Below are 127,126 nucleotides of genomic sequence, written 5' to 3' on the forward strand. Positions count from 1 at the left end.
GTAGAGGCAATGGACAGTCTCTATTCCTTTTCTGCTGTTCATGCTCAGCACTCACAAGGCATGTAGGAAGGAGCTCTGAAGAGGGGCAGAGTATAACACTGGAAGGAGAAGGTACTAGTGGGTCCCAAGCCTGGGGGGCAAGGGTGGACTGCCTCCTCCAAACTCAGTAGCAGGAGGAAAATGGGGAGCAACACCGAAGAGAAAGGAAAATCAGCTTTTTTCTTCAGGTGCCAGGCTGCACAGCCTCAGAGCTTCCAGTCCCAGGCTGGTGTACCACTGATGTCTCTGCTGTGATGATGGAGGAACGATGCACGGTCTTTATATTGCTTTCCTTCACTTCTCCTCCATCAAGGAGCTACTATTCCTATTTTTTTCCTTGGTCTTTGCCTGCCATCTCTCTAAATTGCAAGCTTTTTGAGATCTGGACTGTCTTTTGCTGCTCATATCTGTAGCACATCAGAAAAATAAGACTATAACCTCCGCAACTATTACACAGGCTGTAACAGACAGACTACCGGTCTCTCTGAGAGGGTGTGTATTACACAAGAAAAATGGTAAACACACAGAGACATAAAGGTAAGGTTAATTAAAGGTGAGATAATCTGAGCAGGTTTTGGGGAGGTATGCATAAAAGTGTAAGGGGAAAAGAATGACTGTTTAGAGGTAGAAGCCTCCTTTGCAGTACCTGGAGGACAAAAGGGAAAGCTGAAGCAAACATGACTCTACAAACAGGGCCTCCTTGAAGAGAGAAATCTGATGGGAAGAAAACGTGATAGAGGGAAGGGACATTGTGTGAGAAAAGCAGCATCTGGGATTCACATCTGAGTGGCACAGTGGAACTGGAGCAGAGCAGATAGGTTTAATCTTAATTTCTCTATGCATCAGAGCTGTGTGAGGAGGAGGAGGATCTCCTTCCCAATGTGATTTTGCCTAGATACTGCAATTTGTGTTTATTTTTCCCCCCGCCTCCACACCTTAAAAAAAGATATCTCTGAAACACTACCGAATTAATTCTAGCAGGAGATAGAAAATTCAGAAGGTAATATAGCCATCACAGAAAATTGGGGGTTATAGGCACAAATAGAGGAGGCTAAAGAGATCGAGGAATTGCAAGGTATCTGGCTCAAAGTCAAAACAACTGACACCAATATACTGCAGAGCTCGCTGCCTTGGACTATTCCAGCAGAGGATATAAGTGCGTTCTTAACTACCAGTGTGAGCCCGGTCTCGCTGACTGCAGCCAGACAACTCGGTTTCCCACTTAAGTCTTTTTGTGAAATGAATCCAGAGTGCTCAGGTCCTCAAAGGACTAAGCTTCATATCATCTTTGTGTCAAATTATCTCAAATTTCAAGTATTTCCAGCAAGCTGCTCACGAGTGAGACACCAGTCAGGCACTATGTGGCAAGTAGCATCAAACAGTAAGTTTGCAGAAATCACAAGCTGTTCGCACAGAACTCACAACTGAAATAGAGGTAAAATTTCTCTGATAAATTATTCATCACTAATGATTTGGCCAGCTTTCTTGGATGTATAGCCACAGGGATGTATGACACCTTGGGGAAGGCATCAGACAGAGATGCATTCAAAGTAAACTGTAGAAGAGGATGCAGACATAGGTCCAGAGCAATATTTGAAGAGAGTGAGCGAGCAGCTATGTGGTCAAACAGAATGAAGTTCTTTTTATAGCTAGTCAATTAGAAAACACAGAGCAGGTCAGTAACTACTTGAAATAAACACCCTAGTAACTATTTATTTTCAGACAGCTTTTCATCGGCAGTTGTGGGTTCCAGCTCACTGTGCAGAAGCTGAGCAAGAGCAAAGGCTAAAATCAGGTGTGGCAATGGGAGCAAATTCTCCCCAGCAAGAAGCCTCTGCTATCAGAGAGGAGGTTACTATGAAGTAGCATACAGGACTGAGAAGACTCTACTTGTGAGATGGGAAGATACGGGAGAGAATATTCAGTGCAGGCAGGATTAGAGCTGTGCAGTCTTAATCTAGGCAGCCCTTTCTCTACACCTTTATCTGTCATGGTGCAGCCACTGTGTGCTGCAGTGCTGGTATAACCTGGCCATAAAACTGGATTAACTGGCCCGCGAGGATCATGGCTGAATGAAAGAGGAGAACGACAATATGCTTTTGTTTACATTTTCAGTTCTGCAAGTTAAACACAGATAATTGCAAGACAACCTGCTTAATTACTGGTATGGAATATCATCAAATGAGCGTGTGAGAGCAGAATTAGTGTTAAGGAAAGGGTTTTGCTCCTTCATAGCACAGTCCATTTCCACTAATGCTTTCTGCAGTATCAAGAGGTTATAGTAGAGAAAAAAAATCCCATTACCAGAGGAACTTATTTTTAAATAAAAATGACAAAATTACCTTTCTGATTCAGCCCTTGGAGAGAAACCCTGAGGCCTCCCTCCTTCAGTCATTCCTTTTTGGCTCTTCCCTACCAATGAAAATAACTCATAATTTCTTCAGCACCAGCGTGCCTCATAATTTCTTCATAATTTCTTCAGCACCAGCGTGCAAGAACGGATCCTTGGCATATTCGTTTATTCGCAAGGTTTTGAGCCCCAAAGGAAAACCTGGCTTGGACTCTGACCCATTGAAGTTAATGACTTGGAAAATGTTAAGACTGAGCCCTTAATGAATGCTATTCTATAGCACCTTCTGTTTCTTTTTTCTTTACAGACATACATTACAAAGCTCAGGGATAATGTACATTTATGCAATATAAAGAATATAAGCAAGTTTCATTTTTACTCTGCCAAATGTGTCAAGAACAGGCACTAAGTTTTGCCACCACCGTGTGTATAGCCGATCCCTTAATTTGGAAGCCTTGAATATAAAGCTAATTGTATTTCTTGGTCCCTCTGGTCTCTCATTATTTACCATTCTCCCTTTCACTGAGGGAGACGCAAAGCCTGATTTGATGTGGCAAATGGAAGAGGATAAAATATTTGAGAAAGACACCCCATGAGCATCGTTCCAGTGGGTTCCTTAGCCCGGAACAAGGCACCACGTTTCAGTGAGTTTCTCAAAAAGAGAATCTCTCCCTTGCAATTGCTTTTTTTTTTTTTTTTTTTTCTGGAGGAAAAGCATACCACCGCAGGTTCTGTTATTTCATTTTCCCTCTATGCCATTCCTGTTTTTTTTTAATTCACGGGGGATTAATTCTGCCTGGCGCTCGGGGAAGCACAGTTCCCACACAGCCCCTTGCCAAACAGGCTTTTTTTTCCCACTGTTCAGTGTTCTTCCCTAGTGTTTCAGCCTGTGTTCCATGTGGAGATGTTGTCACCTCGACGCCTGCTCTTTTACTACCAGGGTTAACTACAGGCCCTGCTCCCTCTGGGCTCTGGCTGCGCAGCAGTTAAGCGAGCCAGGGCTGGAAATACCCCCATTTGCTTGGAGCCTCTCCCCCATTGCTTCCCCCCCTCCCCCAGCCCCGCGTCCCCAGCCCCCCTCCCTCCCGCAGCGTCCAGCGCGCATGCGCGCCCTCCTTTAGCGCCGCAGAGCGCTGAAGGGGGACGGGTGAAACACTGTTAAGGTTAACGAGAGTGTCCCCCCCACGCACGGGCAGACGGGGAAGCAGTCGTGCGCATGCGCGATGCCACCCGCCAACCGCCCGCGAGTGGGGGGGGAGACTGGCGCGAGAAGGAGCTAACCCTGACCGCCTCGCTCGGCGCATGCGCGCATTGTGCTCGAGGGGGGAGAGAAGCGCGACCGCGAGCTTGGACTGCGCATGCGCAGAGCGAACCGAAAAGGGCGTGCGGATTGCGCATGCGCACAGAGAGGCTGCCGGGCGGCAGGAGGGGGGCTGCGTGTAAGAGAGGAGGAACGCGGATTGCGCATGCGCAGGATGAGGCCGCTGGGCCGGGGGGTTGGCAGCTGCGCAGTAGGGGCGGGGGGGGTGGAAGAGGGAAGGAGAGCAGATTGCGCATGCGGAGCGCGAGGCCGCCGGGCGGTGTTTGGAGGCTGCGCAGTAAGGACGGGGGGGGGGGGGGGGAGGAGAACACGATCGAAGTTCGCGCATGCGCAAAGCGAGGCGGCCGGGCGGGGGTTTGGCGGCTGCGCAGTGGGGGCGGTGCGCGGGGCGGGGGGGAGGAGGAGGAGGAGGAGGAGGGAGGGAGGGAGAAAGCGGGGGGGGGAGCGAGGGAGGGTTTATCGGGCGGCCGATTTTGGTTAAAATATTCAAAATGGCGGACGGAGGAGCAGCGAGTCAAGATGAGAGTTCGGCGGCGGCGGTGGCGGCGGCGGCAGGTAATCATTACTGCGTTTTACATATTCATATTCATACTCGCGGCACGCGGCCCCCCCGCCCGCCCCGCTTAGCATAATTTATTAGTACTCAGGATTATTATAATTAACGGCACAGGAGGGAGCGGGGAAAGGGAAGGGGGGGTGGTGAGGAGGGGGGGGGGAAAGGAAAGCAGCCTCCCCGCGCGGGGAAAAAAGACACACGCATACACACACACACACACACAGACAGACAGACACGCACACAGAGACACGCGCGCACCTCACGCTCCCGCACGCGGAGCCGCACGCTCCCTCGCACTCGGGGGGAGAGAAGGGGGGGGAGATGGGAAAAGCCGCCTTCCCCGCGCGGCACGCGCAACGGTGCGGGGAGGGGGGTGAAACACGCGCGCACTCCCCCCCCCCCCATCCTCAGACCCCACGCTCCCGCGGCTTCACCGCACGCGGAGCCGCGCTCGCGCCCACGCGCGCGCCGGGGCGGAGCGGGGGTGGGGGGTGGGTTGGTGGTGGGGGGCTGGTATCCCCGCACCCCAAAGCGGTTGGGGCGGAATAACCTGGGAATAGAGGGGTGGGCATCCCCGCACCCCAAAGCAGTCGGGGTGGGGTAAGCCGGGAGTGGAAGGGGTAGGATAAGCTCGGAATGGGGGGAGTGGGAGAGTGGGACCCCCGCACCCCAAAACGGTTTGTGTGGGATAAGGTGGGGATGCGGGAAGTGTGTGTGGGGGGGTCGTATCCCCGCACCCCAAAGCGCTCGGCGTGGGATAAGCTGGAAATGGGGGGGTGGTATCTCCGCACCCCAAAACGGTGGAATAAGATGGGAATGGGGGGGTGGTATTCCTGCACCCCAAAGTGGTGGAATAAGGTGGGAATGGGGGGGTGGTATCCCCACACTCTAAAGCGGTTGGGGTGGGATAAGGTGGAAATGGGGGGGGTGGTGGGAAAGCCAGGAATGGGGGGAGGAAATATCCCCGCACCCAAAAGCAGTCGGGATGGGAAAGCCGGGAATGGGGGGTTTGGTATTCCCGCACCTCAAAGCGGTCGGAGGTGGGAAAGCTTGGAAGGGGGGAGAAGGCATCCCCGCACCCCAAAGCGTTCGGAGGCGACTCGCCGCCCCCCAGCACACACACACACACACGGTCCCCGGCCCGCACGCCCACAGTAAAAGCCGCTTTGCATATTCACGGGATGGGAAGGGGGGACACCCGCGGCTGGTCCCGGCGGGGGGGCAGGACGGAGGGACGGGGCGCTGCCCCCGCCCTGGGGCCGGCTGAGGGAGAAAGGCTCGGTGTTCTCTTCCCCCCCCCCCCCCCCCCCCCCGAGCCAGGGTTAATTTCCCCAGAGCCCGGGGCCTGCGGGCATGGGGTGGGTGGCCTCGGGGAGGGGTGGGACGGCAGCGCCGTTTGGATTTTTATCTAAACGCCCCTCTCCCTCGCCAAAGGGCAGGTTTAGGGAGCTGTGCTAGCAGGGTCTCCCCCTGCCCCTCTCCCCCCTAAGGCCGGATTTGCCCCCCTGAGCAGCCGAGGGGGGGTCGGGCGTGGGGTCCCTCCCGCTCGGGCAGCCCCGCTGCGCTGGCGCTGAGGTGCGCGTCCCGGCCCGCTTGCTCGCTCTCACTCTCCTCCTCATTTGAATAATGTCTAATTCGGGGAGGTTTATATTATTGAAATGGCCGCCTGGCTTTCCCCGCCTCTCATGTTTAGTAATTCAGACCTTTAATAACAGCCACTCAGAGCCCAACGCCGTGTTTATATTTTACATTCGCCCCATGTGCTTTTGTGGTTCAATATGATTCTTCTTTCTCGCTCGCTTTTTTTAAATTTTCTTGGCAACCCACAGGGCCCTGAGATCAAACCCAGGCTGTGTGAGGAGAGGAGGAAAGGGGGGAGAGCTAGGCCCTGGTTCCTCTGGCAGGCGCCTAGGCCTTGCTCTCTGCTGCTTGATTTATTTACTAATAACCAAAATGACCCCCCCATCTCCACTGCACCCCTGCCAGCAAAAACAAAAACCTCCTGGGGCTTGAGCAGCATCAGATCTGCTCGTAGATTCTCAAACACTCATGTCTTTTAAATAAGGAGCTTATTTTTAATTTATAGCAACTCAAGACTGTAAAGCTGTTCCTTTCATATCTGCTTTTCAGAGGCTTGGGCATTTTTGGTCCCTTTGTCCTTGATTCTTTTCCTTAAAGGAGAGTTGCTTCTAATTTACGTTTCCTGGCACTGAGAGAGCTATAGAAGACACACTCAAAATCTGAACAGCTTTCCTCCCTCTGAACACAAACAGAATTGAATACATTGAAGATAATCTTATTCACCTTTTTTTTTTGCTTAGTGTGGATGCAGTTTTAACAGTGTGGTGTGTCAGATGCTTTTGTCAGTGCTTGTATCTTTGACTGTTCTGGGTTGGCTTTTTTTGTTGCTTTTTTTTTTTTTTCCCCTTTCATTTAGATTTGGCTTTCAAGACAGAAGATACTGCACTAGGCAGTACAGGGCCATGAAAGGAAGATAAGTTTTTTGTGATTGTGTTGTAAGAACACCAAGTGAAAATTGAAATTAATCCTCTTAAATTGTCTGGAGTAATTCAGTTTTCAACCAGATATTAGTCTGCTTAGAAAGAAAACATGTGGACTACTTTATTAGAAAGAGGCAGTAATTTAAAAAAAAATTATGCAGGGATAGGTTTCAGATAAAACTGTGTAGGTTTTCATTAGTGACCATTGTTTTCACCCTGTGGAGAAAAAGGACCTAACAGCAGGGTACTTCAAAGTAGCTGTGCCAGATTAGCATGTAAACATCTTTGAAACATAACTAGGAAGAGTGTTCACATACAAATGCAGGTGGCATATTTTGTAGTTTGCTTTTAAATTTAATCTGTCACAAAATACAGCAGCTAATGAAAAGCATTTTGATTTCAAAAATAACCATTTGGATTATTTATCCTTTTTCTTCACCCATAGTGAGGACAGGTCTTGAATACTAGAAGGAAAAAAAAAAATCTGTAGAAGCAGTAATGAGACTGTTCAGGTGACTGACCGTTTCACAGACCAACAGCACAAGGCTGTCTGGACAAAAAGCAGTGATATGATTTCATGCCTTAAATAGCATATGTTTTTGCACTCCCTTCACAAGATGTGGTCAAGCCGATGATGTCATTGGCCAGAGGACAAGGTGCAGTTAATTTGATTTATTGACCTGGGGTGAGGTGTAGCACTGAAACCTTCTCATAGGGAAACCATTTATCTGAGGACAATTTCCTTTATAGCAGCAATTTAACCACTGCTGAGACTGTAGATATTTTATCCAGCGTGATAAAAATGTACATTGCATCTTGCAAACAAAATTTCTTTGTCACTGACATTTTAGTAATTTTTATAGAATGGAATACTGGACGATCGCCTTGTGCAGGCTTATGGCCAGACTGGGGTTTATAACTCTGAATTCAGGTATTTACATGCCAAAATACGGATGTATTTCTCTCAAACATACATTTGCGTGGCTGTGTTGTAACTTAAAATTTTACTGGAACGTGATGTGGATAGAAATGTGCCGTTACCAGCGAAGCCCATAGGCAGCATGATAGCAAGAAGCCCCTTTCCCAAACCCTTGTGTCATCCTCACTTGTCAGAAGGTGCTGAGACCAGTGCGTGGGTATTACCCCTCAGTCTTGAGTAAGGACTTCTGTGTTAGTTTATTACTGGTGGGTGTCAGATTTTAAGCTGCTTCTTGGACCTTCTTTGTCAGTGGTGGGTGGGAAAGTAAAAGACATTTTTTCTTCGCTATAGACTACCTGGAGTTGTGGTGAGGGTGGAGGCTTGTGCTGCTGCTTCAGTGCTTCTCATTTGTTACCAGAGGAATATGTTCTACTATTTTGGCTGTCCTTGCAGCTTCTATTTTTTTAGGGACAGAAGAAAGAAGGCTTGTCCTCCTCATGAAATAGTTCCACTGCTTGATTACCTCTTCTCAGTTATCAAGGTGTCTCTGCCGTTTTCCTTTTTTTTCTTTTTTTTTTTTCCTTTGTTCAAACCTGACCAAAAACTTAACAGTCTTAACAGCTGGTTTGAAAATAGGCTAAACTGTGTTAGTAGCTGTATGTACTACCTCAAGTGGAGCAGAATTGGGAAGGTGTGTGTATGGCATTTTCACAAGTAGAGAAGCTGGAGCTTGCTTCTTGTTTCCTAGGAGGGAGGGGGGAAGAATCTGAACTTCCCATCCTGTCATTTTAAGAGGGAAAAATCAGAGATTTGTTGTCACTAACAATTTCTCAAAGATTAGCCTGCAGTAGTAATTCAAGCAAATAAGTGTTAATGCTGACTTCCTGATGCTGAATCTGGATAGCTTCTGAATGCTTGTCTTAGCAAGTAATAGTGATGATGTCTGTAGTTCCTTCACTTGATGGAATCGGTGAGGTAGCTTTCAACTTGGTCTGTCCATCAAACCTACGAAGCACCCACATATCCTTTGGAGTCTCTTAGGTGGTGTGAAGAAGTGTTCCTACTTCTGCTTGATCGTAATAATGCGTTGCCAAGAAAAACGAGGTGTTGAACACCATTGTCACTTAAATAATCTTTGTCAAATTCCAAGTCATAAATTCCACGTTTCAAGTAGTGCATTTTCGCTGATTCCCTTATGCTTATACGTGTGAGGATGCAAAGAATTTTGGGGTAAATGTTTTACTCATGCTGTCCAGAATATGTTTGTTGATCTGCTGTCCAGCTTCTTTCTGTTAAGTAGAGTTCATCTTCTCTCCATAGACATTTTGGGTTTCTCTCTTGGTTGTCTAGCAAATTTGTGGTAGTTTTTTTGTATCACACAGTAAGTTTTCCTTTGCTTTCTTCAAATTTTGTCTCCTGTGGAGTTCGAGAGCTCGAAACTGCAAATCTAGTCAGTTAATTTTTGTGCCTTTTCTCCTAGCATTATTTTCTGTTATCAAATTGTTGTTGCCTATAGGACAGTAATGTTGATACTGATATTTTATATAGCTGGCAATTAGACAGCCTCTGCTGTTTGAACTTACGGCTTCATTATTTTTATCTTGAGAGAATCGGTGACAGTCCTGCAAATGACTGTCTTTTATGACATTCATATCTTGAGTCTTTGTGACCAAGCTGTTGTCAAAAGGAGATGTTGAACAAAATTAAGTATGACTTGAATGTCCCAAATGTCATATGCTTGGTTTGGGTGCTTATGCTAGTATGTGGGTGAAAGACTGTCTCGCATAGCTGGATAGACTTACAGTGCTGGCTGTTTACTACTGCAGAGATTTGCTTTTGTTCACACATTTTTCCACCGCTTTTCCTGTTGTGCTGTGCTGTTATACAGGTCGAGTTAAGCTGGGGATGTGTTGGACTGAGTACAGGAGATAAATTTAAGGAAAGATACTGCTCTTGGTTAGTGTGTATTAAGTAATTGCTTGCGTTTCACTTGAAACTGTTTAAGAATTGCTAATCTGAGAAAAAAACCCATGTACTTAGATAGTATTTCTCTTTATGTAGTTCTTTGCAATAAATTTCCTGTGTGAATGAGCCCTCATGTTGCTTCATGCATGTTTATTTATCTCTGTAGAAGAGGAAATAATTACTTAAGATCTCGGTATTGTTCCTTTCCCTAGTTTCTTAGTTCACAACTAACCAGGAAATATCCATATTTGTTAACGTAACTGTATTATAAATTATGAGCTCTATAGTACCTTACAGAGTCTTTGCAAAAGGAGTTTTTTACAGGTTGCTACTGGCTAATTGAATTAATTTAGTCTTAATAAACAACACAGTGGAGTGATGAAGTGTTGGTTAGGTATAGAGGATTTACTGGGTTCCAATTCTGAGTTTGTCACCAGTTTTGCTTGCTTTGCTGTTCTGGGCTACATCTGCGTAATAGGAATAACAGCACATTTCTGTAGAAGTCTTGCTGGGGGAATAATTAGCTAATGTTCTGTAGTATTTCTGAAGGTTAAGGGTACTGTGAGTCTTCTGCTTTTACGTGTGATCATCAAAGGTTGTGCCCAGGTTAAACTTTGTTTAGAACATTTCAGTGCTGGTACTGTCCGTGTGCCCTCATCAGCGATGAAGGCCTCCTGTTGTACAGGCACAGATTACTGTCAGTTCTAACTACAATGTGATGTAGATCTGCTGTAGGGTATGCAGTTCAATGACAGTTTAAATCAGCCTGAGCCTGTCCTCATCTCCCTGTGTGTTCCTGCTCCCTTCTCTGCACTGGTGCAGATGCTTGCCTGATTCCTTTGCCACGCTAGTTGAGGGAATTAAATTGGCAGAAAACAAGCGGTGCCAAAAATAATGAATAGTTTTTTTGTTTGTTAGCTCTCTGAACTGGCTTACAATGAGATTAGACAAACAGCAGTACCAATCAAAGAAGGGAGCAAGAAGCATGCGTGTTGACCCAAGTCGTCTCATAATTTCTTTCTCTCTCATGGCTTTCCTATTGGCATAAATGAGGAGTCATGCTCTCAACCATGTGATCTTACTGCTTACTTGGCACCCAACCTAGCACTTACTGGTTTCCAGGATGCTCTAGCTTAACTTGCTAACCTGGTGGAAAACTAGTCCCAGATAATTTTAGATCTTTGGTTTGTGAGTTGAAATTGCCTCAATGAATGCCTTCAGGCACAAAAGAGGGTAAAACTGTGTGAGTGAAAGTGGAGGAAGGGGAAAGAAGGAAGAGAAATGAAACTTCCTCTATTCAAAAGCAGCAGTAAGCATAGCTTGATCATATAGCTTTGCTTTGAGTAGCGTACACCACTATGAAATCACAGTTGATTGAGTTGATGAACTCCAGTTGATCTAAAATGATACTGGCCCAAGGGAAGCAATGGGAATGTGTAGCCACAGGCACTATACTACAGCCCCTTATCCTAGCAGCAGGCTGTACATAGATCACTGAAGCCAGTGATGAAACTGCACCAAAGTAAAGGAGCAGCTTAGAAAACAGTAGACACTGAATATTTCGTGTGGTTTGTGCTGTCCACGGGTATGATTGCATTAATGGTAGCCGCAGCAGAAACTCTTAAATAAAAATTGTGGATGAGACCTTTGAGTGGCTCCCATTATTTTAGTGCTGCTAACAGTGAGACACCTCTCTGAAAAGGACTGTGGCTTATAACGACATTTTGTCAAAAGTACTTTGGAAATTACAGCTGCTGTTACTTCTGCTACATTTTGGACTGATATAACTGTAAAGCAACTTTAAAAAAAAAAAAGCGACCAACCACCCACAAAAACCCCAAGTGTAACTGCTTCAGCCATTTAACACGATCACTTTGAGAGTCAGATTTATCTTTTCTATAAATCGTGCTGTTGTGACAAGGAACCTTTTGCTCATCATTCCTTTTATTTTTTTCTTCCCAGAAATTAGATTTGACTGTATAAAAATGAAGTAGCATATATAGCATGTTTGACACTGACAGGGCATGAAGTTTCGGAAAATGAAAATATGAACAGCTATGTTACTAAAATAGTAAATACAGTTGGAGACTTTAAAATAAGCATAGAAAAACCTGTTGAATCAGGCTGAAGATAGAGCTTTCTTCTTTTTTCCCCTCGTTTTCTTTAAGAGCTGTTAGGAAGCCACTGCCCTTTCTGCAGTGAGCTCCTTCACTACTTGTTCTCTTTGTCCTTTTGATGATTCAGTTTTATCTGAAAAATGCTGTGTGACTTAGTAATTTGTGCCTGACCATACCAGTGTGAAGTAGTAGTTTTATACTACTTGGATATAGCTGAGGGAGGGGAGCATACGGTGAATACAGGTAGAAATTACTTGAATGTTTGAATTGCTCATTTCTACATTATTAGTTAATACAGTCTAGTGAGTGAGAAATGAGATTTGGGTTTCTTCCAGAAATCCTGTTTCAAAGATGCCTTTCTAATTAGTCATGATTTTGTTTCTTATCTACTGAGCTTTAGGTTAGCACTTGTACTTGAATTTTCAGACATAGGTTTGAATAGGTGTTTGAATTTGCTTGTTTATAAGGCTGCAGAGATGTGGATATGCCAGGAAATGCTACCTCCCCTCTCTACCAGTTCTTTCAGGAGTGTTTTGCACCCCATCCCCAGTGCATGTACACATGCATGCTTTGGATAAAGTACCAGAAAGCTTGGGCTGGGGACAGTTTCTTGTCATTCTGACTGTTGTAGCAGAAGACATTACTGCTTCCAACTGCTGGAGATCCCTGTTCCCTTGCATCTATTGGTGGTTCTGGCAGTTGAGGTACCGTCTAAGCCATTTCAGTCAAAATTAGCTGGGTTAGTAAAGACTGATCTAAGATGCCTAGTAGCCCAAGTAGTTCTGATTGAAGTCTGTGAGTGAGAGATCGTATGAGTTGCATTGTCAAAATACCTGAGAGTACAGTTCATGTTATGCTTAATCCAGTTTAAGGGTGGGCTGCTGCCAAAATGAAGTGGAAACGTAAGCAGGAGGAGTATCGGGCCATCGCTTTCTGGGCTATTGTGTGTTTTGACAAAGGCTGTGTAAAACTGTGTCCTAGCTAGAAATGAGTTGAGATTTTGTGGAGAATCTGGAGGTGGGAAGGCAAAGGAAGCAGTAACTTCCCATGTGTTGTGTTTGTTTCTGAATGAGGATGTCTGTTCTCAGTGTTAGAAAGACATGGTACTTCTCTGGCTTTGTTGCACTTCCCAGTGGTGCTTTTCTTTTTTTATTGAATTTTTGTTGATCTACCACAACACTCTGTGAATTGCTATGACTATTTCCAGTATTTCAATTGAAGCGTGCAATTTACAAGTCATTTCTCTTAAGCGGACTTTATCATAACATTATCTTTACTTGGTGTTCCATTTCAGTCAGAATCTTTACTTTAGAGTGCTTATAGCAATAAAGCTAGATAAACTTGCAAACTTATGAGTGTCTTTCAGATCAGATGAGAATTTACGCTTCTGTATGTTTATTTACTCCGAGGTCTAGTAACTTCTGACTTCAAATCAGTCACACTGGCTCACGTGGCAAGCTGTTTGAATTGCATCATTGCTAACCTCTATACAACAATTTTTATTCTGACAGCATAGTCTCTTTGGTTAGGATGAGGGTACCAAAGTAAGGAAGAAGCCATCAGCTGCCAGGCTGCACCATTGCCTATCAAGTTTTGCTAAGCACTACGCTGGAAAAACGTGTTGAAACAGCAGGAATTGTAGGGCAGAATTTAGTCAAAGCTCTCAAATGAGGACACATCAGGGTTGAGAGGCAAGTATAAATTAGAAACTTGATTGCTTTCTAAAGCTGGCTTTAGTTAACTTTGCACACGGGATCTTCTAAAGTTGCAGAAGTTTTTAATCTATCTGGTTTTAAACTAACCTTTGCCACTTACCCTTTATTTGGTGTGTGCAAGGTTGTACAAAGAAGGGCCAAGCAGTCTATTGCACATTGTTCTTCATTTCTGGCTCAGGCAAGTGCTGAACTGCAAATTCTTGGCGTTTGGAAATGTAATCAAAGGAACTATCCTTCTGCTTGCCCTGTTTTTATACACTTTCCTAGTTGTCTGCTGGTGAGTGGTGTTGGAGGAGAGTGAAGTAGATCCTCTGTCTGAGCCAGTATGGTTATTTTGATACTCCCTTTCAAACAAAAACACCTTTCTCCTTACTTCTCAGTCCATCTTAAGTTTCATATGTGAAAGAGCTCAGGAAAGATGATGTTCCTTGTCTGCTCTGTGCATTTCTAGCTCTGGAGAACCACCAACAGGTTGTTCCAAGGCCTTTGCTGCTAATTTCTAATTTTCTACCAGGGAACAAGAGAACTGGAACCTCCTTTTGCGTCCTTACTTTGGGAAGATAAGGGGGGGAGTAATAAAAATTCAGCCTCTGTTACTACTTCATGGAGAAGATCCACAACTGAGTGAATTCTCAACTCCTTAAGACCCACTGAGAGTCTTGAATGTGTTTGAGATTTATCCTACAGGGGCAGCAGAAATCGGTGTAATTCTTGATCTTATTTTATTTCAAGACTACTCCTTTTCTCATTACAGTGAGAAACAATAGCATTGCCCAGAATATCTCCTCTCAGTTCTGAGAGACAAAAATGCTGTATTTTATCATGATGTGATTTAATTTGGCTTGGAATCTAGTTGCAACATGGTGGCACCTTATATGGTTCAGTTCAGTGGTGCAGAAGGGACTTATTCCAAATATACCAGGGACTGACTAAAGCCTAGTGTCCTACAGCTTCCTGAGAACGTGCTTAAACCGTGCCTGTGTTGGGGAAAAACTACTTCATTAATGTCATTCTCAACATAGTTAAAATTGAAAATGGATCCAGGCGCATCTTGTAACACATTTTAATAATATCTATAGTAAACATAGTTTATAAATAGCTAACAGCTAAATTTAAATGACATAGCACTGTATTTAAGTGCTTATACACTTAAGTTTTTTGGAATTCTGGATGATGAACTCTGTGACAGTGGAAAGGATTTGCTGTATAGAACCTTGAATGAAGGCAAAAAAAGTTAGAATTAGTTGGGCATCTTAAATCCCCTAGCCTTTCTCAACTTGGTTTGCTGTTGGAGAGGCATGTAGTGTTTCCTTTGTGTTGTGGTGTCTCTAGTCAGGTTTGCAAGTGGTGTGGACACCTCTAAAGATCCAAGCAGAAAATTCTCAAATTGTTGCTTCTTTTATGATATTGATAAATTAAGAATATGAGGGAAAATACATTGTACAAAGGTGGGCCATCACTTACACCTTCTGATTCCCCTATCTAGTGTCAACTTAAGCAAAAGTCAGACTTAACAGAAGGACTGTTGGGTAAACCTAATTCAACAAGTTCATTTTAACGTTCTATTAAAAGCCCTCTAAATTCTTGAGACAATCTATAATTTTCTCTGTGCACTTGGAGAAGACACATTAGTTGCTGAAGAGATGAGTTAATCTGTCAAGTCTTGCAAAAGCAAAATTAACTGCAGGCACAGTGGTGTTTTTTTCATTACTTAAGTAGTGATTTCGTATTGTGTGGGTTAGAGCTAGAAGTGCTGTGTTTACTACTGAGGAAGGGAAAGTCATTGATATTTGTCCTGTATTTACATCACAAATGGGTCTTTAAATTGTATAATACAGATGTGTCGAGAAATTTATACTCAGAATTGCAGAGAAGATGAGAACTCTGCATTTCTGGTGTAACTTGCTTGAGGTTTTATCAACTTGCTTCTTTCAGTTTTTGGAGTTTGTGGCAGTTGTATTAACTGTATTTGGTGTATTGGGATATATGCTTGTATACACAAATCGTTATCGCCAAAGGCAGCATCTAGTCCTAAGATTTTTAAAAACATGTGGAAGTTTGTTAATTTTTTTGCTTTTCAGTGGCAGGTAGTAGATTGACACACTGGTGATTTCCTTCAAATGTGTTGTCAACTGGAGTTGTTTCCCAGCTACACTTCATATCGCAGAAGGTTAGTTAGATATTTTCATGGCATCCTCATTGAAGTACTGATCATCATTATTGGTTGTGCGAAATTACATTAGGAGAACATTGAAGGCAAACATATGAGATGCAGCTTGCCTATTAATCATTTGTATCTGAAGCTTCTCATTTTATTGTTTGTTTGTATTCTCTATTTTGCCTAATGCTCATTTGTAGAAACAATTTTTATAAAGGGAGCAGGGACTGGGGAGACAGGTTACTGTTCTTGGTTTTAGTGTAATCAATGTTTTTGATAGCAATAGAGAAAGCGTCTAACAAAGGAATGAATATAGAAATATGGTGCTGTTATTTAACTGGTAACTAAGGCAGTTCTGTTGTCTTAGAAGTTGACAAAACCCAACAATGCATCCTGAAACTGCTTAGACACATTGACTAATTACATATGGTTGTCTGGAAGTGTTCTCTGGTCCAGCAATAATTTATGGATTGCTCTCTAAGAACCATTGTTGTAGCAAATAAGTATACTTTTTACTTACTATATAGTGTGGTCTTTTTATTAAAATGTGTTTTGAAACAATTTCTTCAGTGGTAGTAAGCTCGAAGCTTGAACTGTGAAATGCTGCATGGTATTGCTGACCTACAGCTCTGACTTGTTTATTCAGCAAGTTAATATGAAGAAGTTAATTTTCGTGTGTGTTTTCCTTCGTGTGCCTTTGTAATGTGAGTGATTTATTTCAACAAATATTTGAGGTTGCAATATCAGATGTGGCATCTGTGCGTTTAATAATTGTCATCTGATAAATTGTCAACTGCTAGGCTTTTTTTTTTTAAAGCTTTACTTTCTGAAGCTTTTATATTTGTGAATGCAGAGAGCCTGGGAATAGCAGATCTTCCTCATGTAAAAGTGGACTGATTAGAGGAAAAGGAATGGTATTTTTATTTACAAGAAAGCTACTCTCAGGCTATTCTCGGAGCCCTGCAGATTTGAAGCACTGCGTTTAGTGAATGCATAAAAAATGCACAATTAGTGTTCGAAGGCCCTGCTGGGGGCATTACTTGAACAAAAGGAGTTGTGGGCTCTAAATGTGGAATATGTCCTTTATCAATCAGTGCTTCGGCTGTGTGGCAGTTCCAATTTGACTGTGTGTCTGGCTTCTTGAAATAAGAACTGGAAAACGTTTATTTTCCTTCGGAGCTTTTGCCCTCCGTTTCGTATCTGAGCAGAGGTTTGTTGTATATGACTGCAGTCATATGCATAGGAGAGGAAAGTGCAAAGACAAGTAGTACTCTGTACTGGAAAAATTGAGGAGCACTGTGGAAGAAAAACATCGTTTTTTCAATTACATTCTTAATCACGTGTATAGTTTATCAGACCTTTTTATATATGGCCGAGTGTTTAAGAAGTCTCACACCAGGTGAACAAAATAAGAGGTTTTGAAGAGGCAATTTACTTACAGTAATATCTTATTTCCTGTGTTGTTGACTAGATTTGTGTTTCAATAAGAACATTTCTTTTGTGGCAGCACAGGTGCTCCTTGATTCTGCAGTGAAGGCAGTATTCTGTGCTTGATACTAGCTAGTTGCCATGGCAACAATTATGATGTCATGAATTCAGTATGGTGACTTCACTGCAGTGTATTTTATCTTTATTCTCAGTTTTCCTCAGATATTGCTAGCAAACCAGAAAGCATCAATGCGTGATACTGTGGCTTGTTTATTAGGTCATAACGATGACTAATATGATCCAGATCTTTCTCTCAAAGTAAATCTAATTGCTGCTTACTTTTAAATTCACCTCTAGAGCCTGGGAAACTGAGACCTTCCATTTTTCTTTATCTGGACCTGTTTCAGCCATACCAACCAAAAAATGTTTGCTGATAGGAATGAAGAGGAAAACACGTTTTTGTTTTCATCACTCAGATTTGATTCTTTTTAGCCAGAGAATTGTATGTGCTTTTAAAACTGACACTAAGTGTCCTGTTACTTCTCTTCTCCCAGCATGATTTGTACAATTCTGGCTTGCTTGTCTTAGTACTGTTCTTTTCTGAAGCAGATAGAATGTTTTCTTAGTCTCTTTTCAGGGGTTTGTTGCCCTGCAGATTGTACCAGGAACCTTCCTGCCTGTCAGCCTTAGGGATATGGTCAGCTGTTTTCCGCTCTCTGAGCACTTCCATTTATCACCAGGTTGTGCACCTCCATTTCACAGGTAGAAAAGCTTGACTTCAGTGCATGCTCTTACCCTGTTCTCCATTGCCTTCTGATAGTCAGAGAAGTATTTAGCATTTTCCCCTCTATTTTTAAAGCAATATGACTTCCAAATTTAGCCCCAGTAAAAATGCCAATAAGAACATGGAGTTTAACTAGCCTGCATTTCTTTTGTTGACATAACTGTGTGTCTGTGTAGAGCTGGCTTATTGGCTTAACTCAAAGGTTGCATGAGACTTCTGGGCCATCTGGCTTTACGTTATCAGTGAATAGCACAAAGTGTGTTAAAGTGGTATGCCAGGTATTTTTGTGAGGCTTTTTTTGGCCTTTGCAAGTGAAAGATTCTTCACTTTTGGCTTCGTTTGACAAAGGTAGTTTCTATGTATAGTTGGGGGACCTAAGTATGTTGTTATAAATGTACTGAAAGCACACATAGCAGGAGAAAATGTAGGCTGTGCTGTTTTCTTCCAGTGGCTTACCGCTGCAGCAATCATTTGCATTAAATTGTATTGAGCATATATCCATTTAGGTGAGGTTAGAATTAAATGACCTCTTCACATTTTTCTTCCTCTGAAGAAAGACGGAGACTTGAAAAGCACCCACTAGCAAATGGGAGGGTGTCATGGACAGCATGTAAGGAAAATGAAAAACATAGCAGGAAAATCAAAGTTACAGTTGTCTTTCTGCAGAAGAGAAGAAAATACTTTGTGATGTAGCCTGTCATTTATAATAAGCAAATCATGGGAGTTGAATTGTGGCATTCCTGAACTCCTGTTAAGAATAGAAGATTGAGATGTTTCTATTAACGAGCTACTAACAGGGAGCAAACTGCAAGTACTGTTGCAGATACCTAAATGCAGAGGTCCTGTGGTTGTAGGTTTGCTGATTTATGTTGGTAACAGCTGTGCTTAGTATTTTTCTTTAATCGGTATAAATGTGCTAGCGATGGGATAGCTTGTGTTAGATTCTCTAAACGCTTTTATCTTGCTAGAATGTCTGTGCACGTGGAGGGTTTTATTAGTTTAAGAGTCCTAGGATAACTTGATTGCTAAAGCTTTTGGTTTTTAGACTAGGTTTACGTAAGCCTCAGAGTAGGCTTTTGTAATTTATATGGGCTTTTTTTTTTGTTTCTGTTCACTTCTAAATGTTAAGGTTTTCTAAACATGTAGGTTTTCACGATGTGATGGGATAAGGTGCTAGAGGATCTCACCTAGGCTCCCTTTCCCACAAAAGGCTGGACTAGAGATCCTTTGAGGTTCCTTCCAATCAGAGAGTCTAGGATTCTAGAATTGAGCTATTGGAAGGAATAGCAGCTTTCTTAATGGCAAACTGACATAACTGTGTATGTAACTTTTTAGTCATGTGGGGATTAGATCATTAGGTTCCCAGCAGCATTTTAATCAACGGGTGTTGTATTTAGTAGTATTATGGTAGTTAATACCAAACTGAAAATATATGGAATTTCAAGATCTGCAGTAGACAGATCAGAAAGGAACCTGCTGCGCTTTGTTCAGACTTAACATTTAAGAGGATGGGGTGATGAGGGGGGGTTGTGTGGAGGAACAACAAGAAAACACTACCACCACCCCAGCTGTTTTCTTTTAGAATTATTAAATAAAACAACCTAAACTTTCAATGCTCTCTTTTATTCTGATTTTGAAAATGCTGGCAAATAAAGTCTGAGACTAATTTTGGAGTTTTAGAAAGCAAGCATCGTTTTAATGCAGGCGAGGGAGTGATCTGCATCAATTGTGTGCAGTGAGACAGGAGCTGGAACAGGATGTATTTCCCACTCACATGCAGATGGATAAATTTTCCTAGAGATCTTATGCATATTCTCTTACTTTCCAAGGACTGATTTTTAATGTTGTGAGCTTCACAACAGTCACATCTCTTGCTGATTTGGAGCTTTGGAGCCATCTCTGCCTGACCTTGCCTTGAAGATGGGGAGAGGCTGCAAACGGGATGGCAGAAGCAGACACATCTGTTCAGCACAGACCACACTGAACACAAGATGTTCTTATCTCCAACGAATGAACAGTGTCTGGGAAAACACTGAAAGAAAATATGCTGGCGAGGGACATAATGTCAGACTTTCAAAAAATACAGTTACTTAGACGAGCTTGACTCTATCTTAAATCAAAATATTCTACTTTTTGTAATAGTAACTACTTTTTCTATCAATTCTACTCCAAACTCTTCTTTGTGAACCAGTTATATTCTGGCCCACTGGGATTTGGAAAATAAATGAGCTAATTGGAATTGCCTCAGTGCTGTTGCTTCTACTTAAAAATACAACACAAAACCAAGGTAGTACATCAGTGACTAGTCACACAATAGGGTTCTTACATGCTTTGTTTAGGCAGTGTGTCTAGAACCTGTTTCATAAGTTATTACCAATACTGGTAGTGCGTGGAAGAAGGCAGTGTTGATAGAAGTATGGTGAAGTAATTAACTTGCTTTTCACGGTGTAGTGTCTTGAGTTTATTCAGATACTAGGGCTAATAGTGGCATTTTGATAGTTTTTGTTTGCAGCTTTGAAGACTTTTTTTTCCAGGTCAGCAGCTTCAAGAAGATTTCAGTGAAAAAAGTTAAAATGTTTGGAGGGCTCGCTTCACACTGCCCACTTCACAGCCCAGAACCAAATTCGGTTCAGAAGGAGAGCCTGTGAAAGAGGAGTTAACAGAAGAAAGCAAAGGCTTGAAGGGCTGCTTGCTACTGTAGAAGTGTTAGGAGGCTGGAAGTGCCAGGGAGGTGTTTCAGGGACAGAACCTGGTGAAAAGCTGAGCTTCTAAACCCAGTCCTGCTCAGGAGTCCCTTCTGACCTGTTAACCTGTCCATGGGCTCGTCTGTGATCCTTCTGAATATCAGGTGACCTAACCCACCAGTACTTCGTTGCTTCCAGTTTGCTGGAAAAGGCCATTAACAGCAATGCAGCTAGAGAATCATTGTTTCGGATGTGTCCTGTCTTCTAACAAAAACTCTGTCTTTAGAGGATGGGGTTTTATTGGCTTCATAAATTGCTTTTACAGCAAAGACCTGTATAGAAAATTCTACGTATCACCTTTCAAAGCAGGAAGGGTTTGAAATTTAATGTTTTGAAAGCAATTGGGAGAATCTTCATCAGTACAGGGGGCTGACCTTAACAAGCATATATTCTAGTCATTACAGGTGAGCTTTGGAGAAAACATACTGCATTAATTGGGAGCTATGTGAAAGCCTCCTTGACAGATTTGTAAATGGAGATGGGTGATATCTTCCCAAATCTAGGTCCATGACTGGGAATGTTGTGGGATGCTGGGGTGACATGGTTATCTTGGCCTCAGCAGGCTGCCTGGCTCCCTTTTTTCTGCAGCTCTGATTCAGATTACCCAGCAGTCTTTGTGCTTTGCTATGATCAAACGATACAGCCCTCACGGAAAAATGTGCTACTCAAAGCTCTGTGTGGCTCCTGTAGCCAACTTGATCTATACAATGGGAAATAGGAAAGCCGCCTTTATCTGATTAAACAGCCGACTTTGGCATGAAATCTCCTTCTTAATATCAACTTGCTGGAAGTGCTATGACAATAAAATGCCTTTTTTTTTTCCCTCTTGTTGGGAAAGCAAAAAAATCGACACTTCCTCATTTCATGTATGGCTGCCACAGTCTTCTCTGACAATCTTTGAGTTTAATCATCAGACGCAATACCCTGGTTGTACTTAAGTGCATAACTTTTCAGCTCACTATTAACTGCCAGCATCTGTGCTACATGAGAGTTGTTTCATGGTGATCTTGACTGTTGTTTGTTGCTTGCTATATTGACATGAAATGAATTGATAATAAAATGAATCACTTTTCAACAGTAATCATTAAATTACAGACATCAAGTCATCAGTTTGGGAAATTACTTTGCCTGCTTTACTAGTGAAACATCTTGCACACAGAAATATAGAAATACAGTAAATTTTAGTTTAAAAATGGGGATTCTTTTTCAACAACTCCTTGATAAAGAACTTACCCATCCTTCTGGCAAGAGGTTGCAGTTTTGCTGAAACAGACACCTACCATTAGCAGTTGAAGTACTGTCTTACTATGCATATTGTTTTGTCCCAAAGCGTAGTAGAAGATACTGTACTTGAGGTACAAACTTGAAGAAACACACTGTTGTAATATCCTACTTAAATAGAAAGAAAAGCTGGAGGTTTGCTATAGCTCTTTTGGAATTTTAAAGGCTGTTATGTAGAAGGTGCCATGATGAACACCTTGTTGAGTTCTTAATTTGTCTTTAAAAGAAAATGTAAATTTTGAGAAGTAACTTTCCCACCAACACACAAATTAAAGTTTAAAAGTAAAATACATTGCTAACAAAAAAGTTTGATAAAGTTTAATTTTCCTTCCAAATAGTAAGCATGAAGCAGTGCTCCTTGTGTATACAGATTGCCACGTGTAATGAGTTTGTCTTAATGAACTTTCAAAGATTTGTCCGTATTCTGTATTATTGTAAATGAAACCCACTGGTGATAGCTTTGCCTGAGGTGGCCCCATTTAATGTCATTAGGTGATCCATTTTTTTTTTTTTAAAACACTGCATTTGCAGCAAAATGTAGACTGCCTCTGTTGTAAACAGAGAGAAGGAAAGGTTAATTTCAGTAACCTAACAACAGCTTTTATGACTAAACTTGGTTTCTGTTTTGCTTTCTCCAGGTAGTTTTAGTTTTGGGGGGCTTAGGGGAGGAGATATTTTTACTCCTTTTTCTTTTTGGTGCCTTAATTAAGATTCCTTGCTTATGAAACACACAGATGCTTACTTTTGTTGCAGTGCTGCAGTGGAGAAAAGATTTGGGGAAAGGAAAGGAAGCACAAAAGCAGAGGAATAAGCCATCAGAACATGTTTGGAGAAAGATACAGCAGAAAAAGAACAACTCTGCAGGAAAAGAATTCTCTGCTTATTCTTTATAAATAGTGTATCATGTGGGTGAACTTCACATCTATGTCTATCGTGTAGTAGATATAGAGGGATACTTGCCTGGTTGTAATTGTGGAGTATTGTTGGAATAAATGCTTTTTGAGAGAAAAGTCACAAACTGTGAAGAAGAAATCTTAGGATCAGTGGATTTACTCTTTTGTCATTCAGTTATCTATTAATGTCTGGAATTAAAAAGAGCAATTGAAGCAAGTGCAGTGTTCATGTAACATAGCCTCAAGATTTTATGTAGAGATTGGTGTTTCATATTGCTCCCAAATTTGTGCTGTTTGCATTGGCTTCTGATTCTCAGATAGCATTGATTGAGTAGAAAAGAAAGATGATGTTTACAATCAACACCGTCTTTCATATGTAGACAGCAACTATTATTTATAGGGTGGGGATAATAAACATAAAAGATTGATATCTAGTCAGACTGGAGAATAATATCTTTAAAATGTTCTCTTTAAATAGTTGTCCACAGCCCGTACAGCAGAGATAAGCAGCATTTATTGGGTTCTGAGAGGATCACAAGGTTCTGTATTTGATTTCTAGGGATGATTTCAGTTCTAAGAGCGTGTTTAGCATTTTGCGTGCGATACACTCTTAAGATGAAGGAATTCTCTTTACCATCACATTTTACTAAGTGCACATGCATTGTAATAGTTTTGTTCTTTGATCCAGAATGAAATTAAAATCCAGAGACCATGCAACTTAACTGTTTGAGCTCAATTAGTGGGTTTGCATTTTAATTTGTGTGATGTCTAGAACCGGGGAGAAGGCATATGGTCTTCGTAGGAAGAACCAAGGTGCTTGATATATTCTGTTTCAGTGTCTGCTTGAGAAGCTGTATTGCATTTACTTCCTTTTTATATTAGGAAAAAAGATACCCTGTACACTTGACTGCTTAAATACTAGTATGATGTGCAACTGCAGAGGCGTTTTCATTTCATATTGCTTTCATTCAATAAGATGCGCATTTTTTCTGTATAAATGAACACATTCAGTAGTGCAACTGATGAATTCTCCTCTTTTCTTCCTGCATTAACACTGGCAAGCAGTTCAGTTCATCCAGGTGTCAGTGCTTTTAGTTGTGATCAGAATTTTCTAATGAGGGGAGGAAGCTGTAAGATCTGGTTTGAAATCACTTTTCAAGTTCCAAGAAAAAAGAAAGCGAAAGTTCTTAATATTAACAGCTGGAGTATTTTAGTCTTTATGGCCTTTCAGAACAGAAAGAATAAGCATGCTTTTTTAATTTTCTTTTATTTTGTCTTGTATGAGTGAAACATTACACAACTTTCCTCCCATTTTTCTCTGATTTTCACCCCTCATCTTTATCACAGAAATGTAATTTTTCTGATGACCTTTTTCTGAGGTTTGTCCTCTGTGACATAAACTTAGTTTGGTTGACACAATCTCTGATTCTGTTCAGTATTGTTCTCTTCTTCCCCTCCCTCCCCCTCATATTTTTTGTTAATTAATTTTATTGGTCTTTTTAGAGATTCTTTCTTTCATATTCTCCACCCCTCACAAAGCCAAAGTGCATTGAACGCAAAAATAAAGCTATGCCATATGGTAGCAGGGTGCTTAGGACAGAGTAGTACCTGCACTCCAGCCCACTCTGAATAAGAATCTTGAGTGAGATACATAATACTAGGCTTAGGTTACTGTTTTCTTTTGGCAGCTGGGAGATTGGAGTTGATCACATTTAATACGTACTTGGATATTTTGGTGTGCACTTTTTTCCTCTGTAAAAATATTTCTTCCAGGAGTGTCAGTATTTTTTCTTTCCTCTCTTTCTTCTCCCTCAAACCCGCAAGACACAAGTGAGAAAGTTCTTAACTATCCAGGCTTGCTGGATCATAGAGGAAAAACTTGGTATCTAAAGTGACTGATTCCTGCTCATTGGTGGCTGGAGACACTGACTCTTTCAGCTATGCCGTTGAAGCTAGTGAAACAGTGCTAGATCAGAATACATGGATAATTCTTTCCTTGAAATACATTGTTTTCTTTAAACAGTAACAGGGAAACTTGTTTCCACTCTAGGCTTTAATAGGGTCCACCTGGGTAACAGGGACATAGTGCTTCTGCAGGGCAACTCTGATTTTTATGTAGTGAGTGGTTAAGGCAGGTGATTGCTCTTGTGTATATAGTTTCTTTTCCTAAAACCAGTGGTTTTGATGACTTTGAACAGCAGCATTGATGTGTGCTCTACTTCTAACTGAGTAAGTAGTGTTTTGAAATGGGAATTCATACAGGAAGCTGTGTAATACGTGGTGTCTCTTCTAGACACACCAGTTCTCCAGGTGCAGGTTGGTCAGATAAAGATAGATGATGCTGTTACAGAGGCTCAAGCACAGGATAAAAGAAACATGCTTGCCAGGCTGCTTTGTAGCATTAATGCTTCTAGTGAACAGAAAGAAATGTTTAGCATGCGAAGGCTTATGAGTGTTTTGACTTGAAAAGATAGTGCAAGTTTACGCTAATAAAAGCCTGTTTTGTATTTATAGTGTTCTAGCGGGGAAGCTTTTTGCCCCTTGAAAGTCTCTGTAGGAGCAGAAAGTCTGTGAATACATTACAAGTTGGGGTTGTAAATTGGCAGTGTAGTGCAAAACTGCAGTTGAATGCCAAAACTTAAATTGGAGGTAGAAAGACTTTCACGTGTTTGCTGCAAAATGGGGCATTCTGATATTTAAAACAGTAATTTTGTAAAGCCCTTCTGTGGCTTTTCAGATGATGGCGGTTAGCAATTCAAAGGTATGCTCTAACTTCCTGAAGTCTCGAATGTGATGCTAGCACTAGAAGGATGTGCTCTGCTTGTTAGAGGTGTCTTCTCAGTATGACATACTTTAATTCAAGGTAAAAGTGAACGGGCAAATCTTGAGAAATGATATGGCGCTTACTAACTTTCTCCCTGAGAACCCCGCACTTTGTGCCTGCTGTTCTGTCTCAAGTCTACCATAATCAATAATCCCCATGTGCAAAGGAGAAGAAACTTTCTGAGCTCTTCTTCCATTTGATGGAGTGTCAGCTGTTCTGTGGAAAGGCTGCTTGCCCTTATACAACAAGTATCTTATTTAATGTGCTGTTTAACAGGGACTGAGGGGAAACTATATCACAAGGTAAAGAATTGTCCTTTTGTGAGGTAGCCATAGTTCCATTTACTTTGTTTCCTTTCAGAATGGGAAACTTGTCATTATAAAATTTAAAAGATGACTTTGGCTTCCTTCAGCGCTATGAAATGAGTGGGTCCAGTCCAGCAACAGTATTAAGTACCCAGTTACTCTTCACCTGAAAGGAGAATGTATTTTTAGTTGTAATATCTCAAATTAATTCACTGGCTTTGTGACACTAGCACAGGGTCTAGGAATGTTGTTATAATTCATTCATAGTTATGAACTTATTTTTGTATATAGATCTTGAGGAACAGCATATCTGTTCATCAGCATTCTGGTTAATCTTGAAGATTTGTATGAATAAAAGAATATAAAGCTGGTATGGGGATGAGTAGGGATAGATTCCTGACTGGATGCTACCTTTTCCAAATCAGAAGTTTGGTGAGCTTGTGGAAATTTGCTGAAAGATGAAAAAATTAGTCTTTCAAGGAGCATAATAAACCAATGGTCTTGGTGTTGTCTTTCTGCTTTCCAAGTCAGAGGCTTCCAGGTCTCTGAGGTTTGGTCTTGGAGCCAGCAATGGAAGGGCACTGCCTGTTGCAGGAGCATTGCAAGGCTTGGTGCCTAGCCATCATAACCAATTTTTAATTTTATTGTTATTTAGAGATTCTTTTGTCTCAACTGGAATTCCTTGATGGGGTTAGTTTTATAACTATTCAGTTCTGCCCTGGGGTGTTGCTGTTTCTTCCTTACATTAAGTTTGCATGTGCTTACTTTGCATGTATTCAGCTTAAAGGTATTTCGTATATGTAATTTGCTCTCTATTGAAGGTTTAGGATCTTGTAGGTGAGATAGGAAATAAGAAAACCAGTACAATGGAATAAATACCATGCTGTTAACTGGGGAGCAAAGAAATAAAATACAGAATATTTATTAAAAGAAATACTTTGCACTGTTGTTTTGGCAACAAGTTTGTCTGCTGACAGACCAGGGAAACTTTGAGATATGAGGTTCCATAGCAGAGCAAAAGATAACATGAATTGAAATCCTTAAAATAAGGGTTGATTACCAAGTAAAATATTAGTATGCTGCTTTTTAATATGTTAACATCAGTAAATTCAGAGAACTGAGGTTAGAAGTTCAGAGATTTTCACTGGTTTATACTGCCTCCAAATGGTGTTTTAAGCAAGTTTCCTAGTTTACATTTTCCTCAGTTTCTCAATCTCTGTAGGGTTTTGATGTGCCTTCACTTTTTTCAACTAAAAAAACCCAACCCAACCAACCAAAACACCCCAAAGCAACACCCCCAAATATCCAGAAACTTCCCCGCCTTGTCGGGTACTTAAAGTTTTAATGTTTGGGGTGTATTTACAATCATTAGATAAACTATACCGAATAAATGTACAGTAATAATTTTTTTCCCATTCTTCCCTTAATATTTCAATGAAGTATTGCTTGAGGAAGTAATCTCTAATGTTGTCCCACTGATAAAAGATGTTTCTGGCCACATATCACACAATGCACAAAGGTATGTTCCTTTACTTTTCTTGCTCTAAGAAATAGCAAGTGTCTTTAATTTTTACATTGAGATTTCTTTTTTTTACTGAATCCCCAATCTGCTTTGTATTATTCAGTATTCAATTTGTATTTTTCGCAGGGCATTATTCAATAATACAATAACCCTTTGCAGCCTTTGGCTTTTATTGCACTGTCTGTTCAGTCTTCGGTCTTCTGATTGATGTCAAGTATCTCCATTGTGCTATTCAGATTGCTTTGGATAGCTCCTTTGGATATTTTGGAGCTCACTAACACTTCAAGATCACAGATGTAGCGATCCAACACTGACAGGAATCTTTTTGTTTTGAATTCTCAAATATAAGAATTAGTAAGAATAGAAAAGTATGTCTACGAAGAAAGCTTTGGCTCTTTTACGTCAGTGTTGTGAAAAAGAAATGCCATACAGATAGAAAAGGTATTGTAACAGAATGCTTTTCTGACTGAATTAATACTGAGTGCTCTTAAAAGCATCCTTCTTTATTAACCCAAATCAGTTACTAATACATGGGGACAGCTGTGTGAGGAGTCACCAACAGCGCATTGCAAAAGGTAAGCAATTGTCAGAAGTACTTAAGAAACACTCTTCTAGGTGGCATTTGTAAACTGCCTGGTATGAGCTTTTGCTTTTGTGAATCAATAATCATGTATCTGTGATAACTTAATCAGTTGCTGTTAAAATGAAGGTGATGTCAAATGTTCACTATGCCATTTCAGTATAGGAAAATAATATTGAATAAATCCGGAGGAAATGAGTCTGTCTTTGTTTAAATGCCTATTGGTGCACGATGCACAAAGCATTGTCATGAGGGAAGTTGTTCCCTCTACTCTACTTTCCTTTATGAGTCTCCCAGCTTCCCTAAAATAAGCGTGAAGGGTGTTTTTAGTTGCCATGGAAGTTGTGCCAAGACAGGAGGTAGACTCCTCTGATAGAGGAATTTTAAAGAAGATGTCAGGGAGATAGTGTTCTTCCAGGACAAAAAATAGAATGTGTTGTTATCAAGATGTGATAAAACAATATATAGTTGTTATAGCATCATTTAGCTGAGGCTTTTGGATTACACTGAAGCCATAGGTCTCAAGGCTACTGTTTTCATAAGCTTCATCTGACCGTTTGGGATAAGGGTATGGTTCCTTGTTTTTCTGCCTTATGTGATTTGGGAAGCTTACTTAAATTCCTCAGCAGAGTTTGAGACTACTCAACAAGTTGTACTCTACATCGACCAACTCCCACATTATCTGAGGTACAGAAGTGCTGTCTAAGTTTGTTTCTGTAAGCAGCGGTGTATCTCTATCATTCAAACAATAGCTTTTTTTCTTCCAACAGCAGCAGCTGCTGGGAGAGAATGATGGGTTGGCTGGAGGAAAAAAGGGAAGACTTACATCTCCCAAAGCTGGAGGTGGGTGGCACTGTTGGCTCAGGGAGAACTGATACAGCAGCTGTCCTCTGGGGTTCTGCTGCCTTAGTGTCAGTAGCAAGTCTATCTGATTAAAAATACGCATATAGAAAAGCTGAGCTACCTCAGCGGCATTTCCTTCTTTAAGATACCTTATTACCTTAGAGACATTCTTACTTTATGGAAAAAGTTGCAAAGATGGGAATAGCCATTCACTAAGACCACACTGTTTTTACATTGACTTTTCAACTGACAAATCTTGGAAGAAGAAATAACTAAGCTAGCTTAATATTGCTGCAGAATTTCATAATCATTCAGGACTTGCCAGTTAACAAAAGTGCGAGAAAACAAAGGCAGGTAGAACAAGTGCAAGTATGCCTCTGTTCAGCTGCAAAAGCTTGCAGCTCATATCCCCTGCATCTGTCTCCATGGAACATACTGTTTATAAAAGCATAGTGAGAGTGGACGAGAAAGACGTGCATGTGTGGCATCTACCAGGTAAACTCATTTTGACACAGGCATGTATATAAATATGTAGGAATACTAAAGGTAAGCAGTGGTAGAATTTGTCATGTTACAGAGTCTTGTATCAAATACGTTGAGAGTTTTCTATTTTGGAATATAGTGAAGATGTCATTGCTTGTTTTTTTCTTTTGATTTTTTTTTTTTTTTTAGGATGGATTTTATCTATTGTGGCTCCTATAAGCACAGTCTTAAATCCTGCAGAAATGTTACCTCTAGTACAGTTTCATGTGACAGTTTGTCTGATACCTGGCGCCTGCTGAAGAGGATCCTCTTGCCTTTGGCTGTTAGTTTTTATTCCTCCCCACAATGTTTTGTTTTGTAACTGAGCAATTAAAATATATGTTTTCTTAATTTGCAGATTGAGTGGAAATCTGTCCCTCATTTCAGGGTTGGTTTTCCTCCATATCATCTAGGGGAACCAATTCCCCCGATGTCACACAGTGACTATCTGTCAGAGGGATGCAGTGGGACAACTTACTCTTAGGGCAATTCTAGTCATTGTCTTTGTGCAGCTAACTCATGGCCTGGCTTATCTGTTTTGGGAAACTGGCACCAGTATGATGGCCTTAGTTCTGGCTTTTTCTTTGACACCAGTATAGGTTGCTGCTGAACAGGGAGAATCTCATGTTTCCATGCCCATGCGTATTCCATTTATTTGTGCTCCCACCCACCACTAAGCTTCTACTAGATCGGTTGGTGCTGCCACTTGCTAGGCAAGTGCAGTGGTAACGTCATGTGTACAGACATTAGGAGAGGATGTGTAATAACCCATATCTGCTTCAGTTTAGAATGGTGCTGTTTCTAGTCTGCTTGAGGCTTAAAGGAGCAACCTGATATTAGTGAAGTATCTTTGGAATGAAGAAATGTTTTCCTCGATTGCTTCTGGTTCTGGTTAGATTTTGTAGTTTTGCCTTTATACAGACAGCAGTTGGAAATCTAGAGCTCGTGCTCATTCATCGTTCTGAGGCTGTGGCTTGATTAGAAAGGAATATCAGGAAAGTGTATGAGGATGAGAATGTGGAAGGATTAAAATGATGATTATTATTAGGGGGTTTTTAACTTCTTATCTTGGGTCTGGCATAGCCCTGAAATCTGATGTATCTTAAAGTAAAGTAAAAACAGAGCAATTACCTGGTTCTGGTAGTGTGGTAACATTTCTGGAGGCATTCTCTGAAGTATTCCCGGTGGATGTGCACAATTAAGGGAAGTAAGTAGTTTAAGGTAGAATACATAATCTGCATAGTGGCTTCTAGAATAGAAAGCCTCTAAGTAGACAGGTGATTGCTGTGCACTGCACAGGACAAGGAAGACTGTATGAAAGCTACTTATACAATATACATATTCCCTGTCTGAAAGCTAAGTGAGCATATGCCTGGAAGCTGCATTAACAAAATAAAGAGATGAGATTTCTTTTTAACTTCAAAATAATACAACTGCTGCCTCCAGTCAATGTCATGATGAATGACTTCTCTTTTGTGGATTAATGCAGTATATTTTATTTACCTTGCTTTATAAACACTTCCTTGGAGACTTGTTCAGGTGTGGTATATGACTATTCTCTGCTTGTTGCCCCAAATATTAAGTGATAGCTGTACTCTAAAAGTCTTTTCTTCAGAAGCTGTGCTTAGCGCCTTATTCTCCAATGTGCACATGATAAAATTATTCAGGCCAGTCTACTGAAGGAGTGATTTGGCTCTTCTGTCAGTCAGAGAAGTCGTTAGATATTGGTTGTCTACTATTTGATGTTTTCTCTCTACATACTTGAAATGTTCAGCTATGTAAAAGTATTTTTTTTCCACCTTTCATTTGAGAAGTGTTAGAAGTCGGTTGTTGGAACTGTTAGGCTTAAGCAATAAGAAAGGATTTATACAAATTGCATCTTGTATTGCAGGAAAGAATTAATTTTTAGCTTTGTTTAAGTAGTGATGTGTCTTTTTTCCCAGTTCTCTAATTAATTTTCTAATATTTTGGTTGTGTTTGACTAATTTGTCAAAAAGGCAGATGTATTTAGAATTTTTTCTGCAAGTTCTGTGAAGCTGAGTGTGAGGAGGAGAGGGATCCTAGGAGTGCTCTGAGAATAAGATAGTAAGGTGGTTTCCTGTTGTAGGCGTTGAAAAGTTATCATGAATAAGTTCTTCCTTGAAGATGTCCTAGTCATAAGAAAAACTTTGGTCAAATATATGAAAACTTAGCAGACAAGCCAGTATTCACAGCATGGCATGTTTAAGATGGTCAAAATTCTGGGTTTTGGCAGAATAAAAGTAAATTTAATATGTTTGGGTGTGGGTTTTTAAATACATGAGAATACTGAAACAGCCAGAATTTTCTGTAGTTATTAATATGTTTGCTTTGCCAGCTGTAGGAGTTTAAATGCTGTCCATCATCACCAGATACTTGTGGCTGCAGTTATCTTCGGGTACCTGTGAGACTTCTGGGTGGCAAAGGGAAACTTCCTCTTGCAAAGAAATAAGCACGAGGGCAAATGTGTTCCAAGCGAATGCAGCAGAATCTTTGGGTTCAACTCTTCTAGTCTTACACAAAGTTACGTTAGTAATGGTCTTGTGTTTTACATTTCTGTAACTAGAACATCAGAAGTATTACAGTGCTCTCTGCTTTAACATCGTCAGTATCGAAAGTGTCTTATAAATTTAACTAACACTCACGCTCCTGGTGCGCAAAACAGATTGAGGTTTTGTCTTGAATTACCTAAATTGCTCTGCAAGCTCTTTTACTTCCATCAGTATTGCTTCTACTCAGTATCTATAATCTGAAATACATTGTCTAGCTTGTGAAGTTGATATAATAGGTACAGGCTCTGTAGTTCTGTCCAGTGGAATTCCCTCATTTAAAACAACCAAACCAAACGTACCTACTTCAGAAAACACAGCTCTCTATTGTAGAGAACAAGCTCGTGATAAAGAAACACTTCTACCAAATTTATTCCATGGTACCAAGTTACCTTACAGGTAGCATAATAGGTTATAAATGTGCTGCCAGTGTGAGACAGAAACCTCTGAAGGACGGTGACAACAAAGCTCTGCTGGGTCAGTGGCTGTGCTGGCAGTCTGCCGGGGACTTATTTGCTTGTCAGTTTATAAGTATGCAGTTTTGTATTATTTCCGTAGTCTAACTGTGCCTTTGGACTTTTAAGTAAAATTAACCTTGTGAGGCTCATTAAAATCCATATCCATACAAATAGGTGTACTTTGAAGTCTTATTTGAAGAAGAAAGAAGAGCACTTTGAGTTATGGAATGAATTTAAAAATTTTGATATTTGGAAACATTTTTTGTTCATATGAAGAAAAGATCTGTTCTCAAATTAGAATAATCAAGTGATGAAAAGAGGATTATCAAATATGAAGGTTACATTATGGATTTACTGTTACTTTCTGCACTGTGGAAATAATGTACTATACGTAGACGCTTACGTTGTCAGAATATGTAAATCAGGAGGGAGACGGGTTAATTGTCCATAGGGGACAGCTTAATATCCTTAGGCATTAAAAATGGTTTGGATCAGCTTAAAACACCTATCTATTAATAATTAATTGTGATATTGACACAAGTCCTTCTACATTTTGCAGTCTTGTGTTTTATTGCAAATACTATTGGCAGTTTTTGACTATTTTCAGTATGTGCATCATAGATAAAAATCCACAAAGGAATATAGAAACGGTGAGTGTGTAGTGAGTAGTGGATGCAAGCATCGATGGGAGAGGTGGCCTAGCGGACAGAAAAAGATGCCTGAGAAAAGTGCGATCTGCAGCTATGAATTATTTCATCTACATATTGCCCACGGCATGGATATTTAAAGCGGGCGAGCAGCAGAATCTATTGTGGGAACTGATATGAACTGCGGTCAGTGAGCTGTGGTAGCCCAGCAATCGGGAGAGGAGGGGCCTGGCTTGGAAACACCCTGGTGTTTGTCCTTTAGAGAGCCAAGTTGGGGCTGCTTCATCTTCTGCAGAATTATTGTGTCGATTCCCATGGTCAGTGAGGCTAAGGAATCGCGCAGAGCTGCTGTCACGGGAAGCGGTGGTGTCCCCAGGCCCAGCGACTGCCTAGAGAATGTGTGTGTGGCAAGTGACTGCTGGAAACCACATGGGTTTGAGAAGGTTCCGATAAACGTATCAGGATCCACGGAGAGCAGGATTTAACGTGAAAATAAATAAAGAGCACCCAGGGGAGTAATTCTATTTTATTTATATTCCTTAGCCCAGATTTATTTTTAACATTTTTTTGTTCTGTTCCTTTCTTCTGGCATTCTTAATAAGAGCATTGAACAATTTATCCCCACGATGAAATTATATGAAATGTTTTCTGCCCTTTTTTTGAATCTAAAACCTTCCGCAATGCATACGGCACAACTGAATTTTCAAAGGAAAACTCTTTGAAGTCCTTTTTTCTTTTTTCTTTCTTTGTGTCTCTGTCTCCTCCTTTCTCCATCTCTCCCCCCTCCTTCTCTCTGTCTGTCAAGTTCAAGAGCAGCTCAGATGCCATGAATTAAGTGAAGCACAAAAGGGGAAAAGGAGACCCTTTTGAAGAACAAAGGCCTCCCATTAGGCTGCCGTGTTCTTTCTCTGACCAAAATTGCTCCCTACATGGTTTTTATTGCTGTCCACATGCTTGGCACATAAGGTAAATACAGTAGGACCCTCGTTACCTCACACTCTCTCTTCCTCTTCCCTCTTCAATAAATGTTTTGTCTCTTTGATGTCCCTGGTAATTCTTATACTGATTGTTCCCACCCTCATAAAAGCCCCAGGGGTAGTCATGGTGGTGGATAGCATTAGATACTGTGTAAATGCTTCTAGAAAAGAAGACAAACTGCAGCCAAAGAATTTATTCCAGGTGGAAGAGAATGGAAAGGAAATACAGATGTTTTCTTTTCTTCTCAACTTGTTACCTCTGTGCCCCAGCCTTATGTTCGTATCCCAGGGAAGTTCATAATTTCTTCCTGTTTTCTTCAAAAACAAACAAGGAAATAGGGCTAAATCAGATGTAGGAGGAAGTGTGTGCCACAAGACTTTAATGCTATAGAACTTTTCTCTTAAGCCTTCTTGATTGACTATTTTCCTTCGTTTTGGACAGCAATCTGTTCCAGAGTTTTGGTAAAAAAGTACCAGTGAAGCTTCAAACTTAGGTTTAAAATGTGAACTCTTTTAGAAAGAAATCAGTCAGGCCCTTCTTACTGAAGAGAAGTTTAAATATGGTGCAGAAATGTGTGTATGCATATACACAAAGCCAGTGTAAAACATTGTCTCCGAACCCTAAAATTGCAGCTAAACCATTTAGTACTTAAATGACAGAATTTGTTAATAGTTTAAAAGGCATCTTTTGTGGAGTTGATTTTTATGGCAGAGTCTTGAAAGATGAAAATAATTGATGTGGGATAGCATAATTTATGCCTGAATTGTCTGGATATTGCAAAGCATACAAGTATTTCTTGGAAATTGGAATTTGTTCTCCCAGCTTCTACTTAATTCCAAATAAATGATTTTCAAGGATATCTATAAAGTCTGGTATTTGTGCTAGCTTTCATCTTCTAGTTCTGCATTTTCACAGATGTGAAGTATTTTTATTTGCTTGTGTACATAGTTAAATATGTACTGATTAACAGAAAATGCCCCACTATTTCTGGTTTTGGCACTGCTGCTTAATGCTACCACCTCACCTCCTGGAGTATATGCTTTTATGAGTGTATACTGTTATGAACACAGTAATTCCAGAGAAAATGTCAACAAGGCTACTTAAAGAAATAACAATTACACTTAAGAGTCTATTTTGTAGATTATAAGGCAAGGAAAATCCACCTTGAAATCTGACTTCTCATGACAAGTTTGATTTTTTTTTTTTCTTTTCTTTCTTCTTTCCCCCGTTGATCATGCTGCATAAGAAATTTGACAGTAAATGTTATTGATTGTAATCAGTCAAGTTTTTCTTCACTCTGAATGTGAGCAAGGTTTTACACACCTTCTTCCCCGCAAAGAAATTAAACTCACTTCCCCATCCACTTGTAATTGGTCTACTTAGCTTCCTGCTGTGTGGGGAGGGAGGCAATGCTGGCATTTAATGAAGTTTCTGTATGCAATTAGTTTATTTTTTATCCATATTTTATGCAAGAATTGATTGTTTACAATGGATTCTGTAACTTCAGGTGTTTTGGCAGAATACTGTATAGGCAGCAGTAGTACATCTGCTTGTGGTAGATGTGGATGCTGTGATTAATGGCAGTGGCTACAGCTGCCTTAGTATGGAAGATGAACCTTTGTTCTGTCTTCCCCCTCCGGCTTACTATGCACCATTTGTCATGTAGCCTCTCCTGTTGTCATTTAACCTATGTCCCCATACTCCGTCATGGAGCTGTACCTGTAGTCATCTTCCCCAGCCTCACAAATCTGAGCCAAAGCCTGCCTCCCCATCTGCCCGTGGGGATGTTCTGTTCACTGATCAGAGCGATTTTCTGCTGACACTGGGAGCAGATCTTCACCCTGGTCCTGAGCAGCAAATGCGGGTCGGGGGTGTGCCAGGAGGGGTGCAGCAGCTGCTGAAAGTAGAACAGTGGTTGAAATGCATCTGCCACATCCAAGGTTTAGCTACAGCAACTGCTGATTAGTGTTAACTACCAATCGCCAGCGTGGAGATGGTTTGATTTTAATTGTGCTGGATACTGAGTGTAATACACGGACACCACCACTGGCAGGTGTGTGGACCACTGGGCCAGAAGGCTTCGTGTTGAGTAGGATAAGAGTAAGAGTTTCTGAGGTGGGTGGGGCTGTATCATGCAGTTTAGTAATGATATTTTAATACTACTTGGAATTTCTATGAAGGTGAAAAGGATCTTCTATATAAAAATATTTTACCAACACTATAAATGGAGAGTGGCAGCTTCTGAGTATTCCTTCCAACGCTTTCAGGAGAACTATTTTTCCCAGGAATATCTCACTGTAACTTGTGTCTTTAAATTCGGCAAGATTGTGTTCTTCCTCATCCTTTTTTCATTAAGAGCATGCAGTGTACTCCCAGAAAAGACTGCTGTGAATTTTTAATCATATGTCTACACAAAACAGACTTAAGACCTGAATTTTGAGTTTTATTTGGTAACTTCTGTGTAAAGACCAGTGACAAATTAGAAGTAAAGACTTGGCAGCTTGCATTGAAGACTTCTTGAAGTAAGTAATGAAAGGATGTGTTAGTGAGAGGCTTAGTTTTAATTACACAAAACTGTCGCACCTTACTTGCATTGGAACTGTGAATTCTCAATGGTGGTACCTGCTGCCTTGAGGCAGAGTCCTGCAATGGAAAACACTTGTATTGCTGCTCTTGAAATAAGCAATTTTAAGATGTGGTGATGTCTTCAGAATGGTTTTGCATGCCCGTATTGGCACTTGCAAAACCAGAATTCAATTGAGATCCATATTAAACTTCAAAAAGCACTGAATGTGACATGCAGAACTATGAGTCTCTAAACCAGCTGAGATACACCTAGATCTGCCCTTTTGAAGGGTTGTGGGCATGGGACGAATGGAAATGTGGGTTTCCAGATCAGAATTTGGATGGCTTTATGAATCTTAACACTACACTCCAGGGCTGTGGGCCATGAGAGACCCTGTTCTTCCTGCCTTCAAATGTGTACTTCTGAAGTGTATCCTACAAGAAAAGGAGAATCCCATTCCATTAGAGTAGCAAGATGGTCTTGCCCTCTTCATGACAACGCAGTCCTCAAGTTGATTGAGAAATGTCGCGGTGGAGGAGGGGAAGAGTCAACAGTTCAAATGGCAGCACCCATTCCTAAGCCAATGGTGAGGTGCTAGTGTGCCATCAGCTAGTGACTGTTCCCTTCTAGCCTCTATGCCAGTGTTTTGCCCTAAACTCCTGTGACTACGTGGAAAAGACTTCTAAAAAAGGTTTTTGATTTTCAAGTCTTTTAATTTGAGCGTAGCTCTTGTGAACATTGTCACTTTGCTTCTAGATTTTCTCGGCATTCTTACAAGTCTGTGATACCCTGAATGCTCCTTAGTACAAGTGCCAAGCCACTGTATGCGACTGAGCCCTCCATATTGAATATTTGCTGCCTCAATTTTCTGTATTGAAAACTTTCTCTAGTTGTGTAAAAAAGGAATTTATTTCTTTTGCACTGACGCTGCCAGAAGTTTCTCAGATTTGTCTTAAAATTGAACTTTCAGTCATTCAGGAAAGGCTTGCTTACCAGAGCTCTGAAATGCTGGGTTGGTTATTCTAGGTATTGAAATTCTCAGGGGTTTGATCCAGGAGAAGTGGGCCATTACAACATCTGTTCCTTCCCAAAGGGCTCTCCTAGGAGAGCTTTGAAGCTGTATAACCACTCTCATCCTTATCACACAAAATGTAACGTGTATTGAGTTAAAACATACAGTTGTAGTTTGCAGGCAGCAATGAGCAATACTGCATGAACTTTGAACTGTAGCTAACATTTAGGGTTCTCTGGCACTGTAATGGGCTCTTTCAGTAGCTTACTTTAATTTATAATGTGGAGATTATTCTTTTTGCCTTTAACTTCCTTGTTTGTTGTATTTAATGTTTTTTTTCCCCAGGCAGTAGCATAAAATGGAGACTTTTGCAAAATGATTGTTGTTTGCTAGATTTTTGAATACTAAGTAAAACTTTCAAAATTTGTTACCATTCACTCTTTGTTAAATCAGTCTCTTATCAGGCTTGTGAAGAAGTTTTGTGTACTGACGCATCATGTTTTCCTTTTGAAGGGTGAAACAGTGTTAAATTAATTAGAAATTAGTTTAGCAAAATCCATTGAACCACTTTCAGTAAAGAGTCCTCTTTGGTGTGTGAATTTTTCAGGCTGTCGTGGTTTGGGAAAGGACTGCCTCTCATTTTGCCACAACAGCATGTCTGGGTATTAGAAAAGAGAAGCTAGGGCTTGTATACAAACAAATTACCTTGTGGTAACCACTTGCACTGAAGGGCTTACAGTAACTGCCTGTGTGTAAGAATGATCAACACCTTTTTGACTGTAAAGTGCTTTTATTAAAGACAAAGCTTATCTGAATTATTTTGTACAGCTGCAAATACACAGCTATTTAACAGTGATTATTGACGCAGTGTAACTTGTGGTGCTGGAAACTTGGCTTTTTTTTTTTTTTTTTTTTTTTCAGACTATTCACTGCATTAGAATAAAAGAATCGTGTTTTCTGTGTTTCTGTTTCTAGAATCCTCAGGAATATGAAGGCAGGTTCATCACCTTGACTGGGCATGGGAGTGCTGGCTTCTGCCCCCAGCTCTGTTGTGCTCTGTTGCAGAGGGGTTTTTTTGTTCATTTGTTGTTGGGATTTTTGTTGCTGTTGTTGTTTTGAGACGTATTTTTTTTCCCTGCATGACCTTGGTCAGGCTGTTTCATTACAGCATCCCTTCCTTCTTTTCATCTTCCACACATTATTGTTGTTTGAAATAAAGACAGTGGGAACCAGTTTTGGAGCTTTTGGATGTAATTGATAAAATTAGTCGTGGTTTATTCTTGTCGGTTTGGGTTGTTTTGTCTCTAGTCACTTGACTATCTGATCTTGAAATTACTTGGACATGTTTTTCAGACCTGAGTGGTGTCTAAAAATTACAGCAATGCGGAACCAGGCATCCCAATTCAGATTACTGCAATCAAATACAGAGAGCTTTTCTGAAGATTGTATGCTTTATTTTTATAGTTGTTGATTCAAAAAAATCTCCACCCCAGCCTAATCCACAAGCCAAAACAACCCCCCCCCCCAAACAACAACAGAAGCAAACCCCCCTGCTATAAAAAAATCCTTTGCCAACTCTAATTCTTCATCTTTGATGTTTATTTTCTGTAACAGTTGTCACTGACACAGTCTAGGTTACTCTTACTCATTACAACCTGTTTGGTTTTGCCACCCTTCCAGGTTTTTGTGTGCTGCACATATGAATGTAGAGATTTTTGAAGACTTATATTGCATTCAGAACTGTTTGTAGCTGATCTTCTCGGTTCTGGGACTGGAATCGAGCTGCATGTCTCTGGGTTAGATCATTGTCACTGCAGCTGCAGTATCTGAGAGCCTCGCCATCCTTCCTTACAATATCCTGTGAGGCAGGAAGGATTTTTACACATAATAAACTGAGGCACTAAGGACAAGTCTATAAAGATATTTAGATTCGGTGCTTCTCTCTTGTTGTGGAATTACCTTGTTAAAGGTACCAGCAGGGGTAAATTGGTGCCTGATTTTCTCTTGTGGATTTTCTTGTGACTTGCCCATAGGTTAGAAATGAGGAACTCTGAACAGGTCTTCTAAGCCCAAAGTTAATACAGTGAGCACTATAGATTTTTTTTTTTTTTCTTTCTTGATAGATGGAGATTGTAATCTTCTAGGAATATTAGCCCTTCCATTAATTTCTTGCTAAAAGCAACAATAGCAGCAAAGAAAGCCATGAAACCTATATTCTGTTTAGGTCTCTTCCTTTTTCTGCTTGGCATGACAAAATACTCTTTCCAGATGTGATGGGACTATTGCCATAGTCTAAACTACTTTAAGTTGGATCCTTCCTTCTGTGTGTATTTCACTGCCTGTACAGGAATCTGTTGTGTTGATTTTTGGATGTGTGAGTAGTATTAGAATTCAGGAAGATTCTCAGGAGGAGGTTTTAGATGTAGACCACTTAAAATATAACCCTAAGCTGTTACCTAGAGAGATGTAAGGTGTCTACACTTAGCAGTTTTCTGTGGTTTACTTTTAGGGAACATTCACCTCCTGAACTTCTTCTAAATTACATATTTGTATGAGCTTATATTATAATACTGTTGAAGTAACCATTGGTATTCTTGGTGAGGTCTGGAGAGTTCTATACATGACTTTTGCACTTCACAGTGGCTGTGCGTGGAATTCCTTCTCTAGGATTAAGCACTGATTCCGGATTCTGTTTCTAGACATAGTACCCACACTGGAACAGAGTAGTATTGCAGTATGCAATTTTACATTAAAGTCTCATGGATATCTTCCATGTCCATGCTTGGAGTGCTTAATTAACAGAACTAATTATCATTCCAGATTGATCTACATTTTCTGATGGGTAGTAGTACATGGTGTAAGAAAGTAGAAAGCAAAGGAAATGAAGCTGTCATGTTTGTGACTGCTTATCAGCTGTTAAGTCTAAATGCTTAGCTCTCCATGGGAGTTATGGGCATGGCCCAAACAGTTCTCTTCCCCAGAAGGCATAATTTTCTCAGCTGAGAGAACACAGGTTTCCTAAACAGAGAATTACTGCTGACAATCCACTTAAAAAAATTACAGCTAGTGAGCAAAACCCCGTCTTCTGGCTTACCGGTTCACACTGCATGCTTGTGTGATCCTAGGCAACTGAAAAGTAGCATTCGCGGCTGTGCTTGCCATTAGGAGAAATGTGTATGTTTTCTTCTTGCGGCCCTTTCTGAGAGGCCAGTCTGCTTTTTCTTTCACTTGTCTTGCAGCCAGAGTGCGGCTTGCTTTGTCTTCCTTTAGAAAATTGCTGCCGCTGTTGGTTGTGCAGGTTGGTTGCGAATGCAGGCTGGAAGTCTCAAGAGGAGAGAGGGGCTTGCAGTACTAATCTCTTCTTGCCTTGCCTCTGGTCAGGCAGCCGATTGTTTTTCTGGTTTTGTTCCTCCGGGTGGCATCTGTCTTCAGGAAAAATTTCCTTACAGTGAAGTGTAGACTGCTGAACTGTGGCTGTCTCACTATTGCTGTTTCTGACTGCTACACTGAATTAATTATGTGAACAGTTATGATGTAGGTGCTTGATATGTTTGTGGCTGTTCAACATGGAAGGGTTGCTTTTAAATTAATTTCTTTCTCTGCAGCCTTTTTAAAATTAATTTTTACTTTAGTCTTTTTTTTCACTTTTTCCTAAATAATAGGATTTCATATTTCAAGTGTATAAAAATTGGTTTTGTACCACTTGGGATGCCTTTCCTATTCATTGATGTGATTGTGAATATTAGAATGGTTCATGTGCCGATGCAGCATTTTACTCTAGTCTCTTGAGCTTTTCTTCACCTTGCTTTTCTAGTTGTATGTTTTTGTTTAATACTAATCAACTGTTTCTTTGTTGCTCAAACTGTTATATTTTAGCTCTGCATAAATTGACTGATTATTACTTGAAGATTAGTCTGAAATTCCTGTTTTAGAAGACTGCAAAAAGTGTTCTTTAAAAGATTGGGTTAAAATTACTTGATGTTCAAAATTAAAAATATGTGAACAATGTGGCTGTACACAGCCAGGTGTTGCAAGATCAGCGTAAACCTGACAGAGCCTAGAAGGGATTCTGCTCTTGCTAGGTAAACACTTGAACAAATACATGAGGCTTGCAGTGTTTTCCCCAAAGGCCAAAAGAAATGAATTCTCTCAAATCAGTGTGATTTCTCTGGAAAAATTTGTTCCACTGAGGACAACTTCTTAGCATCTCCTGGGACTTGAACCGTAAAGGTCTTTGGTTGGAACCAAGCTGGACTTTGCACAGGGCTAGACTAGAGAAATAATTAATCGAGTGGAGACTGCAGAGCTGTTGTCTTGTGTGTTTTATGGAGAAAATGTGCGTGTGTGGTTGTATCCTGTGCTAGCTGAGTTATTGTTTTCTGTTGAAATAGTATGGTATTAATAAGGGCAGAGCTTTGTTTGCCTTTTTTTTATTATTATTTGCTTCATTTTTAAGGAGTGAAGGTTTTCTGGGCTGGAATAGTGATTTATGCCATTCATACCAGTAAAACTGAAGTTCTTCATAATGTAAAAATCTACTTGTGTAGTGGTAAACAGCCTTCCCAATACAAACAAATGCGTATTAAACAGTGGTATTGCTTTGCCACTGTAAATCTCATAGATTTAGTAATCTACGAGATGCCTCAGCGGCTCAACAATTTTGCTAGTCAGTGGCAGAATAAGGTTAATAGGACTTGCAGGTAGTCAGACCCTGTTTAGGTATTAAACAAAAAAGTAGCACTACTTTTATTCTCTCTTTTTGCTCTAAAGACAAGTGTTAAAAGTATGCTGTATACAAATGGGCCAAATGCTCTTAAAATGACAGGAACATTTCTTGCTGTTCATTGCTGTGTAAAACATTGTTGTAGACAAGATTTTATGAAACTTTGATTTATCAGCAATTTAGACTTTATTAAGGGTAAGACTGCAAGATTCCTATTAACACTTCATTATCAGTTGATTAACAAAGTAAAAATAATTTAATGTGTTATAATCAAATTAATCAGCAACTTCATCAGATTTTAAGATAATGAGATTCACTTCTACTTACTACACAGTACGATAGGTATTTATGTGAGCACAGGGATATAGAGATATATGTGTACACAAAGATGCATCAATATTTAAGCATAGGAGAAGCATGGGTAATCACAATTGCAAAGAGTTATATATCAATGGATAGAAAAGGGATAGAAAGGCTAGCCTGAAAATTTCCCTCTTGGGATTGGTGAGAATACTCACATATAATGCACCAGCATTCCTGAGAGGCGATGATCAGATCTCAAGAAATCTGATTCCTGAGATAGGTGAGAATACTCACAGTCAATGTACCAGCATTTCCAACAGGTGATGGTTGGCTCTCTCGGGGGAGTGACTTTGCCTAAGGCCTTTTAATTTGCTGTGTTAGCAAATGAGATCACGCACTACAGCAGAGAGGTGTCCCGCCTCCCCAAGGGGGAGATTACTGGTCTCAGCCTGCTGCGATCCGAAAGAGCTCAAAGGGCTTTCTACGTAATTGCATATTTTGAGGGTTTTGCTATAATTGACTTTTGTCAGATATTTGAATTTTTTTTAAATATATATTTCAATGTTCACTTTGGCTGCACTTGGAAGACATCATGTATCTGGTAATTTCTAATTTCTGACCCGTTGTATCAGACCATCTCACTTGGGCCACAGTCCAGGTGCCAGGGATGTTCAGCTGCCAGGGGGCTCATTGATGGTCCATCTCTTTCTTAGGCAGTGAAGGGGCCTCTTCCCATGCACGCAGGACTCCAGGAACACTGGGGGAGCACCTAAGTGCTCTGGATCACTGCATTGCAACAACGGATACTCCCTCCCCCAGTGTGCCTGCTAGAGATAACCGGTTATCAGTCCCCTTCTTCAGGCGATACTGGAGTTTCTTTTCCAGGTACAGCAGTTTCAGGTAGGCCAAGGGAATGCCATGGTGTCCTGGATGACTCCATCTATATAATGGGGCAGCTTCTTCCTACAAAGCCTGTGTTCCACTGACCAGATAGTAGCCCAGAAAAGGAAGTTGTTGCTCCGACCGTGTCAGAGGTGGCGCTAGACAGCATAGAGTGGTCTGTGCAACCTGGCGGGTGGTGGGGCAGGAATCCCACCACACCAAATATGCAGTGTAATGTGTTGTAGTCTGTCTTTGCAGATAACAACTGTATTTTTTCAGGTGAAAACTGAACACCAATGAACTGCAGATATTTAAAGCATTACTGGCACAGACTTGTCTACTCCACTCCCACTAAATTTATGTAAACTGTACTGAAATGTAGATTTTTGTGGAAATGTGTGTGCTGAAGTTTTGCATGATATTTCTTCATATGTGTTTTGAGCTTTTCTAATACACACAAGTTCCAAGTGCCAATGCTGCTTTAAAATTATTTTTTTTTTTCAACATGTGCTTTTTAAAATGATGCGTTGCTCCAAATAAAGGAAAGGAACTCTCATCTCATTTGAGAGAATTTCTTGAGGAGGAACCTGTAAAAATGCTGCTTGTGTAGATTTCTTCCTCTTCACGAGCAGGGTGGGGAAGTAGGGAGGAATGTAAGTTGGAACTTGAAAATGGCCATTTCCGTATAACTAATAAAATTACTCTTCAGGTCACCAGGGCTGCAGAGTCAGCTGTTGTGTCCAGTGGATTTTGATTAAATTGGAGCACAACATTTTCTTTTCCCCTTTGTGTGAGTCTGGCTCTTTGAGGCATGCCCTCCTAGAGCACGTACTGTTTCAGCCCTTATTTCAAGCATTTCCATGCTTTGTGCTTGCTTTGAGCCCTAGGAATTTTTTCTGTATACCTTGACCTTGGTGCATTTGTAAAGCTAATAAGGTAGGTTTAAGAGAATGGCCTGTCCCTTAACTTGAGGGTGAGAGGCTGTGAAATAAACACACAGTGTATTGTGGAGTGGAAGAAAGCAGAAAGAAACATTTAAGAGGAGGGTAAATATGCCTTGACATAGTTTCTAGGTGACAATGAAAAAAATTGTGTGCTGACAGAAGGTCATATTTTCTTTCTTTGGGAGTATATTTTTGTTGTTTGTTACCCTGTTTGCAATCTGTAATTCAGTTTTTATGCTAAAAGCCTATGAGCTTTATTAAACCTTATCAGTGAGCAGGATGTTTTGGGCAGGGGATGTGTTTAAGCCTGGTTTCCAAGGAATGTTGGGATTATTTGATTATGTTGACTGTTAATCCTATCTGTTATAATTTTTCTGTCTGCTGTCCAGTTGGTCACATTTGTCAGGGACATGGAATTCTCAAGGAGACAAGGTTCTTGCGCATTCCCCAGTAGAAGGTCAAATAGAAGAAACTCTGCTACCATTCTCATGAAAGGAAAGAATTCAGTAAGGATGAGACTCATCAGTTACTGGATAATGAACGCAGAGAAGAGACCTTTATAAACAAACTTCTTGCAGGAACACAATAAATCAGAGAAACTCATCCTTATTCTATCATATGTATTTATAATATGCCCTTACAGTAGACAAGTATTTTTGTAGGTGAACTGTACAATTACTTTTAACCTTTATCAATTCTTTAATCCTGTTCCTGGAAAAGTGTACAAATGATCATACTGGTTGAACTGAGGGAGTAGAGCAGAGGTAGAAACAAGTGCAGGGGCATAGAATTTGAATCAGAAGACATGGTTGCCCAGAGGAATGCTTGCCAGAAAGGTAGCTTCTCTGTCATGTGGATTCTTGTTCTGACATGATGCAGATTTTAAGCTTTTTTGGAAATTAGGGCATGTAGAACAGCTTTTTTGTAGGTGGAGTCTCTGACAGATCAAAAGGGGCGAACTCTTGCTTTAATCACGGTCCGGTTTCAACAAAAAAGCCCAAAACTGCAAGGTACCAATACTTTGGAAAAGAACCTTTGCTAGTTCAGTTGCCCATTGAATTACATTCCACTGCCCTTATTTTAGTACCATTTCTAGCTTATTCAATGGGAAAACAGTTTTTGGATAAGTTTTTTGTCCAAAAGTGAAAGTAGTATTTAGCCATTTTGTTTTCTTGGAAGCTTTTGTTCTGAGGTGGGAACTTTCTTTGTGGAAAGAGGGTTGGTAGAACTCAGTCTTGTGTTATTTTGCAGTCAGAGCAGTATGTCAACTAATCTTTAACGTGCTTATCTCTCAGTTGTTGATCAATAAAACCTAACTACTGATTATGAGAGATGAGTGTTGTTGTTTCAGATGCCTTGAGTTGGTGTTGACATGTCTTTATACTGTGGCAACATCTGTGGCTTTCTCTTGTTGTTTGATGCATTGGATTTTGCACATTGTCTTGTATTTGAAGGAAGCTGTAAAAGTAAGAATCCAAAGTCTTTGCAGTGTAAGACTTTTAGGTGATGACAGTCCAATGCTATACGTAGGAGGAAAGCTAATGAGTAGTGAACAATCACTGATGTAGCATAGAAGGTAGCAACTGGTTACCAACAGCAGTGATGGTGACTGGACTATATACATATATCTGGTTACATCATTCTTTAGGCCCTTTAACAGTATACATTGCTGTACCCTTTCTCTTCACTCTCATGCTGAAGTTACTACACAAACCTTTTTAAGTTTCATACCGTTTCCCTGCTCTCTCTCCCACTCTGTGACTCAGCCACTGTCCTCATGTCTGTTTTCAGACTTTGACTTCCGCACATAGCTGTTTTCACTTGAAAGAAAAGTAGTTTTCTGTTACCTTTTCAACAAGTTAATTTTCTTCTGGACTGCAGAGTTAAGTTGTCTGTCCCTCTGGTTGGGGGAGCCCCAATGCTAGTGTAAGGGAAGAGGTAGAGCCATCTTGTGACTGGGGAAAGGAAAGAAAACGTGGACTTTCTAGTCCAGTGGTGGACAGTCATTAGATTGGATTGATCATAAAATCTAAATGTGTTGCGAGCCTGTGGTTTAAACAATTTAAACCAAAGTAGATTGATTCTGTTCAGTCCCACCCTTGCTGGCATTTGCTCTGTTGCCCTATTCAGACTCTGTAGTCATCCAGGTTGGGGAGCTGAGCTGCAGAACTTCTTTTCCAGAAGGGTTAATCTTCTGCTGCTCACTTCTCTGAACTTGCTAACCTCACCAGCTGTGGGGTTGGTTGAGTGCTAGTGTGACCCCACGGGAAGTGAAGTGTGGCCAGGGAAAAAGGGAGTCAGCCTACAACTTTGTCAACTTTGGTTGTTTTCACTGCCACATTAATAAAATGTTTCAACTACTTCTACATACATTTAAATTATGTGGATGGAGTAATTGACATAGTGTAAACACAGAGCAAATGTTACACAAGTTAGATAGTAATTCTTCAGGCCTGAGGAAAGTTGAGGTACAGTAAGAAAAATTAGGAGTTTGTGAAAAATATGAATCCACAAAGGAGATAAAGGAGACTTTAAAAGGTAGAAGGTACTTGACTAGGGCTTCTGGGAGTCAATATGAGGTGTTGTTCTTGGTATGTTCCTGGCAGTCATGTTCCCATGGGGATAGGAAAGCACTCAGTTATCTGCATCTTATGCTGGACTTGTATTGGACAGATGGAAATCAAAATACAGGTCTTGCACTTCTTGCATAATTAACATTTGCATCTCACTGCTGTGAGATATAACCGAGGCCAAAAGATTAACAGGATCAGGAAAGAAAAGGGATTATTCATTTACAGTACATTGTTAGGTTAAATGAAAGCTTTGTAAAGCCTTTGTAAAGAATTGAAAACCATTATACAACAGGGAACAAATAAAGTGCTAACCAAAGGGGATTAGGAAGAAACTTCTCTGGTAAGTAGGCTGTTCCATGGGTGTCCACTGCAAGGTTTCTTGTACGTAGTATTAATCGTAGTCAGGCAAATTTTAGGCAATTCATCTCTTTGCAACAGTTCTTACGAGCACTTAAACAGATGCTATCTGTTGATTTGAATAGAAGCGGGTAGATGGAAAGACTGCTTAGAGAAACAAAGCTTAAATTTGGTTATGGACAAGATCTCTTTCCAGCAGAGAGCCTCTGGGGAAAGAATAGGGACTTCCATAATAAAAATGGAACCAGGATCCAGACAAAGAAATTGCAAGGATGATTATTTGCAGTAGGAGTGTATAACAAAAATTGTTAGTGACGAGGAGCTTTTGGAATGTGAAATTTGTGCTGAGGAGGTCAGTGGTATTAACATTATCAATTAGAGAATTTTAACAGCTAAGTAGTGAGTGCATGAATTAGAACTGAACACATCTGATTTAAAGTGTGATAATATAATAAAAGTCTATTAGTAAAAATTGGTATTGAAAACAAATAAGATGAGCTCAGCAGCAATAAAAGGGGCCCTTAATATGATATATATGTTTCTAATTATGCATGACAAAAAGTGGAGCAATTAATTATTAATTTGACTGTTAATTTAATACTAGAACTGATGATTTGTTGTGTAGGTAGGATAGATTAGCTGTAAGCTGAAGTAATGCTGTAAGTTTCCCAGCTTGCACAGTGAGGTAAAACTTGAAAGAGGGATTGCGAGGAATGCTGTTTGAAGTGGCTTCCTGGTCTTGGAGTCTACCTGTTGACTATTGTAGTCAAATAATCTCTGAGAGGACAGATCTCTGTGAAATGCACGAAACCTGATGGCTGATATTTTTAAAAAAGTATAAAAATGAGGGAAATAAAAAGAATAAACTCACCGATGATGACTCATTTAAGTTGTATCTCTGCTGCCGCTTGACAGGCAGGTGACTGCCTATGCCCTGCTGTTTAAAAGAATGCTGTAGATTTTTTTAATAAAAAGTTTATTGAAAAATGAACATAAATTGTTTACATGGCTTCCCCCTCCATTCCTGCCTCTGGCCAGATGAGGCAAAGAGGAGTCCAGCTGGGAATCAGGTCTTCAGTAGCTTTCCACCGGCTTGGGGGACCAGGAATCCCAGCTACAACTTCATCAGTTTGCTCACTATGTGCTCCTTCTGAAATTGTCTTCTCGCCAAGATGGCAAATAAGGTGGACAGGCAGTAGCGGGGTTTGGGAAGCATTGTTTGAAGTAGTCATATAGAATTACAATATCTACCTTCCCCAAGCTATTGGAATACAAGTGCATGAGGAATCGTTTGGAACAATACCCTAATCTATTTTTCCTACTGGTATTTAGCAAGCCAGTAAAGCTCAAGCAATGCCAATGTGTCTCCACTGCAAAATAGACACATAGTGCTTGTTACATGATTATGGTTGTATGATAAAGGATGAATGTTTATGCGGATAGGATTTCATGAGACAAAGTGAACCACTGTCACAGCTTGCTGTTGTAAGAAGCAGCATGGCTACTCCTCCTCCTCAACTACTCCCCTGCATTTCTCTTGGCAAGTTCTTGTGCTAGTTAAACACTTGTGTGGCCTAATAAAGTAGTGCCAAACCCCCCCACCAACCCTCCAAAAAAGGACGTGGTGAGATTTGGCCTCCCCGCTCTTTGGTAGGAGCCTGCTGTCAGCTTGACTAACCCAGCCAATGGAGCTGTAGTCCACGGGCGGTATTTGAAACGTGCAAGGGTGAGAGCCTGTGTTATGGTGTGGATCACTAGCAAATTCTCACAGTTCTTAACCTGTTTTGAGAGGTACTTCATACACCTCGCACTCTGAATTTACAGAGTTGGGCTGTCATGACTGAAAACTACCTTGCTTACTCATCAGGAATGGGTCGTAGAAAAAAATGAGAAAAATGCCATTCTTAAGGTAAATGGGTACAGAGAGGAAGAGGAATGTATGAGTTTGGACGAGTTAGGTTTCTTAAAATATGCCAGGTTAGGCAGCTTGCTTTTAGTATGACTGGAAAGGAATCTCTCTAATTTGTTGACATTATGTATTTGTTATGTCTATAAATCTTAAGTGGCCAAGGAGGTTGCAGAGAGAGGGTGGGAAAATGAGTGAGTCAATAATGTGGAAAAAATGGGGCAGGTTTATTTCAAAAGCTAGAGGCCAGTTGCACTTACTTGAGTGACTAGATAATTTTATTGGCTGATAGACAGGTTTTGGTCAATAAAAATAATCTAATGTCAATTTATACAATTTTCTGGGGTAGGAGGGAAAGTCTTTTCAGATGAATTTGCTGTAAGCTTTTTCAGTTCTTGTTAAGATTAAAGCTTTGTTTTGTAATTGTATTGACAAAATGTACTCTTTTATAATGTATCTGATTTAGAATGGCTGACTTCATTGATTACCAAATTAAAGTGATACAAAATCAATACTAACACGTACTAAAAGGATTAAGGACAGGATAACTGAAAAATCTCAATATAGTTGTTAATGGAAAGTCAAAATGTACTAGCTGTGTCTCTTTCTTCAACAAGTACTCTTCTGTATCTGCCAGTGATCACAAAGAAGCACTTTGTTGCTAAAGATCTCAGGTTGGAGTTGCAACTATCAGATTGGTTACTACAAAGGGATCTTGGATGCGCCAGGTTTTGTGTTTTTTTCTGGGAAATGAACAGTGTCTTTTAATTTAGCCAAATACAGTCACTGCTAAACATCTAGTAAAAGAAATGTAGATTTTACTTTTGGAAGAGGAGCCTGTGCTCTAAAACACATGAAGTCTAAAAATGAATTGAATTGTGATGGATGGCAGGCTGGAAATGGCTTTTGTAATGAGACTGTAGCTATGATAACAACTCCAATAATTATAAGTACAGTTGAGACTAAACTTATGGTACTACTAGAAAATTTGTAATATCAGAAGAGTTGCTAATAAAGTTAGAGATGTTTCTGAGAAGAGTTGTGATGGATTCAGTGTGTGAAAAGCCTATCAAACTGAACTTCAAATTAAGAACTTTTGGTTAAACCAAGTTGGACTGAGGGGACAGTGACTTGCTGACAGTACATCCGGGGTTTCTGTTTAAGGAAGCTGCTTTAAACAGCCAAACGGTATAGCTCCATCTCTTGGAGTGTGTTTATCAGTATGCATTGTTTACAATCTAATCCATCACCTGGAAGCTGAGGCCTAAGTTACACAGGAGAGCTTAATGGCCTCCTTTATTTAAAAAAATTCTCCACTCATCCCCAAGTCTCTTCAGAAGTCAAACCCTTCACTCTTCCCTCTTACGTTCTCCCATTCCTCCATCCGCCATTTAAGCTGTTTATAAGCAAATACCACTTGTGGAGTTACTGCTGATCTGGCCAAATGACATTCTAGTTACATATGGGCAATTTCATTGCAAGTTTGTCCTCAGCGTGCATCAGCTGTCATGAACAGAAACTGCAGCAGAGATAAGAGCTGTAGAGGATAGAATCAATATGTGCTTAAATCTTCTGTATTTTTGAGATGTACAAAGCCTGCCTCTTTGTTGGCCTGAAAGATACGTATGAGCAGAGAGAGTGTGTGCATGTGCATGCATGTTTGCATCCATAGTGTCTCCTCCTTAACATCTGACATTAAATATTTGTTATACCAGTATTACCTGGTATTACGCTTGAAATTCTTTCAAAATGGTGTGCGCACTTCCAGTGTAAAATGTCTTCATGTTTCAGTGTCTTGAATTCCACACTCTGCCACCTGTACAGCAATGTAAATTATGTAAACCTATTGCTTGCAATACAGACCAAGAGCCTTTGGGTTTTCATTCATTGGCTTTTATTAATGTGTGATGGACTGTTAATGTTAATATGTTGTGGTTCTTAAAGTACAAATTATGCCAGGCCTATAGGAGAATGCTAATTTTTTTTTTCTTTAAATGGATTGTGAATTTTTTTTTCAATTGACTGGGCTTACAGTCATAATTTTAACACTAAATGGCATGTTTCACTTGCTCAGTGGTTGTACTCTGAAGCTTTGTGTTTCCTTGGTCATTTTAATGCCACCAGCTCAGATGTTTCTTTGAAGTGCTGCTGATTAGTCTGAAAAGAAATTTGGAAGGGAATGCGGAGAGGCTAGAGAAGAAAAGTAAAACTACTTAATCAAATGAGTAGCTTTTAAGTTAGTGATGGATTAAGGCTGGGTCCCACAGATGGTGTAATGGATAAACCTCACAGGTGTGCAATGTCTTATGTATGTCAATGGATTAGTAAAAGTTATAGCTAGCTTCCAGTATGCACATTGAACTGCTCCTGTTTGCTTATATTTCTGCTTTCATACATAAATGTATATTCTCATGTGAGACAGCTAGCATAACATAACTTGCATAGTTAGAAGCTGAATGTTTCTGGTTAAGCTTGCCTTGCTCTCCTTGAGAAACAGGGGTCGCTTGCACAGAGATGGTTGAGCCAGGTATAAGGTCAGGCATTTTTATAATGTCAGCCCAAACAGAACTGACTGATACTGACACTATTTCTTGTCAACAGCCTGTTCTTTTGGAAACAGATAAGCATCATATTGTTATTTTTATTAGCCAAATTTCATAAAGAAAGAGAGGTTTGTGTTCTTTCTGCCTGACTTTCTACTCTCCCCATAGATAGCTGGCCAATTTTAACCAAATTGAACAAATTATGATATTTCAGTGATACTAAGCTCCTGCAGTTCCTGAAACAGATGAATAAGATAGAGATAAGATCATGACTTTGTGTGCAATAGTATAGGCACTCCTAGTGCTCCAGGTATAAGATATTTCATGTTATGATTTTTCATGGAAATAGCTACTGTATTTTCATCCTCAGCAAGTAGTCAAAAAGCAAATCAAATGCTAGGACTTACCAATAAAAAACAGAGTGCAAAGCAAGGTAATAAACCCCAGCATTGTGCCACAAGCCATTACTGCTGAGTACTGTACTGTGCAGTTCTTCTACTCCTAGATGGAAAAGATGTAGGAAAGCAGCATTAAGAATCATTGTATGGAAGCCATTCACGCTTTTTATGAACAACTGTCTAGCCTAGAGATTATCATCCTAGAAAAGACAGAACATAAGGGTGGATATGACAGAAGTCAGTGAAGTGTCATGAGGGGGTGAATAGAGGCTTACAGTTCATGGTCTCTTTTTGTGCAAGAAATAAGGAATATAGAAGTAATGCCACAGAAAAAGATAGATTCAAAACGAAGTTAAAAAGTGTTCTTTAACGCACGCTTCAACCATGGGACTCCTTGCAGCGGGCTGGGTCCTAAAAGTTTGCAAAGATTCCACGGGCTGTTGACATGGATTCATGGGAGAGAAATTTGTTGAGGGTTACTTATTGTTTATCAACCATCTCTGCCCCTAAAAGCCTTTGAGTTGTAATCTGGGAGGGCAGTGTCTTATATACTTTGGGTGTTCCTGGACTCTTGCCTAAGCTTCAGCTTTGGATTCCTGCTTCCCATCAAGCCATAGGATATTAGCTGGGGTACAGTGGCCATTTTCCTCTGAGCCTGTAGAGCTGTTTTTACTTGAAACCACAGTCTGAGTAGAGGAGAAATGTCCTGTTTGTGGCCATGCTAAAGGAGAAGCAGAGAAAGCATAGCACTTATCTGTATTGCTTATGTGGTCAACTGGCCAACAGGTATTATACTTACCTATGGCCTGTCAGTACACCTTTGGTTCCAAATTAGCCCCAGCACCTTCTTGCTGTTGTTTATTCAGCAGATGTGGAAGAGGACAGAGTGAGAAGGCTGGGGTGAAGCGTAAAGGAGAAGAGTTGTGGGCTTGCAGAAAGGAGTGGAATGAACAGATGAGATATATGGTGGTAAATAATGAACAAAGGATAGGATTTGTATGTGATAAACAATTGTTGATTGGTCATAGGGTAACTAGATTTTTAGAATGAGACTTAAGAAGCTGATAAAGAAAGAGCACAATTAAAACTGGAAGTATTACAAAGCACTTGTCAGAGAGGACTGTCTTGTGGAAGTCTCACAACTTGACAAGAGCGATTTGTATTTGGGTTTCTAACTTGTGCGTTCTTGGTTACAGTTTACAGAATGGCAGGCTTTTTTTAGATGTAGTGTTTCTTAAACTTCTGTACCTTGCTGCAGAAGAGAGGAGCCATTTCCTTCGCAGGCATCTCCTCCTGTAAACAACACATATTCACTTTGCATTCTGAGCAGTTGCTGAACTAGGAGCATATCCAGAGTTTTATTTTCCTGTGTTAATCAAGGAGAAATGGATGTGCTTTTTAGTAGATTTTTTTTTTTACAAGATGTCGTAATTGGTGTTTCACTGACTGAGTGTTTAAACTGTGTAGCCAATATGAAGCAGATACTACCTCTTTCTCATGGCCAGCTGTGCAAGTTGCTATGGGAACTCGGTGGGGACTATCTGCAGATTACTGCTCTGGGGACTACACCTGGCTTATTTGCATTCAATTTAAGTTGGGAAAAATTCAAAAGAAGAAAAGAGGAGTGTAGACTAGCCAGTAGGCAGGCAAAAAAGGGCTTGTCATTTTGAGGCTGTCACATTGGATGGAAAAGCTGCTTGTATTCATGGTTCTTGTAGGCTCATGCAGGGTTCCGACTTTTGTAGCCTTTTTCGTGTGTTCTGCCAGTGTTGTGAGGCTTGTTGCTAATGTAACATCACAGAGGATTCTTTTCTTTTGTATTATTAACTCTAACCTGGTTAAATCCTTCATAATTTGTTACCTTTCTCTGCATTTTTAATGAGTGATCCCTCTGTGATGGTGAGGGGTTGTGAAGGCAGTGTGGAATACAGGTCATTCTTTTAAAACTGCATCTTAGTTCACCTTAGTGTGATATTAAAATGTCAGTGCAATATTGAGTGTTGCTGAAAAGCTTAGCTTGATTTTTTTTTTTTTCCTGAATACTGAATTGCTTTTCTTTCAGTGCAGACTGTGGCTTCCTAAGAAGGCTGTGGAACAATTTTCATTCAAGTCACCAGCAGTGGTCAGCTGACAGCTTCTTGGGCTGTTTGTGGGTGGATTTTGGGGGTGATGGTATCCTGGTACCTAAGCACTTCTTTCTTGCTCATATCATTCTCACTACATCAGCTTGCCTTTTGACCAACACTGGACAAAAATGATTGAAACAGCAGTATATGCAGACTTGCTCTTTATGCTGTTTCTTCCACTAGGTTGACAGACTACCTTGGTACCTTTCTTCAAGAATGTCTTATGGGAGCATGTAATCTGTCTTAAGAACAGGAGGCTTAGAAGCTTTGAGAAATCAGAGATCAGCATCTCAGTAAATTTTCAAGTTATTTTTTTTAAAAAGCCCATACTATATGTACACTATATATTATGTAGTGTATATGTTTTTATATAAGACACGAAAGTGTGTATAAATATATATAAAGTATATACGTTTATATATAAAACATAAATGTCATATATATATATAAACAAACAATCCTGAGGGTTAATGGGTTGTTGTCTGCCTGTAAGCATTTTCAGTTCTGCTTTATTGTGATGTCACCAGAGCCTTGTTCTCCCTTGAAGGTTCAAGTTTTCAGCCTGTTGTGGTGCTGTAAACCAACATATGGGCTTTTTATAGGTGAACAATTACTTGACTATGGGGTTTAGCACACTAAGTCAGGTCTATGCTAGGCCTACGTAATGGTATAATTGTAGCTGTTACTGTGCTGCTGCTTCTGTTAGTTTCTTGTCAACACTCTCCATTTTTTTTTACTTCTAAAACCGTAGAGTTCTAATCACTTCTTCAACACATCTGATAAAAATAAGTGATAATATAGTTAATTCTTACAGCGTAGGAATCGCATTTCCATTTTTGAGCATGAAAAAGGTGTGTATGAGGAGGCAGAAATCAAAAAGACTGTTTTGAGGAGTGGAGTTGGAGGGGTATGTGCATAGGTAAATATCCAAATTGATAAGAGTTGTCACTGTCAGGGCTGAGTGTCAGTGTCTGAAAGAGCAAATAAATAGTTGCTGTGAGATTTTAGTTTCTTCTGTTTGGCACAGAAGTTGTGTGGTAGAGTTCATAAGATGAGTATGCAACACACGACTGGATTTAAGCTGCAGACAAAAAAAGTTTTAATGTAATACCGCTGCTAATGAAGTCTTGCCCAGTTGCTGCCTTGGTGCTTCAACGGGATAAACATTTCTCCCCTTGGATTAAGGAACTGGTTTTGGTTTGTATTTTCTCCTTGCAACTGGAGTAGTTTTAGCACAGGTGACTTGTCTTGTGTAGTTATGTGTGTGGCAACACAGGAGAGGAGGCAGTGCTACTGGCAGCCTGCTGGCTTCTTGCTGACTCAGCATTTATGACCCATGGCTGGGGTACTGACTGGCATTTATTTAGGGTCCTAATTTGTGTTGTATTTTTAATTTTGTTTTGTTTTGTTTTTTTCTGTGAAGCAGTGAGATAAGTATGAAACTTGTGTTGTAATGAAGAGTTGGCAGCTAAGAATTAAAGTTTTCTGGGTATCACTTCTTAAAATTTTTTTGGTTAGGCCTTTTTACCTAATTTTTTCAGTTGACTTCTTTTACCCTATGATTTGTGACTAGATGATGAATTTCATTTGAGAGGATTTTGTATCTGTCCATCTAACACTTACAGTCAAAATAAGTTACAGAAAGTGGGGCAGTGCAGAAAAGTTTATCTCTGCTGCGCGTTCTGGGAGAAATAAACAAGATAATCTTGTCTTTGATGCTGTGTATCCCTGGGCCCATGTCTTCCCAGCAAATCCTCTGCAAACACAGCCACAGGTGGCAGTCAGACTGTGCACTTCAGCATTGCTGCTAGTAAGCCCGTTCTCGTGATTATTTCCTGGAAAAGCTAATCAATGCCTCTCCTGCTTTAGCATGGCACGACTGCTAAAACTGGCAGAACTGGGCTTGTGAATGGTTCCTGGAAAAGCTAATGTAGGTAGTGCTGTTTGTGTAGTTACACTGCGGTTTTCACTCTCTACTGTTCCTAAATTATCATAAACTTAAAACTCAGGTGCCCAGGAACTTTGTATTTTAATTTTTTTTTCTGACTGAGGGCAAATGCATTCTAATATTAGCCCTGACCATCCACAATGAGATCTACTTGGACAGGTGTGCTGATGGACAGATTCGGTGTCTGCAGTGTTAATGGCTCTTTCTTTCTTTCTTCAGATCTTGCATGTGGCAATTTTTTTGTTCAATTTGTAACATACAGAGCAGCTTGTCTGGAATTTGGCCTTTTCCTTTTTGAGATCAAATAATTCAAGTTTCAGAAAGAAGCATTCTCATGATATGTCTTGTGGTTCCTACAGGTGTTAATAGTGTCTGGATCAGTGTGCTGAGGGCATTAAAGCAATATCTTCCTTCAGATTTGAGATAGTTATTAAAGGGAGAGAGAGCAAAAGCAGTTTCTGCGAAGGATGGTGATAACAGCAGGGCAACTTCAGTTCATGCCATGAATTGCAGGTTTTGCATGTGTTTTTTCCTGTTAATTTGTCAAGTACTCTAGTGCTAACTAGAGCTAAATTCTCTGTGGTATTGATGTTGATGTATTCAGTTGACTTCCCCATAAATCATAATAAGCTTAAATCTGTGACTTTGATTTATGTATTTTTGAGAGTGACCTGTAATGTTTTTAATGGCAAGTGGCATGAAGACTCTGGAATTTGATTTGAACTGAACTGTATGCGTAAAGTAATATACTGAATTAGTCTGCTCTTTATAGAGTCCCTATTCATCAGACCAGACTAGTAATTACTACTTTGTCAAAGTAAAGAACAGCAAATCAGCATATTTGCATAAGGCATTGTGTTTGATTTACAGGTGAGTTTAAAAATAATGCTTTTAAGTTCTGAGGGCCTGTCCCTGTTATGCGGGTGGATATGGGAAGCAACTCTTAATGCTTTTGGAGCACACACGTGGTGCTCCTAAAACAAATATTGCTCTTCAGTATTAGAGCTTGGCATAATTAGCTTCATACCTTGCCAGATCAATTGTGTTGTGATTTATCTATTAGAAAATATTTATTTTGCTCATATACTTGATATATTTTGTGTGTGTTGCAATAACAATTTGAAACTAGTAGTATTTATGCTATCTTCATTGCTTGAGGTTGTGATAGTATGAACTATGTTACCTTTCTCATTCAAAACGTCTGCACAGTTTCAGTAGCCACTTTACGTGGGGAAGATGTGTTTCCATAAATGTCATCCCAGCATGTAACTAGTAAGAGACAACCGCTTTAGATCCAAGGAATACATGAGCATGGGCTGGTGTCCCCTGCCAGGGGAAGTTTAGGGTCACCTTGTACCTCATGGTGACTGGTACCTGGCCGTGCTCCAGGTTCTCCCAACTGCCCCAAGCTGTGGTGTCCCATAAAAGCTTGCAAGCTTTCAGATTGGTGGGATTCTTTTTATTCTTTGAGGTTTTTTTGTTTGTTTGCTTCAGTCCTTCTCTGATGCAGACCTGTGCCCTTAGATTGCTTCTTTTTTAATTCTTCAGATGAATTTTGAGGTTTTACTGATTGTGTTCTTCAGCTCTCCCTTGTGTTTTGTTCATGTAACTTCGCTTCAGTATTCATTTAAGTCTGTCTCTACTTTGCGTCCTGCAATACTTCTTTCCAAAGCAGGGCGAAGAAAGCGAATCTTATAAAAGTAATAAAATACGAGGTATTTACTTATTTATTATTTATAATACATCTGCTCCAGATGTTCAATACTCGGTAGTGTAAAGTATTTCAGATTTGACAAACCTTTAATTTTAAAGAAAGATTAGAGCCACATATATGTGGATATAACCTCAAACAAGTATTTCCCTTAAAATACTGGCATTTTATTTTTTTTTGTGTGTTTTGTAAAAATCCTGCTTAACTTTGGATACTGCTTATCACATGCAAGTTTACTAGAGCAATGAATATGTAATGGGGTAGAACCATGCCTCAAGTATGGTGGAATCAAAGCATGATTTGCTCATTTTCTATTCTAGCTTCTAGTTAAATTGAAAGGAGGTGAATGCCCTCCTGCAAATATTAAAAAGTGCTGTTGCGCAACAGTTCTTTGACAAGCGTAACGTGCTAGTTTAACACAAATTTCTTTTCAGATGTGTGACACTCCGGGTGTCATGCATGTAAATAATTAAATGAGTAGAAGGTCCCAAGCTGTTATGAGATAGTGATGAAAACCTTGAAAATATAATATGAGTGAAACATGAGTGATTAAGTCAGGAGATGTAATGACCTAATGTTTGCTACTCCTCAAAATGTTCCATGATTTCTAAGTAAATGTTATGACGATTTTATGGATGAAAGTTGTGACTTCGAACAACAAAGCTTGACTGCACTGAATTTATATCCTTTGCTTTGAAAAGAAAGTGCTCAACAGAATGAAAGAAAAACTGTTTAAGAAAGGATCTAGGTGTTGTTCAGCCTGGAGAAGAGAAGGCTCAGAGGAGATCTTACAGCGATCTTCTGGTACGTGAAGGGGTTACAGGAAAGCTAGGAAGGGACTGTTTACAAAGGCTTGTATTGATAGGACTAGGGGCAATGGGTATAAACTGGAGAGGGGCAGATTTAGGCTAGGCATAAGGAGGAATTTTTTTCACCATGAGAGTGGTGAGGCACTGGCACAGGTTGCCCAGGGAAGGTGTGGCTGCCCCATCCCTGGAGGTGTTCAAGGCCAGGTTGGATGGGGCTTTGGGCAGCCTGAGCTAGTGGGAGGTGTCCCTGTCCATCACTGGGGAGTGGAACTGGATGATCTTTAAGGTCCCTTCCAACCCAAACTATTCTATGATTCTATATTTACTTATGTACTATGGCTTGCAGGCGGCAAGGGAAGGGCAGTGCCACTCAGATGATGTGCCAGAATGATAGAATTAGTTTCAAATAAGGCTTAGTTTGCTTGTGAAAACTACAACACTGCAATTTTTTAATAAGGGTATTTATCTTCTTTTCTCTCTTCCCTGCCTCCTGCCACTCCCTTCCCCCCCCTTTTTTTTTTCTCTTCATACGGTGGTGCTGCATTGTTTGTCATGACCACAGTTTTCTTACCATAGAAAAATGAGTTAAACCATCATAGTTGCTACCTTCTGTGGACAAAAAAGGGAGACCTACAAATCCAAACCCACAAACAAGCCCCTTTATATTACTCTGTCAGGTGCTTGTGAGTATTTGCTGTCCTCCACTGATAAGATGAATTAGCATTCCTGCTTGGCTGTCTGTGTGTTTCATTTTCTTCAAAAAAGGCACACGAAAGAATTTTGAAAGACATTTTGTGTGGTGGAAAGCTTGAAAGCATAGTTATGATTTGAGTTTGTGGGAGAAGAAAAATTCTATGTAGTCCAAAATTCCAATTCATCGCAATTGCGTAATGACTGGTAATTCTAAACCAGGCCAATTCTATTTGACTTTTCCAGACAACTGCTCTTTGGCTTTCAGAGCAAAATTAGCAATTTTCAGATAAAATCAATTTTGTTAGGCAAAGTCAAAGGTGGTGGCTAAAATTAGAGCTTAGTTTGCAGCCCTAACCGCGAACAGGCTGCTGTCTGTCCATAATTACTCTAAGAAGATTGTGCCAACCTTAATAACAGTTTATTTTATTGAAGTACATGATTTTTATAATTTTTTTATAGTACATTGGAGTTCTATTTGATAAAATTTTTATTAGGTTTCATTTAGCTTGTGGAATGGAGATTTGGAAATGTCTTAAGATGTAGTAACTGTTATAGTGCTGGTTTAGGGCTAGCTGTATCTGTGGTCTTGTCTGGCATGGCACATGGAAGCCAGCCTTGCTCTGAGTGTTGCCAGTGTTCATTGACGTTGTGCTTAGTCATGCACTATTTTCAGAGCTTCGGTGAACGGGCATTTCAATGATTCTTCAAGATAAAATATACTAGATGTTGATATGCTAATGAAGGCAGTATGCTGATATGTTACAGTTAATACTGTATTTCCTTTCCTTGTATCATTCCAAGTACATCCTTCAAAAGGGAAATAATGAGTTGTTGGTTTATTGGGCAGTCTTGCCATGTTATATCAGAAGGCCTACCCATGAAATTTACAAAGGTCATGCTTGTCACCAGGCTGGCTAGTGGTAGAAATTTCCTAGCTGTCATTGAGGGCATGTAGCAAATGACATGCCCTCAATATATGGAAACATATCTAAATAAAAATGAAGATTCTTAACCCATATGAAGGTGTTGAATAAAACACTGTTGATAATAACTTTGCTCCTTATCCTTTTAATTCTGCCTCATTTGTATTGGTTGGGTGTTTTTGGTTTTGTTGCTGTTCTTTTTTTAAAAAAACCCCTCTGACCAGCCATCTAAATAAAAGAGTTTGAACATTCTTTCCCCCTAGTTTGTAACAACTTTTTCTATCTGTAACACTTATTTACCTTAGATTACAAGGAGGAATAATTTTGTCTAGTTTACAGTTAGTCAGTTGAGTATAATAAACTGAAAAAACTAGGAGGAGAAATAAAAGAGAATATGCAAAAGCAGGTCTACCAAGAGTTGCATAACCTGCAGTGGAAAATGAGGTTCCTTTTACAAAAAACAAGGCATTGAAGTATCAAGTGTAGAACTGAATAAATAAAGTGACATATTGGTGGGACAAACAGCAAAAGGAAAGCCTTCCTTTGAAATAGGAAGGTATGTAAGATTCATAAAGAGTGAAGAGAATGAGGTAGAATGAGTCTTCTAAAGCCTTATCTGCAGACTTCGAAGTGTTTGACTGAAGGGTATCTGCCTTTGTCTTACCTGGCTCCGTGTTGATGGCCTAGTTTCTTTGGTTTGAAGGAAAAGTATGAGTAGAATTACGTGGGGAAAGATCATCCACGTAAGAATTGTACAAGAGAAACTATTTGAGATGTCTGTAGTTGTATGGGATGTGGAGAGTTTTTTACACTGATGAGCACCAGGTGGGCCACTTTCTCTTCTTAGAGGTGCCTTTGAAAGAAAAATAAAGCTTTGTGTGCAGAACCCAGCATAGTATTTTGCTTTAATGGGAGTATCAGAAGTATGTTTTTGGTTCAGGGTGTTAAGTAACTTTTAATGTAAGAATCCAGAAAGAAAAGAATGGCCAAGGATATGCGGGAACCATATCCTTGGCCAACATATTCCATTGTTTTTGAAGCAGAGTGGTATGCACTGTTTCTACCCAAACCTGGTTTTGTCTTTGGGCCTCCTTTGGAAGACTGCTAGATAAGCAGTTGTAATAGTGTGGCCTGAATGAAACAGTAGGTTTTTTTCAGCCAAACTTAAGAATTTAAATAAAAGGGGAGATAATAAAATTGTCAAAGAATGAAGTGCCAACTTGAAGAAAAGTATACTTTTTTTCTCGGCCAGTTGCTAGTTTGAGAAGTCAGTTTATAAGGTTTTATTTCAGTTAGCAGGTTAGTGCAAGTTACAGCTCAAATAAATGTGTGGGAAGGTGTTAGTGTTATAACGTAGATAGGTTGACACATTTGGAAATGGCAGGAAGACTTCTGCCTTGTCGCTGTTAGCTGTCAGTGCAACATTGATAGTATGGATGATGAGTAGTACTATGGTACCACCAGCACATTTGCTGATGCTGCCTCGGGTGCATCCTTCCCAAGCCTTTATTTGCTGTTTGCTTGTTCTGTTGTTTGACACGAGTCACACAACACTACATGTGCCTGTTTTTAACGGTCACTTCCTGCAGTCGCATGCTTTTGGTACCGCACCTGTGTTTAGCCAGCTCAACACAGACTCATTTGAAAAGGATCCCAAAGATGATACTGCTGTCGTCTTACTGTGCTACTGGCTGCCTCTGCTCAGCAACTGCTTACACTGGCACTTGCTTTGTAAACTGCTTGGCTTGTTATACCAGTTGTGTCTAGGCTCTTCCAGTGGACCAAATGGATTATCTCCAAGTACACTTGAAAAGCATCTATGGAAGAGTGAAGTTTACTGAAGGTTTGCTAACCATGGAGATGTGCCTCAGAGGCCTCAATGGGACACGTGAATGAGTAGAAAACCAAGCTGGAAACAAAGTATTAGGAAAACCTATTCAGGACATGCAGTTGTTTCCCTGCAGTTGAGAGCACCTTCCCTTCTTGCAATCTTTTTCAAGTGTAGATCATTCATGTTAAATATATAGCAGAGAACATCTTGTGTTAAGTAGAGATATGAACCTGAACAGAAAAACAGGTCAAGCGTGGAAATAAATTCCAGTCAGTACTGCATGATTGAGAAGTTCCTTTTTTTTCTCATTCCTTCTTGTTTGGAGAGGCGGTGCTTGAATTCACTTCAGAGGTGTGAAGAAAAGTACAGCTAGCTTTTTTTTAAAGAAAAAACCAACTTACATTAATATCTGGAGGTGGGTGGCTCAACCATGCAGTCACCCGCATCATCACATTACCTTTTTCTGATCAGAATATGGAATATTAAATATTGGGATGTCTGCATTACCCATGATTTTTTTTTTTAATATATGAATGTTCTTGCTGTTTAGGACATGAGTATTTGAGTGGCAAACAAACTAATTGAAATGGTTTAATGTAGCCCCATAGTTCATTGGTACACATGTGGATCACTTTTGGAAAAGATTTCCTCCACAAACTGAAGCCTCTTCCCAGTTCCCCAGCATACTTTGTGGTCACAGCAGTGTGTTTTCTGGTTTTTATGGAGTGGTTCGAAGATGCAGCCTGCGTGTAAAGTGCCACGTTCAAATACCGTAGCTCTACAGCAAGCTTTGTTTCAGCTGTGTTGGGTACATTTGTGGAAGGGATTAGTAATAGATTTTTTGAGTTTTTTTCTTGGAAGTCATTGGAAAGCAAAAGATTAAATCTATTTTGATTTCACTTGGGATAGATTAGTGGGTGTCAACTGTTACACAGTACTTGATATAGCCACTGCAGTTAAGTTAGCCGTGGCAAAGGGATTACCCAATAATGAATTGCCAGGCTCTTCAGCTGTTTAAAGGAGCTCGTGCTGCTTCCTTGCCCTGGTGGTACCGTCTTTCCTGCCCAGGACCTGCTTGTGACAATTTGTGTTTGGACGTGGAAAACTCCATGCAGATGTGCAAGGACTGGTTTGACAGCTTTGTGTTCAGCTTCTACCTTGCTAATTGTTTTCGTGGGATTATTTGGATTGTGTAGAAAGCTTTTTCCAAATCCCCTTTATTACTGAAGTTATTGTTGCCAGCAGGAGTAAGATTAAAGGTGCTTAAGTCTGTAGAGTTGTTTCTAATTTGTACGTGTCATTTCGGTGGCATTTGAACAGAACTCTGTCTCTTCCCCTCCCTGCTCCCCTGTGGTACTGTGCTTGAGTTAGGGCTGAGAAGCCAAGCTATTGGAAGAAAATTCATTTTGTTCCCTAATTATTATGCTGGCACTCGGGAGATAATTTTTCCCTTCATGCACTGCCAATTAATATGCAAATGAGCTGATAAATATTTATACCACGATTTAAATTATGCAGGGAGCGCTTTCAGTGTACTCTGCAAATGAATTGTTCATGGACTTCAAAGTGCTGGCTGCTGTGCTAACGAGGGGAGATTTGCATAAGGCCCTAATCAGGCGCATACTGATTAAGCTTCATTATGGAAACTGCCAGCTGCAATCTTTGTTTCTATTTTATTACAAAAAGGGGAACTTTTCATGCTTCAGTTGCCTTGACAATGTCAGACACAGCTAGTAGGAGAGACTAAAACTCCACAGAGCAACTGAAGTTTCCCTGTTCAGTTGAAGATTGCTATGGTGTAACTGAAGTTGTATTTCTTCCCCCACCTCCCCACTCCCTTCCTTGTTCAGTTGAGAGTAGTAGCGTAGATTTGATAGAAATTGCCGTTTTCCCTTTCCTTGGACTATCTGAACCTGTGGAGGATACCACAGCAATGCTGGACTGCAGCGACTACGTTCTAGGTGGGTACGAGCTCAGCTTACTCTTATAAGCATTTAATATGGAAATAGAGGCTGTGAGGTTGACTATGCATAGAGACTTAATCACATATGCAGAGGCTAGGGAAGGTATTTGTAAGGCTGAAGCTCAGCAGTGAATCGGCAGCAAGGAGCTGCCTGGTAGATAGGTAGATAGATCTGTACAAGGGAAATACATGGTTTGGGTTTTTTTTTTCCTTCTTTCCCTCGCTCCAGGAGAACGCGCTTCCTCTGCACAGGAGAGATTTGTTGCTAGGCTTGGATGATACTAATACAGACCTTTTGCTTTTACAATTTCAATCTTAGAAGCATTTGGCTTCTAACAAATGCTGAACTTGACTTGCATATCTGTGTGTTATGAATTTTAAAGCATTAAAATGAATGAGAGAGAGTCCCAGTCACAAAGAACTTAGTAGCAGTATTAAGCCATTCCCCAGCAGAATGTATATTATGTCTGTGTATTTTTAGTGTAATAGCAAGGTTCTTCATGCGTAATAGAAAACAAGGTGGAGTCCACAGTGGTTGCCATTGATACTGATGCAAGCTGTGCCTAAGGTTACTGGGATAATGTATTTCCTGCACTGAGATTCCATCAGGACTGCAGAACAGACATGCCATAATTTCTTTTTCATGTTTTTTTTTTTAAAAGTTATTTATAGTAACAGACTACCCAGATTTTAGAATGTTTTTTATGTATTTTCTAGGTTCTCTCCTCAAAGCTCAATGTGTAGATTTTTTTTATTGTTATTATTTTGATTCCATTGAATAAGTTCATGTAAGAACTTATCTGTCAAAGTAAGAGAATGTATTTTTGCATAGTAAATCTTAAAGCAGACATTGGAGTATTTGTTTCTGAATATGAAACGGGGTGGGTTTTTTTAATATTAATTTCTAGAGAATTATTGGCATATTTTCACTCACGATGAACTTTGTTTTTTTCCAGTACACTTCAGTGAATCATTTTTGCTGGTGCTGATGGAGTATTAGGCAGTTTCACTTTAGCGGATGAAAGGAAATAGTTAATGATACATTCCATGTTAAGATTTTCTGTGTTTTACTAGCTGTGCACAGTCCCTAATACTCGTAGTTGGTCCAGTGTCCACTGCTTCTTTCTTCTGAAGACCTTCTGAAATGTTACGGAGGGTGTGTGAAATCCTGGCCACAGCACTGCCTTATGACACCCTCAGCCCTGTGAGCAGAGTAGCACTAACGAATGTATTCACTCCTGAGAGTTCGATTTCAATCACGCACCTGCTGCTTTCGATCTTTCCTTCTGTGGAGTTTGTTTTTAGATAATGTTGGCAGAAGTTGTAGCCCAGGGCCTTTATTTAAAGCCCGACTAACATCTAAAGGAAAAAGAAAAGGTTGAGAGTATTATAGTTTGGGTTTTTTAGCCCACTTAATTTGTTTGTTCTTTAAAGCTGAAATCATATGAGCATGTTTAACCAAATAACCTTTTTATTTGGCGTATAATGAATCCGTAGGTTTAGTGTCCTGCGGATATGTGTCTGTTTTGCTGGTAGCTGTTTTGTGCTTCAGATGTATGTCATACCATTTGCAATGGAAATAGCGGCATTGTTCTTGATGCTTTACATGCAGAAGCCCCACAGATTGAACAAGAAATAGTCAGCTGGTGAAATAATGGATGCTATCCTTAGTTTGAACCTGGACAGTACCAGAAGGATGTTTCTTAATCTTGCTGCTTTTGTGCAATAGTAATGTTTGAGGTTTTTGTTAGGCATGAATCTTTAGAATAAAATATTCTTTATTGAGACATGCTTTTTGGTAGTTGAGTAAACTTTGTGTATGCCTAGTACTAGGAAACATTGAGAACCATTTAAAAAAGCGTTTATTTTGCATCGTAGCCTGACAGAAAAACATATTTTCGTTGCTTTATGAAAAGAAGTCTGTACAGATATATCTTTGTCCTGAGCAAACTTGTTAATTATGCAGGAGGGCTTGTTGTATGAGCCCCCTCATACAGAGGGAACAGTGCTACATTGCTTAGAGTTCTGTGCACAGAACAGTTTGCCCCTCTCTGGGTTTGGTTTGCTTATTCTCCCATTACGTTAGTGTCATGCATGGTAATTCTAATACCTGTTTCTGCAAAAGAAATAGCATTGGAGGCCCTGTGTTGGTTTTCTTGCAGGAGCTTTCTGAAGTGGTTCAGTGAATCAATATCATGTTACTGAGAGACAGTCTTCTCAGCCTGGGCTCCTCCCTTCTGTGGTCAGTGCTATCATGAGTTCAGGCTATCCTTGTGCTCTGGGCTTGAAAAATACATCCTGTGTCCAGTAGCCCCGTGAGTTAGCCTAGTTTCTACAACCAAATGTGTTGGACTTAAAAGCCCTCTTTGCTCATTTTCCTGTTGGAAGAGCATTCTTTGTGTCCAAAGTGAAGTCTCCTGTTCAGTGTTCTGTAGACCTAAACTAATTTCAGTAGCCAGCTGTGTGTCAAGGAACAAGCTAATACTGTTTATCAAATGAATGTTGCCTATCGTCACTTTAAATGGATGTGCTGTTGCCACCACTATAAACTCGATTTAAGGTACATGCAGCTTCTAGATAGAAACATACTTTATATTTGTTTTACACAGGTCTAGCAGCAGAGAGGGGCATATCAACACCAAACATTTCTCTGCAGTCCGTGGCACCTGGGTTCTGGTTTTAGATTGTGGATCATACTATCCAAATGTGGAAAATGACAGGACGCAACGGTTCTGTATCCAAAATCTTAGCAAAGCTCTGTCTTTCAAGACTATGAACTCGCAGCTTGAGTCTGCAAAGCAGAGGTTGTGAAAAATGGGGCAAAACTTGCAGCCTTTTGCTGAAGCGTGGGCTGGCAGCGCTCAGCTAGAAAGGTTCTCCTCATTCACTCCTCCTTTCAAAAAGCAGTTGCAAATCTGCCTTTATACTGAGTAATATAGATAGTTCAGATCTCTTTTACTCAGGGCTTACATTTGAAAGACTTGGGCATAGGAATTTTCTGAGAAGAGTTGAGGCTCTGGAGAGGTTGAGTTAACTTGTTGGGCGAAGATTCCTGTTTGTTACAGTCCTCTGGGGTTTTTTAGGCCCCACTGTGTTCAGCTGCAGCAGTTGTTTATGTGGAAAGTTACATTTGTTTTAAAAATATTGACACATCTTAAATTGTGTTTCCTAACTGCTTATTAGAGTTTTTCCAAGGTTGATATCTCTTATCTTTTCTCACACATGCTACATTTCTGACTTGTTCCCTCCTCTTCCCACCCTGCACTCCCAGCCACGCTTTGTCTTGACTCCTGTTTTCATTCGGGCCCTGTCCACATGCTGTGTTCCTCCTGGCTTGTGCTTGTGTTCTGCTGCTGTCTCACCTGGTTGTGATAGCCTGAGGTTGGCATTGGTCTCTCTGGGCAGTAGCAGGCAATAGTCCGAGTTCTCGTTTCAGGCTCTCATAGACTGCCAAGTAGTGAAGCATGTGGGCATTCTGGGGGAAAGATGCAGCACTTAATGCTTTTACTGTATCCTTCTTAAGCCTCCTGGTATTTTGGAAATCACTGCTTGGGTGAAAGTACATGACAGAGAGAACCTTTTAAGCACCTAGTAAGAGAATATCCTGGAGTAAAGGGTTCATTCTGACCTCATTGAACTTGTATTTAACTGGTATGGGAATGGAAGAGTGTGCTTAAGGATTTGCTTACACTCCATTTGATGAGCTGGTCTTGAGATTCTTTTTGTAGTTTTGTTATGTGATAATGTGACACACTAAGGTCAGAAACAAGAAATGAGGAGGTAATAAGCTGGAGAGCTGATGCTGTAGACAGAATATCCGTATAGATTCCTATATAGGGAAACTATGTTGTCTGCCATCTGGAGAGGCCCTCTGCATTGCACTGTATCCAACTGACAGGCTTTGAAAGCGAAAGTGAATTTTTCAATAGAATAATCCAGAGGGAAGAGGAATTATTTTACATCTGTATGGTTTTGCATGAATATATAGGAAATATAAAATAACTTAATATCAGTGACTTTCCTGTGAAAGAAAAATGTGTCTGTTTAATTATCGTGACTGAATTTCCTTTCTCTTACTGAGGGGACATAACACACCAACAACACAAGAATGATGTAGGCCATGGTGGTCAAACTTAGTATTTTCTAAATTTGATGTAGTCATTGTTCCTTCTCCACCCCACCTGTTTTTGCTTTTGTGACTTCCATTGTACTGAAAATTAAGTTCCTGCCTATCTTTGCCCTCCAGCATGCTGTCTTTTATTCCCTTAACACCATGTTTTCACGTATGGGAATAATGATATACAAAATTTAGGAACAATACTTATCTAGAAGATCCAGTACTGTCTTCTGCCTCTGTTCTATTTGTGTTATAATCTGAATTAGGGTAAAGTACATATCAAATTCTGATGTCCTGTGCTTCTTTTGAGCAAGAAGGTATGAATAGATTTGAGGATTTTGGTTTTGGTCTTTTTTTTACTGTGGTAGTTTATCTTCATTTCTGTTTTAATGCAGACTCAAGAATGAACAATCCGTCAGAAACCAGTAAACCATCAATGGAGAGTGGGGATGGGAACACAGGTAAGAAATTATGAGTTGGTGCACAGATACTTTCTGGTGGATTTGAATGGGTATTAAAATTTCTTTAACAGATTACAGGAATTAAAAAACAACAAAACCCAAGTGAGGATTAAAATCCCCCTACGCTACCGTTTTTAGAGACTTGAACGCTTGTGTCATTAACCATTCTGCATGCAGGGCATTATTCACACCTACTGTATCAGAGCACTACCCACACTTTGTACATAAGATTTCCCTTCCCCGCTTCCTCTGTCTATAATGTTTTTGATATTACACAAGGTCTAGTGGCACTAGTTCTCCTTAAGTAGTCTCATTCTTTCCTGGCAGAGCATACCTTCGGCACCTCTAACTTTGTCATGTATTTTTGGGTTGAAATTTTCCCTAGCAGATGTGGGCCACAGGCTGATCGTTTCCAATTTAGATTTAATTCAAGCTCTCACAGCAGTTCTCCAGAACAAGGCAAGAGGAGAAACTATCATTTCCCAACATTAAAAAAAAATGTTAGCTGGGTTTTCTGTAATTTCTTTGAGTATTAGAACAGAACCTTGAAATTTGGCTGGGGTAGAATATCCTTTCTGTCAAGACCAATGTGCCTTTTGGCGCATCCTTAAGATGTGGCCAAGTTCTAAGCCTGTTAAGCCACTTTAACTCTATCATGGTACCTCATACTTTAATTCCTTTCTGGAGGCAATTTAATGTTCATTTTGCAAGCAAGAGAAATGACAGTTCTGAATGGAAAGTAAATAGTTTAACTTAACTAAGAATCTTCTCTGAGCTCAAAATAGCATTTGGGAAGAGAAAATTTTAATGAGAAAAAACCTGTTCTTGTTGCTTTGAGACAAGTATAGTTACCAGGTATGAGGAAAATTATTTTTCCTCCTCTTCGTTCAATAATAAGAGTTTTATTTTTAAACTCTGGAGTTGTGATGAAATTAACAGTTTATTTCATTTTGTGCTGCTGTCTCCTCATACTTTGTGCAAGACTTTAATACAGCTAAGAGTGACTGAATGGTCCCAGTACTGATCCGAGAGGCTGGAGGTTTTCTGCCAATGCATGGGGTCAGTCAAAAGGAATTCTGCTCACTTATTCATGTGTGTTTTGTTGCTGGCATCTCAATTTTTATCATTTCCATTGTATTTGTAATAGGAGAGGTATCAATTCTTATTACGAAAACAATTTATTACTGGTATTTTATAACTGGTATTTAATACCAGTTCACAATTATATAAAACTTCATTTTTTAAAAAAATGTGTCCTGTAAATGTTTGATAATCATAAACAGCATCAAGAGAACATTGGTTTTAAATATCCCTATACAGTCCTTGTAGCTGGAGGCTCACAAGTCTTATGAGGAGTGGCTACAAGTCTTATGAGGAGCGGCTGAGAGAGCTGGGGTTGTTTAGCCTGGAGAAGAGGAGGCTGAGGGGTGACCTTATTACTCCCTACAACTACCTGAAAGGAGGTTGTGGAGAGGAGGGAGCTGGCCTCTTCTCCCAAGTGACTGAGGACAGGACAAGGGCGAATGGCCTGAAGCTCCGCCAGGGGAGGTTCAGGATGGATATCAGAAAAAAATTCTTCACAGAAAGAGTCATTGGTCACTGGCAGAGGCTGCCCAGGGAGGTGGTCGAGTCACCTTCCCTGGAGGTGTTTAAGGGATGGGTTGATGAAGTGCTTAGGGACGTGGTTTAAGGGAGTGTTCGGTATGGTTGAACTCAATGATCCGGTGGGTCCTTTCCAACCTGCTGATTCTATGATTCTATGTGTAAACTTCTGGGAAAATTCAGACTTCCTGCTCTGTATGACCACAGCTCCCTGCGTATGAGTTCTCCAAGCAGTGCATTCCCAATGCACTTCCTGAAGCGCAGCTTTAACTAGCAGTTTAACCTAAACTCTGAGCTGTTGAAGACCTGATTTATTCAGAGGTAGCCCACTGTCACAGTATCACATCTGCTTCAGCACAACCCTGGCTCTGCTCTCCTGCACAAGTGCTTCATCAGTACGATGGTGGTGGTCATGGTATAAAGAAATTACTGGATTGTAAAGCTGCGCATAGGTGCTTTCATTACAAAAGGGGGTGTAAGGTGTATTTTTATTTATGCTCTAATATTAAGGTTAGTTGTTACAAAAATTTGACACTTACTGGTGTTTGGACCTTTTGCAAACTTTCCTTCTGCAATTTAAATGTTCCAAATAATTCCTTTCAGTTTTGTTTCTTGACTTTTTAAACTGAAATAATCTAGAATTTTTGAGGACCCATTGTTCTGCGATCATTGTTTTGTTTTTAAATATAGTGCTCATGAGCCACTAGAGGTAGTGATTGATGGTATTTGTGATGTTTTTGGGGGCTCGAGGGTCAGTTGCATTAGTCAACTGGCAGATGTTAAACCCTGAAAGGAATACCCAGAGAATGCAATTTTAAGTTTATGATCAGAGCACTTAGATTATGGTTCTGGGCTCTGCACACTTAGCAAAAAGTCGGCTTTCAGCTCAGATGCTAAAGAACTGAAAGTGCCATTGATTATCTGGGAAGCATTAACTTTGCAGCAGAATGTGTGATGGTGATTTCTATAAATGCTCAAGAGTTCTTATTTTTGTAACTTTTCTGTAACTAATTTCCAGTGACATCTGTAAATCACTTTAATCTGCTGTGTAACCACTACTAGTCTGTCTTTTGAACCCCAGTGGGTGTTTGGTTGTCTTTCCTGTTTTAGACTATAGTAAGCTGGCGCTACTGGAAAATTTTAAGAGAAATGACTGTAGGGCATGGAATTTACATTTGGCAGAGCTAGTGTTCTCAAGAAGGGAGGAAAACCAGTTGCCACTGGTAAAGATGACTTAACATCAGTAGTTCTCTGAGCTAGCAGCTAAGTTTCGTGGAAGTTAAATTAGAGTTTTGTATTTCTAACTGTTGCCTGTTTAGGGAACATAATTAAGTCCCCGGAAGGCTTTGGTCATAATAAAATGCCTGAAACAGTTTTTAAATTTAAAACTTTTGTGCTAAATGGGCAATTCTTTTAAGCATCCAAAAAGCAACCTGTATTTCAGGTGAATTAAAAACAACAACAAAAATGTCTTTGTGAGTACAAGAGTGGTTGGATGGCTGTTTTCACAAGAACGTGAATTGATTAACTGGTCCGTATTGCAGAATTATACAACTCTTTTCCAGCCTTCAGTTGTGGGTAGACTGTCTACTCAGTTTCTATTGGAAAAAAAAAGAGGGAGGAGTAAGAAGACTATCTTAACAGTAAACAGATAGGCCTTTACATTTCCTTTTTACAGGTGGTAGCATAAAATATTCCAAAACAACTCAGCCTTTTTTGTTTGTTTAATGCATATTCTTTTTTAAAAACTATGTGAGTGCAGGACAGTAAAAACCAAGGCTATAATGTTTATGGAAGCTGTAGTATTGGGACATGCATTGACATAGCAGAAAGATCATCTTTTTCGTGAATGTAGTATTTGGAAGGATTCTTATTTGCACTACTCTATTTCCAGAGATCATTTTTCCAGTGTTCAGAAGAAGAAAGTATATAGGAGAGTGAGAAAGGGACCATGAAATATTCTTCAACTGCTGAAGTTCTGGGCAAATATCAGTGTTCAGCTTCTTTCTAGTAATGTGGACAAGGAATCAACAATTTCTGAGTACTGGCAATATCTCTCTCTAAACACAGGCACAGAGAGAGATAGGGAAATGCACTGCTGGTGCTGGAAGATGTCTCCCAGAGCACAGTGCAGATAGCTACTCAAGTTAGTTTTGAAATCTTCCTTCTTGTTTGCCTTCCCGTCATGAATTCTCTCTTGCACTTCACTCCACATCCCCCCTAGACCTCACTCCTCATCCTTTCTTACTCAGTTTGTAAAATCAGACTAAAGTCTGATTATGATCTTGGATTTTGAGAGTACGTTCTTCTAACTGTAGGTGCAGTGTTACCTTGCCTGTTTCATTTTGTCATGCCTTGCCTGCTTCATTTTGTCATGCCTTTACCTTCTCCAGACACATTTTGCAGACAGCATGAATTAATCCATATTCAGAGTGTCTCAGTACTTCATGTCCTATTCCTTTCCCTGGAGTTGGACTGAGTGAGATGGTTGAAAGATTTGATTCAGCTGAAAATAAATTCTACATAGTATTATTCGTCATCCAAACTAACTGTGAAGTAGCTAAGCACATGGCTGAATTTATGCCAGAATTTAAATGCTTAAGTTGCATTGGACTTGGGCTGTAAGGGTGAAATTTCATCCTGAGCTTTATTCAGTCTTAACAACTTGCTGGGGGCAGGGGAGGTTCTTTTCCCTACTAATGTGTCTCTGACCTGCCCTGCTTTGCATTATCTGCTGCTTGCTGGGCATTAAGGTAAGTTAATTCATCTCACATAACTGTCAGAGAACTCAATTGGATGGAAGAAGAAGGGAACTCAGTTAAAAAGGTGAATTGGCTTACTGCTTTGTCCATGAAATACCAGAAGGGACAGGACAGGGATAGTGTAGTTGGAACCAATTAGGGGAGATCCCACTCCTGGGTTGTTCTTTTTTTTTTTTTGTGTTAGTGAGCTGCTAGGTGAGCTCTAGCAGTTGTGGGAGCCGGGATGGAGATGGAAAAGACATAAATACTTGGGATTGTTACAGTCACTATACTTGTGATTGCATCTGCCATGTCTGTTAATCAGCATTGGGTTTAGCATTTAATTCTTACCTTGAGCAGAAGTGATGTTCTGGTTCGTTTATGTCCTTGCAGCGTGGTGAACTGCTTCTAACTGCTCCATTTTCCAGTCTCCTTATCAGACTTTTTGAATTCCACAAGAGCGGTGTCACATCCTTATGAGTATACTAAGAGCAAGGCCTCTCATTTCCTGAACTCAAAGTTCATTTTCACTGCTGTTCTTCAGTGATAAATACAACCAACCTGGGTAGCATTCCTTCCAAAACTAAGGATGCATCTGAAGGAGATGAGACACATCTTATGTCTCATCTTTGGTATGCTTCCAAATACCAAAGAAGGCTCAAGATACAGGTAGAACAGAGTGTGAACAGCTGTGGGTTTGGGTTTTTCTTTTGCTCCAAGTTTGGTTTTGGGGAGGTATAGGGAGAGGGACTTGGAGTCCTTCAAGGTTGAATTTAAAGAAAATGTTGTTTTCTCTTAGTACCTGTCTAAGCTGGGATTTTTTTTGGACCCGTAGAGATTTTAAGCTCAGTCTTGGAACTTGCTTAATTCAAAACTGTCGGTCCTAAGAGGATAATTTCAAAGTTCCATATTATGAGTCAGCAGAAGTGCTACCTGAAGCATTTGTTCTGTGCACATGCTCAACAGTGCTGTTTTAATATGGTATTATGGTTTGAGACTCTTCCTAAAGTATAATTAACTAGCACAACTTCACCTCTTTATGTAAGGTGAGGCTTCCAGCTAGTCCTCTCAGAAACCGGTAATTTTTTGACGCCTGCAGGTTTCCATTTGGAATGAGGAATATCTACCTTACAGTAGGTTTTCTTATCTGTGGGTTTTTTTCCTTCATGGGGGGGCAGGGGGGCGTCCCTGGCCACAGATTGAAAACTGATGAAACCATCTGGTTAAATGAGGAGGTGGTTGATTGTTTCTTTGAATTACAGTAGCTATTTGTCAGGAATTATTTTTTTTTCTGTTGGGTGTGTTAGAGCGAGTCCGGAGGAGGCCACAAAGATGATCAGAGGGCTGGAGCACCTCCCATATGAAAACAGGCTGAGAGAGTTGGAGTTGTTCAGCCTGCAGAAGAGAAGGCTCCAGGGAGACCTTATAGTGACTTTCCAGTACTGAAAGGGGGGCTACAAGAACACTGGGGAGGGGCTCTTTATCAGGGAGTGCAGGATAGGATGAGGGGAAAGGGTTTTAACCTGAAAGAGGGGAGATTTAGATATTGGGAAGAAATTTTTTTTACTGTGAGGCTGATCAGGCACAGGCTTCCCAGAGAAGCTGTGGATGTGCCATCCCTGGAGGTGTTCAAGGCCAGGTTGGATGTGGCTTTGAGAAGCCTGATCTAGTGGAAGCTGTCCTTGACTGTGACAGGGGAGTTGGAGCTGGATGAAGTTTAAGGTCCCTTCCAGCCCAAACCATTCTATGATTCTGTAACATATTTACCCAGTCATCTTCTCACTTCCTTTGGCACTCTGCATTGAAAGAATTCTGCAGTTTACTGGAAAGAAAGAAAATAGATGAGATTCTTCTAGTTATTTCCAGCAGACCTTCTTATCTACCATTCTTTGGAGAAATGTGATCAAGTTCCATTAATTCCATATCATTCAGGCCAATGATAGTCCTTCTATTGACTTTGGATCAGCATTAAGCAAAATAATTTTAGGTAGGTTAAAATTTCAGTGTTTGTAACTTCTGTGGATCTTTGGCTGCACGTATGCCTCTTCAGTCTGGAAGTCCTGGCTGAAAGCATAAGAGTTCAAAACTTGAGAGCAGAATAACTCTTCCCCCATAGCACCTCCACCAAAGATGCATGGAAGGGCCACCTTAGGTTTACCTTACCTGTGTGCTAGAAAGCGTGTATGTCTACACTGTATCTGTGTTGAACAGTGACTCTTTGGAAATTTTATCTGTATAAGCTGTTTGTAGGTCAAAATAGCTACGTAAAATACTGTATAGAGTGTTTAACTAATCAAGTTTTACGCCTACTTGCTTTTGCAGGTGTTTTTAGGAGTATCAAACCCCTATTGTTTTTAAACAACTGTGACTCTCTTTGGCCTAGGAGGTAGCTTAGATTTTCATGGTGAAAAATGTAAATGATGGAAGGAATTTTGAAGTAAAAGTTAGTTGAACACCTGTCCACAGACACTGAACATAATCTGGTTGTTACGAAAGGTAAACATGCAAGTCTCAAGTTGGTTTTACTTCATTTTAGTCACGCAGTTTTTGAGATTGCACCTGTTCTAGAAACTCTACGCAGTTTGATGCACGCAGGGTCTCCCTCTGTGGTGTTAGCCACTGTAAGCACTAACACCGAACATACAAAACCAGTTGCTGATAATGCCCAATATTGATTTTATGGTCTCCCCACAGAATGATTCTGAAAAGTTTGTAGTTCATCTTGGCAGAAGAGAATTCTGTGGTAGTCTGTTGTGGAAAAGTTGTTCTTCCTTCCTTTCCTGCCCCCTTTTCCCTTCTCACAGCCAGATTATTTGGGAATAGTTGGGGATTTTCATGGCTTCCAAGCTGTTTAGGAAGGAGACAATGAAAATGTGGGAAAATAATCGGATTTGAGTTATATGAAAGTGAGCAAAGGCAAAAGCAAGCCCAGACAGTTATCTTCTGTAATGAGAGCTCTGTATAAATATTCATGGCAATGTGGAGTTATCTTTTATCAAAATAGTAAAACTGTGGCCCATAACTGACCTACTTCTTGTTTCATCAAGTATTATTCTACCTGTGTTTAATGAAAGGTGACCTTGTATGAACCTTCTTCTTGCCGCTTTCTGAACTCGAAGAGTTTTCAGCTGCTGGATAGAGAGGGCATGGAGAATGGAAACACAGTTTAACCTTAGCAGCATGCACCCATTTAGTTCTCAATCCATGGTAGAGAATGATGGGGTAATAGTGTACATAGAGTATGTAAGATGATAAAAGTTAAAGAAAATATGATGTTAGTTTTGTTCTGCTCATGAATATTATATTATCAAAGCCTGGAAGTGACACTGCTTCCCCAACCCCTCTTTCAGTACAAGACTTCAGTTTTTGTTACTTTCAGAGTATTTTTTGACTATATAGTGTTGAGAGAATAGCAAGAGACTTAGGATTATAAATTCTTGTTCCATTTTGTAAAAGTAATAACTAACAGTTCTTTATATATCTCTTTCTCCAGGCACGCAAACAAATGGCCTGGACTTTAAAAAGCAGCCTGTGCCTGTCGGAGGAGCAATCTCTACGGCCCAGGCCCAGGCCTTCCTTGGGCACCTTCATCAGGTAAGAGAAGACCCATTTGAAAGTAGAGAAGACTTGAGTAGGTACAAATGCAGCTGCTCTTGTGTGGACTGTGTTCTCTCGTTCTGTGAATGTTGGGCAACCATGTAAATGAAATAAGCTAGACCACATGCTTAAATAGCTTGGATGGGGAAAAGTTATTATTGTGGTGCTCATTTGTTGCATTAGGCTGCAGAATATATAAAGATAGGGCAGGACCTGTTTGGGAGAACTACAAAGCCCCTTTCTGGGGACTTGAGAATGGCTGAAGTTGTTTGGTGGTTGTGGGTTTGTCTTTTAATTTTTTTTTTTTTGTTGTATTTAAACCCCAATGGAGATACCAAACTGAAAGGTCAGGTAAAATGTAATCGTTTTGGTAAAGGATTGTATTGACCCAACAGCTGCCAAGGTTCTGAAACTGTCACTAGCTAGTTAAGAAACCAAAAGTGGTACTGAATGGTAGTCAGCACTATGCTTCAGTCTTTCAAGCTTTTATGCATTAACTAGAAATACAAAGTGATTGTACTTACTAAGCATATATGGTTTGTGAGTTTCTAAAGTGGTTTTTGTAAAGTTATTTCAAGGACCCATTTTTCGGATGATATTCAGACTTCTACTACTGTCCCTCTGTTCTGCTGCTGCTGTGTTTAGGGAATCAAAGCTGAACTTCACATGTAGGCTGAAGCAAAATGGGGCATCCCTAGGTGAAGAGAAGTATAAGGGGCATTTTTTGTAGTTTTTTTTTTATCTGTTCACACTTGATGTATGAAAACAAATGTCCTAATTTCCTTCCCTTCCTCAGCACCAAGTTTAAACTTTAAAATACTATACCTAATTGGCTGACCTTGAATGTTTGAGGTCTGAGGTTGCACAGTTATTGTGGTATAATTGACGTACTGAAGCTTTTATGCCCTCTTTTAAGAGCTCTGAACTGCCATTTTATTGTGTGGAACATTCCACACGTCTTGTCACATAATTACAATTTTCGTAGTAGATTGAGTTATGTAGGACGTAGGGAGTGCCAGTGTTTGAATTTGCTGAACCAATAGGCTGTTGTAGACTTCCTTTATGTGGAGAGAAGCTGATTGGTTTTCATGGGTTGTCAGTATGTGTTTAACAGGGAGACAGATACAGCTGTTCACAGAATTTTATGTGTTTGTTTTAATCTTTGTTTTGTTATAGATTGATCTAGGACAGTAGTTGTATTTAGCAGAGTGCTTTATCTTGCTTTGGAAATGTATTTATTTAAACAGTTGTCAAGGTCTTCATAACTTCACGTTTGATAAAGTGTGATTCATTTCTTGAAACTCCAGTTCAAAGGAAAATCTCAGCTATTCTTTTATGCACCTGCAGGTGTGTGGGAATCTATTGTCAAACTGGTCTCTTCTGGTGCGGCTGCTGTGAGGTGGGGTGTTATTCAGCCATAACGCACAGCGCTTTCCTCCAGACTAATTCAAAATTCTAGGTTGTAGGCAACATCCAGGAACAGTTTAATTTCTAATTAGAAAATATTTGTTGTGTGGTGAAAAGTGTCCAATTTGCATTCAAAGAGATCTTCAGTAATATGCTGGCTGTGCTTGAGTGAGATACATCTGTAGTCTTTTATGTGGGTTTTGTAATTATTATGTAACTTTAAAAGTATTATGTCTGACTGTATTTTTTGGATGGCAGGCTATTATTGTTTAGATTATTCTCTGCTGTTAATTCGTGTTAAAAGCTAAGATAACATCAACTGTGTTGAACTATGTTTTTCTTGTGATGAGAAGGAACTTCTCTGGGAGCAGCTGCTTAGATGTAGAACATGCTTAGTAAGTCTAGTACCTTCATCTAGAGTGGTAGGAAAAATTTCCAAGGTGTCTCTTGAAGGCTGCCTGTTCAAATACTCCATTATTAATTTCATGTACTGCAGTCTAAATAAAAACTCTTCTTCCTGTGCTTGCAGATAGATATGTGGGCTCTCTTGTGTGATGTGTGTTATGTGGGAATATCTTTTCACAGAGACAAGAGTGCTGTATTTTGCTTTGCTCTATTGTATCCTTATGTGTTGCCTAGTTTTCAAATGAGCAGTGGTTTTCAAAGGTGGCCAGAGATAGGCTTTGCCACAGGCTGTAACTCTGACCTTTGAAAGTATTGGTAATTAATTACATAGCGTTCCTTCTTTGTAGTAGGTGGTAGAAACAAGGTGCGAGTGATTAAAATGGTCTTCAGTAAATGACAGATCTGGCATCTGTTGTACAGAGAAAATCACTATTGGACATAAAATAACACACTTTTAAAATCTCGCTTTCTGAAGCGTCAGATTTTTTTTCACTGCTAGCCCACAAGAACTTCTTTGGACCTGTTAATCACAGCCGTTGTAAAGTGTCTCCAGTCCTCTGTATTGAAACCTTTTTCTCTACGATGGAGGACTCCAACTACTTGAATGAGTTGATTGGAGGAAGAGTGTTTATGCTGTGGGTTTTGTGCTATGCAGGTGATTGTTCCTCTGTCGTATAAGGAAGTGGATGAATGCAATGTAGGTATTTGGGGTAAAACCCATTCTGAAATATTAGAAGGTTCATTGGTAATGAGTAGAGCTTAACACCATCCCTCGAAGCCTGAATTTATGTAACAGGAATAGGAATAGTTAGCCTGTGCACCTGAAAATTCTCTCTTTCAACTCAGTTTGATCCCACGGCAGGAATATGTTCAGCGAGACATTTAAGACTGAGGAAGAGATTTACGGATTTGTTTCAACCTGGAGTACAAACCATTTCACTGATTCAGGTGTTAGAGGATCATGCATTGTTTGTGGGGGAGTTCTTGTTGGGGTGTGGGTGGAGAGGTTGTTCTTTTTGCATTGTTCAAGTTTTCTGTGGGTTCTACATTATTTCATTTCCATTTTTGCACTGTGTTGTAGGTCCAGCTCGCTGGAACAAGTTTACAGGCTGCTGCTCAGTCCTTAAATGTACAGGTAAAGAGAGGTTCCTTCTCCTGCTTGTCCTTCTCTGATTCCAAACAGCATTATGGTCCCATTAGAGATAGATTTTAACCCATTAAGTCTGTTTAACTCTGTTTTTTCATTCTGACTGGTCTTGGTATGAAGGAATAATAGTTTTACAACTGTAAATCAAGTTCAGCATTGTAAGCATTCAGACACTGGAGTTCTTTTAAAACATGGAGTGATTGCAATTTTATACTGAATTTCAGTCAGGTGTCGTATAATGAAAACTAAAAAACTCCAGGAATCTTTCGTGTACTTCCATTTATTTGCTTATTTTAAACATGGCAAGTATTGCTTTGCAATTTGTCCTTGCTTCTGGTAGCTGAATATAGGAGTATAATGTAACATTGACAATATAATATGGCTAGTGTGGACTGCTTGTTAAATAACACGTAGTGATTTCAGGATAAGTCATAGTAACTGATGTTTAATAATATACGTGAGACAACAAAGCTTTCAAACTTTTTTATGCTGCTGAACACTTCAGCAGATCAGTTAACATGCCACTACTTCTCAATGCTATATTAAGGGGCAAGGGATGCAGTTTTATTGAAAGCTGATTTCAGTATTGCTTGTTATCAAAGAATGTAGGTAGTGCATTACATGAAATGCAATAGAATGTGGACCCACTTATACATAATAACAGTTTGGAAAGAAGAGGAGGTACAGTGACCTTCCTTCCTAAGAGAAGGAGGCAGAAAATTGCCTTGGTTGCCATGGTAAACTTCCATCCCTGAGAGAGATGTTGGCAAACAGGCTGTATCTCCAGTGCAGAATGTTTACAGTCCTGCGCTGTAATTATCACTCAATGACTGGCAGAATTAATCAGAGCCTTTATGTTAATTAGCCTGCTCTGCAGTCCCCAAAACAGGTGGTGGAAAATATGTAAATCTATGCAGAATTTTAATGTTCTGCATAACTGGTTTTAATTATCATAAAACTCTCTCCCCCTCTTCATGCACTTGCATTTCCTCCCTCATGTCTTCACAATTTCTTCTGTTTAAAAAAAACAACAAAAAAAACCCAAAACAAAAACCAAACAAAACCCATACCCCCCCATCCACTTTTAAAATAAAGCAGCGCTTGATTGAATAAATGCTAAACTTTGATTATTTGAAAGCACTGCATATATTATGTATTTTGCTGTAGGTTGATAAACCTGTGAGGATTTCTCAAACCAGTTCCATATAAGCCAACAGTATGATGGCTTAGAGGTGCAGGATGCAGATACAGAAAATGGAAACACAATCTCCTTTCTCTCCTTCCATTGTTCAGGATTTTAGGCAATGAATAATTTTAACAACCTTTTCTTTGTTTATGGTGAAATGTAGTGTCAGCTGCAGTTGCATTGTGCAGAATGAAATAAGACCTGAAAATAATGTCAAGGAGTTACAAAAGACCTGAGAGCCTTTTTGTTTTGCTTAAACCGTGTTTCCTACAGGCATGTTTGAGCAGTCATAGCTGAGATGGTGGACACACAGAGCCATTGCTTAAACACATTCTTAAAATAAACCCAAGGGCTTTTGTATGCAGATGAAAGATTTTTTTTTGTGCAGTGCTGAGATAGCAGTGTTATACATTAACATCTGTTTTACACTATAAAGAATTGTTGTTTTTTTGTTTTTTTTGGTTTTTTTCTTTTTTTTTAACTAGTCTAAATCTAATGAAGAATCTGGGGACTCTCAGCAGCCCAGCCAGCCTTCCCAGCAGCCTTCAGTGCAGGCGGCCATACCCCAGACCCAGCTCATGCTGGCCGGAGGACAGATCACTGGGGTAAGATTTACCCAAGTAAACGGCAGTAAAGCCTCCTACCTGGCAAACGACGGCAGTATCTACGGCAGTCCCCATAGAACTGTTAGTGAAACTTATTGTCATTTCCTTTAACTTTGAAACTTGAGTGAAAGAGGGGACAGAAAATGTGTTCCTGTAAAAAAAGCAGACTTTAATTTTTGTTTTCTGTTACAAAGTATTTACTTCCAAAACAACAAAAAAAATTCATTCTTGCTGTTCTCAGTAGTTGTCTTGACTCTGCAGTGAAATTAAAACCTGGTGTTTTAATTTCAAGACCAAGAAAGTCACTGATGTCATAAAAAGGCATTTTATTTCTTTTTCAATATTAAAATGAGGCATGGGAGGATGAGACTAAATCTTATCAGATAGCTTGGTGCTAATAAAAATTATAGGAATTGCTGACACTAATCCTTCCTCTTCTCAGACACATTTCTTTCTAAGTAACTATATTAGTGTTTGCCTAAGCCTATTCAACCCTTCTGTTTTAAGCTACCCATTTTGAGTTTTTTAATTGCAAGGCTTTGGCAGTACTTATGGAAAAACTGTTGTTTTAGAATTATTAGTGTTTCTGAATTGTTGTAAATGCTTCCAGTTATTTAGAAAAAGAGCAAGTTTTGTGAATGAGCTGGTTTGGTTAAGGAGTTTGCTTCCACTTAATCGCCTTTGCACTTTGAAGAGGTCACATGTTAATAAGAAATTTAGGGCATTTGCTCCAATAATGTATTTATATTTTGAAGTATTAGATTAGATTAGATCATGTCTACACTTGAATGAAACGATGTCTTAATTTCATGTTCAGTTGTTAAATCTTGTATGCTAAGTGTGTAAATAAGCATCCTATTTGGTATTTGGTTAATTTCATTTGAAAGTTTTAAAAGTGATACTTCTAATACATTATTAAAACCCAGCATGTTTTAGTATTTTCCTCATTCTCAAAAAATACTGTTTTGCATTAATTTATGATTGTCTGCAGTTGTGAAACATTCAAAACTCCAGGCCTATGCAGGTATTGATTGTAGTAAATATGGGCATCAAGATTCATTTACATGTAAAGGAGAGACTACTGCCACCTGTTTCACAGAGATAATGTGTGTTTGGGAAAGGGAGAGGATGTAAACTTGCCAACTCTATTCTATTTAAAAAAAAAAAAAAAAAAAAAAAAAAAAGCAGATGGGGAGACTTGGAGAGAAACAAATGGAGCTCATGTTCTTTACTTGTATCTTAGGGCATAATGGAAATGATGGAATATGGCAGGGATTCATGCTAATGTGAAGCAGCTGGGATGTTATCAGTTTGTTCAGTAGCCATAGCCAGTGTTCCTGCTTCTCATTCATCTGGCTAATTACTTGCTGTTCTGCTGTTCCTTTCAAATCCTGGCAATACTGATTCTTTTCTTTTGCTTGCTACCCAATTACTTATTTCCTGAACTGCCCGGTAGGGTTGTGAGGAGTAAAGTTAGGTTCTGTAGGTACTAGTAAGTGCAAGTGGTTGCATTCATGTGGTTTGGCTTATGTCAGGTCTGTGGTAGGTTGGTTCCTACACTGAGTAGCCAGCTGTCCATACTTAACTTCAGAGTCATTGGACAGTTACTGGCTGAACTGTAGTCATAGTTCTAGGAATGTCTGGTTAATATAACTGGTAATGAGCTAGCTATTGACTTTGTAGCTGAAGTGGCTCTTTCCATTATTAATGGCTGTGTTTTCTAATTATTTATAGCTCACGTTGACGCCAGCCCAGCAACAGTTATTGCTACAACAGGCACAGGCACAATTGCTGGCGGCTGCAGTGCAGCATTCAGCCAGTCAGCAGCACAGCGCTGCTGGTGCCACCATCTCGGCCTCTGCTGCAACGCCGATGACGCAGATCCCTCTATCTCAGCCAATACAGATTGCACAGGTGAGCCTTGAGGCTTGAGAGGATGGAAAATAAAGAGGTTTGACCAATTGCATCATTCAAATAATATTTTTATTCTTTATTCAGTGAGTTTCTAGAGTCCTTGAGTACTGATAGTCTTCCCTTGCACATCCTTAGCTGATGAGGTTGAAGTCAATAGTTTTAGCAAAGAATGTGTGTCAGCTGCTCAGAAATTCCAGTGGGCTTCTGAGTTTGTTCCAGAATCTGACCAGATGCTCTGGTTTCTGATTTTTCCTCCCTATAGCTAGCTTGAGAAAGGAGAAAAAGGAACACAGAAAGATGCCCATAGAAATGGCACTTGTTAAGACCTGTATGGATGGGAAGAGATACCTACATTTCACAGGGGATGCTTGTTAGATCTAAACAGCAAAATTGTAGAGCTGAAGAAAGTTTGATTTAATACTTTTGTCTGCTATTTTGACTTGGTGCTTAATGCTCAGAATTCAGTGACAAAGAATAGGCAGTCTTGTGTATCTAGAGAACAACTTGCCAGAATCAGTCTGGTGTTAGAATCTGTCCAGTTTTAGTGTTTGCTGCTAAAGACCTGTTAATTCTCAAGAACTGCTTGCCAAGGAAGTTCTGCTTACTAGGAGCTACAAAGATCCTCCTGGGTTTTCCAGAATTGGCCTAATCCAGTGTGGAGAATGTAGCACCACTGACTGTAGGCTTAGCATACGTAGTGTGGAAACGCCTTAGACTTCTGGACAAGGGTAGCTGAATGTACAGCATAGGCATCTTTAGTACTACTAATAGATGATTGTGTTGCTGATGCTGAGGCCTATCTCTCCATAGATTAAGCTTCTCACTATGTAATGTTTCAGCTTTATTAGTCTAGATATGCAAAGTACATTGGGTATATAATCTCCAAAGTTGGTGCTGCTTACAGTAAGCAGGTTCTTTGAGACTGTCTGTTTTCTATTCAAACTATTGTCACTTGTGTTCAACTGGGATATGAAGTATTGAAAAAGTAAAGAGGTCTGATTAAGTAAGAGAATGGAAACGTCGCATTTATCTGTGAAGTCCATTGATGAAATATGGTATTCCTTTATTGTGCTAGTCCACTAGCTGAATAACAGCCTGGTCTTGCTGTCAGGTTTTGTCTGCTGAAGTGACAAATTTCTGTGGTGTTATCCTAGAATTTCTGACCTCTCCGTCTGTCATTACTGACGCTAGAGTGATGCCATCTCACATTAAGAAGCCAGTACTGATGTTGCCCACAGACCCCTCACACTGAGCCTCTTGGTGCACTGAGAGATGTGTGAGCAGATAGTAACGCTTCTTTTAGCAAAGAATCCCACCTCACTGTCATGATCTGGAGGTGACTCAAGGATGTAAGATTCGAGGAAACTTGTAGCTCCTAATATTGTCTCTTAATTTTGTTAAGCCTTTGTCTGTAGCCAGTAATACAGATGGATTTTGAGAAAAGAATGGGAAATGTCTATGTCAAGGAAGCTGATGGTTAGCTTCTGGCATCTCTCCACGCATCTGTCACAAGAGTTCCCCCATTTGATGATATGTGATTCTTAACTTAAATGTAGGTGATCCATAGTTGCGTGCCTCTTATATTCCCAGTGTGCAGCTTAAGGTGGAGAAGTCTGCTTTACTGAAGTTTAGAGCATTAAAATTTCATATTAGTAAACTTTCTACCTTGATCTTCCTGGCTTTACCTTTGTCAAATATGTCCCCAAATTAGCAGATACTTCTGAAGGCTTTGTTGCATGTGTGTGAGATGTCTTGCTCTTTCACTTCAGTGGGAAGTGATGAAAATGTATGAAACATTTACAGTTATTAATTTAGTACTGGGTTTTTCTCCGTAGCATACAAAATCTTCAGAGGATTGTTTAAGAATTGAAAAGATCAGGCATGCGCTGTGAAATAGGAGCTTCTGAAGTGAGCATTGTCTGGTTTGTGTGTGTCCATGACCTAAAGGCTCTGTGGAAAAATAGCATGTGATTGTGTAGTTGCCATCATATAACATGTATTTGTAGAGCAGTGGGGAAAAAATTAGCTTCACTTGTTTTCTGGCATTCCTAATGACTTGAATGTTTCACTTAACCTATCCTAGAAGAAATTAATTGTAATCTTGATATGTAAATGTAGTATGGTTAAATCTTATTAGCTGCAACTTATGATGAAAGTGCAGGGCACAATCTGTGCAGATACTGGATAATTTGAGATGCTTTAAGGAAAACTGCTGTCTGGTTTTGTAGGTGGATAACACCATGCTTTTTGATCCATCTTGATAACTGTTTATGAACAATGCTCAGCTTTGTTTGCGTTGCTATTGTAAACAGATAGCTGATTACACAAATAGCTGAATGTTTGTTTTTAATTGATGATTTTTGAATAATTGATCAACTGGCAGGTCTCTGCAGCAGGGGGATTACCATATTTATTTTAATTAACTAATTGCACAAGCATGACTTCTTTAATGTGCACTGCAGTTAATGTAAGATACCTGCTGCAGCAGTCTGGTAAGATGTTAGTGCCACTGCTAGGCTCAGGCTAAATTGTCACCAAACAGTTGTACCAAATTTGAGGGTTCTTCATAAACTATATTTGTTTCCATGATCAGTGTTTATATGATGTCAACCTCAAAATGACAGAGGTGCTTACTTTTGTACTGAAGTTGTAACTAGAGATAATGCGTGGAATTTAGAACTTAAGGTGATTTAAACAGATAAAACCCAAAACAAACAAGCAACAAAAAACTCTTGCTCACATCAAGATGTAGCGCTTTTGTTGGCAGGTTACTAAACCAGGGAAGGAGTTGGGTTCTTTTGATCTTTCAACACTGTTAGGCAGCACCAGAAGACATGCATGTTTCCCCAAAAGGCTTTCAGTCTCCTTCTGTGTGCTTGTACCTGTACACAGATTTTACCATTGAGAAAACAAAGATCATTATAGGGAAACGGTGTCAGGTGTTGTTTGCATGGTTGCTTTGGGGAGATTTATTGTAGTGCTACAATTAACTAAATAATAGAACTTTCCCAAGGTAAAAATAAAGTTGGATTCCCAATGAATTTGAGGGGCTGATAGGTCTATTTAAGAGTGATTAGCCTTGGAGGTACTATTTCTATTCTGTGTTACAGAATTGTATTTCTGCATTTAATAAGACTCATCCAAGATACCATTTACCAAGGCAGATGCAGAGAGTAAGATTGCTTATAGCAGTTATCTCTGAAGCCTCAATTTAAAAATGATTTTCTCATATTGAAGTCTAAAAGCCTGATGATAAGAACTGCCATGTTTTAGCTGGGTACCCTGTGTTATGAATACTATGGTCTTAAACAAAAAAGCTCTCCCTCTTTGAACTTACAAATACACTGCCACTGTTTCTTTGTATTCTTTCTTGTGTGTAACTCCATCTCCTGTGGTGCTTCTTTAAATCATCTGAGATCTACTCGGTCATTTTACGGCGGGTTCATTAATTTGTCTTTGGTGAGGGAAGTCCTCAACCTCTCTGGTTTTCTCTCATTCCTTCAAAAAATTCTTGCTTTTGCATTTCTGCTTTTTCTCTTATCCACCTCTAGCTTTGTCCTTCAGCCTCTCAATTTCTTTTTCTTCCACTCAGCATTCACAGCCTTCGTCAGCTTGCACTACTTTTTCTATTCCTGTTCTTCCTCTGCATCTAGTCCTCACATCCAGTTCAGTGTGAGCCCCTCTGTGCTGGAGGGTCTGCTCAATTTGTAACAGTAACCAGTAGAACCTTGAAAATCAAGTAGTGTGGAGCTTCATGTCAGGTTGGGTTCAAGAAGTGAGTTTTCAGTAGCAATTCTAACTACTATAATTTTATGATATTAAGTCAGAAGAAACATGGAGTTCCTGGGAAAAACTGTAGCAGTTGTAGCTCTTTTTTTTGGGGAAGGAAAATTGCCTTGGTCTTATAGGAATGGTTGCACTATGTCTCAAATTTTCTGAAAGCAAACAATGCTACCAACTTTAAAAACCCTGTGGTGCTGGGAGACACTTTTTCTGCATTTTGCCATTTTCTTATGAAATGGAAGTTTCCATTTCTCCGAGAGCATTGCTTGGTCAATCCATCTGGTGTCTGTCTACCATATTATTACACTGCATGCTTTTGACTTAACATGACCAAGTTGCCTAAGTGATTGATGGCCACTGTCTTTGTAATGCAGGTTAAGTAGTCGTTTTCTTATAATGCCTGTCTGTGGTCTCATAAATCAATTGACTATATTTTTTTAACTCCCTCATCTTCCCTTTCACTCACTGATGCTCCCCCACCCTTCTTCCCCAGAAGGAGATTGTTGCAAATTTTAAGTGTTAGTTTAACGGTTCTTAAATGATGTAAGTTCATAGGCAGACAACTATATTCTGCAAATGGTTGTATTGTGTAAATGAGAAGTTACCCGTGTTGGTCTGTCTTGACTTTTCATCACCATCTCGATTGCTGTCAGTTAATGGCCTTTCACATCTGCTGGCTGAGCAGCTTGTGTGAGTGCTCAGTAACCTGCATCCATCAAAATGTGTGGGGGCTATGTTACAGGCCTTAAGAAGCAGGTCTTTGTTAGCCTGGCTCACTTTAACTCAAGTATGTTAGGAAGTATGTTAAAATGAGCAGCTCCAGTCAAGCAGCCAGATTGAGTGCTTGGTTTAGGAGTGAACTGGGATTGTTAGCATCCTCCAATGGGGAAAAGGAGGGGATCTGTTTGCAAACAGATAACCCAATATCTGAATAACCTATCTGAAATAGAGTGTAGAGAGGTTTTTGGTTTGCTTTGGTTGATGGGAGGTTCCATACATGGGAGACTTTTCCAGCTTTTATCCACTGCTTAGCTGGTATTTTGAACCAGCTTCTCGGAAAGATGGGAGGCTTCTGTATGTGTGTGCGGATAGTTACCACAGATTACCTCTGTTGTGTTGGCTGGCTTCACATTGGGCTTCAATTTTCGAATTTCGGTTACTATTGTTATTGTCCTGTTTGGAGAAGATATAAAGAAAACATCTAGTTTGGGGGGGGATATTTTTAAGCAGTTCTGTTACGTTTTCATTCTCCGGCTAAATGGCAAGTTGAAACATTTTTCTGGATAATCCAGTTTCTCAGAGCTGAGCATTTATGTTAAGGCCAGTCATTTAATTATAGAATTAATGGTTTAAATACATATAAAATACATAGGAGTTTTACAATAGTGCAGTGTTTGGGGTTATGCTTTTTAACTTTAATTATAACCATATGTACTAAGCTTACTGCAAGTTGTTTTAAAACTAATGAAATGTTTGTTTATTATTTGAGTTAGCTATGTCCTGAAATTTGACCTGACAACAAGAGCGCAAGCTAGGAATCTATAATTTTTTTGCTTCCCTCTTGCTGATTATAGTGCTACTTGCAGATTGTTGTTGTATAACAAAAAAAGCTCCCAGACAATGTTCTTGATTTGTCAACAATGAATTTTATAGCAGCATTGCATCCTCAAAAATAAGTCTGAGAAATCTTGGTGCTGATGAGTCTAAACTATTTGAAAATTAATGCATTTTCAGGGGAGGGAGATTGATTTTTATTTTTTAAAAAGTAGAACAGTGCTGGTAATACTCTGCTGGGTTGTTTGGTGAACAATTTCTGTTTGGTTTTATGAAGGACAGTGAAATTCAGATTGTCGGCCTAGACGATATTTGTGTAAGCCTGCTTTGTTTGGCACCCACTTTTATCTCTAAATGTTAGAATGTAACTGGTTGATGGGAAATCTAGTTACATTGAGAGTCCTGGCTGACTTAAATGTCTAACGCACAGCTCTTTCTTTTCCTTTTTCTTTCTTTTTTTTGTTTCTTTCCCCCTTCTTTTTTCCCCCCCCCTCCCCTGTTTCCTTAAGGATTTGCAGCACTTGCAGCAGCTTCAGCAGCAGAATCTCAACCTGCAACAGTTTGTGTTGGTGCATCCAACAACCAACTTGCAGCCAGCACAGTTCATCATCTCACAAACACCGCAGGGGCAGCAGGGTAAGTGCTCCTTGCCAGAAAATAAAATCATATATAGCTTTTTGTAGGAAAAGGTGAAACTCAGGTTATTCATAGACCTTCACTAACTGTTGATATTCCCTAGGGAGACATAACAGTATCGCAATTAGGAAACTCTTAACAGATTGTCACTTTCTGGGTGTCACCTCAGCCTTGTCAGAGTTTGTGTGACTCACTTCTCAAGGAGGATCAATCCAGAGATCATGTCATGGGAAATTTGTTAACAACAAGGCCTCTTGGGAAATACTGGGAAATTTCTGGGCCAGGTTCTCAAGAAGTAAGCCTCCTGGGAAGAGCACTTGGAGCTTACAACTCTCTAGGGCTCAAAGGAGGAATCCTGAGAGGTGGTGTGGTGGAGGATGTGTGGGCAGTTGGGATTAGGTCAATGCTAAAAAGTCTACAAAATTCTAAGACTAAGATTAGAAAATTAAGACTCCTTGTGGGAGACTAGAAAAGTCCTCAGCTTAAAAGGGGTACAAGTGAATTTTATCATATAATGAAATATAATTACACTTTGGGAAAAGAGCTAGAATGCTTGATTTTTATATAGCAACTCTTGGAAATAATGTTTTGGCAGTACACTGGGTATGGCTTACATTCCCAAAAGGAATGGTGAACCAAAGCAGTGGTAGGTTGTAGTGTGCCAGACCAGTTAAGACCAGGAACTTTGCTCTTAGAACTGATGTGTTCGAGATGCAGTACATCACCGTACCAATTGTACCCTGTTTGATGCCCATAGAAAACTGCATTTGGCCATGGCCTCTTAGGCTGATATAGTCCAATGGTCTTTTTGCCCCCACTTTCTCTTCTACATGAGCTCCACTTAGCTGTTGAGGTCTGGTAATCCAAAGTTCTTGTTCAGAAGGCAAATCCTGTTATGCTTGAAGAGTCCTCCTGAGCCTGACTGTCCTATAAAGCAACTACTTGCACCTTATTTTCTTCTGTTCCTTTCAATTTTTTAATGCACCATTCCTTCTTCTATACTGGGAATTGGATGGAACTGGCTTTCTGTTGTGCTGAACCTGTCTCACTGAATTCTCTCACATTTGAATAAAGGGTTAGTCAAAATTTAACTTTCTTTTACTAGGACTTGGTTCAGGAGAGCTTTTGTAACCAGCACTGGTAGAAAATGGCTAAAAGACTATTCATGGAGGCATTTAGTGATGTGCTAGCTTCTTAAAATGAAGTAGAACTTATAAGCTTAATATATTCTTGTAGAAGAAATCAAACTTCACCAGAATTGAGTTCAAGGGCTCTTTAAAATAGGCTTTTTATTTAGATAAATACCTTATTTTAAAGCAACAGCAAGCACAAAAGCATTGCGTTGAAAAACGCACTGGTATTAATGTCTGCCTCCATTTTTCAGCTAACTTCTGCTAGTTTTCTAAAATTTCTCTGGAGGTGCTTTGCAAAGAAGGAAACTAACAGAAGCAAATTATATGCATCTCTCTAAACAAGCTGTTTGCATCACAGAAAGGAAGGAAGCTTCTTTGTTAAAAATTTTCTGAACTACCAGAAGATGTTTTCGTAGTACCTTTTCCAGGGGCCATCTCTGAAAATTATTTCTTCACTGCAATTTAAGACCTGCATATTGCTGTCATCAGTGACGCAGTGTGTGTAGAAACACCATGTTTTACTGGTAATGTGCAGCCTGGACAACTGAATAGCTCAAAAATGTAGGAAGAGTTATATTTTTTCTTCTGACCATAGGCCATTAGCGTGTGACAGCCTTCCAAACTGAAATGCTTGAATGGATCTAATTTTCTTCATGAGTACTCAATGATAAAGCAACATGTATGTCATAATACCCCATATCTCAATTTTTGGTATGGCTTTTTGCAGTATTTCATGGTTATTGTTAGAAGATCTCAAATAGCATGTTATCATTTATGACAAAGATTGAGAAAGAGTGTATTTTTATTGGTTGTTTGCTGTTGCAGCTGACTTTTCCATGTTGTTCATGTCCTACTGTTTGATTTGTCAAGTTCATAAAATAATAAATATTCTGAAGAAACTAGCAGAGAGCTTTCTTTAAATTCAACAGCATTCAGGTTTTTTTTTGGATGCCTCATTAGTATCGCATGCAGCTTTTTATATGTATATATACACACATGCACACATTTAGTAACTAAATTGAAAATTCAGATTTATTTATAGATTATTCTAGAAGAAATCTATTGCTTTACAGACTGCACTACATATTTTACACGTTATGTAGTAGTCTGCATAAGAAAAACTGGTTTTAATACAGGAGAATAGTTTTGAGGGAAATAAGTGATGAGTAGCATTTCTAAGCAAGATTGTAGAAGATGTAAACATTAGGTAAAGAAAAGCTGTTTTAATTGAAGAGGTGGTGGGGTACAGAGTAGTGTAAGCAGTTGTATTTAGATCTTGGAAGGGGTTGAACACCATGGTTTAGGTCCAACTTCCAAAAAAAAATTCAATGCCGAAAATATTAATTGACTTTCAGGCTATTATTCTGTTACCATTCTTGAACACAAATTAGCAGTAGTGGAATCCTCCCCATAAATCCATTGCCATATGTGTAGTAGAATCATCTTCCTTTTCCACGTGCTTTCTGGTTGTGGTTGTTCAGTGACTTACGTGAAACATGCTAAAGTTCCTGTTTTTCATGGCTTGCAATAGGTAACATCATAACTGAAAGAATTGTTTCAAGCCTCAGCGGATATGCAGAACATTGAATGAAAGTGGAAATTTGGAACAATTCCTTATTTGGAGCAATTATCGCCCTCATCTTATTGTTACAGTCACAGGCAGGAATGGAGCACCTTGTACAGTCTTTATACACCTTGTATCTGTTCTTGTATCTAATAGATCTGTCTCTAGAATAGTCAATTCTGCATCCTTTACTGCAATTATAGCTGCTTCTTAGAAATATTACCCTCATCAGATGACCATTTGCCTTTCTACTCTGAAGATATTGCCAATAAAAATCATATCAATAAAAATCTGAATGGAGAAGGGAAATGATGCTGCATTTCATTTACATTAATCTTCCAAACAGAAAAATCTGTGAAAAGACTGCATCATTGTCAATGAGATAGAACTGGTTTAGAAACAGTACTTGTAGAGAAAGTATCCAGAAAAGCAAATGTGGAAGGCAAGCTGCTAATTAGCTTTAAACGCTGATAGTTGGCCTACCTTTTCTCAAGTTATTACTGTTTATTATTAAAGACATTGTTTATGATTCCATTTTTAATCGTAAAAATACCTGGGATGATGTTGGCAGGCCAAATCCAGTCCTCTTCTATTCTTGCATGCTTCTCCTAAAAGCTTTGAGACTTCATTTGGATCATAAAAAAACCCTAAAACCTCAAACACCTTTTTATAATGGGATAATGAATGTTAAATGTCAGTTCCTACCCTGCTGCCCTCTGGTACCATAAATTAAGAGTGCAGGTGTCTCACCCAGTGTGGGGATGGAGAGAAGTACCTTAAGTTGCCTCTCAGATGCATCGTTTGTAATGGATGAATGTTAATCTCATCTGAGATTGTGCACCTCCACTACCCTTATAGGACTCCTCCCCATTTTGTTAATAAGTTCTGTGAAGCAGGTGAAAGTGCTTTGGTCCCATCAATATGCAGATGAGGAGACCCAGCTCTTCATTGTCAAGAGACTCTTAATGACAGCTTATTTGCTGACACAGCAGTTGAATAAAATGTAGCCAACTCGAACTCATTCTCCAAATAAGAGGGCAGAGATTGAGAGGGAATGAGGAAGGACTTGGAGGAAGTGGTTTTAAATGGTGAGTTTTCCCCCTGTGCTGTACATACCTGTTACCAAGATATGAATTAAATGCTTAATATTTACTGTCCTCTTTGAGATGAAGTCTTTGCTCCAAACAGCATCGGTGGTAAAAATGTTGACTTTCACTGAAGTATTTTGGCAGCAGCTCTGCATGGATCGCTGAATTGGTACTCTTCAAATCTGCCAAGTAGTTCACTAATTTCAGCACATTTGTGTCATGTTCTTGAACTAATCTTAAAGGGTACCTCTGTACTGCAAAAGGTGGAGCAGCATGCGGCAGTTTAACACCTCTGCAAGATGCATTTGTGGGAATGCATAGGTTAGCGTAATACTTCGTCTACTGTGTTGAATCCTGATATAATTCTAAATACAAGTCTTCATTTTGGGAGATATGATTTTATAAAATTAAATACACCAATGTGCCGAGAAGCTTATTTGCATCAACAGTGATCAACAAAATTCATTAAATGGCACTGCATGTAATATGCAATGATACCCTTCCTTCTTCCTTTTCATTTTTTTCCAGTTAATCAAATTATGACATTGTAATGTCAAGCTTTTTCTTGCAAGCTAGCTTCCAGGATCTGTCTGTGAGAAGATGAACAGCTTTGAGAAACAAAAAGCAGTCAAATTCTTCTTAGATGAAAAAATTCACTGTTTTGGGAGATCAGTTAGGGATGAATTATGTATTATGCCTCTGGGCCAACTTTTAAAAAATTATGCTGAAAAAATCTGCACTTGAATGTTTGTTTTATCTTTTGTTTGATTTTAGACAGTAACAACTGAACCCTAGATCAGTCCTCGGGGACTGTTAGCTGACAGGAAGAGTTTTTTGGCTTGGGCCGTTATTCATGCTACTTGTAGACATTCCAGGAAAAGTCCTGGATGATATTTACTTTAACTATTTTGAAAAAAAAAAAAAAATTAGAGCACCTCTAGAGCATCATACTTCTGCATAAATTCTTACTTACCTTCACACAGTCATTCTTTTGGAGCATCATGTAGGTGATTTGTATGTCATATTTGACGCAGTAATACCACTGGACACTTAGAAACCAAAAGAGCGGGTTAGAAACACTGCCCCTGTAGAAGTATACAAGTACAATATTAATTTTTATCAATTCAGTAAATCGTGTAGGCTGGAAGGGACCTGTGGCGGTCATGTAATATTGCTTTAAGCAGGTTCAGTTACAACAGGGTGCTCAGTGCCTAAGCCAGCTCAGTTTTGAACATCTTCAAGGACGGAGATTCTGCAACCTCTTAAAGCACATGCCTCAATAGCTGGCCACTCTCGTTTCCTTATATCTAGTTGGAGTTTTCCACGTTCCAGCTTGTCTATTGGATCTCATTACTATGCACGCTCAAGAAAGTCCATTTCTGTCTTTGAAGACAGCAATAGGATCTCATCTCAGTCTACTCATAAGCCTGAACAAACCAACTCTCTTAACCATTCCAGCCTGTTAGCCACCCCTGAATGTACAAAAACCAGGATGTCGTTGTCTTGTCCTGGGTAACCCAAAGCTGGATGTGGTGCTCCAGATGTGGTCTCTCACATGCCAAATGGAGGGGAAGAATCGTGACCTTTGACCTGCTGGCTGTCCTCTTGCAAATACAGCCCAGGATGTGTTTGGCTGCCTTTATGGTAATGGCACATTGCTGACTCATGTTCGTTATTGTCCTTCAGGATCCCCAGGTCTTTCATAGAATCATTAAGGTCGGAAAAGACCTCCAAGATTGTCAAGTCCAACACCGTCATACCTACTAAACCATGTTCTAAAGTGCCAAGTCTACACATTTTTTGAACACCACCAGGGTTGGAAACTATACGTCTTCCCTGGACAGCCTGTTCCAATGCTCCACCACTCTTTCAGTAATTTTTCCTAATATCCAAGCTAAACCTCCTGTGGTGCAACTTCAGGCTGTTTCCTCTCATCCTATCACTTGTTACTTAGGAGAAAAAGGCAGCACCCACCTCACTACAACCTCCTTTCAGGCAGTTGTAGAGAGCAATAAGATCTTCTTTCAGCCTCTTCTTCTCCAGACTGAACAACCCCAGTTCTCTCAGCCGCTCCTCCTAAGACTCGTGCTGCAGACTCTTCACCAGCTTCGTTGCTCTTCTCTGGACATGCTCCAGCACCTCAATGTCTTCAATGTAGCGGGGGCCGAAAACCGAACACAGGATTCAAGGTGCAGCCTCACCACTGCCAAGTACAGGGGCACAACCACTTTCCTGCTCCTTCTGGCCACACCATTCTGATACAGGCCAGGATGCTGTTGGCCTGGGCACACTGCTGGTTCATGTTCAGCTGGCTGTCAGCCAGCACCCCCAGGTCTTTTTCCATCAGGTAGCTTTCCAGCTGCTCTTCCCCAAGTGCATAATATTGCATGAGGTTTTTGTGATCCAAGCACTTGGCCTTTTTTCTGTGAAACTGGTTTCTACCCAGCCAGTGCCCCCACCCTGTGCTTCTGCACAAGGTTATTCTGACTCCTGTGCAGGAGGTTGCATCTTTCCTGCCTTGTTCTTCATGAAATACCATTTGTCCAGCCTGTTTTATCCTTGTCTTCTGGCCTATTGACCACTCTCCTTGTATTTGGTCTTGTCCACTAACTTGCTGAGTATGTATTTTGTTCAATCAGCTTTATTGGTAATAAGGATGTCAAACAGTATTGATGCTATTATGAGTCCCTAAGGGAACAGCACAGTTTGGAACACCAGTATTTCAGCAGTTGCCTAAAAGTAGAAGTTTTGGACTTAGTCTGTATTTAAAGGACTGCGCTGTGTGTAGGTTTAGTCATTGAAGTTATCTGGGTCCAAATGGGTACCAGTAGTTCATTCTCAGAGAAAAAAAACAAAGGCAAAGCTTACACTAGTGTAAGTCATGTCTGAAAGGAGCAAAACTGCAGTTGCCCACCCATGGAAACCAACAGTGTGCACACAGCAATTGTCTGAACAAAATAAGTTAATGGAAGTTTAGTTTTGCCAGAACAGCTTGGCTGCTTTCCCCATCCCCTGATCGGTGCTTCAGTCAGCTGCAGGTTCAACTAATCTGTTCTTTCTCTAGTTTCTGTCTGAGACACCTTGGATTGGTATTTCTTAAATAGAATAAAATGATGTAAAAAACAGATGAAACATGTTCAAAATATTTTACATTGCCCCACAATGATAATTACTTCAGAACACACGAATGAGAGTAGAATGAGGAAGAGTGTAATCAGCTTGTGCTCTTCAGCAAAAGTATTACTGCCAGAAATACATCCTCTGGGATTTTCTTGAGGACAAAACTTTACAAAAGGACAATCCTAATTACTCTGATTACAGTCATAAAATGAGTCAGTAACTTGTGATCAATGGCGGTACCAGTGGAGTAGAGGTCAGTTGTGGTCTGGTTTTCGTCTCCTTGTTGGTCAGCCACTCTGTAGTCTCAGTGTGATGGCTTTTGCCCCTTTCTATTTAAAGTTGTCAGCTAAAATTCAGTGTCACTAAGTGAGGGTCAAAACTTCTTAACTTAGAGGTGACTGTTCACTAATTAATACTTCTGTTTGTGCAGCTGATATCATCTTTCAAGTGAACAAATATTTGCATTGTAAAAAGTACCATCTAACTGTATTAGGTAGTTGTCTTGCAGGTTCCTTAAGCTGATCCATTCCCTTGCTGTGGCTTTTCAAAAACACAGCTGGAACATGTTGATTTTCAGGTGCTGTGCTCTTGTGTTGCGTAACCAGCTGGCTTTGTTTTGTAGGTCATGAGCATTTTGAGAGCAATGCATTCTATTTAAAATACACATTCAACAGTTTATTGCTTTTGTTTTAAACAGTGATATCACTATCAGAAGAATTTTGTGGTTGTGTAACCCTCATTGAGGATACATTTTCTCCTTCCTACCCCATGGTAGTCCCTCTTTTCATGTCTCCTATGGTCTTCACCTCCTGTACAACACCCAGTTTCTTACTTGGTATATATCAAGTCCTGGATTCCTGCATCCCCTACCTGTATTCTGCAAAGAGGTAGCTGGTCATGAGGGGTGTGCTCTGATTGATAGGCCAGCTGATGAGCTAGAACAAACCATGTCAAACTCAAATTACGGAATTTAAGTGGTACTTGGTGTTCTGTCCTCTGAGTGACCATAGTGTCCATCTGTTATCGTCATGCTTTCATTTTCCTCTGGTTTTAGGAACTTGGTATATTGAAGATGCCTAGTAAGTGTAGGTTTAATTAGTTAGGTACTTAAATTATTATAGAGGAAATTGATAATCATAGCCAGGAATTGCCTAGAGAACACCACTATTTTTTTGTCCCAATAAAATTGAGAAATTTGACTAACCGCAGGTATATTTTTGTCAGGGTTCTTACCCCTTAATAATATATGCATTTTAGTATTAGAAATGCAAAAAAATCCCAAACCATATAACTTGTAGTTAAAATATATAGATGCAAGCATATATCTTAGTTTCCTGAGAGATTAAAAAACCATACAAATTATGAACTGTAAGAGAATTTACATTTAGAATGACAGCATATTTTGTTTATTGGTTGCATCAGTCCTCACTCTTCTTTAGTGTTGTTGCCTTTGCACAATAACAGGGCTTTCGTATGTTCAGTGTAATGTTTATTCTCCTTGTTGCCATTTTAACAGTGTTCAGCATCTTGCCTGAGCTTTAAGTTCATCATGATTAATTTTCCAAAAGATTCCTTCTTTGTTTCAGCCCAAAGAAGGTTCTGTGGGCTTGTTTTGTCTCCAGGTGGGGTCCGCTTAAGTTTACCAGAGGCAGTTACCCCTTGGCACAGGGTGATACGAAGAGGAAGAAGGGTCATCAAGGACCCAAACTTGTGGTTTTGATTAGTATTCATTTGTTGGATTTGATCTGATTAGTGCTTAGTTGTTCATTTTTATATGGCTCCCTAATTCTTGGTCAGCTCTTGGTTTGTAGGAAGATGTTTACCCCACATTTGTAAGCTGAGAGGGGCAGTAAATGATTCCTGCACACTGAAATGGGATAACCCAGATATTACAAACTCTGCAGAGGAGACTAGTGCAGACTTTTTTCTTTTACACTTCTGTTACCAGACGTACTTCAGGAAAACGCAAGGGAATTTTGGACTCAAATTCCAGCGTCTCAAGATATCTATGCAGGGAGGAAGTGAAGACTCACTTCTCAAATTTCTTGTAACCTTTGTTATTTGACAAGAGTTTTGTTTCACTTCATTTTGTGTTTTAGTCTTTTTAAATGACTAGCCAAACCCACCCTTTTCTCTCTCCAGGTCTCCTGCAAGCGCAGAATCTCTTAACGCAACTACCTCAGCAAAGCCAAGCCAACCTCCTGCAGTCTCAGCCAAGCATCACCCTTGCCTCGCAGGTTGGGCTTATTTCTGCAGTTCATGAGTTGCTTTGAGGGGGGTTGAAATGTTGCGAGTGAATGGTATTAGTTATTAGTGGAGTATTGTAGCTACAATAGTGAGTTTGTGTTTCTAGATTGATTTGGTGTAGATCTGAAGTATCAGTAACTTCAGTTTTGTAGTTTCTACCCTAACGTGGCTCTTTCCATGCATTTAAATTTTAAAGTTTTATTTTTAGATGTAAATATGTCTGATTGCTATCTTGAGTCAATGGCACTAAAGCATTATTCTTGAAAGGCTTTCTTGGACAATCTACAAATCTGTGAAATTCAGAGGAGCGTATGGGCTACCTAAAAAGCTCAAAAAGGAGATTACTGACAAGTATCTTTTATTTTTCTAAAGGTTGCGTTGGTAATCTATCTTTATTGTAGCTTAGTTGTTTTGCTATTATTGCTAAGTCATCACTAGTCTTTTTAGTTACTTTCTTTGACAGCAAAGAGACTGTTAAAAATGCATTAAAATATTCTGTTAGATATATGTTAAAATATTAAAGCTCTATGATTAAGCTTTCAGACTGTAAGAAAAGCAATTTTAAGGTTGCACATGCCTGCAAATTTAATTTTGCTTCACTCTGGCTTTTACTGTGCAATTTAGTTACATGACTGCATGCTGTTTCTCAAGTACTGTGCAATATCATATGGTATCTTCCTGCCAACTTGGTTGCATATAAAAAAATTTTTAGCCTCTAATAAGATGCCTGAGTCTATCAGAGTCTTAGAAAACTACATTTTCTATTTTATCACCTGTAATATTTTTCATGCACCACGTGGAAAATGGAATTTGTCTCACCTCTGTAGTTCATACCTCAGTTAGCAGCATGACTCCCTACTAAGGATTATATTTGGATTAAAAAAAAGTATCAAATCTACAAAGAGAAAATAACTTGTATAAAGGTGGTCAGTTCAGAAAAGACATATTGCAACAATTACTATGTTTAATACAAATTAAAAAATACTAAAAAACCTTTATAGTGTGGCACATATGTACACAATCCTTGAAGGCTCTTACATGATCACGTTATTTCTCAAGTAATGGAATTACAGATCCTGACCTCCCTCTACCATCTGCTGTGCACTGCAAAACACTGCACTAACTCTGGAGAAAAACAACGTAAGGGGCTAGATAAAGACTTGGCTATGTGTACGCCATTTCTTTTAGAACAGCCATTTCTGGACCTTTGTAATACTGTACTGTAGTACTTTGTGCTACTGTAGTGTTGCATAGACTTGAGGCTGTTCTTATTTGCCTGGAAGGAGCCTGTGGTTTCAGAACTGGGTATAGGAAATAAAAGCGTTAAGTCTCTTTACTTAAGAGCCTCAGCTGAACTGAATAGAAATAAAGTATAGTAAACAATTTGTCTCTGCAACTTAGTTCATCTATAAGGAGGTGGAGTTAGGCACTCAAAACATGTTTCCAGTTTTCCTGTTGCACATATAGCCTGAATTGTGTGATACCAGATCTTAATGTATTTTGTTCACCTGTGAATATTTTTCATGATGCTCAGGTTTTTTTCGGATCCTTATTACTGCTGTGTAGCAAAACACCCTAATATAGCAGCGTTCAGGAATAGTAAGCCTTGTGTGGACTTCCTGGAAAATTAGCCTTTTGTATAGAAGAAAAATGTGACCTTAGCAGAATTACTTTCTGCAAGTTGCCTTTGCTCGATTTCTTGTATCACCAGTACGTTCATTCTTACTGTTGCGACTATCAACATAAGGGTTAGAGTGGGATCTATTTTTCTCTTACTGGAAGAGTTGAGTCAGTCACCAGAGATGGTGTTTGAGGATACTTGCCATGTTTGCTGCCCCTGTATGTGCTCGCTGTTCCAAGATTAAATGGGAAACTTGAATCTTTTGGGCTGATGACAATCTGCCACCTCACACAAGCAGTAAATTCAATTTAAAAATGATTAAAAGGGGATGAATGCCAAGCTGTCTGCAAATGATAGAACTATATCAAGTAGGAGTGTTCAGCCTTTCTTTGAGCAGCTTCTGTAGCAAGGGAAAGTTGTTGGTTATCTGCTGCATTGAACATCTCTTACTTTTCTGTAATTGGTTTTGACAGCCTTTAAAAGGCTGTCATACTAATACAGTTTCCTGGATTGTGATTGCTCATTCTTGAGAGGGATGTAAATAAATTTCAGGAACTTTCAGATTGCTGGAAATGTCAAATTCATTGATCTTTCTCACAGAAACCTCACATACCTTTTCTGAATTTAATTTTTGCTGATTATTCTTTGAAGTCTGATTTTCATCTTTTCCTTACTCTCTATCTTAATAGCCAGCAACCCCAACACGCACAATAGCAGCGACCCCCATTCAGCCACTTCCACAGAGCCAGTCAACACCAAAGCGAATCGACACTCCCAGCTTGGAGGAGCCCAGTGACCTTGAGGAGCTTGAGCAGTTTGCCAAGACTTTCAAACAAAGACGGATCAAACTTGGATTCACTCAGGTAAGACTGCGTACCTTAGTGCCTGCCAGTGTGGAATCTGAGGTCTCATCTTTCAAGTCTGGAGGGAGACTACGATTCCACCTTTTCCTAGGAGAACCTTCTTAAATAGGGTTATGCTCTGGCCTTTATGTAGGGGATTTCTAAGAAATAACAGAAAAAGCCATCCATCCATCTTACTTCCCTGTTGGTTTTAAAGCATAGCCATTTTCCCAGCAGGTACGTGCATTTACCAGCTTCAGATGTCATTGCATGTGCGCTATTCATTCCGTAGGTTGTAAAATGAATGGGACAAAGCACTTTAAAGCTGCCTTCAGAAGTACAAAGTTCCAAAAATCATACAGCACAATTAACTGCTCTGTGTGTTTAAAAAGTATGTCACAACTGTGGAGTTGCTTTGGACGTCAAAGGGTTTTTATCTCTCAGGCCTGTTTTCCTATTTAACATCAATGATTTCGGTATTTAATGCTTTTGCTAAGGTTCCTAAACAAAACCTGAAAGGACTGTTACTTTGAAGTTCCCTCCTTACAGAGGTGAACTGGAATTGTGATTTGTTTTGGTTTGCTTAAAAGCTCAGAAAATACCCATAGAGCAGAAGGAAATTAATGTTGAACATAGTGGAAACGATTGAATGAGGAGTACAGTTAAAAGTAGAAAGTGCATTTATATGTTCTGTTACTCTGTTAAAGAGAAGTGCTGCTTAAATCCAAGAGTCTTCTCTTATTAATATCAAAATGATTTTTTTTTCCTGCAAATTAAAATATTTGCTCAGATAAGCAATTAATTTTGGCCAGAGCCAGTTTGGTTTTGCTAGAAGAAATAGCATGCAACAATCAAAGTAGGTATTTAAAAGTCTGAGCTCAGAGAAATCAGTCCAATGCCTGTAATTTGTTCCCCCTCCCCCCGGAATAAGTAAATCTACTCTAGCTGAAAGTATGTGCTGAAGTCAAACTGATTTTTCTGGCAGAGTCCTGAATGCTTGAAAAATCAGGGTTCATAATGGAATTTGCTGGCAACATCTTAATTACAACCTAAGAACAGAATGTTCTTAGTAAAATGAAGTGCATTTTGCTGGCATGTGTGCCTCCTTCCCTCCTTTCTTTCCACTAGAGGGAGGCACAGAAATACAAGTGGTGGGGACACACAAAAGCTGGAATAGAACAGAATAAGAGTAAAACACAATAGCTTCCCCGTAGCCTCACTGAGGAGGTTCATGTAGATCTTTACCTGTTATGTTTAATCTGCCCTGCTGTGACATGATTATAAAGGCTCAACTAGACTTGGAAAGTTATGGGTTAACCCTTCTAATTGACTCTGCTGTGAATTTTAATGGTAAGGAAAAAGAAACACAACTGTTCAGGCTTGTGTTCCCATATTTGCTTTTGAGCTTAAAAGAAGGGGAATCTTGAGAAGGCGATAAAATTGCATTTGATCATTCCTATGCTACTCTGAGCCTGTATGTGTATAATTAGGCAGTTGTAATAATTTCTACCTAATGGCATAATTGGGTGATAATTAGAGACCTCTATTATTGTGATTTCCTATAGTTGGATAAATAGACTGCATTTCAGATGATAGAAGAAATTTATTTCCAGTGGGACTGTAAGCTTTTTCAGACTCGGGCAATCCCTGCCTTTCAAAAAACAATGGTGAGGTTTAGTTTGCATGGCAAACTAATCACTTAAGACATTCTATCTTGTGAGCAATATAACAGGGTTTGAACTTCAGCAGTTCTGTCTCTTCTCCCCCTTGGAAAAGCGGGTGATAGATTTCAATCATTCTGTATAATTGTTTTCCTTTAAAATGAGCATACTGCATCTTAGCATTTTTGTAGGTATGTGACTACTTGGTTGGCACAGATTCGAGCTGCGTAAGCGAACAATTTAGATAATGTTATTTTTGCTCTGTAAAAGGTATTGTCTCTAGTCGTCTGCCTGAGCTTCTTAACAGACCAGTACTCACAACAATGATGTACCTTCTAATCCGTTTCAGTTCAGTACCGGAGCTTCATTCAGCCTACAAAGTAGATCAGAAATGTACATCACCTTTGTCTTCTGTTCCATCCATCCTTTCAGTCGCCAATCCCAATACAGAAAAATTTCATCCCAATATGTGAATTCACTTACCTATAGCGGAAATGCTGCCACCTTTTGGCATTGAAAACTATCAACAAAGAAATGGTTAACTCTTCATTTGAAATCAGACAGCAAACGTTAGAGAAGCGACATAAATGTCAGAATTCAGTTAAATAAGAGGACTGGAGCAAATTTTATAACTTTTTCCTGCCAAGACAAATCAACTTATCTCTAAAATGGTTTGCATAGTCAGGTTTTCTCTTCATAAACCCACGAGAGCATCCATGTTATTTCTCTTGGAATGATTTATGAGTTTTAAAATGCGCAGAATCCTGGTATATGGGTAGAAGTATAAATGTGAGTTCCCACGTTTCCTCTGATTGAAGGGCACACAAACCAGTTGTTCTGGTCCTCTTCTAGGAAGGAAATGGTTTTCTTTGTGCAACCTATACAATTTACTAAGCTTATCAAAGGTTGAACTCTTCCTTGCTTCAGTGTGGCCACTCTGCATGCTGTTAGTTTACTTATATCAAGCTGTGGTTGTGGATCTGACCTAAAAGGAAAGAAAGCAAGCTTTATGCACAGTCTAACTAACCCACTTGCAATTAAACTCCACTAACTATGCTAAAGCTTTTCAGTCTCTTCTTCTAGACTTTTCATACTTTTTTGTGTAAATAAATAAAATTCTAAATTAAACTACTTTAGATAAAGTAAGGATCTTCCAGCTTTAAAACAAAACAAGAAAACATGGTGTTTTTAGTGGCAACAATCAAGGATGGATTGATTTTTCTTTTTTTTTTTTTTTTTTTTTTTAAAATACAAGACTTTCCAAGTCTAAACTATGTATAGGTATATATACACGTATTTTTCATGTATAAGGATAATGTCTGATAGCTAAAACTGAGTTTTGAAAAGCAATAGCATGTGTACAGAGATGATCACCTGTCCGTAAGTCTCCTGGATAGCTTTTTGGCAGACGAGTATTGGTAGTAAAGACTACAGTTAATTATTATTTGAAATGGTTCAGCTTATTGTCTGCTTTGAAATGTGTATCTGTGGGGAGAAGTTTGATTTGAACCTCAGAAGATACTAACAAGGTTCAGATAAGAATATTTTTGCATTTATTTAAATGTGATATATGTTTGCAGACATATTTTCAAGAGTGCTTTCTGCTAATTTGAGAACATGAATTCACTGCATTTCTGCTAATTTGAACTTCCCTTCTTTTAAAGAACTGAGAAAAAACCCCAAATTAATAGGCAGTGGATTGTTCTGCTCAGTGATAAGACTATAAAGACAAAGCATCAGGGATTTCTTGGAAAGAGTTACATGGTTAAACTGACTGAGGTTTGAAATTTCTTTATGGTTATTTGCTTTAGCATGAACCTTGGTAGCACCAAACAAGTTGCTGCGGAACTGAAATCCCACACAGTACTGGAGTCACTAAGAGAGCACAAGAATGTGACAGGATTCCTTGCTTTGGAAGTGCCTATGTTAGTGAAATCCCTTTTTTCTCTTTCTTTGTCCAGGGTGATGTTGGGCTCGCTATGGGCAAACTCTATGGAAATGACTTCAGCCAAACTACCATCTCTCGCTTTGAAGCCTTGAACCTCAGCTTTAAGAACATGTGCAAGTTAAAGCCACTTCTGGAAAAGTGGCTCAATGATGCAGGTGAATGAGTCTGTGTATTTCTTCACCAGCCTACCAAAATCAGTAGGATTCTGAAAAACTGCTTCGTTTGTGCCCTTACGGTTTTATGAAGCCACCAATCTTTGTAACAGTCCATGGGACAAAGAAGGGTGTAGGAATAAGGGTCCATACTTCCCTCTTCGTATGCTTCTAAGCATCTGAAATCGTTCCTGTGTGAACTTCCAGAATTATGTTCTGCAGCCAGCTAAATAATTGCATGGGGTGAGGTGTAATATGTGTCATGGTTTTCCTCCTTCATGTATGTTTATGCATATAACTTCTAATCCTCTTCTAGCTTTCTTTTTCAGATGTGTACTGCAGTGAGGGCTGCATGGTTTATTGTTTCAATAGGTAGAGCTTATTGCATTCATTTCCTCCCACACCCCTATGTTTGTAGTTTTAATCTCTCTTCAAGGGTCTGCATAAACACTCTATTTCTCCCCACTGGAAAAGATTTTGGTGGATTAGGTTTTGCTTTTCCTTCCAGAATTATTTTTTCCTGTGATGTAAGTTATTCATGATGCTGGTGTTGGTAGTGTTCTTTTTTCTTTCTTTCTTTTCCCACCAGCAGAAGGAGCTTGGAAGGTGGTGCTAGGTGCTTAGATAGAAAGTGTTTGAGAGTGCTGTCAGCCAATTTTTTCTTCCAATTATACAACAGTACGTAGTATAAAACTGATGGATCTGCTGAACAGATGGCAGGGGCGGTGTGTGCCTTCCTATTTTAACCAAAATGAAGAGAACTTCATGCTGGCGCCTACAGTATTCTCTGAAATTTTGAAAGTAATTCAATGCAGTGTTGAAAATTTGTCCTACATGGAAACAAAGAATTGTCATTCTGTTGCGCTGACGGGGGTTATCTTTAGGTAATCTGGATCTGTGATGGAAAACATAAAAGGTCTTCACACTGAATGCTCTAGTCCACAGGCCAGTCGTCCCCAAACTTTCCAGCAAATCTAGATGATTCCAGTGCTGCAGGGAATATCACAGTTTATTTTTCCTTCTGGCCTGAAGAAATACTGGGATCTGCAAAGTTAACTTAAGGATTGTAAGCAGCGTTAGAGTCCTTCGCAGCCTAGAAGTTGGGAATCATTGTCTTTAGGGTCAATTAAGTTTTGTGAAAATCTTTGGAAGAAAGATTCAGATAATCTTTTGAAGGTTATTTTTAAGTAAAAGCAGGCAGGAGGAGCATACCAATGATCCCTTCCATTAAGTTACTTTGAGGTGTTGGAGAATTTACTGTTAATGAACTCAGCTTGTTCTCTGGAGTTTTCAGGATGGTGAGGGGTTTCAGTACTTTTATAGGTGCCATTACTGAAAAAAAAAAATCTGGAAAATAATGAACTGAAAGTAGTTCCCCATTTGAGCTTACCAGAATGGTCTTAGGCATTGTGAAATCTAACACCTGCTTATCACCCACAACTCCCAGTGCAGTAAGGGATCTCCAGACATGATTAAACATTTTATTTAAATTCCCTGCTGGAAATTGTGTTTTGGTTATTTTGCACTTTCTGCTACAAAGTGGGGTCAAGTGTATTCTCTCTTTGCTCTTCTGTGAGGCCAAAAAGACAGGGTTAGGGATTGACAGCTTGAGACCTAGTGGGGCTCAGGAGGGGCAGCTGCTAGCTTGGCTGTTCATAGAACTGCTTAGCAATGAGTATCTGCTGAGATCTCCAGAGACAAAAGGTTTAGTGCTGTGAAGCTGGCTATGAACTTGCTCTAGTGTATTGCAGGGTGGGTAAAAGAAATTTTAGGCTGCTCACATTTTTTCGTAATTGCCTGTGACTTACAGGTAGAGCTCATGGGTATGAGTTACTGCTTTTTTTTGCTTTAAACTGTGACATATGGTGAAGGAAGGTGGATTGGAATAACTTAAAGGGAGACAAACTTTGTATAGGTGTTTCAAAAGGGATTCTGTGGTAGCCTATAGGAACAGAGGGCACTCTCTGGACTTACGTATAGCTTTTACCTTCAAGTATAAGTTGTAATTTACAAGTACAATGATTAATGCATGTGATCTTCAGAAATCTCTACATATCTGGAAAAGATACGCAGTGGGTTTTAAAATACCATGCACACGTGAAGAGCACTTGCATTAGACTGCACTGCATTTAAATAAAATCTCCTAATTTATGTTGCTTTCTTTTTTCAGAGAACCTCTCATCTGATTCAACTCTCTCCAGCCCAAGTGCCCTGAATTCTCCAGGGCTGGGGGTCGAAGGCTTGAACCGTAGGAGGAAGAAACGCACCAGCATAGAGACCAACATACGTGTGGCCTTAGAGAAGAGTTTCCTGGAGGTCAGTGATCCTGTTGCTCTGCTCACTCTGTAAAGAAATGAAGAAAGTTTGCTTAACAATCGTATCTGTTCAAGTGATCCCATTACTGTGCTATTTAGGAAAGTGCTTGTACTAGACAAAGTGAATGAAAAGGCTGTGCCAAGAAGCACGCATCAATGTCTACTTCAGTTTAAACAAAAAATAAGAACACAAAACCCCTTGAAAAAAGCTGATTGGTTCTTGCAGTTCACTGACTTTGTGATTTCGCATTCCAAGATACTAAGCTATAGAAGTAAGCTTGATATTCAGCACATCAAAACCCAAAATATATTACCGTTTTCTGAGGACATATAAATGGGGTGACAGTCCCATACATAATATGAGATATTTAGCTGGCCGTATGCTACTCTTGTAACACTTTGCGTTACACGTACTCTTGTACATTTTGTGCAGCTGTATGGGCAGATAGCCTCAGTTAAATAGCCTGTTCAATCTTACCTGTCTTTCATTTTGGGTCTAGATAACTTGGGGTTCATTTGGCTATCGCTGTAGTTAATCTCTCCTATTCCTTTCCAAGAGATACTGGAAGAAATAGTTCCTTATCAAGGTCTAGAATTCCTTGAAGGATTAACTCATAAGTCAGATCTCTCCTCCCAAAAGAAGTGTGTGAGGAGCACAGCTTACTATTGGTAGAAATGTTCCTGCAACTACGAATATGGAGTGCTGAAATATCTATCGTGATCTATCTCTGCTGTACCGCTGCCCAGATTCTGAATATAAATGGCTCACCCAGATTTCTGCCTAGTGAAGAAGAAGCAGTAATGTAAAATTTCAGAAGGTAACTTCACAGCTTTTCAAGTATTGTTTCCTTTTCTCAGAACCAAAAGCCTACCTCGGATGAGATCACCATGATAGCTGACCAGCTAAACATGGAGAAGGAGGTGATCCGTGTTTGGTTCTGTAACCGGCGCCAGAAAGAGAAAAGGATCAACCCACCCAGCAGTGGTGGAACCAGCAGCTCGCCCATCAAAGCAATTTTCCCTTGCCCAACCTCACTGGTAAGAATCAAGAAACTGTTGATGAAGATCACTGTAAGAGGGAGTTCTATTGTACTCACTGTGGAGGTTGCACATGATACACCTTCTTTGTACAGCAGACTTGTTCTCACACATTTTTATTTGCCTCTGATTTTAAATATCCTACTTGCATATTATATAAGAGAGATAATGCTTACAAACCAGACACTAGTTGGGCCTTCAGTTGGGGTTTTTTTTTGGTCAACTCACAAGTACATACTCTGACTAGCAAATTTGCAGTTGGGGTTATTGCCTTGAACATATTTCAGGTAGTGAACTCCATTTTATATCTGGATTTTCTCTCTTACCCACACTTTTTGTAAAATATTAGTAATTAAAAAAAATGCTTGACAGCTACCCTTCCCCTCTTATTTTGGCTGCTCTGATAAGTAGATGAGCAGTAGTAACACTTATCATTTGGAGACTTCTGTCACATAAATCCAATAATACTTTTTAGTCAGGAATGATTTATATAAAAAAAGACGTGGAACAAAGGAAAAATTTAGCTAATACTCATGTAATTTATTTCCCACACTTGTATTTGCCTCAGGTAAACACAAACTTCATGAAAATAAGAGTAACAAAACACATGCTTCAAGGTTCCTTCAGCTCCTTTGCTACCAATGTCCATGGAGGTCTGTTTTCATAAATAGAAACAGTAGCTATTAGATTTCATAGTAGCTATGCTAATAGGAATGTGGTGGAATTTATGTAGGCTGTAGCTATCCTTTTGTAGTATTTATTCCACCCTCATCACTGTAGTAGCTAATATCCTCCAGTACTTCATTAAACCGTTAATTTTGGTGACGTGTCATTCTTTCCCCTCATCCTCGTTTCAGGATCTGTGCATGCAACCTTTAGTTTCAGGGGAAGGGATATGTTAAGTGTACTTAGTACTTTTTATTGGGTTTTTTTTCTTTTTTTTTTTTTTCCCCAGTTGGAAAGCAAGGCTGCATGCCTTGCAACCAAAGCAGAATGCAGTGAGATTTATCATAGTGTGTTTTAGTAACCATGCGAGTTTACTTGGGGTGCAACTTAAGAAAGATTTCCTATGTGTATTTCCCTTTTATTATAGACTCCCATTATGCGTAAGAAATTGAGGTGTTAACTACAATCTGTATTTTTTCAGTGCTGTTTCACTTAAGCAGCTTCACTCAATGTACGCTTCTCTTAGGACTGTGCTGCCACTCAAATGGGTGTTCCGGCCTTGCTGCCCTCAGCCTTTACTGGCTATGTGCTTTGTTGATTCCTTGTGTCACCTCTGGAGATTGCTTGGCCATAGATTTGGCTTACTGGTTTGACTGCAAATTAACCATGCGAAGAACAATGGTGAATTTTCAGTATGGCCAAATAAGCAATCTGACTTGTGACTTGGCTGGACAAGTGTTCAGGCTCTGAAGCAGGATTGGAGGGAAATTCTCCTTTTGATGGCAGCCTACTTTTGCATTGGCTGAAGTCAGTCGTTGTAACCACGGGGTTAGCTGTATTAATTCTAGGGCATTCACTGCTCTGAAATATGGATTGTGACCTTGGCCTTAATTGTTTGGTGGACAGATGACAGATAAGATGTCTGGGCTGCATTAGTGGGAAGTGAACTATGTATCTAGCTGTTCTTTATTTCATACGCTGTTTGAGATGGGCCGAAAGCTTTCAGATCTGTCCCAGTTGCCCTAGTCTTGTTTAAAATGCATGAAGCATTTGACTTCCTATAAGAGGATATGCAGCATGAGAGAGATTTCTCTGATAATAAACTTAAGGTAAGAGAGAGGAAAGGAGGAAGGGTTTAGCCTATATCCTTGGCTATTTTCTCTTGGGCAATTCTAAAGGATTCGTTTCTCTCATTGATGTATAACAGCCTTCAAATATTATGGTTGGATACCATTTCTTGTCCATAAAAAGTCCTTTCTCTCCTTATATTTCATTTTTCCTCATAATCTAGTTCCTCCAGCCTTAAATCTTTGGTGTTTTTTGTCTGTAATGTCTTCAGTTTGTTGTAGCTTTCTTGTAATAAGCTGTCCACAACTAAAATTAGCTAATGTCTTTTGTAAAATTCAGAGATCCTTCCTCTGGCACAAGGAAATTTATCAAAGTAGAGCTTATAGTTTGGCTGGGTAAACGTGAACTGTTATTCTGTTTATCCATGTAAACACATTACCCTAAATACCTTTAAGTAATGCTGTGGCATTTAAATAATTTTATTGGATGAAGAGTTTTGGAGTAGAAAAGATGTTTAAATGAGAAAAAAAAAAACCATGCAGAAATAATATATTTTGTAACTCTTTCTATAAGAGTGACTTTATTAAAACAAGATGCTGTCTTGTGGGAGTCAGAAAGGGAGGGCTAGCTTGCAGTCCTGAGGCAGTATGGATGTAATGGCTATATCTCCCTTCAAATACTGAATGATTAAGAATAAAGATATTGCTAGTAATTAGAGATGGTACTATGGCTGGTCCACTGAATGATAAAGTAACGGAATTATTAAAAAGTTAATTTTGATGCAGCGTTTGCCCTGATAACTTCCTCAGCTGAGGATGGGGAGAAAGAAATCCAAGTCTAGTAGCTAACTCTTTTTTGTCTTTGAGCAGTTGAGCAGTTGTGTTCTTTTTTGACCTCCAGGTGGCAACCACGCCAAGCCTTGTGACTAGCAGTGCAGCTACAACCCTGACTGTCAATCCTGTGCTCCCTCTGACCAGTCCTGCTGTAACTAGTCTGTCAGTCACAGGTAAGGGTTGATTTCCCTTGTCGCCACGTTAACCTCTACCATTTTCACCTTTTAAACTCTTCAAAAGGTCAATTCAGTATTGATCACTAGTATCCTAGGACATTCTTGTTGTTCCTTGTAACTCCACTGGGAAACTTCAGTCTTTACTGCCATTCAGTTGGCTTTTCTGGGGGTGAATTCACAGGTGATGCTGGAATGAAATATGCTACATTTCATTGCTAGCTTCTAGAGCTCCTCAGCCTGCTATTGGGAAATGTCACTTGATTCAGAGCTTCTCATTTGGATTCTTGGTGCTTCTCGGTCCTACAGAAATGTGTTTGTTTCTCTTTCAGCTGGGTGCAGTTCAGTTGGTTAGTGATTTCTGTTGAGTCATATCTGTGTTTTGGACTGATCTAACCAGAATCAATCTTCTAGGTACAACAGAAACCACCTCCAACAACACGGCAACAGTAATTTCAACAGCACCTCCAGCTTCTTCAGCAGTGACATCACCCTCCCTAAGTCCTTCCCCTTCTGCCTCAGCCTCAACTTCAGAGGCATCCAGTGCCAGTGAGACCAGCACAACACAGACAACCTCCACTCCCTTGTCCTCCCCTCTTGGAACCAGCCAGGTGATGGTAACGGCATCAGGGTTGCAAACAGCGGCAGCAGCCGCATTACAAGGAGCTGCACAGTTGCCTGCAAATGCAAGTCTTGCTGCCATGGCTGCTGCAGCAGGGCTAAACCCAGGCTTGATGGCATCCTCGCAGTTTGCAGCTGGGTAAGGATGAGGTTTTTTATACCCTTTTAGGAGAGATGACAGAGGAGGGAGTGAGAATTCTTAGGATAAATTGCTTTTATGTGTCACTATTTTCTGGTAGCTCACTTGCTGATTCTAGTGTAATTTATCTCAAGTTTTGAAGTTTACCTATAGATAGTAATTGGCTGTTCCCATCAATGTACACAAATATTGTTTTCATTTTACAGATGAAAAAGCTGTGTTGCAGCAATGTTATTATTTGATAAATCATCCATCCCACTGCAGAGCTTGACTTAAGAGCTGTAACCTACCAGTGAATCACAGAATCTGTTCTACTAATTGTAAAATGGAGAGCTGGCCTAGACCCACTTGACCCCTTTATATTCATTTCTCAATCATGAGCAAGAAGCTGTAAGAGATGCACAAAAGATGTATTGTCGAAGTTTTCCTTCTAAAAATATTGCTCTGAGAGATGACTCCTTGCTTCTTCAGTTCCTCTTGATTTACATCTTTCGTATCTGAATTTGGGAGATGATGATAGTTCTCTAACAAGTGGCAGTTTCCTCGAAATACTTTACAAGAATATTTAACAGCGACAGTCCACACAAGTCATGTAGTTATAGTGTCTGTACTTCAGGCATGTTGCTGATCACAGAGCTGAAAGGCAACATCTACTCAAGCATCATGAAGGATAAACTAAAATTAGCCTTGATCTCTGGTGTTTCCATCTTTCCTGCCCTACCCCCACCCACTCCACTCCACCCCACCCTCGGGTTTTTTAGGTGTAAATACGATGGTGTACTTCTGAACAGTGACAACCTTCTCCTAAAAGTAACACTCCTTCTCTTTTTTTCTTCTTCCTCAATCTTGCTTCCTGCAGAGGTGCCTTACTCAGTCTCAATCCAGGGACGTTAGGTGGTGCTCTCAGCCCAGCCCTGATGAGCAACAGTACACTGGCAACTATTCAAGGTCAGTAGTGTTTCTTTTAATTTGTCTCTGTCATAAAACATCAGTTTACGTGCTTTGTTTTTCCCTGCGAAAAAAGAGCACCGACTCCTTAGCAGTAGGCATAAATGTTATAGGAGTAGAGGGTTTACAAAAATTTAAATGCACAAATACACTTTATGTATCATGGAGGAGGGAGAAGATATGACTTCGGAAAGGGGATTAGAACTGTGTGTGATCTTGTAGAGATTTACAGGAAGTGTTTAAGATATTGAATGTGATCTGGAATTTATTCTGTAATCCTCTCCCCATTGGCATGTGTCTCCAGCAGGTTAGAGGTTTGCTTTTTATAGGCCTACTAGCTTAAGCTTGAGCAGAGTTGCGCTGTTTTGAGGTCTGTTAGGAGGGCAGTTCTGAGATAGACTTGATCCTGACTTCTTGTCCTTATGTGTATTTAGAAAAAAACCACAGCAAACAACTTACTTTCTTAAGTCCTTACGTAGAACTTAAAAACCATAAATCCTCTTTTAGAGGAGTAAAGATTTGTTTTGAAAGTGCCATGCAGCCAGAAGTTTCCACCAACTATAGCAAGAGTTATTCTCAGTTCATAGTGTGTCATCTGTAAAAACTAGATCATGTAAGTGCCTAAAGAGCTTGCTAACCTATATATTCAAATATCCTCTAAACTAGCTTAACAAATCTTGTTTCTAGGGTACAAGAAAGAGCCATTTCGTAAGGTCACAAATAAATTTAGGAGATCATAATCTAAGGCAGACTGAACCCTGTAGACCCGTGAGAGTAAGTCGTAACAGTGATTGTATGTCAACATTTAAAATGTTATGCTCTGAGGATACATGACTTTCATCTTGTGATTGCTGTCATTTCATGTGAACACTCATCTCAACCCTTTCCAGTGTAGATTGCCTGAATGTACAGGTTTTCTGTGGAAAGGAAACATAGACCAGTATCGTGCTTAAAGATTTGAAGAAAGGCATGATGGAATTAGTTTTAGGAGCAAGCAACAGAGGTGTTTGAGTATCTGCAAGGTCTTGTCCACTTTTCATAGAGAGTTCTGTTTTTTAAGAACAACCTATGATGAGATAACTGTCGTTAGTGGTGTAGAAAACACATATATGAGAGAAAGTAAAATGCAGAGAGCAGCTGCTTTTAGGCACATTTTGCATTATTGCTTGCTGCTAATTTTATCTCCTCCCTGCTTAATTTTCCTGTTTTTAGCTCTTGCATCTGGTGGCTCTCTTCCAATAACATCACTGGATGCAACTGGAAACTTGGTGTTTGCCAATGCCGGAGGTACTCCTAACATCGTAACTGCCCCTCTGTTCCTGAACCCTCAGAACCTTTCTCTGCTCACCAGCAACCCGGTTAGCTTGGTCTCTGCAGCTGCAGCCTCCGCAGGGGCCTCTGGACCAGTCGCCAGCCTTCATACCACCTCCACCTCAGCTGAGTCCATCCAGAACTCTCTCCTCACCGTGGCCTCTGCAAGCGGGGCCACGTCCACCACCACTACTGCCTCCAAGGCACAGTGAGCCGGGCTGAGCTGTGCTGCCAGCAGCCTGTTTCACTGTGCGGTGGGATTGGCTGCCAGCGGGGTTTATAAACTGAAAATGTGATGGGCATCCTCTCGCCGTGTTGCTGGGGACAAGGGAGAGAAGGAAAAAGATAAAAAAAAAAACCAAACAAAAGCAAAACAGGAAGGATTTAAAGCTGGGACAGACATTTGCCTAATTTTATAATAAACACTGTCTTTTCAGGATCGCTTCATGGATCGGAGAACTTTCTAACCAAAAATGTAAAAAAAACAAAAAACAAAAAAACAAAAAAAAAAACCACAAAAAAAGTGAAAGGACTACTTATCATTTCCAGCAGTCACAATGACAAGTTAAGGTGGGTTATCAGCGCAAACATAGGAAGGGGAATTTCTTCTTTCTTTTTGGTCTAAATATCTTTCTTTTTTTAATTATCATTTTATAGGTCTGTTGTACAGGCCATTATGTCATACAAGGTGTTTATAATCGTATCAATCATGTTGGGGGTTCCTTTCTTAACTGGTACAATTTAGGCAGGCCTGTATTACTGGTGTATCTCTATTATTATTATTATGATTATTATTATTATTTTTATATATATAGTTTGGACGCGTTTGTCTTTTGCTCCTGGATTATTTTCAGTGAGCTCCCACACCATGGGGGGAGGGCGGGAGGGTGGAGAGGAAGAATGGAGCACAAATAGACTTTCTGTCCTAATTAGTCTTCTGGGAACGTTCTGAACAGTTTCCTCATCCTTGCATTTGTCTGATAGTTACTTATAGGGGTCAGAAGAATTTATGTTCATCATTTGTGCAGGAAGCCCAGTGTGGCAGTAGAGATCATTGTGTGCAAACTTCCAGGCTGGTCTCTGCTTTTTAAGCAGAGGTAGCAATTAGTTTTGACCTGCAGTTCTCCTTCTCTCGATTATTTAGACAAAATGGCCAAATTCTGCTCTTAGGTTTGTGTGCATAGTTCCTTTTATACTTCAGAGAGTGGGATTTGACCTCCCAGGTCTAGATTGTGTGACGTACGGATGGCTCTTCTGTTCTTTTGGTTTGATTTTGCTGTTAAAAGCGTATACCAATATGATAAAAATGTCATTGCCCCAGCTCACTGGCAGCATGTAAAACAGCATTTGCAGTCCTAAATTCCCACCAGGTGAATTGATACAGGATTTCAAAAGTCATATTCTCCCCATTCATGGCAATATTCCTTTTTCTGTTAATTCTGATGCTTCCAACATTATATTTAGGAAAACTTTCAAGTAAAAAGGTGCTTCTGGCTGCAAAACACAGAAGCCAACAGTATGAGAACAGAAGTTACCATCATTTTTGCCAACACAATAGGCTCTGGAGCTTTGCACATACCTGCATGATCTCATGTAGTCTCTGAGCTGTGATGCTGCTAGCTGTGTGAAAACGGCAATCTGCATCTGTGACAGAGCATCACGGTTTGCCTGCCACTGTAACGGTCTTTTCAAGGTTGATTGAGATTTGTGTAGCGAAGGATATTTGCATGGATGAGGAAGAGTAATGAACCGTACAGAAGTTAGATCTGTATATTCTTAAATATACAATCTAGTATCTGAACCAAAAAAAAAGATTTTTAAAAAGACTGGATCACTGCAATGCAGTTCACTTTGAACTTTACTTTCCTGATGAATTTAAAGGTTTCTGCCATGTGTATAAAACTAAATTACTTTTAACTAGTGAGGGTATTAGCAGAGTCGTTTTCCCCTGCCCCCTTTTCTTTTGTCACCAGAGTGTCGTAAAATAATAAGCTGATGCAGCTGTGTTTATTTTGTTGATGATTCAGGGGGATCCTGGAGCTTCTCATCCAAGATCCAGAAGGCAGCAACTTTAAACTCTACATATGCTTGGGTTGTGGGACCTGAGCATGTGGGATTTGCATTTGCACTCAAGTGGCAGAATCCCTTATCTTTCCCTTCACCACCACGTTTTTGCTCTGTTCATCTCTAGCTCTCCACCTTGCTGTTTTACTGAATATTTAAACCAATTATCCCTAAAACTTCAAAACTAGTGAACTGCAAGCAGGGAAACTAACAAATGTCCGTCCACCATTTCTAATGTGTTTTTGATTTTTTTATGTTTTATTTTTTTAAAACTAAGCTTGAACCAAAGTCAATTTCTAGCAAGCTGCTGTACTAATGGACTAGTTTGTATAAGTGCAGTTCAGATGCAGAGAGGCGATAGATGCTACTGACAATTTCTTTTTCATTTGTCTTTTGTTTTTATTTTATATAAAAGTTGCTGCTTGTTTTTAATCTTTTTTTTTTTTTTTTTTTTTTGGTTGATTGGTAATTTGTGTTATCCTTGGGGCAGACTTTTAACTTGATTTTAATTTGTTTTCTTTTGTTTGATGTGTAAATAGAATGGCAATGTCAGGGGAGTGTTAATCCAACAGGTCCCACCCTCATCCCACCAGTATGGATAAATCTAAGTATTTTTGTTGTGTCTCTATGACTTCAGGCTGTGCAGGAGACTTTTAGGGCTATGGATAGTACTGCAGAAATGGAAATGGCCCACAGAAATAGCTTCAGTGCAGTAATAGGTATAGCTGGGTGAGCTTCAGGGAGATGGAAAGAAGTGGAAGAGGAGATGCTGGTATCTACTATGTTGGTCTGGAGGCCATAGCACGGATGACAGTTTCTACCAAAGGAATGCAAGTCTCTGGAACTTGTGTTCAGTGGAGTAAGAGGGCAGGGAAAGCTGCAGTTATAGTGTTCATTCCCGACTCTGAAAGTTCCAGCTTACTTTCATGCCTGTGCAAAAATACAGAATTTATCAGGAAGTTTTTTTTGTTAAAGGGAGAATACTACCGGTCTTTTCTCCGATGTATCCTCCACTCCCTAAGGGTTTTGTGGCAGGGTCAGGGGTCGTGGTCCTTGCATATGTCTAGGAAACACAAAGAAAGGTGGGCCTTAAATCAGTGTAAAATCCTCTCTCCACAGTTCAAAGAGACTGTGCCATTAGGTGTCTGAATAAGTTTTCATGTCCCATTCTTGCTGGTTTGTGGTTGGGAGAGGATCTTGTTGAGTACATATCTGGAACACTAATGCAGCTTGGATGGTTTATTTATTATAAAAATCTGCTTTTTTCCTGACTACCTTTGCATTGGTCACATGGCTTTGGTGTGAGCACCTTATACCCCCTTACCCTCCTCCTCTCTACCCCATCACCCTCTCTGGGGCCCAGATTCCAGGGAATTTCTTAGCAAGTCTTTTTCTGAGGCAAACTGGAAACTCAGAGTAGGCACATATCCAGAAAGGGCTTGGTTTTTCTTGCAGAAGCTGATGTAATACCCAAACAGCACATATCCCATGGCATCCATTACCAATGTGCTCTGATTCATTGTCCTGAAACATCCCAATGACTGACTGTTGCTCTTGGAGCCTGTTTTGCATCCCTAGCAGTGTTTTGTCTTGTGCATAATGGCTACCTCCAGTATTTAGGTGACGGATGGAAATCAGATTGGCTCCTTCAGAGCAAGAAAAGAATATGAGATCATGTATTAGAATTTAGCAAAATTTCTTCTTTAAATCATTATCATGCTGATAGCAGAAAGTGATGCATCTGAAAAGGGACAATAACCATTGTATACAGACCTAGTAAATATGATTGTGGTCTGAGTTCACGAGTGTTGAAAATGGTGAATTACTGGGACATGTCTGCTTGGACATGCGTTGTCACAAACTTGCTGACATACCCAGGATATCTATTTACCAAGCAAATTTGATCTTTTTCCTCCAATGACGCAGTTGTATCTCTTGATTCTAGTATCAGTGGGTTCATGCATTGAACAGAGGATTTTCTGTCTCACAGTTACAGTCGTAAATCCTTAATACTCTTTTTAGGGGAAGATTTTGTGTGCGAAGGTTTGTTTTTAGACAGTCTTCTAGCTGTATGCTGAAATATTTGCTCCTGTACTGATTTGTCAGCCAGGACCATAAGGAATTTTGGAGCGTTTTAGAAACAGATAATAGCATCTCTTTTTCAGAGCTCCATGTCTCTGTATTTAAAGATATATGAGTTGCTTTTCATAGTTGCAGGCGTGCCAAAGGACACACGCAAGAAAAGAGGAGGTGAAAAACTCTCTCTTTATAGCCAAGGACAGAGCTCAAAAATCAAAAGATTTACCGAGACACAAATGCGGGTATGCCCTGAAGGTCTAGCAGAACAAATTAGAAAATGGCTTCAGGATAAGGTGTGGTAGGCTGGTGATGAAATTTTTTTCTGATGTTAGGAAAACATAATTCCAGTTCGGTTTTAGCACACTTGATCTCCTCAGAACGCACCCTCTCTAGTTACCATAGAATTATTCATAAACAGTTCATTGAAGCTACACAGATGTATGGCTGCTTACAAGAGTCACCTCTGTCTATTTAAATCTGCATCTGAGGATTTATTTTGTTTCTGAGTTATTGTGCAGTATGTGGTAGTCTAAGTACATTTTATTACATTGCTCTGAGATGGTGTGTATGTGCATGCACTCAGAAGATTGTTGGAGAGATACCATGCTTGTTACATGCACGAGTACCTGATTTTTAAGAGATCAGATTTTTTCCAGCCCATAGGCTGGTGTTACCGCAGGTCACGTTTTTGTTTTTCTTTGGGTAACTTGTGACAACACACTGTTGCTCCCCTCTTCTTAAGATCCCACAAGGTAAATTGGATTGAAAAAGTTACTTTGCCATAAACAGGAAATCGGTTCTCCGCTGAACCAGCAAGGAGAACATGCTTGAAAGTTAGTTGAGCCTTCATGTAGGAGTGTGCTGCTGCTGTTGCTCAGCAATTTTGTTTGAGTGCTAGCAAGGTTATCTTGTGAGAGAAAACTAAAATGCCAGAACATTAAAAGGAAGACATTTATTCTGATGGCTTGAATTAGAGATCTCTTAGGACATCGGAAGCTTCAAGTTTGAATTTTATCTTTAAATGAACAGGCTGACAAAGAGATTTTCAGTGAAAGCAGTATAGCTCCTCATGTATTTGGAGTTACAGCTTGTGATTTGTTGCACCTTTTAGGTTAATCAGGGGTATGCCAATGCTGGACAAAGCAGCTCTCTGCTGGTCTTAACACACAAGAACAAATGTTTTCTCAAAGTATGAGAGCTGTTCATTTGAGCAAGAGCAAGCCACTGCCTCTATTTTTACCCCTTATTTTAATTTTACGTATTTTACAGTGAGCATCAAATGTAGACAGAAATTTAATTCTTCTGATCTTTTGGTATCTTGCAAAAATCTCTTAGGATATTTAAATCCTTTTTTTTAAAAAAAATCAAAACAGACATACAAATAACCGATGTTCCTCAGGGACCAGGAAGAGAATGGCTGTTACCAAAATATGTTAGAGAAAATTCTCTGTGTGCATCCATGCCAATGACTGTGCGAGTAATGGAAGATTATTTATTTTTTCTTTCACTTCTCTTGGAACTATAATCTAATGTTTCGTATTGTTTAAATGTCACCTCTGTAGGCCTTGTGGTGTGCTTTGGCTCAGCATTTCTGCAATTGAGTTACCAAAGGAGACAGCAATGTTAGTTCCTTAACTCTGTGCGCATTCCTGCAGAGCAACATTCTTTAAAACAGAAATTCCCTCTCTCTTTGTTATAAACGAAGCAGAACACCTGTTACAACTGGAACCATGCCACAGACAGTAAACCACAACACCATCTAATTTACCTTAAATATCAATTAATATTTTCTTAGATAAAAATCTACTTTACAAAATCACCTTAGAGAGACAAGTAGCTTCTCATAGTCACTAGAGTGTTGTGGGAAAAATAAAGTAGTGCGCCTGGTCCAAACTTTCTATGATAACTTGGTGTTAAACAACAAGTTTTAAATGTAGATCTATTTATTGCCACATTAATTTTATTAAGAGTCACTGTTTCCTAGTCCTCTTCTGCCTGCAATGGTTAAATGATGTTTATCCGCAGGGCTTAGGTACACCTGTTGGGTGTACACCTGGCTGTTACTAGAGGGGAGTGTTACCAAAGGAGTGATCTGGCCTGCTGCTCCCCACTGGATTTGTAGTTGTCAGTCCTCACACAGACAACTCAAATTCCTTTTTAATTTTGCAACCAATTGCTTCTCTCTCCCTTTCCTAACTACTACAGCAATGCATAATCCAAGGTATGTACCTTGCAGAGGCTCTACCCTTTCAGTCATTAAATCTCACTCCTGTTGCTGCCTGTGGGTCTTTCTCTTCTTTCCAGCAGGCAGACCTCTAAAATACTTTGAAGATTTTTGGCAAAAGAAGCTTTGTCATAAAGTTACTGACTCATGGTTTGCAATGTCCTGAAATGTTCATATCTTAGGTACCATTCAGAACGTGGAGCCAGTTTCCCTCACAATTAATTTCAGTGCTTTTGGAACAATGAAAAGAAGCGATTCCTGTGCTTGCATATCTTCAAACAAACACACATAGTAACATGAGAAAAAGAACTTGATCTTTTTTTGGCTTATCTGTCTTCATTGAATCTGTCTGCCACTTCTCCCAGGACACTTTTACTGGGTACATGCTCTGAGCTTTCACCCTACAAAGAGTTTGACTGTGGGAGAAGGGAAAAGACACCTTTTAGTTGAGTAGACAAATAAGTTCAGGATGTAGAACATACCAAGTACCTCTTTTCTGACCAGATTCCTAAAAATGAAGCAACTACTGGGCTTTGTCTTGGGGCTGCTTTTAGCTCCGTCTGCAATACCCTGCTAAGAACCGTCCATAACTGGGATAATCTGGGCCCCCTCCCTTCTTCCCTTCCTCCTCTCCTTTCCTCTCCTCTCCCTCCTAGTTCCTTTCCCCATCTTCCCTCAGCGAAAGGTAGCACCATACAGCTCTGAGAACAATACTTGTGGGTAGCAGCTGGCTTCTGGCACCTTCATAAAATACCTCAGCATAGCTTAGCATTGTCGCAGAACTGGTTTTAAACTGAAAAAATCAGAAGAGAAAAGCAAACTTTATAAATAGTGGAGATAATTCTAGCTGTAGAGTTTAGTTAAACTGATGTTTATTATGATTGATAAACATGATTATGCTGTATGTATTTGAGATCCTGTTTATAGGTTACAACTTTATAGGGTTGGGTGGGGGTGGGTGGATGTTGGGGGCAGAGAAGGGGGTTGACTGTGTTAGAAGGAAAATGTTTGCTCATTAATTTTTTTCCTTGTATCTGTCTTGCCAAAGGAAACATTTTGTCGCTCCTGGGTTTGGGATCATTGGTTGGTTGGTTAATCTGTGGTCTAATCTGCAGCACAGCACGTGGTGGCATGCAGGTTACTGATTGGGTTGCTGTTCAGGGTCCTTTCGAGTGTGCGCACACTTCCCTCCCTCCTGGCCTTTCCTTGCCCTTCGCTGGGATCTAGATGAGGCAACGTGTATCCGGGCGGCTCGGGGGAAAGAAAAATGGCTGTACTGGGTTAGACTCAGCCTAGATGGTGTAAATCCATTTAAGTGAGTTGAGTTACACCAGAGCTGAACTGGGTCCGTTGTGTTTAACTTGGGGGAGGGAGAAGAATGGTTGTCGCATCTTAATCTATCTGGGAGAGCAAAAGTGAAACAGGTTCCTTTTATCCCCCTTGTCTTGTTACTGAATGTAGGGCTTGTAGTGCTTGATAATACGTGGAAAACTTTTTAAACACTTCCGTTTCTAATAGCAATGCTAATCCTGTCTAGACCAAAAACTATGAAAGAAAAAACCAAACTGAAAAGTGAAAGCTAACCTACTCCTAAAGCCTGGCTGGATGCCTGAAAAGGTTGAAATACTGTGAGACAGTTGTGGGAGAGGAGCTTTGAGGGGTTGTTGGAGAGGGAGTAGGTCATTCTCCTGGCACACGTCTTCGTGTTGCAGCGGGAGCGGCAGAAGAACGAGTAGTTACTGCTTTGAGAGGGTGTTGCAGCCCCCTCAGTCTGGTGTCAAGGCTCCCTTCTCATTTCCCTTCAAGGCCAATGGAGTCGGGGAGGAAAGGAGGGGTGTGCGTGGCTCTGTGTGCAAGTGCGTGTGTGCGCAAGCGTGTGCGCCTGGCTGTGTGTGCTGATGGAGAGAGGTGGGTTTCTAAAGGAGCTCGACTCCACTGGGGTGTGAGAATTCCCAGTGGCCTTGTAGGGAACCAAAGGCACTGATAAGTTGTCAGCTCTGCTGTTCTCAGAGCGGGTAAGAGGAAAAGCTGGGTGGGTTTTTTTTGAGCTTTGGGTCAGTGTCCCTTTCTGTAAGGACCTCATCTCTTGTGGGTACTCCCACCTTTTCTGCATGGAGTTGCTTTGGCTCTGTGAAGACAAATGGCGTGTGGGGCTTGCCCAGTGCTGCAGGTCTTAGGTTGATGTTGGGGTACAGTCAGGGAAAACTCTTTCTTTCCTTCACATGTGGAAGCAGTGTAGTCCAAGGTCAGAGTCTGTTCAACAGCTTTTGCATATGGTCTTTCTCTTAAGAGGGGACCTTGAAGACTCCATTCTTTGCTCCCCAAAGTAGCCTTGTGCATGTATCACGTATCGTGCTACTGGGCTGAGTTGTTTTATCAGTGATCTTGGTGAGCTCTTGTGAAGAAAGCGAGGGAGGAAGAGTTGTCCAGCTACTCTTCCTCCAGATACCAATCGGGTTGCAGAACTTCACTGAAAGCTTTACTAATACAATTGTTGTTCTGACATTATGTAAAAGTGGTATTAATATTGTGTGACTTTTCAAAGAGCTAGTTAGATTTATAGATAGGTAATAGGGATATTGAAGAAATGACTTCGCAAAGAAAAGAGCACTTGGAACAAAAGTGGAAAACAAGGTGTGCTTTAAGGAAAACAAATCTGAGGAAGGAAATGAAACAGCTTGTGGGAGGTGAGGGAAGATGGTACCCTTTGTCGTTCCTTAGTGCTGCTGAGGCTCAGCCCCAGAACTGGAACATCCCCCCCCCCTCTGCCTTATTTCATCTTTCTACCAAACGGGACATTGTCAAGTAGCTCAGACCAAAATGCTGATCTGTCTTAAAACTATGTTGGTCTGCTGGTGAATATTCTCCTGCAGAGCTTTACATAAAACCATTAAATACTTAATTTACCAAGTTAGCTTCCCCTTTCCTCCCAAAATTCTCTTATCTGTTGTAGGCCCCCACTCCAGCATTCATACTGCCTTTGTTGAATTTTGTAGCAGCAGCTACTTAAGCTACTTAAGCCCTATTCCCTGAATGTGATAACATTGTGCGTGGACAAAGCTGGCATGTTGTGGTGCTATAGAAATCTGAAATCATTAAAGAGAAGGAACCCTAAGACGTTGGAGACAGCATGCCAAGGGGCAAACCATGGAGATCGCCCAACACCCTTGAGCAACAATTTAGGAATGAGAGCACCCATGACAGTGTCCTGAGAACGAGGCAGTTGAGACAAAACCTTTAGTTCTTCCCCCATTTACTCTCCATGTGTCAGCCTCTGTGACCCTGGTGCTCCTTGCACCTGAGCAAGTCCGCGGGGAAAACACAATGCAAAAGACTTGGGGATCAGGGCTGCTCCCCACGAGTTCCTGGGGAGCTGGACTGGGCTTCCCTGCAAAACGGGGAGGGGAAGTGATCACTGCAGAGCCACCAGTGAGTGGTTTGGAGAGGTCTGGAGCAGCGCTGGTCCCTGTGGGGCACCTTGCATGCCAGCGGTCTGTGGGAAGGACCCGGGCAGTAGCTTCTTCATCCCTGCCAGTGCTGTTGTTCCATTTCCTTCCTCTGTGGTAGTATCTAAGGCTAGGTGTGAGTAGGTGTGGGGTGTTTACCCGCCACAGGTACAGGAGCTGTCGTATACCTCATTTCTAACTCGTAACTGAGTAACTTGCTTTAACTTTCTCCAAACCCTACAGAGTTGCCAAGTCTGCCCTCCCTCCTTTGATTAACACTGAACTCTGGCCTATAGCACCCCGTGACCTGCAACCTGGGGAGTGACCCCCTAACGCCTCTGAATGTCGCTGCTTAAAAGCTACTGCAAAGTGAGGGCAAATTGCAATCTTATCTTATTTCCTTTGGTTACAAGGGGTCCTCTTGATTAGTCTGTGAATATCCATCCCTTCCCCTCCACTCTCTGCGGGGCTGCACTGAACGCCAGGGCCCCGAATGCCCTCAGCCCAGTGCTGCGTACACGCTACTCACTTTTTAACATGACCAAAAACAATTTAAAAAAAAAAAGAAATAAATCTCTAAATATTTAGTTTTCTTCTTTATTATTTGACAATCCTGTATTCCTTCCCCACTCCCCAGCCTGGCCAGAAGCTGCATCCTTAACCCGGTCCATCTTTATTTGAATGTAGTTCCCCTACCCCATGGGAAAGAGAAGCTTTGTCAGGTCACGGTGGCTGCTATAAGTCGGGAGGGGGCGGTTTCTTTGTTTTGTTTTGTTCTTTTAAAATTTCCAGCCAAAACCAAAGATTTCCTAATGATTGTATAAACTCAAAACAAACAAACAAACCAAAGACAAAAGGCGTCTTCAGCACCAAGCCCATCTGTGAGGCTGACCCGGCCTGGGTGGGGGTCTGGCCCTGGCCCCAGGGGCTGCCCCAGGTGAGGGGCACTGCCCTGCCCGGCCTCTGAAATACCCTGGGGAGAAACTTGCTTCCCCAGGGCAAAACCCAGGGCAAAGTCGCTGGGAGGGGGCGGCCGGGAGCTTCGCAGGTGGGTTGAGGAGCTGAAGACTTGGGTGCAGGATTGGCTGCTCTGCTGGGTGCTTTAACCCTCTGGGGGCTGGGTGATGTTGATTAATACACGCTGAGGTGCACTTCTGAGCTTCCCCCCCTCCCCCTGTCACTGCTTGGAAGAGGCTGTCCTGTTGTGAGAAATCCCTGAAAGAAGAAGAAGCAGCTTTTCATTTCTCCTCTAGTTCCTTTTTTCTAGATTTCTTTTATTTTTGCAGCACCACTGTGCAACTATGCATTGTATTTCTCAACCTTTTATGCTAGGTAGATGCCTGTGACTTTTTAACTTTTTTGGGGGGGGATTGCAAATGGAGGAACTTTTTACATGGATCTTTTTAATCTCAGTTGATCGGGGGGTGTTTGGTTCTAGGGTCATACAAGCTCTATCCCAAAGCAAAATCCAAATGTTAATATTATTAGCCTGATGCAGATACCAAAGATAATTTCTTTCCTGCAGAACCTTAGACTTGTGTATTAAGTACGATTACCCAGCACTTGCATTAGTCTAACCTCAGTAATTCCAAAGCTTAGATGTATATTTTGGTATATTTCTGGGATATTAAAAAATTGTCGTTTAAATTCTTGTTTGTTTCAGTGTAATGCTCTTAAAGTCATAGCATGGAAATAACTGAACTTGTCCTATTCTTAGTAGTTTGAAATAATAGTATTTTTGTATGTTTTGGGTGTGTCTATGTATGTATTAACATAACGGTTTTCACTGCCTAGGTGTTCATAAATGAAAAAAAAAAAAAACAACTAAGGGTTTTTAAACTGTACATAATATTCCATGTGGAATTTCCACCAGACCGCCAATTTGGATCGCATTTTCACTGACGGCCGCTCCCAACTGGGATTATTTCTTTCTTTTTAAAGAGACAGCATGTTCATTTTTTTCCCCTGTTGACCTGAGGTTCTTTCTCAGCGTAAAGGGGTTTTCACTGTTTTTAAGGGATGGGCCAAAGAGGGAGTACCTTAAATTTTGTCTTTAGCAAACACTTAACACAGTAGTTCGAAAACTAACCCTTTGTTTGAAAAATCAGGAGTTGAAGAACAAGCCCTTTCGTCTAAAATCCGGCAGTAGTTTTCCAGGAGACGATGAGTTGTGAATGTCTGTGGCGTCTGGGCAGTCCCTTTTTGCTTCATTTCTAAATAAGAGACATTTTCAGTCTTAATGTTTTCACTACGCTGCGCAACTGCGTACTTACTTACACTGGCTGGGAGGTTTATTTCTCTTGCCCTTCCTCATACACTGCATTTATATGCTTCAGGTCAGCGGAACACTTGAAATCAAGGGCCATATGGGAGAACCCGTACCCAAACGCAACCCAAGCTTTTCTTGAGACTGAAATGTGAGAGTCCCACACATTTCAAAACCTCGCTGATCACACTAGGGGTGAGGAGGAAGGCGAAATGCTGTCTCTTTAAAGATGTCCTTTATTATTATTATTATTATAATTATAATTATTATTATTATTTTCCCAGTGGTTGCCTGCAGATAGCTGTAGGCATTGAGAGATTGTGTAGATTACAGTAAATCAGAATGAAAAGGTAGATTTTGTGTAGATGCATTTGTCTGCTGTAATTTTTTATATATATTAAACTTACTGTAATTGTACAGTTCATTTCTGTTGTAAACATCATTAAACCATTTTCCAAGTGTTTTAACATGTATGCACTTGTTTGTAGTTTTTCAAATATGTCAGGGGAAGGCTATTTCCCCTTCCTTCAGTGTGTCAAACTGGGCCAGCAGAGTGTTCTTTCGTGCTGTCTTGTCAAAATGGAGAAGAGCCCAGGTATTTTTGAACTCCCCTTGAAGCTTTTGTTTTACCTCTGTATTATCCACTCCTCCCCTAAAAGAAGAATGCAAAGAGAGGACTCAGCTCACACCCATGGTGAGTGTCACTGAAACAAGTGTTGGATGCTTTTTGAAACCAAGGTCCATGTATATGTAAAAAGCATAAAGGTTTGGGCTTGTTTTTTTCCCCTAGGAATTTCTTTCCTGTTGTTTAGTCATTGGTATTTTATGACTGCCAAAACTTTTGACTTCTGCATCATCCAAACAGCGTTATCACAATTAAAAAAAAAAACAAAACGTATTTTCTGTGTTCTTACATCAAGGACCAGAATGCTCTACACTAGCAAATTTACTGAAGTTTTCAGTTCAGCCGCTTCTCACAGAATTTTCTTGTCATTGCAGAAGAACAGCAGGAAATTCTTTGCAAGCAACGTTCATTGCCATGCACGGGATGTGTTGGTTAACTTTCTTTTTGCGCTACTTTAGTCTCTTTGGAATATTCTTCTAACACAATAGGCTCCTACTGCAGATGGCGTTTTGCTGCTTAGGAAGTTGGGTGCAGCCTTGTAGTTCACGTAA

At 40.0% G+C, this 127,126-nt stretch overlaps 1 protein-coding gene and 1 long non-coding RNA gene across 11 annotated transcripts; one reads left to right on the forward strand and one right to left on the reverse strand.

Annotated features, from left to right (window-relative positions):
- The first annotated feature begins 4,192 nt into the window (after positions 1–4,192).
- POU2F1 (POU class 2 homeobox 1) lies at positions 4,193–114,322 on the forward strand. Of its 9 annotated transcripts, none has more exons than XM_054056516.1 (16): positions 4,193–4,265; positions 68,741–68,806; positions 76,643–76,743; positions 79,640–79,693; positions 81,377–81,577; positions 83,231–83,410; positions 89,257–89,383; positions 98,431–98,525; positions 100,846–101,019; positions 104,621–104,762; positions 106,930–107,075; positions 107,933–108,112; positions 110,747–110,852; positions 111,267–111,612; positions 112,472–112,560; positions 113,773–114,322. In XM_054056516.1, exons 1-16 carry the CDS (start codon positions 4,202–4,204, stop codon positions 114,081–114,083), a joined length of 2,382 nt encoding a protein of 793 aa, XP_053912491.1. In that variant the 5' UTR covers positions 4,193–4,201; the 3' UTR covers positions 114,084–114,322. The 9 variants fall into 9 exon arrangements, with proteins under 9 accessions (XP_053912491.1, XP_053912492.1, XP_053912494.1 ...); XM_054056517.1 differs by having other exon boundaries at positions 89,266–89,383; XM_054056519.1 differs by having other exon boundaries at positions 81,377–81,496.
- On the reverse strand, positions 38,560–42,959 carry LOC128850954 (uncharacterized). 2 transcript variants are annotated; one of them, XR_008448222.1, is made up of 3 exons: positions 42,837–42,959; positions 40,690–41,017; positions 38,560–39,006 (listed from the first exon to the last, which is right to left on the reverse strand). It is a non-coding gene; the product is annotated as an uncharacterized LOC128850954 (long non-coding RNA). The 2 variants fall into 2 exon arrangements; XR_008448221.1 differs by having other exon boundaries at positions 40,690–41,021; positions 42,837–42,951.
- Positions 114,323–127,126: the final 12,804 nt, after the last annotated feature.

Source organism: Cuculus canorus, chromosome 1 (assembly GCF_017976375.1).
Source record: "Cuculus canorus isolate bCucCan1 chromosome 1, bCucCan1.pri, whole genome shotgun sequence".
Taxonomy (NCBI): Eukaryota; Metazoa; Chordata; class Aves; order Cuculiformes; family Cuculidae; genus Cuculus; species Cuculus canorus.

What these genes read in the sequence shown, in the direction of transcription:
- POU2F1 (XM_054056516.1), top strand. Translation starts at nt 4,202, where the DNA reads ATGGCGGACGGAGGAGCAGCGAGTCAAGATGAGAGTTCGGCGGCGGCG. An exon ending in TCAAACTTGGATTCACTCAG is followed by an intron (nt 101,020 to 104,620) that starts GTAAGACTGCGT and finishes TTCTTTGTCCAG; the next exon opens with GGTGATGTTGGGCTCGCTAT. An exon ending in TAGAGAAGAGTTTCCTGGAG is followed by an intron (nt 107,076 to 107,932) that starts GTCAGTGATCCT and finishes TCCTTTTCTCAG; the next exon opens with AACCAAAAGCCTACCTCGGA.